The sequence below is a fragment of the Strix uralensis genome, chromosome Z (assembly GCF_047716275.1).
Source record: "Strix uralensis isolate ZFMK-TIS-50842 chromosome Z, bStrUra1, whole genome shotgun sequence".
NCBI classification, from domain to species: Eukaryota; Metazoa; Chordata; class Aves; order Strigiformes; family Strigidae; genus Strix; species Strix uralensis.
In genome coordinates this window covers 8657477-8764937 of record NC_134012.1, presented here as the reverse complement: position 1 = coordinate 8764937, position 107461 = coordinate 8657477, and the positions used below count along the sequence as shown (strand labels likewise).

The window sequence follows — 107461 nt, the reverse complement described above, 5'->3', positions numbered from 1 at the left end:
AGTTGGCAGCTGGTCATGAGTGGTGTCCCCCAGGGCTCAATTTTGGGGCCACTCCTGTTTAACATCTTTATTGATGATCTAGACGAGGGGATCGAGTGCACCCTCAGTAAGTTTGCAGATGACACCAAGTTGGGTGGGAGTGTTGATCTGCTCGAGGGTAGGGAGGCTCTGCAGAGAGATCTGGACAGGCTGGAGCGATGGGCTAAGGCCAACTGGAGGAGTTTCAATAAGGCCAAATGCCGGGTGCTGCACTTGGGCCACAACAACCCCCAGCAGCGCTACAGGCTTGGGGAGGAGTGGCTGGAGAGCTGCCAGTCAGAGAGGGACCTGGGGGTGTTGATTGACAGCTGGCTGAACAGGAGCCAGCAGTGTGCCCAGGTGGCCAAGAAGGCCAATGGCATCCTGGCTTGTATCAGAAATAGTGTGGCCAGTAGGGACAGGGAAGGGATATTGCCCCTGTACTCGGCACTGGTGAGGCCGCACCTCGAATACTGTGTTCAGTTTTGGGCCCCTCACTACAAAAAGGACGTTGAATGACTTGAGCGTGTCCAGAGAAGGGCAAGGAAGCTGGTAAAGGGTCTGGAGCACAGGTCGTACGAGGAGCGGCTGAGGGAACTGGGGTTGTTTAGTCTGGAGAAGAGGAGGCTGAGGGGAGACCTCATCGCCCTCTACAACTACCTGAAAGGAGGGTGCAGAGAGCTGGGGATGAGCCTCTTTAACCAAGTAACAAGCAATAGGACAAGAGGTAATGGCCTCAAGTTGCACCAGGGAAGGTTTAGACTGGATACTAGGAAGTATTTCTTTACCGAACGGGTTGTTAGGCATTGCAATGGGCTGCCCAGGGAGGTGGTGGCGTCCCCATCCCTGGAGGTGTTTAAGAGTCGGGTTGACTTAGCGCTTAGGGATATGGTGTAGTTGAACTGTCAGTGTTAGGTCAATGGTTGGACTGGATGATCTCCAAGGTCTTTTCCAACCTAGATGATTCTGTGATTCTGTGATTCTGTGAAGGCGGCCTGAGAGAAGGCATCTTGTCGGGGGAGGCAGCGGGTCTACCTCTAGTCTAATTGAAGAAGAATTTAACCTTGACGAGATTCCAGTGTATCCATGAGAGGCCGGAAAGTCTCGAGAAGTGCCATGGAAACAAGATTAGAGAAATAAGATAAGAAGAACTGTCCTGATGATTCAGCCGAGAAACTAACACCCAATCATGAACTCTTAGTTACTAAAGTAAACCAATCCTGTATGAACACCTACTTTGAAGGTTATAAAAAGGCTTGTTAGAACAATAAAGTAGCCTCTGTAGCCATTGTGGCCATTTTGGTCATTTTACACAATCTGATGTTTGTCGTGTCCGTCTCTACTGTGACAGCATCTTGTCTTTTGTGGATACTCTGCTATTCCAGCACCAGATTTTGCAGATGGTTAAGGGAGAATGATGTGGGAGATGGCCACACTTCACAGATAATTGGAGGAAGAGATGGGGTCATTTTAGGGAGAGGAATCTGGCAGGGACAGCAGTACCCAGGAAACCACATGAGGAATGCCATGGAAGTCCAAGGTGACCTAGCTAACAGCACCTGAAACACCAAATCTGTTCACAGATGGAGCAAACCTGGGAGCAAGGGGTAAAAACAACCAGGGGTGGGTCCCTTGTGGGAGAGGAGATAAGGGCGGAGAAAGGGAGGAGTCGAGGAAGATGAGGGGGATGTTAAGCACGGAAAATGGAGAGAAGGGGGGATCAAGGAGCTACTCACACATAAGCAAACAGCTGGTTGGTTTGGCTGTTGGACTGAGCCCTGCACCTAATCACTACAGTCCATCTTACCTTCTCTTTGAGAGTGATTCCAAACCCTTTTCTGTGCAGCCCTGCTCTGTACCCGGGGCGGGAGGGGGTGATTCCAGAAGCCTGGCTGCTAGCAATGGCAGAAGGGAAGCTGGCCTAGCTCACGAGCAAGAGGAGAGAGACCCTTTCAGTCATGTGGATGGCATGTGCTTGCAGCCCCCCTGATTGATCAGCCCCAGCATCCCTGACAGACCTTACAAGAGGACCAGGCCTGCCAACCACTGGCCACATTTCCACCTCCCGGAGTCATGAAGGACCTGGAGGTGCTCAAGCATGCATACCCTGACCTGCTTCCCACCTAGGCATGTCCACTCTGCACTGGCGGCACAAGGTCCTGCCTCTGAGGCTGCCAGGACGATCCATCCCAACCTCCTCTTGCTGCGCTCCTGGCCCCTGGCAAGTGATGGTGCTGCAGTTCCCAGCTCTGTTCCCACCCAGGGGTGAACCGCACGCCTCCAGCTGAGCTGGGATCTCTGGACACTGTGGCGTGCCCTTTGCTGCTTCTTCAGCATGGTTTTAAGGGAGCTGTTGTGGCTCTGGAGATGATGCTGTGTCATGGTCCCACCCTGACCAAGTCCGGCTTTCTGTCAAGAGGCCTCAGCTTGGACATGCAGTACAGAGCACAGGCTCCACTGACCTGCACTCTTAGCAGGGCTGGTCATCTCCCTAACCCACAGCTGGCTACCCCAGCACTCTGTTAGCCAGAGATGTCACTGGGCCAAAGCTGCAGGGTAGCTCTAGGGCTGAGCTTGATTAGTTGGGGGTGGAGGGGGTGTCTGGTGGGTTTGGGATAGGGTTCCAGTGTGGAGCAACTGAAGGGGATGAAGCAGCAAGAGGCTGGGAGCAGTGGCAGCAGGAAGGCTGAGGAGTGCAGTCCATGGGAGTGTGTGTGTTGCTGTGCAGCCAGTGAGTGTCTGTGTGTGTGTGTTGGCATGCATTCAGGGTGTGCGGGTGTGTTTGTTGTCCCAAAACTGGGTTCATTCACCTGGTGTGCAGTCACCTGATCAACATGCTGATTGTTACTTCCAGACAATTTTCATTAGTATCAGCTCCTACCAGTCCATCATTCCCCAGCTTTACTGGAACCAGGGGATCTGCTGGGGATGCTTTAATATCCTCCCCCTGTCCCCTTCATTCATTATCCAAATCCTCCAACATTGTAAGGTTGTCGTTCCTCATCTGTTCTCCTCTCCATTTTCTTTCTTTACTTGGACATTCATTTGTCCAGTGTCCTTCCTGCCTGCAAATAGAACACTGATTCAAGCCCCAAGGAGGGCCTTTTCATGCTCCGTATCCCAGTCTTGCTTCAGGACCCTCTCTACCCCTTCCCCCACAACCTCCTCTTCTTCATCCTCTCATCCCACCTCATCTGTCTACAATTGTTGCAGCTAAGAGAGAACCCTGCAGTTTCTTTTTTTGCTGTCCCTTCTTTTCCTTCTTTACCTCTCTATTATTATGTACCTTATAAGCAATTTCAATCAACTGGGAAACAGACATTCCCCCTGCTCCATCTACTTTCTGTAACTTTTTTCTTGTATCTTGCAATGGCCGACCTATAAACGACATGTTGAACACTTCCTCATTTTCCTCCTCTTCCGGATCTAAATCAGTCCATTTCTTAGCCACCTCACACAATCTCTCATAAAAAGCTGATGGACTTTCTTCAGCCTCTTGTCTAACTTCACACAGTTTAGACAGATTTCTCTGCTTTTTGGACCCCATGCTGTACCCCATCAGCTGCTGGTATTGCTTCAATTTAGTTTTTCCTAGCCCAGTATTCATGTCCCACTCTGGATCTTCTCTCAAAGGCAAATACTGACTAGGATCGTCCCACCTATTCCTTCTTCCTCCCTCTTCTTTCACCTTGTCTAGTACCATCCTTCTTTCTTCTGCAGTAAAAAAAGGTATTCAGTAAAGCCTGCATGTCCCCCCAGTTAGTGTTGTGAGTCAGCATAATAGTTTCTAAAAGCTGAACATTCCATCAGGATTCTCTCTGTTCCAACACAGTGCTCCCAATTCAACAAATCTGAAGTAGTAGAAGTGACGTGCACAAAGACTGGCATACCGTCCATCCCGACAGCCTGTCTCAACGGTGCCTCTATCACTGGCTGAGAATGCCCTCTAGTCCTCCTTGAAATAGTGCTAAAATTCCCATTTCCCATTTGTCCTTTTTTTCTGATCTCTTTCTGAGCTCTCCTGACTGTCCTGGTTTTGGCTGGGATAGAGTTCATTTTCTTCTTAGCAGCTCAAAGGGTGCTCTGTTTTGGGTTCAGTATGAGATTCGGTACATGAAGAATGCTGATAAAATGCTGATGTTTACGGTTGTTGTTAAGACATCAAGGACTCTCCAACTCCCCGTGTCCTGTCCTTGCACAGATGTACAAGAAGCTGAGAGGGGGCACAGCCAGAGCACTGGACTCAAATTAGCCAATGGAATATTGCCTATCATGTAACGTCATGCTCAGTATATAAAGGGGGGGTGGCCAGGAAGGAGGGGGGTTCTCTCTTGCTTCCAGGATTGCAATTGCAGGATCTTGGTTTTGTGGGACCGCTAGCCGTGAATGGGCTGGGTATCAGTTGGCGAGTGGTGATTGCATTGTGCATTACCCATTTGTACTTTCTACTATTGTTATTGTTTTATTTTATTACAGTTAGTTTCTAAACTGTTTTTTATCTCAACCTATGAGTCTCCCTTTATGCCTTCGGTTTCTTTACCAGTCCCCGGGCAGGGGGAGGATGAGCGAGCGGTTGTGTGGTGTTTGGCTGCTGGCCAAGTTCAAATCACAACCGAGTTCTTCCCCTTTGGCCACAGGGTTATATGGGGGAGAGGAAGAAGGGACTAACAACTGTACATCCTCTTGTTCAGCACAGCACAGCATACAGATGCTTGTTTCTTTCCCTTTTCCTCCGTACATGGCAGTAACATACCTCATCCTAATCCACATTTTTCTGAGCATTAGGATCCCTATACAAAGTCATAAAGGCATCAACGTAAGGCACTTTTTATCCCATTTTCCCAGTTGACAACAAAATAGCATCAGTGGTAATATGGTATTAAATTGCAAAGACCCATTTTCCAGCCACTGTTTATCACCATTTAGTTTGTAATTTGGCCATCACTGATTACAATGGTGCCACTCCCCATGCACTGAGGTCAGGGTATGGCCCCTTTACCCTCAGCTGGGCATTGCAGGCCTCCCCTTGCTCAGAGATAGCGGCAGCTCTCCTCTAGCTGAGGAGCTTGCAGAGCTGACCTTCAGGTGTGCAACCACTCCTGGGACACAGCAAGGGGAAGAAGACTGGGGACAAAAGAAGACGCACTGGTGACAAAACATGCCTGGGCTCCACGCAAACCCCTACCCAAAGATACAGGGGCTCCTGCCAACAGCGTGTGGCAATAGCACATCCTGCTGCTTCCAGGTTAGGAGTCAATATTGGTAAAGGTGTGCCTACAGCTGCTTTCAAGTGTCTCAGCTACCTGATGCTGTCTCCTCCATGCTAAAACTTAAGGCTATTCAGGAGGAACTTTAGCTCAGGTCAGTGCATCTTGTATCAGTTCAAACAGCAGTGTAAGACGTGTAGCTCTTTCTCTCTTGACTCTTTCCTGGAGGAAATGGGTATCTCGTACTGAAATGCAGGTCTTTCATTAAGAAAGGGAAAGTACGTGGCCAATTTTCAGCTAAGAGCATGTTTTATCTCTGAGATACCTTTGCTGCTCCTTTTAAACAGGAAAATTGGGGAACTATCAAGCCTTTTCACCCAAGCATCATTTCCTGATCCGGTGAGTTTTCACCTCCCCAGGCAGCCCAAAGAGGGAGTTCAGGTTAGTAATAGCTCTCTTAGGTCGAGTAAACAGACACAGGCAGAACTACATGATACAGATGGTTCTTCAGAGGCAGTAAGCTGTGGCTACTACAAGTGGCAGGACAGAGAAATAATGCAGCAGTTCCTATTATCTGTAATAGGAGGATCTTTATTTTTAGCTTTGATAGGTTTAAGTTTTGAAATCAAAATAGCAGAAGATAACGTCCCTAGCGAGCTGGCCCTATTCCTGTTTTGCAGCAATTAAAATGCAAAGTGCTGGATACGAAGGATGGGGCCATTACACCCGGATACACACTGGCCTTCTGAGGAGGAAGAGACGAATGAACTATTGTCTGTCAGTGTTGATAGGTACTACTTAACGCTTGTTTCTGCCATTTGTTCCTACCCCCACGTGTGTGTGGCTGTGCTCCTGATGCCATTCAGCCTGAGAAAGGACAGCCAAGCTCTCTGGGAGCCCACCAGCCACCCCCGGTGAGTGGGAGCACCACCGCTCCAAAGAGCACCGGGAAATCAACGTTCGCTTGTGCAGCAGCTCTTCTTCAAAACCGTAATGACTTGTAAAAATTCACCTCTTGCCAAGCAGCACAGGGCAGTAGGATGGAAGATGGTGATGATGGCTGCAGGGCTGGGGGGGTGGCCCCCAGCAGGTGAAGGAGTTTGGCGGGCATCCCTGTCAGCCAAGAGCAGGGAAGGGCTCCTGCAGCCCAGGAAAAGCCAGACTGAGTGAGGAGCAGCAAGAAGTGGAGGCGGAGGGAGCGTGAGGCAAGCCCGACTGCAGAGAGGCAGAGGGGAAAGAGCTGCTCCGCTTTGGCTTGGACTTTGTTTCTGGAAGGGGTAGGCTGCCTGAAGGGCTACAACAGCCGACACCTGTAATCAACTTCTGTGCATCCTCCTGAGCTGAAGTGGGGCCAGAGCAGTGATCAACAGACGACCTGAAGCTCTGAGCTGCTTTACACAGCACAGACTGTAAAATACAGGAGGGTTTGTCCCCTGGTGATTCCCCTCAGTGTTTCACAGTCACAGATTTTGTGATTTTTGTGCCTTCCCACACTCGGTTGCCCCTCCACTATTTATTTTAAGCAAGTTTACATCAGTGGCTCAAACCTGTAGGGACTAAGCCTGAATTGCGTCCAATTGTGGAGATAACCCCTCACCAGTGCTGGAGCAGACAGGCTGGAGATGACGTGACTTTTTTTTTTCTCCGTATGTCCTCACAGAGCTGCCTCCATCTCCCTGCACTGCCACCGCAACTAAAAATGCCTCCTGCTAGTAGCCAGCCCCAGAACGAAGAAGACAAGTGCCAGCACTCATCTGTGCCCACCAGAAGCAGGTTGCTGTTGTTCGGGCACATAAACATCGAGGCAGTGCTGGTAGCAGGGGGAGATCTCTGCTTCCTCGCAGCGGGTCATAGGTGCTGCCATGTGGTGAGAGGCATTTCTGGCCAGCTTCACACTTGTCAGAGGGAGAGGGCTTCAGCTCCCCCCACCTGGCACAGCAGGGTCCTGTCTGCTTCTAGCATGTGTAGGGTGGGCATCCCAGCTAGATTCTGGCTGCCTGTGGGCTTACAGCTGATCTTCTCCCAGAGCTTCACAATCTTCTTCATGAGTAAAAGTTGTGCATATATATGAAGTTATAGGATTTTATTTTTATCTTGTCATACACACTCATCTATTTCCTTCTCTTATTTGTACCTTCCCATGTGCACTCATTTATTCGATTATCTTATTCTGAGATCCATACTGAATAGAAGGCTAGATTGAAAAATGCAGCTAAATGCATCCAGCCCAAAAAGTGGTCCCTTGCTCCAAGCCAAGTGACAAGAGCAGTGACATTGACTCTGCTCGGGACTAGAGAACATGACGACCATGCCCACGCGACACAGCGTTTGACCCTGGGTCCTTAAGACAATATAATAATTTTCTCTGTGTGTGAAGGTGTAGAAAGTGCTGTCCAAAGCATCCAAGGCAATGCAAGAGCCTGTTCCATTGCCACTCCGAGTGCTGCTCTTGCAGTGTGAACCTAATGGGCAGTGTTGCACGGCTGCTGCCACAGCATGGGAAAGTGCTCGAGGATGCCCAAGGATGGAAAGCCAGGACAAAAAGGGGACAGCAGGAGCCAAACCTGGTGTAGTCTCAATCACACTGCTTCTTGGGAGGGTGTCTGGACTAAATCATTTCCAGAACTGCGTACAGGTATTGTTTCAAAGGGAACAAATCTGTTCGCTCCAAAAAAGAGCTACAGAATGAATTATCATGACTGCAGAGTGGACAATGTGGAACCAAGACCTGTGAGTGAAAACAGGGCAGACGCACCCAAAGAGCTGCTCAGCATCTAAGGTAGGAGTCAGACGGAAGGGAGGCTTTTAAGTCCAAATTTGCAATACGGCTCTCCTCCTGTAACTGAAACAGCTATTTCTTGGCCTGGGATACGCCCAAATTCATTTAGTTCGTCCCTTTGTACCTGAAGCCTTTGGATACCCACTACTGCAGTTCTTCCACCAGTGTCCCATGCTCAGCGGCTCAAGCGCTTGAGCCTGCCCAGGACCAGGAGACACACATGGGGCTGCGTGTGACCTGCCCTGTCAGGGCACTCCTTGATGCCAACCAGCTTGGGCTTTCAATGGAGCAGACTCTGCCAACTAGGTCAGAGTAATGTGGTTCTGCCCACGTTTGCTGGACACCGTAGCAGTCAGAGCTCTCATCAAGGAACTGGGAAACCAAATTCCTTGCTCTGAAGGAGCTCAAGATGGTGTCTCTTTGCTTTTGCCGGTGTACAGACACTATAGACGCTGCAGCTACATCTACATAAGTACATTGAACAGTTCTAGGGCACCACATCTCATTGCTCTGTATTGTGAAATTGTTATGACAGCATTAGCTTGGGCTACCTAACATTCCGGCTGGCCTCAGTGCATGAGAGGGGTCGTGGGCACCTTTCATCTGCTGGTAAAAATCTAACCCAGAATGTTGTGTACTGTGCCTTTGTGTGATTAGGCATTTGGGGTTTTTTATTTATCTCATTAAGATACTCCTCCATATTTTACCTGCTCAAAAACAAGGTCAGAAGGAATTGTCCTAGTGGTGTGGCTGTTGGGTAGGTGAGTTTTGTCCTTTAGTTAGGTTCCAGTAAGGGTCAAAAGGATGTAGCCATGGTTAATAGCTGAGGGTAATGAGAGAATTTATTTGTGGCTGCGTGAGACTGTGAAAAAGACACCAGGCATGTTAGTTGCAGTTGAATGAGTATAGGCGTGGTCAGTCCATGAGGAGAAGAACAGCTTAATGCAGAAGTCTGCAATTAATCATTTTAAAATATAAAATGGCAATGACTAGCACTGACAGAACATCCTTCCAGGCTGTAGTCAATATTGTGGCAATCCATCCTCCAGACCTCCTGGCCACAGACCAGCTTCTTTCTTCATCAGCCACAAGGCAGAACTATTGCTTCCCAGCCCCCCAGCCCACAGGCATCATGTCGTTAAACACAATTCTGCATGTAAAATTAAGAAAAATAATTCAAACGTCATCCAACAAAATGCAGGGGGGTGCTAAAGGGAATTCTAAAGGCCTTGTAAGGCACAAAACTATTAAGGGCTAAGACTTAATAATGACCTTGTCATGTCCTTATGGCAGATAATAGCCTAAGATATGTGGCATTTCTTGTATTCTTAACAGGCTCCAGTTTCCAAGCATTTTCAAATAAACACGTGACTGCTGATTTTACTTGTTTGTTAAACCCCCTTATAAATCAGATGAGACATTCAGGCAATTTCCTTCGTACCTGGAGTATGCTATATTCCTTTTTTAACTTAGAAATATTGAGCCGGGTTTTCACAAAAATAAGGTGTGCCTGGGTGACCTGGGGAGGCGTACATGATAAACCAGAGATACCTGCTCTAACATACTGCTTGTGCAGTACTACGCACTGATGGGTGATTCCTTCTTGCTGTCCACCATGCCTCTCCTCAGGCTCTCTCTGACAAAGTTGCAAGGACAGCCTGTTCCCATCTGCCACTCAGCTCAGATCTGGCCCCTTTTCAAAACCAGTCTGGACTTACTGGGAGCATGCCCATAGTAAGACTACGTCTTCCTCTTCCTCCAGTTTGTACCACAAGTTTTTAGTAGGTTTTCATCATCAATCCTTATTTCTGAGAACAATGAAAATGAAAAGAGTTGATCTGCTCAGAGTTTACAAAAAGAAAGTGTTGCTAATTTTAAACTCACAGTAAAAGGCTACCAAGATGTATTTACTGATCACATTACAAGCATAAACTGCGAACTACAGGCATTAAATTAGGAAGTTTTACTAAGCATACTACTGCAAGGGATTATGAACACGGAAACAAATGTTCAATGCATTGCAGACAAACTCTTATTAAACAAATTCACTCAATCCATTTCTCTTCTATACCTTCCATTTTATATAGAGGACAACATATTGTGTGGTTGCTATGGATATTTAATCAAAAGTTTAGCAAAAAAGTCTAATACCCCTGTCCAAGTACCCTCTTTTTTTGTAACTTCTCTACCTTCCTGTCACTTCTCTGCAGTGTGACTGTGCTGCCAACCAGCTCATCTTCCTCTGCATGCCTAATAGTGATAGCTCCGTTTGGAAGAAACACTCCTACAACTGAGAGCCACAAAATTAGAAGAAAACTATTTTCCTTATTATTATTGTTGTTGTTACTCTTCTTCTGCTGCTATCTCTGATGTCCAAGTGAAACTGCCAGGGGTTTTTGAAGAGAATTTAATGCCTGAAGACCAGAAAATTGCCATGGGCAACAGGAGAACAGCTCTGGGGATCATCTTGCATGGATGGTTTGAACAGAGCAGAGGTTGTTTCTGTTGAGTTTCCTGGAGAAACAAGAAGCACATTGATGCGGTGTTAAACACACCTGTAGCACCATGGGTGTGAATAAGGCAGCAATCAAATGAAGATAGAGAGTTTTAATTCTATTGCTGGGGTAACAAAGGCAGCCATTAAAATGGGAAGCAATGCTACAAAACATAAACCAAACCACTTCAGTCTAATCCTTCAAACAAGTATAGTCTCAAGGACTGGTCTCTAAGCAATTCCCAGAGGTTTTAGCTAGAGTTGCAGGCCTCCACCCTCAAGGGTACATGTAAAGAGGCTGCTAAGAGGCTCTGTTTGTCCATTACATAAAGAGTTGTGTAACCAACCCAAATGTCTTTCAAGCGGACTGAAGCTCTGTGTAGAGAAAATTACATTATCCGATATTTTTAAATGGATTCTTGAGCTCCAGAGTATTTGAACGAGAAAATCTCCGCTGTACATTTAATTGAGAGAGATGGATGCAAGTACCAGTGTTTACATTTTGCAGCATTAAAAGGACATACAACTGAAGCGTTGGGGAAGTTGCCTTTGCTCACTGAAATTCAGCTTCAGACACAGAAGCATTAAGAGGAATCAAGCTTTTTATAATTCGTCAGCAAGCCAAAGACTCTTTTCAGTAGAAATTGGACCATCGTGTGCTGTAGGCAGCCCAAACTGCATGTCCCCTGCCTACTCACTTCTTCACGTTAAGTGATTTAACTATGGTCAGCACAACCTGCAGGTTTTTTTCCTGTTTGCTGTGGCCTTCTCACACACAAATTGTTATAGAACCCTTACGCAGAACTAGATCTTCAACTTATCGAAGCCAGCTGATTTTTTGTAAGTAGCATTTGTTCAAATGTTCTCATTACACACTAGTCCAGATACCAGCAGCGTCTAAGGGAGGGATGTAAAGGATACAGACCTCCAAGCACCCATCATTCAGAGCAACCACTCATGGTTTTGATTTTATACGCATTCATTCGCAAAAGCAACCCGCTAGTTTCAACAGTTTATTAAACAGTTGTTTCATAGACACAGCAGTAACATAATCCAGATCGACATCTATGAAACAAACCCATTCCATTACCATCTACAGAAAACTTTACAGATACTTGACCGATTTGTTTAAACCCAGACAGTTTACAAGACACATCCAAACCCCACAGAGCATTACTAGGCACAGACCATAATTCAAATACGGCATTTCGTACAAGGTAATAATAAAGCAGAAAACTTTTCAACACATTGCCTCCGTGCCAAGCTTGTCTGCACTGAGGAGGTTGGAGTATAACAGTCTGGAGCTGCTTTATGTTACGTTCCTGCATTTTTCTGAAATACGTACATTTTCTCCAAAGCTTAAACGTGTACAGCACTTGGACAGTTTTTCACATTTTAGAGTCAAACTTCCCATGAGTTTACAGAACCAAGGACATGTTCAGGGACAGCACTAATGGAGACCAATTTCTTCTGGTGACTACCTTCCAAAGTAACTGTTGACGTTTTTTCCCCAAATGTACACAATTTAATCCTGCAGTGAGAGAGGGAAGAAGAGAGTGGGAAGAGATTTCTCTTTCTTGGAAATGAACTCCAGCCTTTATTTTCAGAAGAAAGAACTAGCTCCTCTGCATGAGGCCCTGCCTTCTCCACTCTTTAAGACCAGTAATCTGACTGGCTCGCACTACGCCTTTTCACAAAGCGCAACCACTAGTGCTTTCCCAGACAAAGGTACACACTGTGGAGCAAAAAACACAAGCAGTTCCATAGCAAACCATGGCATTACAACAGCTTCAGAAGGTCACCTCTGCTAATATGCCACACTCACACATTGGTATATTCCTGCAAACAGTTAGGCACATTTACACAATTTACACAGTCTGTGTTCAGACAAATTAGGGTGTGTTGTCCACTCTCCATAGACTACAAGTTATGAAACTGTGCAGCTTTCAGAGAGTGGATCTATACCTGTAGTGACTAGAAACTCAACGTTAGCCACCCAATTGTCCATGTTACAGAAACGCTTCTATTTTGGCTGTTGCAAACCCCCCTGAAATGTCCATAACTTGCAGCCAGTCAAATTCTTCTGTGAAAATTGTGTCAGTCTCCAACACAAAATTATCGAAAGGTCTGAGAAACAGTAAACAGCTCCTGAAGTGCTGTTTCTTTGTGTCTTGAAGATGAGCAATAGTGCAACATTATGTTGAGGGGCTCCCCTTCTATCTTCCCAAACTGGGAACTACTCTTTACGGGATACTATGGAAATATACACACATCTTAAAGTTGAAACCAATACTGTAAATTATTAAAAGTTAAGTTTTGTTCACATCACAACAGTTATCCAGGTATCCATCACCACAAAAGATTTAAAAATATGAAGCAATTGGGTTTTTTGTTGGTGGTAGTGGGGGTTTTTTAAGTCTTTGACAAGAATATACACATACCTTAATGAGCTGGGCCAGGGGAGTAGGTGCAGAAGAGTCCTCAATCTGTTCACAAAAAATTAAACACATATTCAAGTTGTACAATCAAAACATAGCAAAAGTTAACCTCTACCGTAGTCTGAAAGTCTGCACTACATCCTCCGAGTGTCACGGAAAGAGACATTTCCAACCTAATGTAATTGCATTTGTTCAAAACAGACTCCACACCTATGACAGCTTCAGAGGGCCTACCTACGTGGTTCATGAGAAGCAGCTGAACTCGGTGCACTGGGTTTTAGATATTTGCATTTGCAGACAAACTATGAAACTAAACCGCTTCATCGGATAAAGTGGAAAGAACAAATGCAGAGCTTCAGAATACCACTTCAGGGAGCAACAACATTAAAATTCACGGCAATCTCTTAGAGACGTTTATGTACTCAGAGGGGGCCAAACAATATCACTTCAGTCATACAACTTTAGGAACAAATACCCAAGTATTTCAGGACACGGAAAGGAATCTTTTGGCTGCACAGAACTGTCCTCAAAACGTATGGGATACGTTGATTTGGGGATTTGTTGGAACCGCCAAGTCAAAAGTAAGAAACGGTACCAAGCGGAACAGCAATGGTTTCTCAGGGCATTTTGATTACATCTTCCCAAACTGTTAGGCAAAGACAGTATTTAAAAACAAAAGTTAAGTGATACATTGTGAAAATGGCAAAAAATACACTCCAAACAATTTTAATTGCAAGAAACAAAGAACACACAACAGCCTATACAAACTCACATATTACTAGCTCTAGACAGATGGCTGTGGAACATGGCACCAATTCAATTGTGCAAACCTTGAACCTACATGATCTAGAAACGAACCTACGTTATCTGTACAACACAAAGTCATTCAGGAAATCTTCCAGCATATTCAATATGAAACACAATGCATCTCTAGGCACAAATACCAATATTCACATTAGAACTGGGCAAATGATGGCATGACTGTTTTCACTGTGCTGTGAAACAAATACATTGTCTCTACCACATATACTATATCTGCAAAACAGATTAAGTTAATGTTTGGGAGATTACTACACGGCTACATTGTTTAGAATTAAGCGCAATCTGTAGAAAGAAGTGTGAGATTGTGTTTTTACATACTGCTTTTGATGTTCCGCTCGCTGGCTTGGTTCGAGTTCTAGAAGAAGAAAGAAAGGTGATGAGAACTTAGAACAAAGCACTTGTACCCAACCAAAAGCAGGGAAAACAGATTATAAAACCTAAACATCAAAACATTATGTTCTGATAGTCTAGTGAATGTGGAAATTTATTTGTGTACATAAATATCTGTTCTCTCTTGGCACATTCGATACAACTAAAAAAAACCCCCAACCAAATCCCATTTCTAGTTTGTCAGCAATTACTCTAAGACTTACAGCTCTAGAACACAACAGTGCCAGAGGAAGTCCTCAGATATTTTGTCTCTCCTATGTAAGTATCAAAACGATGAAGTCTGTGCTACAGCTTTGTGCTCTTAAATAACCAACCCTCCAAATAGCGACTCTTGCTCTTTCCTCTGTAGCCAGTTTGCAAAAGAGCCAGATTTGAGGCATAAGAATACCTGCCATATCCCACCCCGCCTCCCACAAATGCAAGACACAGTCAAACACTGACAATCAAACTCTTCTGAGAGGGGAACGTGCGTATCTCTCTACCATAAAAGCAATAGAAAGAAGAAAGATACACTCCGAATGCCTCTGTAAACCAATCTCCATACAAAAAGCTAATACACTGCAACCCCTCACAGACTACAATGCTTTATGGGTACTTACATAACTCGTGTTTTGCTGGTAGCTTTAACTCCTCTAACAGGGACTCTTCTAACAATTACCGAGGAGTTCTTAGGAATCAGGGCGTTATCATCTGTGTATTCTGAAAACAACACCAATACAGACGAAAACATTAGTCAGTTTGTAAGAATGTAGATTAAGATGTAATTACAGAGCACTTGAGAGAACCCCTTTACAGACATAATAACAAAATGTTATATGTAACATGGCACTTCTGTCGTCTCAACACACCAACAGTGCCTTTCAACAAGTTGTCAGGTTTGAGAATCAAACAGCAGCAGCAAAACCTTTTCCATTCTTTTCAAACAGTTTGGATGCCAGCAGCAAAATAGTCCCAGAGGTCTCTAAAGGAGAGCCTGCTAATGCATGAGGTTCTTTCCCAACCTAGCTTAAGTTGCTTTTGCTTCTGTTAGGCTACAAACCCGAGAGATCTTTGGAGAGGAACAAACCACAGCAAAGTCTCACCTGCATAAACCAGATTCTAAAGTGTAACCAGCTTGCCCTGCAACAAAGCAGGCACTCGGCTAAAGCATGAAAACTCTGCGCCGTTGCTTTCCGAGCTGTTCACTAAAAATGATTCCCCTGTGCTGCGAGTGCTGGGGACTGACAGAACACAGAAGAGAGCCGCCAGCTCTCTGTTTCTTGGGGCTTCATCCATCGACAGCCACACTGTCAGCTGCTCAGTGCTGTACATGCGAATGCAAACGGAACTGGCAGTGCTGGAATACGGATCACAGAAGCCTGAGGGGTTTTTTGAGCTTGCTTTCACATGTAGGGCAGAACTGGCTCAGACTAAAGTGGCATCTCCTCTCTTAAGCTAATCATCTTGATTGAATAAGCCAAAGGGACATGAATTCTTTCAAATCACTTTTTGCAGAGCAGAGAGACTCAAATGAAATTCATTACGAAGACAAGTCTTCTGAAAAACCTTTTGAAAGCAGTGTGTGCCTGAAGGTCTCCATGCTTTGCCTTGGCTTACACCCTGTTCGAGTTTTGAAGAGGAGGAGCTACCTGAGACACTTTGACTGAATAAGCCTCAAATGTAAAGATCTCTCCATGAGTGTGTCTCAAATGTAAAGACGTCTCCATGAGACGTTTTTATATTGTACTTACACAAGCTGGTTATGACTAAACATTTTAAAGCACCATCAGTAGCCATTCCCTGTGATCTGCCTACAGTTTGAACTATTAAAAGCCCTTGCCTTTGGAGGCCGAATCAGAATGATGGCCCGAAAGCCAAAGATGCTGTGAAGGTACTACTAATGACAGAACCCAAAGCTTTTACAGAGGTCGTACCCTGAAACCAACGCCTAGAGCTCTGCTCAAAGGGAGAATCTCACCATGACACAGCCACCTGTCAGGAAAGGCCTGAGCTGGGACTTTCTGATGTCGGAGGAGCTCAAACAGCACTGAGGCCCAGGCAAGCAACTGGGAGATGAGCGGCAGCTCTGGAAGCCCAAAGCAGCTGTTTCCACCTGCTGAACGGAGTCATACAGAGTGTTCTTTCTGGTCCCGATCACAAACCACGGGACGGAGATTTCAGAGGCACAGGATAAGCAACAGTGGCTCCACAAAAAGGCAGGAGTTTGCTACGCCTGTGCCCAGCTGAGGGTTGTGGTAGGTCTGCAGAGGATTGCAGGTGGCAGCACCTCTCCTCGAGGGAGGCTGTGTATATGAGGACAGCAACCAGTGCACTTATTCGCCAACTCTGCAAGCCTGCCAACGTCAGCTGGAACATGCACAACAGGTGTATGATGCAAAAAGAGGAATGGGTCCTCTTTTCGTATTTTATGACAATTCATTGACCATTAGAAGAGAAGCATTGGCATGTGCCTTCTGAATGGACTGTCCTTGCATGCAGATATATATAGATAGAGAGAGAGGCTTGTTTTCAATCTGCTTGTGAGGTGCACAGGGAGGAGACCTCCAGCCATCTAATACCAGACCAACAGAAAAATTAATTCCCCTTAAAAGTCAATCAGTATGCATTTAAATGGATCAACTGAAAACTGAGGAGTGACAATAACCTGGTGAAGTAAAGGCTTCATTTGCACAGGACACTTATCACGGCACATATTGGTATGTGGGACTTGAAGTATCCCACTTGCTTGGTCACCGAGGCAGAGAATTTGTGGAAGAGGGTTTACAAACAGCGGAGCATGCTGCAGAGTCGGTTCTGTGAAGGGACCTGACACCTATTGGCTTTCATACGTTTATTTTTCCTTTGCCTCAATTAATTGAGTTCATTTTGGTGATGAAATCTGTGTCAATGGTGAAATCTGGTGAAGTCAAACAATGTAGACTTAAAAGTTAACTTTTTTGGTTTTAAATAGGAAAGGACTGAAGCTGGAGTGTTATTCCTGCAGTCCCCAGAAATTTCTGTTTGCTCGCTTTGAATTTAACAGCTGCCAGCTTAGTCTAACAGCTCTCAGACTAAACTGGCATCTGCCAGCAGGAGCCTGTTCCCCGCAGGCAGCAACATCCCGCGTAGCTGTGGGGCCTTGGCAGCTACCAGGAGCTGCGAAGCAGTGTCACTCTGCCTCGCCACGACTCCACATCTGCAGATTGAGCATCGACATCACGCTGTCCCTTCCCACCCCAGTGAACCGCTTGCCCTCCCGGTTCCCCACACGCCGGTGGGACGGGCCCCAGACTGACTCATGCCCCATGGGGACAAGCCACAGAGAGCAGAGTGTGGATCCCGCAGGCCGCGGCCGCCGCCAGCCGGGCAGTGCCTGAGGCCTCGTGCCCGCCGCCCCCACGCACCTTCCTTGGTCTGGGCGTTGGCGATCCGCAGGTCGCAGGTGGCCGCCTTCAGCTTCTGGCGGCCCATGATCTGGCACTTGAGGTCGCCCAGGGAGATGTGGAGGCCGCTGAAGGTGACCGTGTCGTAGCACAGCTGGGAGGAGAACTGGTAATGGACGCACGGCATGGCTGGGCCCGGCGACGCCTGCTCCTGACAGCGTCTGCCGTGCACGGCAGGTGGTATCTGCCAGCCCCTGGCCCCCGCCCCTGCAACGCCTCCGGTCCGGGGCCCTCAGCGATGGAGCTGGGCTGCGGTGGCAGCGCCCACCCGGCTCCTCCTGGCAGCCCGGACCAGCAGATGGGTGATGGGGAGAGGCCCTGCGGCCCCGGCTCAGCCTCTGCTCCCTCTCTCGCGGGCAGCGCTCCCAGGCCCCACCGCTCGCTGGGGCGACTCGGGTGCTCCTGCCTCAGGGCTCCACCAAGGGGCTTCCTGGCCACCAGCAGCACAGACTGCGACTGCCACCGCCACTGCCACTGCAGCGTGTCACCGCAGACTGGCACGGCACTGCCGCGCCCACCCCGCGTGCATTACGGCCCGGCGCATGGTGACAAAAGGCCCGTTGTCCTGTCACCCCCCGGGCCTGTCCCTGCCTGGTGTCCTGCCACCCCCTGGGCCTGTGGTGCCCCTCCTGTCACCCCCTGGCCCTTCACCGCCTGATGTCCTGTCATACCCCGGGCCTGTCACCGCCTGGTGTCCCTCCTGTCCCCCCCAGGCTGTCACCACCCGCTGTCCCCTCCTGCCAGCAGCCAGCCAGGGCAAGGCAGCCTGGGGGAGAGGCAGCGGGCTTTGCCATGTGGCACTCAGCTGCCGGTGCTGCCGGGCCGGTGAAGGCAGGGGACGTCTCCGGGTGCCTGAGAAAGGCCCGGCACCGCCTCCTGCCGCCGCCCCGCTCCCCGCTGATGGGACAGCCCCTTGTTTCCCGGGCAGAGAGGGGCCGCCAGCCCTGCATGCGCTGGGAGGGGCCGGCGCCGGGACCGGGGCCGGTCGGGGCCGGGCGCTCTCAAGTGGCCGCCACGGGGCCTTTCTCTGGGGCTCCCACCGACGATGCGAGGCCGGGTCCGGCCCCGCGCCCGCCCCGCGCCCGCCCCGTGCCCGCCCCGCACCCTCTGATCCGCCCCCGCCGGGACACGCTGAGCCGCGGCGGCTCCAGCGGCGCGGGCCGGGGACCGAGAGCAGCGGCAGCGGTGGCGGTGGCGCTGTCCGTGGCCGTGGTGCTGGCGGCCCGGTGCGGCCGGCGCCGCGGGGACAGTGAGTCGGGGCTGGGGGCGCGGCCGAGGCGGGCGGCGGGGCCCGGGCGGCGGCGGCCCCGCGGCGGGAGGGGCCGAGGCGGGCGGCGCGGGGCGGCCCCGCCGCACTTTGACCCTTCGTAGCCGTGGGGGGGGCGGCTGCCGCGCCAGGCCGCACCGCGGGGCCGGCGGCTGGGGCGGCTTGGCCGGGGCCTGCGGCGCCGGGAGCGGGACCCGCGGCCCTCCCGCGGGGAGCGGCTCGGGTCACCTTCGTCCCGGGGCCGGCGTGTTTGGCCCCAAACGGGGCCGCGCGGAGGGAAGGGCTGGGTGGCGGCTGCGGCGGGAGCTGGGACAGTGCCTGGCCAGGCTGCAGCTCCCCCCGGTTCGCCTGAGGATTGACCCTATGGCGCCTCCTGAGCCTCCGGGACTCTCGCTTGAGCGGGCGCGGTACCGGCGAGGGTCTGGCTGTGCCGCCCGGGGCCGGGGATCGGGGTGGGGAAGGGCACGGCCCCCCCCGGCCCTGCTGCTGGGAAGGGGCTGAGCCGCGGCGCCCGACCCCGCTCTCCTGGGCCGCTTTCAGACCCGGCTCTAGTTACAGAAGGGTTTAGCGAGGCGTGGGGCTGGGGGGTTTGTCTTTAACTGCGGGAATGCTTCGAGGGAGCCGTTCAAATCCACAGGTGTTAAAGGGGGATGAAGCTCGGAGGTCGGGATTGGAGTTTGAACGGGGTCTGGTAAAGTACAAGACCCCATAAAGGTGTAAAGGTGGTGTACTGGAGGTCACGAGCTTGCTAAATCCAGGCTGACATGAGTTTCAGCCTTACAAGCTGTTTTGATGGGTCACGTCAAATACACTTGCTTAGCAAATTATTCTAGTTAGAGGTTTTTGAATGATGTTCACAAATGTTTTTTAATAAAAGGAAAGCATTTATCTGAAGAGAGCTGACTGGGTACGTAAATCACCTGTCCCACAGACAGCCCCATACCCCTGTCAGCTTTCCCTTCGCAGAGGCAATAGCAGGTTCCAGTGCAGACAGTGCAGTGACGGCTGGTTTTGAGCTGTGTCTGCTGTTCAGAGAATAAAGCAGGCTGTACCCTTAAGACAGCCCCTTTTTCCCAGCAATCGGACAAGTTACATATTTCAAAAATAGCCCAGTTTCTTCCTCGTACATGTTTTTACGTTAGAAGCCTCGAGAGAGACCAGTGGTACGGTTTTGACTTGGGCGGGTAAGTTCCAGCTGGCAAAGCATGTCCAAACCTGCCCCTTGCCAGCAGAGAAGTGGAAAAGGGAGTTGACAGACAGCACTAATGATAAATGCGTATACACCTCCGGTCCAACAGTTCCTAATCTGAAAACGTTATTATCACTACTACAGTGAAGCTTCTTATTTATTTATGTATTTATTTATTTAAATCATGTTCGGCTTTTTTGGGTTGCAGGTGTGTTTACGATCTTAACTCCCTAATCTTTGCTGTACTGCTACGCGGTGGGAAAATAGACTCGACAATTCATGGATGGAGAAACAGCAGCAATGCACAAGATGCCAAAACAAAGTCTGGGAGGCATGGCAGTATGCGTCGTGTTTTCTGTTTGTGTTTTGAACTAATGAGGAGAGCGTGATGGTACAGCAAACCGGGCTTCCTAGGCCAGACTGTGAGGTTATAGATGCCTTTGGCACTAAAGAAAGCGACCTCCGTGAGAGGTTTGCCCTCAGTTCAGCAGCGCGGTCTGGAGCAGTGAGAGAGAACAGGCAGCTGAGATGTTGTTGGAGGGGCTGGAGGTTTATAGACACTTTTGAGTCTGTATCTCAGTTTGCTTCACTGCTCAGATCTAAATGGCTGAGGTGGAAAACTGAAGTTTAAAAATTAACACTTCAAAATCAGATTTTTGAATGTTTATTAAACTATTGCTGCAGTAGGCTAGAAGCTGTGTTACAGCTTCTCCTAACCTGTCACTTGACAGGATGTTTTCCTCTCTCAGCAGTTATCCCAAGAAACACCAAAAGCCCTTTTTCCAGTTTCCTAACTACCACTTCTGAAAGTCAGCCTTACACAGAATTGCAAAGCTTTTGACTTGACCAAAATGAGTGTAATTTTTCTTAAATAATTTGCTTATTGAAGTGAAGTAGGCAGCGAACACTATAAAAATGCAGGATTAACTAATAGCTTAAATGGTTTGTGATCTTTCTGTGTAGTGCTGCGTTATTCTGGTCTTCCTTGATTGTTAAAGGGCCAGAGCTCTGAAGCAGCGAATCGTTGAGGTTTGGTATCCACATGGTTTACTATAAACAGGCTTAAGTTCCAGCTCTTCCCCTGGTTAGACTCAGTCTTGAAAACCAACCTCTGACATCAGATCTAGTTTCTTCATTCAGTACTTTAAGGCTGTTACCGAACTAGTTTGCTGAAGAGGCTTTGGTATCTTGGGATTTTGTTTGTTTGTTTGTTTCTAAAAAGCAAGCCTTGCAGCTTTTTTTCCTTGGGGATCTGATGAAACATGTCTGTAATGATGTTTTGGGTGTTTTTCAGTTACTCTGAATAGCTTGGTAACTAGGGATGGAGGAGTGTTTCCTCTCCTGCAGCGTAATGCTGTGCTGCTGACATGGAGCCTGTTTCTGCTGAAATTTGGGAATTTATGTTTAGTAGAGATTTTGCCAGTAGTTTGACCAGCAATAGCTTTGGGCCTATGACTGGAGAATCAGTTTGAGATTTTGCTTTTCCTGAAAGCTGATTTATGTGGGTTTTTTTGAGACCAGGTTGTCTGCATTATAATTGGCTGCTCAACTTTGCGCTCCTTCTTCTGGGATCAAACCTGTGTAGCCTTCATACTGAATTGTTGATTAATTCCCCTGCCCCTGCATCACACTATGAAGAGAAGTTGTGGAAAAACACTTAATTACTTTGCTTAAAACTGCTTCTTTTTGTCTTGGTAACAATAAATTTCTGGGGTGGCTTAAGCAGCTTCTGCATGAACAGAAGATACAAACTGCTGAAGAGAACTCAAAAGCATGAAAACCCTCCAACAAAAAAAAGCGTATTTGCTTTCAGATACTCTTAACTTCTTACTCTTCTCCTTGATCCTTGAGGTGGTTGACAAAAGGAGCTCAGACACCGTGGTGGTATTCCTCACTTAAAAAGTAAACTGAAGTAGAAAATGAAAAATAAGTCTTAAGTGTCATTTTCTCTAACTTTGGAAAAATCTGTATAAACCCTTTTAATCTTTGTACATTTAGAATTATATTAGCCTTTTATTCAGTTGCTTGTTTCAGAAAAAAACCCCTAATTTGCTTTAAATGTCTCCTAAGTTTCTATTCCAGGCTAACGTTGGCATCTGCCGCTGCCTTCCGTGAAGAGGCCTTGTGCAGAAGCCCCCAGTACTGGAACCCCTTAAGCCCAGCAGACAATGCGCCAGTTTATTACGTTGCTGTTGCTCGGCTTTCAAAGCAGCAGAGTTTGAGTAACCCGGGTCACATCCTGGTGTGCCAGGATGCGTAGAACCTCCTGTTTGGTCTGTGCTGGCAGCACTAATGACAAATAACGCGTTCTGCATGAGAGCTGGTGAAAAATACGAAAATATTTCTAAAATGCAAACAGCTGATGGACTGTGGCTGTGTACTTCCAGCTCTGGTAGATTGATATGGTTATTTAACACTTCAAGATGCTTTGCTGTTTACTCCCAAGCTTCACTTGCCTCTTTTTAGCTGCGCTCCTGGAGCAGGGGGAGCTCTGTGGATTAAGGGGTTGTCTGGGGGCCAGCTTGTGGCCAATTTCTAGTGACTTACCTAGTTCTAGTCAAAATGATGAAAGACTCAGGTAATTATGCTTCGTGTATAGGTGCATTTTGTGGCCTTAAGCCACAAGAACAGCCTAGAGCTTTTACTCTCGAAGTAATTCTTAGTCTGTCGAGTTGAGCTGTATGTTTTGACCTTTCCTTAAGGTCAGCTGGGCACATTCAGATTACTCGAGGTAGTACTTTATCCTCTGCTATAGCCATTGGCCGTGGGTACCACCTCAGCTTGCTGTGTTTGGCCTGTGTGCTCAACAAGCAGTAAATAAGAAGCAAGCTGTTGGATTTTGCATTTCTCAGGTAGCTTTAGCTGCACCGGTGTCTTGTACATTGAATTTCAGTGTTAAAGTTTTATTTGCCCTTCGGTTGTTTCTCCTTTCATGAAGAAACCACTGGCCTGCCCTGTCGCACACTTTCTTCCTTGGAAATACCTATCTTAATTATCTAAAATGAAATATTTAGAGTGCTTAAAAGTGTTGCTCTCCCAGTTCTTTTAGCCCACGGTTGGGATGTGCAGCAAGACAGCTTTCTGCCTTACTTCCAGTTTGGCTGCAGTTTTTTATGGAGCAAAGAGGTTGCCAGTAGTTGGTCATCAGATTTCCTTTCCCAGTTTTAAAAAGTTGATCTTTGAGGCACTGTGTGCATTAGCTTTTTCTTCCAGAAAGCAATTTATGAAACGACTGGGATATAGTGACAGAAAATCCCACTGGGCAATAACATTGCTTCAAATCCTATATTAGTGTTGCCAGATTTATTGATTTTTTTTATTCCAGTGGAGCAAATTTTTGAATAATCATTAAGATGTTTGCATAGAATTTATTTGTAACCCACACAGCAGTGGTCTGTGTAAAACCATGAGGAGTCAGACAATTGTCACTATTAAACATTTGTCTCTACCTCAGTTTGGTAAGGCCTGATTATTGTTGGGTGATTTCTTGAAGCTGTGGCATAGTAATTTTATAGTCGGTGAGCTTTACATACAGTGACAAAAAGAGCAAAGATCCTCTGTTTTTAATTCTTAGGGGGCAGGGAGACAGGGTTGGGCTGTCTCAGCTGTAGTCGAAAGAGAATCCCTCAAGTGGATGCAGTCTTAAAAAGATAATCATTAAAAAAGAATCCCCCTGAACAGGACAGGGGAGCGGTTGTTTTGCAGCGTTGTGTTGCCAAGCAGGTTTGCCTTTCCACAGGCTTCTCCCTTGAACATCAAGGTCCAGCTGTGTATTTCTATGAGGTTTGGTTTGAAAAGGGTTATCACCGGGGCTTTTGTTGTGCTCTACAGGCATGGGGCCCTGAATTTCTTTCTTGATTTCTTACCTGTGCTTAGAGTTTTAAAAAATATTTCCCCATTCAAACTTTTTGCTTTCCGTCTTTTCCTTTTGCTGGTGCCTGGATTCATATTATTCTGTTTACCTTCTAATTTATGCTTCATGTAATTGTTCGCTTTGCCAGGTCTTTGGGTTACTGGTTCTACTAAATAAACTGTCCAGGTAGTCAAGGCAGGGAGATTCACAACCTTGGGAAAATAATAACAAAAAAGCCCAAACTCCGAATCTGACCAGAATGCTTACAGCAAAAATTACTAGTGAGTAAATTACTCCTGTCAGCAAAGTCTGGGCAAGAGTGTAGGCTGTACTCGTGCATGTGTCCAGCTTTTTCTGCTCTCTTCCGCAGCACTACCGTTTCCTCGCCATTACTCTTTTCCTATCTTCCCCTCCCTGCGTAACCATTCTAAATTACTTTCTCTGATCCACTGGCATTAATTGCACAACCTGAGATGAGGTAGGTGTGCTGCTGGCAATATCTAAAGAAAACAGACTCTGTTGCATAGACATCTCTTACTTTTGTAAACGCCAAATGACGTCTAAGAACTGGTGTTACAACTGCTGTTGTGATAGAGGTAACATCCAGAAACTCAAGATGGCAGAAAAAGTTATGAAATACCCCTTCAGTCTTATTTTGTAATCCTATACCAGGGAATGTTCCCCACAGTACATTTCTTAGCACTTGAAGCATGCTTTACTGAAAGGGACCTGGCTGTGAATTCTGAGTGTAGCCTTATATTCTTGTGCGGTTGGACAAAACTGTGTATTTAGATAACTAAAACAATTACCTTGTATTAAATAGATAAATAACATTGTTCTTTGCCTTCCAGTCTGCAGAAGAATGGACATTGCCAACATCTGACCCGGCTGAACGTGCTTGAGAACTGCACTGTGATTGGGGGCCACTTGCAAATATTGCTGATGTTTAAAACCAAGCTGTCGGGGGAGGCAGCAGGTCTGCCACCAGCCTGATTGAAGAAGAATTTAGCCTTGATGAAATTCCAGTGTATCCATGAGGGGCCGGAAAGTCCCAAGAAGAGCTGAACAAGCAAGATAAGAGGAACTGTGAACTGAGAAACAGCACGAAGAAGCTGCAGTTTTGCACGTCTACACAAAGCACAAGGAAGAAAAAGAACTAGCCAATAGTAATGTTGAGAAACAACTTTATGACCCATAAAAAGAGCACATGGTATTGTAATGAGGATATATAAGAACAACGTGAATAATAAACTTTAGAGACATTGCTTGCACCAGTTTTTGTTGTCGTGTCTGTCTCTACCGTGACACCAAGCCTGAAGATTTGCATGAACTCAGCTTTCCTAAACTGACTATGATTACAGACTACTTGCTTCTTTTTGGCGTGTATGGCCTCGAAAGGTTAAAGGGACTTTTCCCCAACCTCACTGTGATTCAAGGAGCTCATCTGTTTTTTACCTCCGTGCTGGTCATTTTTGAGATGGTTCGCCTGAAGGAGATCTGCCTCTGTAACCTGATGAACATTACTCGAGGCTCTGTGTGGATGGAGAAGAACAATGAATTATGTGACTTGTCCACGATCAACTGGTCAAGGATTTTAGATTCTGCAGAAGATAATTACATCGTGGCCAAGGATGACAAAGAAGAGTGTGGAGATGTGTGTCCAGGAGCTGTGAGAGGGAAGAGCAGCCGTCCACCTACTGTGATAACTGGCATTGTCATTGAACACTGCTGGACCCACGATCGCTGTCAGAGAGGTGAGTCTGGGGAGTGGTGTATGTCAGCTGTGTTTTTGCTGTCTGTTTTTAACCTGTCAGACCTGTGGGAGGACTAATAGGTGCCTATTAACCTGCTACCTTTAAGCACAGCTTCCTAAAAGCAAGGCTCAAAATTAATGTGAGTTGGGTGAAGCAAGGACCTATGGGATGGGGCTGTTTTAGCAGTTCTTTCACCTGTGTGAATAATGTATCCAAGCATGTTGTCTTTGGTTTCTTTGGAAAGTTAGGGAGTGCCTAAAGCTCGCAAGTTTAACTGACTGTGAGTGTATCTGGTATCTTGTGTAGTATTTAAAGTGGTATTAGTGTCTCTGGTGGCGTTTGGGTAGGGAAATGAAAGTCCAGATTGCCTGAAAGGCTGCAGCAGGCAGAAACAGAGCGGGGGAGAAAAGTCTGGTGGAATAAACCCAACTCTGTAAAGGTGCAGTTACATTTTTACTGAAACATTACTGCTGTAAGAAGCTGTAAGGCCTGTGGATGAGTGAGCAACGTTTGCACAGAGCAAGAAGCTGGAAGCCAGGTCAGACCCGAAGGGAAAAGGAGAAGGAGGAGAGAGGACCTGGGTGGGGGTTGCCTGCAGCAGGAGTCCTGGGGAGGGTGAAATAACTGGACTTAGAGCCTGGGGTTTTGTTCAGGGGAGAAGGTGTGTTCAGAAATCTGGCTGCTGCTGCAACCCCTGAACTCCAGTTCTTAAACTGTATTAGCGTTGCTTTTAATTTCATACAGCTTTGTTTTTTTCCAAACTTGGAACTGACCTTAAGTTTAGTTTTACTTATATATTTACTTTGATTGCTGTTAAATCTGACTGACAGGGAGCAAAGTGAATTGAGGTAAACCTGACACATTTAGAGCTGTCTGTCTCTCTGGAGGTAGTGCATCCAAAAGAGGCAGCGTGTCCTAAGATGAAATGAGGAAACTTGCGGGCTGGAGAGAATTTCTTGCCAAGCTTTAAAGGCAACTCTCAGTGTTAAGTGCCAAATTTGAGAAGGAATTCCTACCGGTATGCATAAACTAATGAAATTACCGTGGTTTCCCCTCTGATACTCCTCACCCCAAAATCGTCTAGCTTCCTTTTAGAGAAGGTGGTTGTTTTTGTTGCCACAATAACAGGGTATGAGCAAGAAGAATCAAACGTGTATGTGTGTTCCTTTTTTAAAATGAAAAAGAAGGTTATAAGGCATTTTAGTTTGTAAACTCTTCTGGTATATGGTTCAGCAGCACTGAAACCTGACTCCTTATACACTCGTTTTTTATGCTTTCCATATTTCATAACGTTAAAGATCTAACTGAAACTTTTTCTGTGGCTAGACCATTCATAATGTCCCTCATTCGTGTGAATTTTCTGGGGCTGTGCTACAGCAAGCTGGAATACATGGTTTCTCTCTTTTCTATGACTGCCTATTTCCATGAAACCTGTAGGAATGAAATATTTTTACCACTGGGGCAGAAATCTCAGCTCCTGAGCCTCTCATACAAATTCAGCTAAATTTACTGGAGGGTACCCGTGCAGTATCACACGCTCTCTTAGCTTAGTTACCTAAGGAAGACAAGCTTGTAAGTCCATTTGACTTGAATTTGAAATTGAAATTTGAATTTGAAAATTATTTCTAGAGTAATTATATACAGATGGTCCCATCTGGTTTTCTGTGTTCCTTGTAGAAGATTTAGAGAAGCAATGCTCCTACATATTTGGGCTGTAGTTGATGTGCATTTTCAAAACACTTAACAAGCCACACTTACCTTTGTTTTGCATGTAAAGATTTGTACTCTTATTTATTGGTAGCTGGTGCTCAGCAAGCTGCTCTCTGTATTATATTGTGCCTCGTGACACCTGCCTGGATGCCTCTCAAGTTATTTTAACAGCTTGAGTAGTCTTTTAGAGCTTTATGAGTTTTTTGAGTAGTCTTTTGAATAGTCTTTAGATTTTCAACACACATGCACACTAGTAACTGTGGTGGAGATTAAGTGGAGTTTATTTAGTGAACCTGTTCATCTCTGTTTGCTCTGTTCTCTGCTCTTGTGCCACCCATAACGTATCCTTAGCATGTGTAATTTTTTTCTCAAGATTATTAAGCGCTTGTGTGAAATGTACTTTGGCTTTCCTCAGCCTGAAAAGCCTCACAGCAACTCCCTGAACCGAGGGTATGAATGTCATGAAATCTTTCCTTCTGCATTTTTGCAGCTTATCTGGGAATCTTCAGCAGTTAATTCTGTGCTGAAGTTCCCATCTCTCTGGTTTTAAGTGTATTCTCCTCCTTTATGTTTGCTCTTTGGCTTTTAACCAATGCTGGAATGAAATGTAGCAATTTCAGTATCATTTTCTTGGGGGAGGTTTGGTTTGGTGTGTTGTTTGTTTTAACAACAACAGGTTATTTGTACCCCTGGTTTGTTTTATAGAACTTGGTGTAGAATCTCCTGGTTGCTATTTTTTGTTTTGCATCTCTGGATGGAAAGTTGTTGCTGTCTAATCTGAGAGCGCTGCTGCCCTGGGACTGTGGGCCAGGATATTTTGTTTGCTGTTTTGTCTACCAGAAAAATTCTTCAAAAATCTTAAAGAATATGTAAATAACAATAGTTTTGATGTTACAGAGTGTGTGTCAGTCTCACAGTTGCTGTGTCAAGACGCTGGGACGTGGCAGGCTGTGGGTGAGGATCTGTTGCCCCTCGGGCCATGCACCACCAGAGAGGTGACCAAACCACCACCACCCCGTGCTGCGGGGACAGGCGGGTCCTTCAGGCACCCTGGGCCCAGTGGTGACCCAGCGAAGCTGTTGCTACCACCAAAGCTGCGCTTCACCCTGGACCCTCTGCGGAGCGGGGCTGTTAAGCCAGTAGCCACACCCCGAGCTCACGGGGCACACACAAACTCCCGCAGCCCTCAGCAGAGGCAGCCGGCACCCCGGCCCTGAGGGGCCTGAGGGGCCTTAGAGGTCTGAGGGGCCTGAGGGGCCCAGGCCCAGCTGCCGCTCCGGCTGAGGGGGCCCGCGTGGTCCGCAGCGTCGGCTGTCCTGACTGGCTGGGGCACCCGGGGCCCCTCGCAGGAGAAGGGGGGATGTGACCAGCTCGGCCGTGGCTAATGGCCACCTGCCCACAAGATGGCACCCACGGGCTGAGGCGCAGGGGCCCAAGCTCGTTCCTGTCCCCATTCCATCCAGTTCATTCTGCTTCTCCTGGCTGGACTTACTACTTTCAGCCTCATTGTTTGAAACAGGGATTACCTCCCTGTACATGTCTCCACTGATGCCACGACTGATCTATCACACTAAGGAGATGCAGCTTCCATTTTGGTACAAAAAATAATTTTCCTCAACTTTTATATAATTTTTGCACTTTGACAATGCTCCAAGCATAAACTTTTTTTCCAGGGTGAGGAACGAAGACTGCCCAGCAATAACTCCTCTTGCGTCATGTTAGCAATACCAGTCGGTAGCCGAATTTATCTGCCAGGTTCCTGTGTATAAAAGACTGCGTTCAGTGGATTTGGACAGGTGAATTCAGACAAACTTGCAATTACTGGTTTACTCAGTAATGAGACACGAGGAATTCCTAACAGCGTCAGAGTAAAGGAAGAAACTATTGCAGACCGAAACTCCTTTAGCGGGTATTCTGTCTCAGAGTCAGATCAGTCACGCAACATGCAATCAAACTTTTGCCTAAGACACCGCCACAGGGACAGAAAAGCCCAAACCAGAACCCAATAACCTGACTAACTGCCAGTACTTCAAATTTTCCGTATGTTTATGACACGTATATTCTGCCTCACGTATCTAATTTTGACACCTATTTTCATGGACTCTATGTGGCACACTGGAAGAATGTTCTGTCCTCCATGAACTGATCTCTTTCCTGTTTTTACAGTGCTTTCTCAAGGACGAGGGAAGGGCATGTTCATCCCCCCATGGGCCTCGTGCCTCCCTCTGCTGTGCAAACAAGAGAAAAGCACGGGCGTGCAGAAACCGAGATGTCCAAGATCCTGATACTGTGAAATGTTACTGTGGGCCAATCTGGAGCATACTGCCCTAGCATCCACACTGCTTAGAAGACAAATCTTACCAAGAGGTTCATTTTACATGGATGAGACATTTGATACTGAAAAAAACGCAGCCTGATGGTGGCTGAGGCAGCGATGGTTTGGCAAAGGCACCCATCCTGCGCTGGGGGCGTCTTGGGAAGGAATTAAGAGTATGGACAGAGTGCTGCCCTGCAGCCTGTCCTGGCTGTTCGACTGGCCGTGGACAGTTAGTGGAGGTCGGTGCCTGCGCACAGAAGACACGTGGGCAAATGGTAGGATCGGGAGATTGTCCTGTCCCACTGTGACGGGAGGGCGGTGGTGCAAGCAACAGCCCTGTGTGTGGCACACAGTGGGGAAAGGGCAGGAGCTGGTTGTGAAAATGTGTTCCTAAGTTGTATTTTGGGGAGCCAGGCAGTAATCTAGCCATCACCTCTTCCCTCCCTGCCATGGACGCAGGTTTTCCTTACGTGGCTTAAGCAACAGCCAGTCCCAAGGCCAGGGGAGGGCACCGGGGGCACTTAACATCAAGAGGCTTCCCAAGACCCCAACCTGCAATTGGAACGGCACTGGAGATGTTCCCAGCATGACAGAGTTGGGTTTCAGGGCACACACACGTCTCCTTGTCCCACATTTCCTGTTGGCACAGCCGGCACGCCCCAGCATGATAACTGTGATGAGGCCCGTGGGCGTTCGTGTCGACTGCTGAGCTGCTCCCTGGGACAGGGACATTGATGCCGGAGCATCCATCGGTGCCTCGGCCACCAAAGCAGAAGTGGGAGAGCTCTGGTCAGAGCTCTGACCCTTGGGTCTCGCCTCTGCTGAAACCAGTCGTTCCTGCACACCCAAAACCAGGAAGAAGTTGTTTCCCATGCAGTCCAGGGCACCGAGGGAGGGTGAGGATGGGTTCATGACTGCATAGAGGACAGTGTTCCCCTGTCAGAACCAGTCCCGCCCTCTTGATTTCAGGTCACCGCTCTCCTAAACCAAAGCCCCTCAGAGGCAGGGGCAGAAAGCTGACAAAGCCTCTCCCAGGGAGTAAACACCAGTTTGCCTCGGGAACTGCTTCTCTGCACGGTGCTGGGATGAGATCTGTTAACAGCCCCGTTCTGCATATGTGTGTCTGAGTCTGTTCTCACAGCTCCCGTGGAAGTAGCTGGGCTCCTCTGAACGCCAAGGCACGGCCGGAGGAGGCAGGAGTCTGAGTGATAAAGCAGTGCTTCGAATGCTGTTTTCTGGGAGAGAAACAATCGGGCATCTACCAAGGAGCTCGTTGCCCTGATTCCTACTGCCATGGAACGTGCCAGCTGCTGAAACCAGCAGCAGAAAGGTCAGAGCTCTCTGCACCCTCTTGTTGAAAGTTCTGCACGATGACAGTGTCACAAATCCGCAGGCCATGTGTGCAGGGAAAAGCAGCTAGCAGGTCAGATGCGAGTGCTGCAGCACTGCTGCTGTCAGCAGCTGTTGAGCATGAGCAGCGTGAGAAACAGGGGAGCTCGGGGGGTTATTCAGCCCGTTCCTTGGCAGGTCACTCCCTTCCACAGCGGGCTTCTTCACTGCCTCCAGAGACGCCCGAAACTGAGCCCTGTGCAGACACACGCGAACACACGGGCACAGACACCTCCCGCAGGACAAACATCTCCCCACCTTGGAGAGGTTCCTGCTGTGTCATCCTCTGTGGGGTGCAGAGACAAGTGCTGGAGGGGGCAAGGTTACAGCTCACCCCGACCCTTGGATTGCCCAGTCGGGTCCCCATCGGACCTGCGGCAAACCAGCTTCCCCTCCTGCCCGCTCTGCCTTCGGCATCTTCTGCATGGCGGGTGGGCGGCTGCAGCAGGATTTTCTGCAGGAGGAGGCACCATGGGCATGGCCCTGGGGCTCCGGGGGCCCGTGGCCATGCCCCCCAGCAGGCGAGTGTCACCCACAGTGTGGCAGGTGGGACAGGGAGAGGCACCAGGAGAAGGGGGAGAAAGCAGTACCCAGAGATGGGGTCAGACAAACAGCGATTTATTGACTTTTCCTTGAAAAAAGACTTGCTACAGCCCTGCTAGTGCTGCCGGTGGGGCGGCCTCTTGCAGGGCTGTGGAGAGTCCTGGGGCCCGGGGGCCATCCTCTTCAGGGGGCGCTGGGACCCCCCAGTTGAGCGGTCCCTTCCATGGCCAGGAGCAGAGGGGGCTGTGGCTGCAGCCCTGGGCAGAAGGACCTGCCACCGCCACCTGCCCCGGCTCCTCCTAGGCTGCTCCTGCTCTGCCAAGGTGGGAGCAGATGGGGGGCGGCCGGGACCCCCGCGGAGGGTGGCCTCCGAGGTGCCAGCTTCCTCCTCTCCCCGTCGGAGCCTGGAGAGCTGCTGGAGGAGGACGGGTGGGAGGGGGGAGTCCCCCACCGGGAGCTGGTGGGGCTGGGGCTGGTGGAGCTGGAGCCAGCCCTAGAGCTGTCATCCTCTTCCCACACAGAATGGTTGTGCAGCTGCCCCCGGGCGTCCTGGCTGCACTGATCCACAATGATATTGATAACGCCGTGGACCAGAGGTGCTGCACATTCCCCAAAGTCAGGCTGCAGCACCTGGACCATGGCCTCCGCAACCAGGCTGCTGATGCACAGGGTGTGCAGGATTCTGGCCTCTGCATGACGTGCCTGCCACCAGCAGGCCCCACATATTGCCTGCAGCTCCTGACACAGCCAGGGCAGCAGCACAGCTTGAAGAAGATACCACTATCTCTGGAAGAGTTGTACCCAGACCTCAGGCAGGATGCCACCCACTGGCTCTGCCTCTGGCCCTGCAGTCCCCTTCTCATCTGGGGACAGTGTCCCCTGTGGAGAAGGTGCAGGGGACGCCACAGGGCAATGGGGGCTGTTTTGGGCCGGGCGGCTGGGAGCTGTGCCTGCCTGGCTGCTGATGTCTGGCAACTCTTCTGGGTCTCTGATGACACAGCTTAGCGATTTTCTCTAAACAGATGAAAGCAGACCTTCTCTACTGGTCGACTGCAGAGTGGGCACTCTGGCTTCCTGTGTACCCAGCGCAGGATGCAGCCCAGGCAGAACCGGTGACCACAGGGCATCGTGTAAGCGTTGTTACGTGGCACATCACGGCAGATGGGGCAGATCTGCTCTGTCTCTGTGGCCATGTTCATGTGCCGCAGCAGGTTGGGGAGAGCTGAGGAGGAGGAGCTGGTCCGCCTTGCTGGTGTCACACACTGCAAAATGGAGAAAGGTGCTGGTCACTTGCTGTCCCGGCAAGGGGAGGGGAAGGGAGGAAGAAATGCCCAGGCCCCTCGTGAAGGACACCCTCCGGATCCCCGAGCCCCTCCACCCACCCTGGCGGGACGCTTCCCCGCACAGCTCACCTGCACTGCCGCAAGCACCCAGCGGTGCCCAGCTGCCTGACGCAGGCAGGGCCGGGGAAACCCAGGGGATGGCTCCAGGACGGGCACCAAGAGCTGCCGACAGCAGCCCCCAAAGCACCACCCAGCACCGGGAGCAGCCTCGCTCGACCCTCCAGACCTCGCAGGCACGCTCGGCAGGAGTCCAGGCACAAGCCAAACTGGACCGGTTTCTGCCGGCGCCCGAATATAAGCAGAGAGGGACATGAGGTCACGGTCCATCGCTCGCTGACATCACAGTCCACCGCGCGGTGATGTCACAATGGGACATCTGCCCCCATGTCACTCATGCCTCTGCCATTGGTCGGCTGCGTGCGCAGCCCCCGGCAGGGGCGGGGCTACCTGTTGCCAGGGCGTCCGGTTGCTGCGGTTACCGCGGCAGTCGTGGACGGGCGCCGCAGGAGGTGGAGTGGCCATCGCCTTCGGGCTGCAGGCGAGCACGGTCTTGCGGAGCCCTGGCAGTGATCTGGTCCTGCGGACACGGCCACAGGGCACGATGCCATGCGGATTCAGCCTAGGGCGTGTTTTCAGAAGGCTCTGGCCAAAGCGAGAGCCCGCCGCCCCCTCCAACAGGCCTGTGGAGGGGACACGGAGCGCGGGTGGCACAAGGTAGTGGCACTGGGGAACAGGGTTTGGTGCTGAGCTTGGAAGTCCAAGCTCAAACACCGCTTAGGTACCGCAAGAGTTAAAAAATAGCATTGGCTTTATAAATTCGAGCAAAAAAAAAAATCACCGCGATGCTACAGCACAGGTGGCTGCTTGTGGCCATGCTCGCTAATACCTGATCAGAAAGTGTAGAGTGATTCAGTCTAATTTGAGAAAGCTTTCCTAAAAAAGCGCCTAGGCGTTGTAAAAGTAAGGGATCTGGTGGATTTCAGCACAGTTCTGCCTCTGTGATGTTGGTTGAGGCTCAGCAGAACGTTTGGGTTTGCAAGTGGGATCACCTCTGCTGAAGTCAAGGGTGTTTAAGGTCACAGGGGGAAGCAACCTCCTTTTTTTCTACTCAGATATACGTGTTTAAGTAATAGATGCCACAAAAAGAGTAAAAAAGGAGCAGCAGCACTGCCTTCACAACATTAGGCAGTGTGTTTGTTGGCAAGGGCTGTTGCCTAGGGAGGAACCCCAGTTTCCCTCGGCAACAGCATGAGCTTGACTTCAGCTGCTCCCTTCTCTAAGACCTTCAGTATAATAACAAATGTACTGGATCACGCAGTGAAAACACTGCTCTAAATGGTAGAAACTTTTTTTTTCTTTTTCAAGTTACACTTGGACTGTGTAGGTCTGTTATCTATATTATCCTATTATATACTTATTATTAATTACAAAATTACACAGCTTTGTGAGCTTCCTCTTAATGGAAGGGAGGAACATGGGGGGGGGCACACACACACAAATAAGTGTATATAAAACCCCCCTATTATGAAGGAAACAGCTGGTGGGAAAACTTTATTAATAGATCAGCCTCACCTGCAGAACCACCTTCCTGATAGAGGAGGAATTTAGGATATGTCATGTGTTCCACCAAAGTAGCCTCAGCTGGGAAGCTACAAATGCAGCTGTGGCTGTAGCGTGTGGACTGATCACATTTTTCTGGTAGCAATTGGCTTAAGGGCAACAAACAAATTAGACCCAGGAGGTAATCAGAACATACTGAGGTTTTGTTTTTACTGCTCTAGGATTATGTTTGAAAGGAACAGGAATAAAAGAAAAGTATACTATCTTCATAATCAGCTATTCGAGACCCCCAGTTATTCTGTGGGTTAACTTTTGTAGGAGGTAATTTTATTGATTTTTTTTTTTCCCCATCTCTGATCTCAGTTTGATAGCCTGAAAGCAGTTCAGTTTGTATCATCTTTAGAGTAGGTGTCTGCCGCTTGGAAAAATGTCAGGATTATGAGTTTCACTGAATTATTCCTTTGGCATTTTTCAATGCCTTACGATATTTTTAGGTCTGGGGTATAGATGTTCCCTCTGAAAGGGCAGAAACATGCCTGGGAAAAGCACCAAGTGGCTTTGAGACATTACCCCTCTCACAGGGCAAACAGGAGGGCTGGGTCTCATGGCAGTGTTGGGTGAGCTGGGAGAGATGGGCTGCTGATTTCCTAGTCCAGTCACCACAGTCTCAAAGGACATGGTTTTTTGGCAGTGTACCTCAAGGACGTGCAATTACTTTCTTGAAACACTAGCCAAGGGGAGGAGCTGTGTGCTTTTTCCTTTCTTAAGTAGCACCCAAGTGTTCTCCTGGTTATACCCCACTCTGCTTTCAAGATTCGTGGTTGGCAGAAGCTGTGCAGAAGAGGAGGCTCTGATCTTTGCTGCCTACCTCACTGTGTCTGGCTGATACATTAGCAAAGTGGATAAAAACTCGCAGGGTGGAGGACCCTGGCCTTAGCAGACATGAACTCAGGTCCCAACTTGCCATTTGGGCTTAGACCTCCCTCTGACACTGCGCTGCACAACGTACATGGCATGGTAGCCTGAAAAAGAAAATTTTAAATGAACATTCCTTCAACTGTTAGCTCCTGATTGCTGTTCGGGTAGTGCTATGAAGGTCTTACGGGGAGAGGAGTGCCAGAGAACCTACTGGCTAGAGCAAAGAACCACAAGTCAGTATTTCTAGGATTTATTCCTGGCTCTTGCACAGAGACAGTCCCTCCCAGTATTTTAGCTGCCAGTGGTTCAGTTCCTGTCTGTAATATTCATCCTCATAACATTCCACCCTTGCCTCTCAGAGACTTCCAGAAACATGTTTAGTAGTACCCATTTTCTTAATCTAGAGGTGTCCTGGTCGAGGAAGTCTTATCACTGCACTTCCATATGCAGTGTAGAGAGGGAGAAGTAGATGTGATGTCTAGGTTACTGGTTTAGGCCACTGCAATAGTGGTACTTACTCTAGTGCCACAGAAAGCAGAAATTTAAGCGAGCTAGGAGGGGGGCTTGGGTGTATGTAACCATGCCATTGGTTAGATGCACCGCACCTAATCAACATGACTGAGCATCTTCCTCACCTGTGTAATGATTTTAGTCAATTGTTGTGATTCACAAGAAAGAGAGAAACATAATGCACATTAATAGTAAATGTATTGTTATCTGCATTTCAAAACTGCCTTTCTGTTGTTTTCAAACAAGTGTGAAATTTGTTCTTCAGGAATCTGTTCCGGAGATTTTGGAGAAGACACAATAGAGTTGCACCTGAGCCACAAATTACCGAAACTGAGACACCGGTGGAGCCTGCAGAAGGAGCAGAGAGCAGGCAGGAGGCAAGTCACTGGTGTACAGACTGTTATATCTGACTATGGGATATTTTAGAGATGATGTAAAAACAATCAAACAGAAAAACAACTCAAAAAACCCAAACCCCGGCCTCCCCAAAGCTGGGTTTTATTGCACTGCACTTGAAAGATACCCGTTCTAATTTAGGGATTTCTGTGTTCAAGGCTGTGGTAGTTAGTAAAGCCCTGAAATTGTACTTGTTCAAGTGGTGTGTATAATGAAAAAACATTACATGGTTACAGAGGGACTAGTATATATATATTTCTCAAGTTAATTGTTACATATTTGTTTGCAGTTCTCTTGTTCTTTGCTCCTCCCTGCAAATCTGAACAGAGCTCAAGAGCAAGCTCTGGAGTAGGAGTCTGATTTAATGGTGCCTACTTGGCTCTGTACAGAGCTGTAAGAGGGTAATAAAATCCTTGTAGGATTTGGTGAAATCAGATAGAATGAATGGAGCATTAAACAAAACAAGTAACCCACAGATAAGCCGAATTCTTGCTTCTCTTCAGGTATTTGCCTTTTAACTGAATGAAGAGAAGAAAAAAGATGACAACTACGTCTTACTGTTACTTGAGCACTGGGGAAAAGTTAGGGTCCCAAGCCAACTGGAAAATGAGATTCTTTCCCATGTCTTTGCTCTCAGCTGAATTGAAGCCTATGTTCTGTTTTCTGTTACACTAGTGGGAATCCTTTGTTGGCTTAGACTAACAGCATTGCGATCTGAGACCAGAGACTTGCAGAGAGAGCCCACCTTCCATGAGCGCTTGAAAGAATTTGTCTTAGATCTGACTGAGAAATCTGACCATGGTGTTCAACAGTCTTCAGCATCCAAAAGACCTCTCTTACATGACTGGCTTCTTAAAATGGGGTCTAGGAATTTCTGAGTATTTTGAAATGTGTCCTGCAATAAAGGGGGACACAGTTTTCAAGTTTAATATGGGTCATTTCGAATAAAAAATCGAATAGGATCAACTATGATAGTAATACATGGTTTCATGATTAATTTATCCCGGTTATTTTAATCATCTCTTAGAGGTTAAGAGTGTTGAGTTCGTGCACAACATTCAGAAATGCCAAACTTTGTTTTGGGGTTCGCAGTTCCCAAGATTGCTTTGTGCAGATTTTCCTCATGTTTCAAGTCTAAGCCATGGAGTTACTTTTGGACATTTTAATCGTGACCTCTAACGTACATAATGCCACTGAAAACATGTGATTACTAGGATTTGTTGTAGGAACAGCATTTAAACTGAAACTTTAAAGCCAGAGTCCTCTGGGGAGTGCTTGGATTAAAGGATACCAGAGTGATACAGTCTTCTAGGGAAGGAAATATTTCTTTTTTAAGAGGAAAAATGAAAAAGACTCTAGAGTGAAAGTGAAGGAGATGAAAATCCTCATAGTCAACAGAGATTTCTGCTGTTTAAGCACACAGCGACAGGGCCATAAAAGGCATATGTGCAGTATATCTGTAACCAAAGCAAACTGAAACAGAGCAGAAGGGAAAAAGAAAGTTATGTTTGTAAATGGGAAGTTCTGAGAGCTCATTTAATCAAATAGTTACATTTCTTGTTCTGGAGACTGAAGCTTGCTAGAAAAGAACATGACCTATGGCAAGTAATTTGGGAATGAGGGGGAGGATTGAGTACCAACTAGCCAACAATATAAATAACAAATTTGTAAATGTGTTGAAAGTTAAGAAGCTTCTTATGGACGGTCAGGCTGTTCATGGAGATGAGAGAGCAATTAGGGAAAATGAGAATTTTGCTAAATCAACCCAATATCTGTTTGTGCAAAAAAGAAGATCTGAAATACAGAGAAGGCAATCTTTTGAGTGACACTTGTATATGAGAGGCATTTGATTCACAAATCAGGAAAGGGGTTTTCTTTTCCTTAATTCAGCTGATGCAAACAAAATGACCTCTTTGTATCACAGTGTCCATAGGAATTTTTTTTCTTGTGTTTGTTGGACTTATTTTGTGATGCTGTCTAGGAGCTGTGGCAGAAAACTCTGTGGTTACAACAGTGATGATACTAAATGGAAGTGGGTGTGTATGTGTGTGTAAAAGATGGGAAAATCAGTCCTTTCCTTGAAAAAGGAAGAAATTGGTGATCTCCATCTCCCTGTCTTCTCCTTTACATCAACACTTGCTTATTCCTCTGTGAAGCAGTAATAAGATAAAGAAGCATGGTCCCATTGTTTACAAACAGAACGATCTCAACAACACAGGCAACTTTCGCTTTGTTAATACCCCGCTATCCCCCAGGATAGCCTTGTTTCAAGCACTGTGCCGTGTCTGAACGCTTCAGTCAATTCCTCTTCGGGCCTGAACCCTTGACCTGTTATACCTAGTTTGTACCATCTTATTTACAAAGAAATTACTGAGAGACATTACCATGTGACATTGCATTTAGGTTTTCTTTGTGGTTTTTTTTTTGAGATATTATTGAATTATCATGAAAGGGTGGTAAACTCATGCAACCCATAGGCAGTTCAGGTATAACTCCATGCCTAAACTATCAGCTGAGCAAGATGTGGGCTGTGCTGCTGCAGAGTCTGCCGCAGAATCCAAATCTCTATCTGGCTGAAGTCACCAGGTTGTCCTGGAACTCTGCTGTGTGCCAAAGACCAGCTCTGTTAAACCTTGGCCGGGGAGGACTGATGAGGAGCCACCGTCCGCTTCAACCTTAAATGCTTCCGGAGATCTCCCTCTCCACCGCTTTTCATGTATCTTGTGACATGAAGATTTTGGTATGAAGCTTAGAGGTTTAGGCATTTTGGTCTGCTCTTTTATGGTGCTGTTCTTACAGGTATATAACGCTTGCTGGGTATGTTAGCCTTCGCTTTTCAGTCTTCCATAACTTTTTGTTGGAGAAGGGAGTAATAATTTTTAATAGTTCTGCGTAGGCACTGGGGTTGATTGTGGTCTCATGACAATGTAAATTGGGAGAAATGGAATTGACGTCAGAAGAACTACCCACAGTCAAATTTGTTATTGAGCAATGCTTTCTTATACGATTAAAGTATTTATTCTTTGCAGAAGGTTTTTAAATTGTTGAAATGAGGCCCTTGGACTCTGCTCAAAGGTGAATTTTTTGGAAAGTTTGAGTGAAAACATTTCATCTATGTGTGAGTATGAGGAGAGTGGAAAACTATTTTTCCCTCCATAAAGACTTTTTGCTGCCTTCTTTTGAACAGCTCTGCAGTGTGACTGGCTGAGCTCTGTGTGCTAGAATTTGGCATTGAAATAGCCATAACTATGAAGTGTCTTAGTTGTGGCTTTGATTTGACTGAGTTACAAGCCTTAGAAAACCATGTACTCAGCATGCACTTCAGGGTTTTGTTTCTTCCTTCAAAGCTTGTGAAGGGGGCAGTCAAGAGGATTTGCTGCGAACACCTGAGTAGCTATAGAGCACAAAACTAGAGAAAGATACTGCTTTGAAGCGGCAGGGACACGTGTGGCTGGAAGAAGAACAGAAGACCTGGTAAAGCGCTTATGGCCTAAGAAAAGTTTCTGGGTGTTTTGCGATATGTGCGACTGAGACTCCAGTTCCTAGGACCTGCTGTCTCTGCTCCTCCAGGTCGTTTCCAGAGAAGCAAGAGAGGTTTCTGCAGGCTGAGCAGGGGGCAGGTATAAGACCAGACTCTGAGGTACGCTGGCACTACTACACTCCTCTTGAGTGAAAAGGCTCAGGGGACAGGGAGTAAAACACGCTGTTGTTTCTCCATAGGATGTTGCAGCTGGTGCAGTTTACCAGTGATGTGACCATGGTTTTGCAAGCAGCATTGCTTTGGAGTCTTAACAAATGGAAGGCTAAGGACTTGCTGTTCCTGAAGGAGATATGCCACCTAGATCTGAGATTATACAAAAGCATGCCGTATCCCTGTGGACTGCACAGTTTGGGAAACAGTGCATGCCTATCTAATTGCAATCACATGTGAAATGAGAGGTCAAGGGAAGGCTGGATGTGCTTCCTTAACTACATAATTTTTTGAATTAGCATTGTTAATTATGCAGCCTTATGAATCATTAATTTAGTTTTATGTATGGGAGCTCTGTTGCATTTCCTCTGGCATTTTACAGTGAAGCTGGTTAATGCTTCCACTTACTTGAAGGCATCTATTTAGTTCTGGTGTCAGCGAAGACAGATTATGATGAACTTGTGTATCTGGTTCTTTACTGAGCTGCTACGGCATTGTCACATCTTTCAACGCTGTTCAGAGTGAGCGGGGAGCATGGCTTTTCCCTTTTTGCACAGGAATAAGGATTGCAAAGGTTGCAGACAGTGGAAGATCAGACATGCAGTGTGTAATGTAACCTTTCTTGTGCTTTGGTTAGTTAGTGGTTTGAAATTAAAATTTAATTTTTGATCCCAACAATTTTTCTTACTGGCTGACATGCAGTGACAGGGCACTCATTCATTTAAAGAATATAAATATCCAAGTTAATTTATTTCCAAATGAGGAACATGGAGGACCTGGCTCCCCTCGGTTACCCTCTACATCAGCACGCAGCATGTAAAAGTGTTGCCCCTGTGCTGATGGAAATGACTGCATGAGGTGTGTGCCTGTGAGGCGCTTTGTGCTGTAAAGGACCTTCAGTGTAGGTGAGATTGCAGCACGCTGAATGTTAAGCAGGTCTAAAGCACTCTCTGACAAACTAACTGTGTAACTGAGTGGAAAGCAGGAACTCAGGTGTGCACAGTGTAAAGGAGTACTACCAGGTGATTTTCATACAGTAACTGTGGCAAAGAGCTCTCTGCAGCCAAGCTACAGGCCAGAGTCCACAGTCAGTAAAACACAATATAAAACTGATACGTGTTTGCCTTTCTATAGTCCGCATTCTGCAGCTTTTGTGGCTTATCTGTGTGTGATTTTTTTTTAATAGTTTCAATCTCAAGAACTGTAGTCTGCAGCACCTGTTAGTTATCAAATTGATGGCATATGCCATAAACAGAAAGCAAGAACTAAATGTGGTTATAAAGAAACCAGACAAATAATAATTAATGAGACAGCATTTATTTCCTTTTGTAAGCATGCACTTCTAATGACTCATCCATTGCAGGGGTGTCTCTTTGGACAGGCTTTATTCTATATGATAGATTCTCATATTTTCTACAGGATGAACAGACAGACTGTCTCGTGGAATCCTCTCTTCCAGTTAACAGTTGCACATGTATAGGTAGTGCCCTACAGAAACGCCAAAACAGAAAAAAAAGAAAAATATGTAATATTGTAAAACCGTTTAAGGCAAAGGCAGGGTTACTACGAAATGTCTGGCATTTCCAACATGCAAACAGTTCTAGCCCCTGGCACAATCAAGCACCAGACAGTGGAAACTGCTTGAGCTGGCACTGCCATTGAAAGGAACGTCTTGAAACCATGGCCTAACTTATGGTTTTTGTAATGCAAGGAGTGTTCTCCCTTTTTTGGAAAAAAAATAAGGAGGCAGTTGTGTGTTTCTCTTATCTCCCACTGAGCATCCTTTCCCAGTAAGGCTCATTTGCATGCAGCTCTCTGGTACCTGGCTTCTTTCCTTTTAGGCTGCTCGATGCCTTTCTCTGGTAGCGAAGCTGTCTGGGACGATTCTTACATCACCTGGTTACTTTGTCCTTTTCCTTTGCTGTCCCAAATATTTGCCTTATTTGGGTATCTCTGGCTTCTGTTTCCTCTTCTCCTTCTGCTAGGCCCCTAGCAGAGGCAGTAAGACTGGCTGTTCTTCATTTCCAGCTAGTTTGTAGGTCTTTTGCTTTGTCTTCTCATGAAAGTGTCTGCATGCCAGCTGTAGCAACAGCTGAAAACAAGGAAAAACCATCACTCTGTGACTAACTTATTTCTCCGTGGACAGTCAGCAAGTTCTCGTTGGGCTTAAGTGGTCAATGATCTGCTGTTTGAGAACTTTCCAGACCTCAAAGTATTTTCTTAGATAACATTTCACTGTGAGAAGTGTAAGGTTGCATTCACAAGTGGATTTGTATTTCTTTCTTGTTGCAAGGTGGAGGGAATACATGCTCAGATGTATTAGAGGAACAATTCTGATTCAGTAGAAAGGGCAGGCACAGAGCTTGATTATGGCAGGAATGTAGCTATTGCATGTGAACACGATTTGGAAAGAACCAAATATTTAACACAGCGTTAACCAGGAGTGTGGTTCATTGGTGTAGATCGATGTCATGATTAAAGTCTGTTAAAAGAGCAAAGCAGCAGTTCTACTAAACCGAGTTGCAGACTGTTCTAATTCTTTTTCACGCTGTTTTGGGTCCTTGAAATCTTTACAGAACATCTTTCAGATTAATCAGAGCCTGCTTTGTCTTCATGTTTTCCTGTGCATTCTGATCCTGTCTCTTGGTCTCAAATAAGGGGTTGAACACTACATAATGGTCTTAGAATGCAACTAAATGGAAGTTAAATGTTACATATGCTCTTCCTCCTTTTCAGTATTAAATAATCAGTATTTGGCTATAAGTCAGATTTTTAGGAGCCTGGACTGAGCATAATCCTTTCTCTCTGAAAGATCAAATAAACACATATATGTGATGTATACATACACAGACCTGCATGTTTTGGTAAAAGTTAATGACAGGAGTTGGAGTCAGAATGTGTTAAATTTGGAGTCAGGACAGTATGTTTCATTCACTTTGAAAGATTCTACCAGTCTGAGAGAAATTTCTTGTATTCCATGTAACAACATTGTTGTAGCTATGAGATCTGATGATATCAATATGGACAAGGTCTGTTGAAAGAGGTAGTATATTTGAATTGACCTCTTTGTTTAGCTGGAAAGCAAGCAAATACTTGTGGCATAAGAAAGGCACACTATGTTGGAAAACACTATCCCATCCCCTGTCAGCTGCTTTAATGAACAAACCACCCCAACCTACAGCTCTCCCTTTCCCAAGTGAGACAGTTATCAATAGAATCCAGACTTCCAAGGAACTAGAAAACTGCAAATATTAGAATTGGCACAGGATTTGGATAAACAGTTTTTCACTGAAAATGTGTTGCAAACGTGATTGCTGGGCTCTTGGCAATGCAATGTTTGATGTAATTCTTGTGGGGAGAAGACTCAGTCCCATGGAGGTTTGAACCTGCAACTCATTTTGATTTCAGGGTCTAGGCTCCAGTTCATCAAAGAATCTTAATAATTTAGTTTCTTTGATGTGAATGTTTTAAGCTCATGCTAAAGTAAAGCTACTGCTTACGTGCTTTTCTGAACTAGCATACTAGTTAGGGGCTAAAGAAAGATGAAATTAATTTGTCAGGCTAGGTTGCACTGTGTATTGTCCTGGCCATCTTGCAGTTTTCCTCTTGCAGCTAAACTAGTTAATGGAAACAGTTTCTAGAAGCTTAATCATGTAAACTAATTTAAGGGATAAGTAAACAAAATAACCAGAGTAGGATTTCAATCAAGTGAATACTGAAGGTTTCTACAAAACACAGACTATTTAATATTGGGTTGGGGTTTTTTTGCCTCATCCTTAAAGAGCAATAACTCTCAGCACAGACAATGAGTTTTTTCCTTCAGGCTAATCCTGATACTTCCCTCCCGGACCAGCTGACCGACGACAGTACGGAACCAAATATCCCATTGTAAATGTATCATCTTCAAGGCTCCCTCAGAAATCTCTTGAGCTGGGAAATAGCTGCCTCTTAAGTAAATCTGCCTTCACAAGTGCATTTAGCACCCATGACAGCAGAGGGGGGATGATGGTGGCAAAACCCATATAACAACAATTTGCCATCTCAGGTGCATGTTGGCAGAGCTGAGATCTAGGGGTAAAGATTAGCATGTGTGTGATTTAGACTGTTGAAAGCTCCACTTCAGATCTGGAAGAGCGTAGGTAGCTCTTTGTTCTTGTAAAATACGTGTATCTGCTGCCATATAGACCTCATCACCTTGGCCAAAGTTTCTGCCTCCCCTTACCGCCCTGTGTGCCACTGTGCGTGTTGCAGGTTCTTGTTCAGCACCCCAGGTGTGACCACACGCCCGGGGTGCAGTTTATACAGTATCTTGTTTGTGCAGTCCTTGCAGTCTGTTAGGGTGAAAGACAACGTGTAAATTCAAAATACTGTTACAGAAGTACGATGCAGTTTAATATACTACAGAATCGTACTCCTGATTACTGTCCCTCCTGTAACCTTTCACTGTGATTTTGATTTTTTTTTCTTTTAGAAAGGTGTATTTGTGTGTAATGTTACAAAGTCTAGGCACCACATCTCACTAAAAATTATCTGGAAAATAGCCTAACTCTCAGCAGGACTAATGGCAAATGTAATTAATAAAAAGGGTAGCTTTTCGTTGCTTGCTAAACTGGATGAGTTCATCTGGCACTCCTTCCTGACGGAGCATCTCTCTGTCACTTGTCAGTGACCAAGAGGCTTCAGAAACATCATCCACGAGAGGGCTTGTGCCCTGCCTGGAATGAAAAGTCCTGAGCCTGTCTCTCCATAAGGCGTTCCCTAAGGATCCAGTCTGAAATGTGTGATTCAGCAGAAGCTAAATGTGCTCCTCCCCACTGTACTAATTCACTGCCATTTTCTTCTTTTTGAAGAAATAGTTAGAAATAATTGTCATTTTTTGGTGACTGCCATCCAAAGTAATGGTAGCGGCACAAGTGCACTTACTGCGGCAGCAGAACGTCATACCACGATAAAGCTTTTATTTCAGTACAAAAGAATTATTTGGCTTTGGTGTTACATTCCTTGTAGCTGGATATCCACTTTCGTGTGTTTGTCCTCTCAATAGCAATTTGTTCTGAAACTGCTTGCACACCTGCTGGGCCAGCTACATGAATTCAATGCAGATTCCGTTTTTTGCACCTAAAAATTACGATGTGGAAAACTGGTTTGCAAAATCTAAAGCATTCAAAATGCTCTGTGGGGGTTTACGAGAGAAGCCAAGGGACTTTGGAAAATCTAGACTTTGATATGTATTCTACAATACGTTTTGGTCAGCTGAATAAAGCTTGTATCTGCCTCAGCATATTCTGGATCACTTCAGTGTTACACAAATAAAGTAAATGCACAGCCTGGCAAATAATCAGATCAGTTCAACCGTGACAACACAATGCAATCTTGGTTTCATAGCTTAAAATAATGTTCCTTGCTTTCATATGCTTCCTCATGTTAACAGCTGCAAGTGATAACAGTCTCTCTGAACCAGCACTGCTCCTGAGATAATTGGTAGTAACACTTGTGTATAAATACGTTAATATACTGGCTGTCAGTGCAGAGGTTCAGGAGGTCTGAACTTTCTGGTTCAAGTCTTACTGCTTTCATTGACTTGCACAGTAATTTGTGCATTCAACTCCTCTCTGCTTTCCTTTGTAAGTCCAAAACACCAGGTAACTAGAGACAGCTCAACAGGCAACTTAAGTCAGTGTTTTTAAGGTGGTTTGAGATCCTCGTGTTAGCATGCTGATGTCTGCAGCTAGTGCTTGTATAAGAGGATGGTCACGGTTCAGACAGGCTTGTGTGTGAGCAAGGGGCTCCCACAGATGAAAATTAAGGACATTGTGGGTTTAGTCTATGTAAAGAGGTAGGTGGGAAATGTGATAATCTATGGGTTACAGAATCAGTATGAGAAACTTTTCTTCTTCAATAGGAAGAGTCATTCTCTTGAGGTGAGACAGGTGAGAAGTCAAGGTTTGTTTCCCAGTGCCAGCTGTACAGGTCCAACGGGTAGGAATACTTTCCCCATGCCTCCCGTTTCCCATCACCCTAAACCTTATCTCCCCAGAGCAGGAGCTCCGCCCCGTGCCCCTCCACATCTCGACCTGCACAGCCCCCGTCTCCGCTCCTCATGGCTCCCCTGGTTTTCTCGGGTTTCTTATCTGCTGCCGCACGTCTGCACATCCCCTGTCCCCACTCTTGCATCTCCCTGGCAGGGGGAGGAGGTTTTCTGCTGACGGTCCCAGGGGTGCAGAGAGCCGCGGGGGGCCCCGGCTGCCCCCCAGCCAGCATGGTGGGGGCTGCCTGCCCTGGCACGGCCTGCCTGGGGTGGGCAGGAGGAGGAGGAGGAGGAGGAAGGCCCTTGCTCTGCTCCTGTCTGAGCCCCCTGAACTGCCCGGTGGGTGAGGGCAGAGCAGAACCACGACAACCCCAGCGGGGGGGCCGGGCAGGGGTGGCTGAACCCACCGTCCCTTCTCGGCCGGCGGTAAACAGGAAGCCCCTCAGCGGGGCCGAGGCCGAGGTCGAGGCGGGGCCTGGCGCGGCCGCCCGCCCTCCCACCTCCCGTGCCTCGGAGCCGAGGGGCCGCATGGCATTTAAAGGCTGCCTGCCTAAGTAATTCTACAGTTTTTTAAAAAGTGCAATTCCTTCCATAAATGAAAGGCCAAAGAGATTAATTGCTTTAGGAAAGGGAGGAGGGGGAGGGAGAGGGAAGAGAGCACTGCTAATCAAAACCAAACTATTTCCTTAGAAAAGACTTTATACAACTATTTAAAATATGTGCTAGTCTAGAAAAAATAGTTAAATGGAAAGTCAGGGTATCTTGATACCACAGGAAAGGACAGTTTGCCAAGAATATCTCCAGTGTTCCCTCAATCTAGAAGTGTCTTGTATCGCTTGGATTGTTGTATTTACTTTGTGCAGCCCATCTTCTGCCCTCAGCTCTGTGTGAAGCAGCACAGCACCTGGTATAGATTGTGGTTACAGAGGAGTGAAAATGTTCTTTTCTCTCTCTTTTTTGTTTTCCTTTCCCCTTTTCCTGGCAGAGCACAATTCAGGACGGAGGTGAAGAGGTAGAAGAGGGAGCTGTTTACCATGTGACCCTGAAAAGAGTACAGATTCAACAGGCTGCCAACAAAGGAGAGAGACAGCTAGGCGTAAGTAAAGCTGGCGCGGTGGCATTTTGGAAGGCTGCTCATGGACTTTGGAGCCTGCTCCAGGGAGCTGAATTCCACACGAATCGTTATGATACTAACTTTTAGCACTGACTGCTCTCACTCTTCAAAAAAACCCAAACACTGAAGTTGTCTGCCTGGGCCATCTGAAATAACTCTCTCCTTGTGTTGACTCTTCCTCTTTTCTTGACATGTAAAAAAGATTTGACCAGTTGTGGTGAGGGGTCAGATGATACTTAGTGCAGGAATAAGGATCTTAGCTTATGGCCTGAGCAGTTGAACATTTAACAGTTGTTTCAGACTGGGCTGTGGCTTGTTTCTGCTGTTAGGAACCTATCTCAGGTCTCCCAAATAGGTAGTGATAGTATTTTGACTAATGAAGATCTGTCAAAAGTTAGCAGAAACTTCCTGAAAAGTTAAGTGAATATAGGTTTGGGTCTTATTTTTGTAGTGCTTTCTCAGCCAGATGAGAAATCAATTGTCTGCATTTCTGCAAGAATTACAGCTCTCTACTGTTTTTCAGACGTATATTTCAAAGCACGAAGGCTTTAGTGGTAAGTAAAATGAGCTTAAATGCACATGCACTCAATTTGGCATGCTGCTGAGTGCTTCACCTTTGTCAGGCCAAGTCCCCAGCTGATATAAAATGTCCTCACTTCATTGGAATCAGTGCAGCTGTGGCAGTTTGAGCCAGATCTTCAGGAGGTGGCTATAACTTTCATATTATTTTGTTATGTTTATATGTTTTCTTCAGGATCAAAGGCAATGATGTAAGAACTTGGTTTGATGTAGTATCCAGATTGGTATTTTAAAGGCTTTTAAAACTGCCCTGAGATTTATATCAAATCATGTTCTTGTGAAGTTCCATGACATAAAGCAGTGCAGCAGCGCTGAAACCACAGTCAAGAAAGATAAGCAAATTCTGTCCTGCATGCAGATAGTGCTTAGAATCTCCCCTTCCCATGTTTCCAAGAAGTACACAGAGTTCCAGTCAGAACAGATAATTTCAGATGTGCTTCCTTCGAGTGGTAGATTTCCCATCTCTGCCTCCTGTTTTTCCCAGGAAAAATATTCGAAAGTATTTTTGAGCTCCTGTGAATTTCCCAGCTGGTGGTTTTGTGTAAGAGGTAGAGATGATTTTGAAGATGTCTGTGTCCCATAAACATTCTTTAGAAAAGTAGAATTTTTTTCCTGTGTCGGCTATGTTGTTCCGAGTCTGTAGAAGGAATTTGCCAGGTCTTGGTGATATTCTCAAAGGAAGAGTGCATCTATGTTCCTGAGATCATCACCACAGCTGATGGTGCCAATCTTAATAGGAGGGCAAGGGACTTACAAGGTCACGAATGTGACTTTTAGCTTTCTGTGGTTAGCATTAGTTTTTTCAGGTCAGAAGTGAACCCTGTTTGTGGGGAAGGATGCAGCGTGTCAGAAGTCTGCACCTGTTCTGGCCATAAATTGGTGACTTCAGCTTCCAGGCTGGTGTCTTTCATGAGCAAAAAATCTCATGCATATTACTTAAACATATTTTTAAACATATGGGCTGTTTGTTTCCCTTAAGCTCTTCAGAACATAAAGTGGTTCAAGCTTTTTTTGTGATCTTGTTTTATTAATGGCTTTACTGTGGTCCTAAAGTCAATAAATAGCCTCTAACCCAGAGCATTATTTATGAATAGCCATTCCTGCCCCCAGCAGTTTTGCCTTGAAAAGCCTAATTGTCTCTTTTATAATTATCATCAGGTGACTTTTTTGTTTTTTAATCTGGAGTTTATGGGGTTTTGTGATATTTTTTTTTTCTATGCTTTGAAATCCACAGCACTGAATTCGTAACGTATTGGGTTTATCTATGTTGGCCTTATTTTTTTGATGGTGCTCTAAGTCACGCTTAGGTTGAAGATGCAAATTCAGCTGAAGAGTATGGGAACAACCAATTTGTACATCAGCAAGTATTGAGCCTTTCTTGTAACAAATGTAGTACCTCTGTTCCTGATTATATGCGTGCCTGGATTTACTTTTTAAAAAGTTTCTTTCTCAATGTCAGTTAGTGTTCTGTAGAGGTCTACTTAACAGCTTGACCTTCACAGAGGCACTGAGCTTTACGTCCTTTCTTGGTTCAGGTCAAGTTCCTTGTGACTTGGGAAGCCCAGGTCTTTTAAAACCTTGATGTTGCATGTGGCTTTTAAATACTGTGTGGTGTCAGAGCAGGAGCTTGATCCAGCGGTTCCAGAGTGCTTAGTTCTTAGTGATGCTGCGTTCGTAAAGTGATTTGGAGGCTTTTCAGTTGAAAAGCGTTAGATGGTAAATTACTTGATGTGTCTGAGAGAAATGCAGATCTAACTGAAAACTTACAGAACCTGTGTTGAAAGGAATATAACACGTCTTACTTATTCTGAGTGTGTTGGGATTTATTACCAATTCCTTTAATTACTGAGAAGCTTGAAATCTTGCTCAAATATGTTTGTGTACAGGTACCCGTAAGTGAATGAACCTCTATCTTTTATGTCTCGAAGTCTAATAAACATTTCTTAAAATTCTCTATCCTAGGAACCCATCCAGGGTTCTTGAATGGTTGGCCCTGTTAGGAGAGAATGGTCTGTTGAAAAGCCAATCATAAGATTACAGCTTAAGCACTGTAAACACTTGCTTATTTACATACAGAAGTGTCTTCCTTGTGTTTCAAACTGCTACAGTTAATAAAAGAAAAAGACAAACAGGCTGTGACATATGCAGTCATCAGCAGTCCTATAACTTTCAAAAGTGTGAAGCTTTTGTGTAAACACCAAATTTCTTAGCTTTAAATTTAATCTTAGACATCAAAGGATGCCAATAATAGCTACTGGTTTTGTCACTAAATACTTAGTCACAAAATATTTAGCGAAGCTTAAGACTTTAGGCACTACAGTATTATGAAATATTAAAAGCTCTAGTGGTAGCTCAGTGTTGTGACAGATGCTGCACAAAAGCAGTATCCTGACTAAAAAGAACTTACAGCCTAAATATCAAGGCTTGTCCGTACACATGTGTTGTCTCAGCTGATGATTTACACCCAAGGCATTGGCTTTAAAAATAAGGCAGCTAGAACAGAGTATGGTACTCTACATGTGGTCTCATCAGACCTTTTATGCAGTGGAAGAATAATGTCCTTTGACTTGCTTCAGTACCCTTTATTTATACTTTGCAGAATTGTTTGCTTTTTGTTGCTGCTTCCAAGCGTTGTGCTGAAAGATTGAATGTTCTGCCTACTCTAACCCTTCAGCTCTTTTCCCTGATCTGTGTGCCACAGTGTGACCTTTGAGGGTAGTACTTTCAACAGACTTTTTTGCTGGCCTCTTACATTTCTCTACATTTAGTTGCATAAGCCATCTGTTGCCCATCAGAGTGCTTTAACAGCTTTGGCAATCAAAATTAAACTTTGGCAGCCTCCACGTTAGGTGTGAAGCTTTCTGCCATTTTGCATGGTAGCACTCAATAACCTTCTGTTCTGTCAGGTTACTGGGTTACAGTCTGGTGGAGATTGTACTTGTTCCTCTTTGCCACCAATTTGTGTCCAAATACCAATTCATGTCCAAATTTTTTGCAGTCATCTCTGTAGCTCAGCCCTGCATCAGTGCAGAAGTTATTGCATACTGCAAAAACCACTGAAATTTGTGCTGGTGGTCCTGCTGCTGCTGCTGCTCCACTTGTCTCCCATGGCTCAGAAATAACGTGAAGTCTTCACTGAGAATAAACTGTTTGCTGCGTATGGTATTGAGCATGTGAATTATTATGTATAATGGCCCTGTCATAGCAATTTGAGCATAATCGTGATACTGGATTTAGAGAGGTACTGCAAGTCAGGAGTGCTGTGCCCAGTATTCATTTGTTAATGACTCGCCCTGGGGCTTGAACTGACCAACTTAACTTCTGAGGGTTTAATTTTCTCACCTGTAATATCATCACAATTTGTTTTCAGATCTAGTGATCTGAGGAGTGTAGAGGCAAACTCTTGTGCTTTAATATGAATGTATAACATTCAAAGCTATGAGAGCGAAAATTATCCTACCCTGCTGGACATGCAAGAAAAGTTCCGTAGCAGAGCACGATCCTCCTGATATGCCCTATGATTCTGTTGTCCAGTCTTTACTGTTGACATTTTGGAGAGCAATATACTCTGCTGCTTACAGATGCAGGGGCCTGGCACTTCTAATCCCTTCTGTGAAGAGAAAGGGTGTTGGGTGAGACACTGGAGTTTACCTCCTTCTTAAAACCTTCCAGCAGGACCCCGGGAGTGTGCCACGCAGCACATGGAGGAGTGGGTTGCTGTATCAGAGTGGGTTGCAGTGGCTTCGAGTGCTGCGTGGGTCTCCAGCACACGGCCTGTGGGCTACAGCCAGTGATGCTGCCACTGGGCCACAATGGCACTACTAAGGTGTAGGCATTTTAAATGCTTTTGCAGAGTGATCCTGTTATTATATTCTTTTCTTTCCTCTATTTTCCTCTTAAGTTCTTCCCACCTTTGTGTTGTGAAAGCAGTTTGAAGGGTTGTTTTCTTTTCCTCTCCTACCCCCTCAGCTGCTTTGAACAGTTGCCTTTCTCCTTATGAAGGCTCAACCTTTCTCCCAGTCAATAGCTGTTTCTTCCTTTCTAGGGAGTCCATGGACTCTTTGTGCAAGTAAAACAACATGTTTTTATTATAAAGTGTCATTTTCTGTTGAAAGGTCTCAGAATTATTGAACAATATGGAATGAATGAATGCTTTGAGATGTGTTCAAATTATCACAGCTATTGGGCTTCAGACTGAAGACTTGTGATATATCTCATGTGGTAGCTTAGACTTCCTGATCTCAGTGGCTCCTTCTGACTCTTAAAAATCAATAAACTTCTGAGTGTCTATATATCCTAAAGCAGAGATAGACCATTGCATATTACAGAGCTATCTAGGATTTTATTTCCTCCTATATACGGTTTATGCCCCGCATAAAATCTTGCATGCGTTGAATCATATTGAGTTTCTGTTCTGAGTTGAGTCAAGTGCAGAATGTCCTTCAGTTGTTTATAGAATTCATGCAGATAGAACTTATTAGATGAGGTTGGTAACGTTTCAAGGCTTTGTTGGTGTTGGGATGCAAATGACAAGTCAGTACACCCTTCAGGATTAAGTGTTGTCTTCAGTGCAAAAGAGGTTAGTTAACTAAATGCTCCTGAGGTGCATTTGGAAGCTAGTTTAAATATTACATGCAAATACAACAAGTAAACGATGATGAAGATATGCCTACGCATCCTTTTGTCTGTTTGCTTGGTTTGTAGTAATCTCTGGCTCTACCTGCGGTGCATTTTGTATTTTTAGAGTAGAAACCCTCTAGGGCAGCGATGGTGCCTTAATGTTTTGACATGGCAGCCATTGTGCTGCTGTTGGAAATGTTTCATAAGTAACAATAATGTATTTCATTTGGAAGTCAGATCTTACGCTTTTGCATTCCTCCCATTGAGTGCTTCAGACTGATTCTGGCTGTGCTTTCGGTCTGCTGGCTCCCTGTAGCATACAGAATGTGAATGAACTCTTGCACACTTATTAAATCATGAGACTTGCATTCTTTGTGCGAAAACAGTCATTTTGTTCAGAAAACATCAGGTGGTTATAAAGTTAGAACAGGACAGAGAAGAACAGAGCTATGCTGTTAACTCCTGATAGGTAATTAAACAACATGCACACATGCACACACAAAACCAAACCCCCAAAACCTCCCAAACCAAAACCAGACAGTAAACATGAACGACTTCTGTTTTATCTTACCGCTTGACATTTTTTTGCTCTTTCTTTCCCCCTTACTTTTAAGCTATACTTATTTTGCATTGTGACTCAATACTTCCACATAATTGTGTGTGTTTCGATTTGTGTCCATTGTCTGAGGATTTAAGTTCAGCTGCCACATAGCATTCTTAAGCTGAAATACAAATGTCTGCAGCGTGTTCAGTGCCAGCTCGTGCAACCCGTGCTGCTTTCTGCTGTGTCAAAAGAGGTGGGTTAGTGGCCAGGTGCTGTAGTTACAAGAATGCAGTAAGTTGTGTAGGTATGCAGTATGTTTATGCCATCTGCTTATACAGTTTGTCATACAAAATGCAGAATTTGACATAGAGAAGATACCTATAGAATCGGCACAAGGATGTTGCCATCACAGGTACAGTACATACAGACACACATGTAGTCATACATAGACACTCTTTATATGTGTGTGTGTATGTGTACAAGAGAAGAATCCGAAGAGATTCCGTATCGGGTCCCCTGTGATGTCTAGATAATATAGTAAAAATTAGTTTGGCCTGAACTAATGATTGCACTAATTCTTTTGGTCTCTTTCTGCTCTTAAATAGATGTTCAAGCTGGTAACTCTTAATATTAGGTAATATTAGCTTATTATTACTGTTTTTTCTAATCTGACCCCACCCTGGAGAGGTCTCTTAGTTTCAAAACACAGGGCAGTAAAAAGCATAGCCATTGAAATGAAGTTTATAATGCAGTTAGGTATGTATTCATGCTGTGGCCATAAAAATGGTTACTTACTGCTAACCTATTTTTTTAATAAAAGATTAAAGAAGCTTGGCAATAGAGATTGCTCACAGTAATTATTATGAAACATGTAACAACATTTCCTGGATATTTTTTCTTTCACAAAAATATGTTTCAAGTTCAGTTTATTTTAAAATCTGAATTAGTCTTCTGCTAATTATTTTCTCCTCTGTCAGAATGTATTTAATCTCCCCGCACCTACCGTTTCGTTCTCCAGCTATTCACGCTATTAAAATCTCTCACTCTTGCCTTGTTGTTTACACTGAGTGCGGTAGCAGTTTACACTGGTTTCCTGAGTCAGTATAATTTTAATTTCTGTGTGCTGTTTGAGCAAGCTTTGCAGTGTGAAAGGAGAGCCAACAATACAATCAGGATGAATCAAACCAGTTTGGGTTATATAATGTGCATTCATGCTACTGTTATGCAACAGAACTATTACTTGTGGCATTCTAAAATACATTGTGAGTTCAACAGTGTTGCCTGCTGTCTCATACAGAATGTTCTTTGTTTCTAATGCCTGAGCAGAAAGTGATGATGAGCTCCACAATTAAATTAAATTACATTCCTGGAAAGGGAAAAGTAGTGTGACTTTTCCCAGGTACTGGTGAAAAATGGTCTTTATGGTTCTGAATGGTCAAAATACAACTTTTGACTGTTTCTGAATGGTCAAAATACAATTTGTTCATGTTGACCTATAATTTTCATAAAATGGTATGACTCTTGCATGTTAAATCTCTCTGACTGTGTTAGTGGTAATACCAATCATCCCTTCTCTTTGCTATACCTGGCACTTATTAGAAAATGACAGCATCTTTTGGTTTAGCATTTTTCATGAAAGAAGCATGGCAGATGACTTTACTGATGAGTGTTTCACAAACAAAATTTGTATAATAGCTTTCCTCTGATATTTCTTAGGATAGACATAGAGTAGTTGTCATCTTTAACATCCAGACATCTTATAAATATGAGCATAATTGAGAATTTTCAAGTTCTGTGTGGTGGTGATGTCACTGGGCTGATATAATAGCAGTATGAAGTGGCATCAAAATTCAGTTGTACTGGAAATATTCCTGTGATGTCTAGCCTTGTGTCAGAATAATCAGGGGTCATATAACGATAAAATAAGGAATTAGGGAGATGGGAGGGGATGCAACATTAAAATTGCAGTTATGCAGTAACTGTAGCATAAGCATTAAGGTGTATGAGACCAGGAGATGAGTCTTGGGAAAGGGTTACATAGAAACACATGAAGGACAAGGTTTTCTATTTCAAGGTAGACTGTAAGTTATTTATGAGCTTGGACAATGACTTTAGCAGCTGTATATTTTTATATCTGGGAGGATATTGATGTTTGCAGTTATTTACAAAGAGAGTAGGAGGCTTACGTAGCATCTTGAAGACATTAAGTTTGGTGTTTTTGCCAAAGAATCCAGTTGTTCTTCAAACTTCTCTGTTTCAGCTGTCTTGCTACTTTAAGTGATGTATGACTGCATGTTTAATGAAGGATACCTTAGCTTTTTCTTCTCTCAGGCTGGTGTTACGGATGCTTGTATTTCTGCAGTTTTTGAAGCTTAATCTTTTCATGATTTGATGATTATTCCCCCCCCCCCCCCCCCCCCCGCCCCCAGTCAAAGATGAGTGTAGATATTAAAGGCTTGTGCTGGAGAGCCTGTGTGTAAGAATGCAATATCCACAAAATAAAGGCAAAAGCATCTTACTCCTGTGTTCAGAAGGTTAAAGCTGATTCAGGCAAACAGTGAAATGAAACACTCTTGATTAGAGTGCCCTATTTTTAGTTAACTTATAAGTTACTGCACTTCAGACACCTCAGGCAGTTTTATTCCAGCATAAAGTGTCTGTCCAGTAAGTTAATAAAAATAGGTAGAGTGGAAAACTCCCTATCTGGAAAAGCTATAGGTTTCAAGAAAAGTCAAAAGCATTTAAAAATCCATCAGAATCAGTTAAAATGGAGTCTGAGACACTAGCTAGGTGCTCTTGAAAATAATTTTGCAGAATTTCTAAATAAAGCAAGTCTTTAGTGAAGTGGTGATGTTTTAAATGACTAAGCCTGAAGAATATTTGATATCTCATTTACTTATTGTTCATCCCAGTTGTTTTCTTCTGGTATTTTTTTCCAGCCTGCCTAATGAAAAACAATTATACTGATTTCATTCCACAGTTCTCGCTTTCAGAATCTCAACAGATAATATTTGCGCTGGAAAAAAACTGCAGACCAGTGGTTTTTTGGGTAAAAGCGATTGCTTCCAGTGCTATTTCTGAAATAATGACTACAATTCTGTATGTCGTTATTTATGTAACAGCCTATTTTTGTACTGTTCAGAATTTGAATTATTTTTTTACGTTGAGTGTCTACTCCCTCTTGCTAGGGTGTATCATTAATTTAGGAGATGGTGGAGTTTATAATTGATTGATAATCCCACTGAAGGTTAACAGGTAGCATTTGTACCTTTGGCCCATGAGTCTGTGGGATCTAGATCTGTATTTTAGCTGTCAAACTGAGTGAAATACCTGGCAACTTTGGGGTATGTGGAGGTTTTGCTTTATTTTCCTGTCACTGGTAGGCAAAATGGCAAGAGATCAGCGTATCTTGGCCCGTTCTTGCAGAGAAGGACTGATAGGAAATGGAGACTGTGGTATCGAAGGTTGCACATGGTGTCTCAGCAGATTCATAAAGGAGTGTTGCTTTGACACAGCCAGTAACAAGCTGTGCTGGTAACGAGGTGCTTGTAACTGAGGTCCTGCTTACTCAAGCGCTGTATTGGTGGCTGTAGCAGAGAGAAGAGGTCTGTTGCATATTCTGCCGATACTCGTATCTTTTCCTCATCCTGCAGTTGTGCACGTGGCTATCTTGCAGTTTCACAATGCCTTGGTGAGTCAGTGAGATTGTGTGTGGGTTCAGGAGCCAGCCTGCGTGGGGCAAGGTCAGGACCTTAATTGTAACCAGCTTGGAACCGAATTACAGCTCCTTCATCACCAGGGCATCTGCAGCCGGTTTTGCAGTCGGTTTGTGTTTGAAGGAACTTTTTAGCCTGAATGTTTTTAGTCTGCATGGATTGTTTCAACAAGAAGTGTATATGCGGGTAATGTTTTGTGCTGTATAGCAGTAAGACGATCACCTTAAAAGAGAGTGGGCCCCTCTGAAGGTACAGCATTGCAGAGGATTAGTAAGGATGTTAGAATTACACTAGATCAGTACCTGCACAACCTCAAAAAATAAGGACTTGCAAGAATACACCTCAGTTCAGTCTTTCTACATTTGCTTTTGAAAGATGCTGTCTACCTGGTAGGAAGCTATGTGCTCATCAGTTACATTTGCAGATTGTCAAGGCCATAATCCATTGCCTGAAAAAATCAAAGTAAGACTGTTGAAAAACCATAAAATAAGTCAGACTATAAAATGCCATATTTCTTATACTTTTAGCCTTGTAGAGGACCAAGAAAATCTTACTGAAGCCCCCAGATGTTAGGGTCTAGCATCTTTGTTAGACAGCTGGACACATTGTTGGAGGAGATGAACAGAAGGAGCCGGAGAGCCCTTTTTGTCTTTTTGATGCACAAAACAGTGCAAAAGTTCTGGTGGCTGTAATTGGTACCACGTAACAGTGATCACCACGTGCTGCTGTCAGAACTTGTGAACAGCTTTAGGAACATCTTTTAATAGCAGTAGATACAGTATTCCTCTGATCAGACAAAGCAAAAGCAAACATGAAAACTCTTTGCCTTTGGGTAGCCTGGTTATGTCAGTGAAGAGACTGAGCAGTTTCCTGTTAGCATGCTCACTCAGCCCACAATGTCTTATTCTGAAAGTCTGTTATTGAGCGGGTCTGCCAAGTCCTTTCTCCTTTTAAACTTACAGGCAGCATTGCTAAAATAATACAAACACAGACAATCCCTAAAAGTCTCTTAAAATGTTTTCTAGCAGTTTAATGTTTTGCTGACAAACTCAGTTTTAGATTTTCAGTGTTTGGTGGGGTTTTTTTGTTTTGCTTTGGTTTTTGGTGTGGGTTTTTTTGTTGTTTTTGTTTTTGTTTTTTTTTAACATTCTCCCAAAATGATAATCTTGGGGAAGTTGCAGTGTTGCAGTTAGCAGAAAAATTTGTGCATGTATCAGACTTGGAAGCAGATTCTGCCCTTGTTTGGTACACATTCACATTAGCGAATGAGATGTTTTTACACACACTGAGTAGAATATGGCCATAAATCAATACATCATGGGTTGGACAATCTGCTGGATAGAAAATTAATAGTTAAATACAGTGGTGCAGACGTTCTTCCCTGTTTGAAAGTGGTTGTATTGTGTAACTAGTTATTTTCAAAAGTATATTTTAATTGTAAGATGAAAAGTCAGCAAGAAAATTTAGTATTTTTTCTTCTCCTGAGCAAGTTTTGCTTAGGGAAAATTTGAATGGAGGAGATATATAGCACTAGTAACAGTATTCTTATAGTGTTTCTGTAATGGTGATGTCATATATAATTCTATATATACCTTTAAGTCAGGTATATAACAAATCATACACCTTTAAAACAGCCGTAAGATCCATGGAACAAAATTTTGCAAGTTCTTCTGGTGTAATTTCACTCATTCCCTGTGGGGCTGCTTTGGGGTAACGGTGGGGTTTGGTGCAGTAGTACTGTGCATTGCCTTCTCTGTTTATAAAAGGCATTAATGGGTTCATGACACAAGCCCAAGTTACCAGTCTGTTTGAACAGATGTAAACCCACGGTGCTTCCAGAAATTGTCTTACAGCGTGCACCCAAGCTTGTGTTCCCTGCGTCAGCCTGCGTGTTTCTGCAGCCGTGGGGTGAACTTGTGTGGGTTAAACCTTCTGTTTGGTTGCTCTTGTTGATGGTTTTTATTTATAATCCCATTTTAAAGTTTTTATCACACATACTTAACAAGTAAGTATTTAAAGTAGTCCCAAAAATAATTTTCCGAACCGTTCTCTAAATAATGGCAGAATTTAAGGGAATGTTTCTAGTTATTTCAGACTTAAACCAGTCTGTAAGCATTAAAACCAAATGCTGTTTAAAAAACACACACACCCCCAACACCAAACCCTAAATCTGTTGACAAATATTGTGCCAAACGAAAACCGTAAGAGAAAATTGAAATGTTAGAATGGCAAGTTTGCAAGATGACGTTGACATCCTCCTTGCAAAAGTATCATGGAACGTTTCACATCCAAATGTGTTCATGACCTTGGGTTCTGTGTGGCAACCCAAAGTTGGTATTTTCGGAAAGGGAATCACAAGTGCTGATGCTGAAGTTGTGGTCAGTTTTCATGTTTATTCAGAAGTTAATGGGGCACTGAGTTATCACTATTGTTCCTTCCAGTAATATTATTATTTGTGGGATAATGGATTTTCTTTTAGATACTAATATATGATGGGATCATAAGATAACTTAATAGCAGTCGGACTATAAAATATTTTGTGGAGCGTGTCAGAGAAGTATCTGAAAGATAAACTTACTGAAAACCTCCGTTATTTGGTACAGCATTTGGTGTTCAGATAGCCAAAATTGACAAAATCATTTAGTAAGTAAAGGTGGAGTATTCATGTGAAAAGATGGAATTTAATCTGTGTTTCATTGTGAAAGCTGCGTCAGGGATCTGGCTTCTGTCTGATTTTTGTGATTTGTTTTTGTTTCAACTTTGTAGGCTGAAGGGGACGAGTTACCTCCTGAACATACTGTCAGCCAGTATGAAACACAGAAGATAAGGTCAATAAAAGCTGGCACTGTGGAAAAACTTGTGGAGACCCTTGTCACAGCTTTTGGGGACAACGATTTCACATATATCAGTATCTTTCTATCAACGTACCGTGCCTTTACTTCTGCTAAGGAAGTACTGGAACTTCTTGAGAGGTAAGAGCCAGTATGTAATGGAAACTGAGCCATCATTTACGTGATAGGGGGATGTGGTCAGCAATTTCTTCCATTACTTTTAGTGGACATGGACTTAATAACCCAATGGACAGATGTCAAGAGTACTGCAAAATTCAGAATTTCAGCATAAACATAAAATATGTAAATACATGCTGCCCACATCCCAGCTGTCATTAAAGCATAGTCATCAGGCAGTAAAAGTGTGCCAGTCTGACTGCTAGGGAGCCAAACACAAGCAAATGAATATAGCTTCCCTCCACCCACCCCCCACAAAAAAAAAGAATGCACAGGCTGCAAAGTCATACCTAGAATAGATTACTATGTTTTTCGGGATCCTGATATTTTCGGACCTAACTCTCCTGTTTGGGGGCTGCTGATTTGAGACAGGGATTGTACAAAGATAAGAAAGAATTCACTATCCCCTTCTAGTACTTCACATGAGCATGCAGTCATAAGTTTTTGCAGACAGCACAAGAACTGGATAATGTTACAAGAATAGCTTATGGTAAGACTGTTAAATCACATCTGCTATGTCTGTATAAATGCTTAGAACCCACAACATTAGTTTTCTCACCCTAAACTCTAATTGAGACATGACTGGGTCAGAGATGATCTTATTTTGGGAGGACTGTATTTATTGCGTTTTCAAAATCAAGTGATGTACAGAAACAGTTATTCTGGCATATAGCAATTAGAACAGAGGAGTAGCATAAGAACTCCTAGCTTTTAATTTTGGCTCTCCCACCAGGTAGATAAGGAACAAGGCATGGATAAGCTATCTGTGCTTTTCTTTTGTATCTGGAAAGGAGTATAATACTGCTTGCTTTGTAGGGATGTTGTTATGTGGCTCAATTAATAATGATGTTGAAATGCCTAACTGCCAGTCCTGCTGTGATTGTAGTAATAGCTGTGGTTGCTCAAGTGCAGTAACTTCACAGCCAGGTAAGACGTCAGATGAGGAAAGAGCAGCCACCCTCGGGAGCAGACCGTACAGTTAGATTTACTACTGTGAGCTTTACCTCTCAGTCTGTACTAATTCTGACATAGAGCATGAGGAGCAATAAAAATTTACAGTGCATGTATACAAGAAGGTAAAAGTGTTGAGGAATTCGTTCTTTTGAATGGGTAATTCTTTCTATACCCTCAGTTTTGGATTCTATGTTTTGGACATACGTATCTTTGAAAAATAAAATACGAAAGGACACCAAGTTTGTGTGGATTCTAGTAACTTTAAAGAGGAGCTGACAGTGTGTCATGAGAATGTCTTGCTCCCTAAGCATGTAAATTGCCAAAGAGCCACAAATTTATCAGAGGAGCAAATAGTTGCACGCATATACATTGCCACTTTTAGCCAGTAGTATTTCATGTATGGTTTATTTTACTTACTTTTATAAAAGATACATTTTTAACAGGAAAAAGTTGGAATAAATGAATAGTAGCCTTTGCAAGGATGCTTTGCCTGAAATGGCTATTTTAAATACCATTCCCCTAACAGTGCAGTTTTTGTTGCTCTTTGTTGGTGGGTTGTCAGACTGCTCTTTTGGGGTTCTTATGTATTAACTGACATGTACCTGGGGAAATTTTCTTTCTATAATCAATGAGAACTTGCGAGTAGCTCAAATAATGTGAATCAGTCAAAGGTGGCTCTAAACCCGAAGATACACACCTCATTTTTCAATGAAAGGCTCTCAAGTTGTCTTAAGGCAGCTTATTTTGTCTTAAAGTACATTCATATATCCTGTTTAAATGCCCAGAAAACATCTTTATGTGCATTCCCCACCCAGTTCGACAGTAGTTTCCTTTCTTCTTTTTTACTGAGGTACTTCACTAATGCAAATAAATGTCCCACCTGAGACTGTGACCATTTTATAAATCACTGTACAAACATGCGTAGAATTGTTGCAACAGCCCCCACCCTGAAGACACTCTACTGTCAACAGATGATAAAGAAAACCAGTGAGATGAATAGGCTATGATGCAGAGACTTAGGAGGAGTGTACTAAGGCAAAGAGAGACAGGCTTTAACTCACAGTGACAGTTTTGGAATTTGACCTGGGTTGTCACACGTTCATATTTTTACATGTCCATTACTGGTTGTTTTTTGTGTCGTCAGGAGGCAGAAGGCCATCGTGCAAAGAGCAATTCATATATTGTGCTTATTTAATTTGTATAGTTATAAAAGATCCTGTGTATCTGACAAATAAGTTTAAAAGCTCCTATGAAATCTGTTAAGCTGGGTGATCACCAAAGTGATGTTTTTGGAGAAAAGTTCTTGGTGTTGGGAGGCTGCCTTGGGTCCTTGGTGTTGGGCTGGCTCTTTGGTCAGTGCAAAGCCCCTGGGCAGGATGAGGAAAGGGGTCTTGTAGCTGTGGGACTCTTTTGTCCTCCTGTGTGCTTCTGCGCAGAGGACTTTGCGTGTATAACCTTTGTGTGGGACAGGAGATTATTTCATGTGCAAGTGTGTGTATCTTGGTCTCTTTACCTGGCTGGGTTCAGTGGGAGCTCCAGGTGGTTGTGCTCAAGAAGGTGAGCTGCAGGTACTGCTGGAGGTCTGGACGAGCTGAGGCAAGGGAAGGCATGTTCAGCTGCAGTGTCCCTGCTCGTGCCACTTAACACGGGACATAGCTCTCCAGAATTGTCAATTCAGCCCTTCAGTGACTACTGAAATAATTAAATCTCTCTGTAATTGAGGACTGAAGCATTTTAAACTTGGGGTTGGGGCCAAAGGGGTAATCCATTGAAACAGCAGTCCATTTTACAGTCAGTTAGCCTTGTTACGGTTTTGATTGTTTTGTAGTGTTTCCTCACTAGCCATGAAAATGTTCAAACTCTGTTCAGCTGCACTGTTAATAAGGATGATGAAAAAGTCTTTTGGGAATCTTGCTTTTGCACTGAAGTTTGTGGAGTCCTCTAGATAAATGGATGTGTTTTCTTCCCCTATTTTCCCCTGGTGAAAAGAATCATAGCAACCTAGAAATAGAAATGTACAAAATTAGTGAAACATTGAAGTTATAAAATCAGATTCTCAAAGATCAGGAATTTGAGAGGGGGAAGAACTCAACATCTTTATGAAGTCCATTATGGGCTTTAGTTTCTCCTTCTGTATTGTCTTCTTTAATGTAGGTATTAATGACAGGATTAAAAAAAACAGCCTGAAGAAAGTAATTACTCATTCTCTGAGAATCATTGGTCATGAGACACCTAAACTCTTTGGGACCCTGTGAAAATGCAGCTCCATGCAGTAAAGGTTTCTGTAAATTGTACAGCTAGTGCAATTTAGCTCAGCTAACTCTGCAATTAAGTTCTTAATATTTTCATATCTGGGAATAACATCTGTAATATTACAATTGGATTGCAGCACAAAAGTGCAAGTCTGACTTATGAGTCTGTCTTACATTTTCTCAGGAGTGTATCAGAGGAGAGAAAACCAGCCTTGATTGGAAAAGAAATTGAGCAGACAGGACTAACTCAGCTCTGAAATGTGCACCTAGCCAGTTTATAAGGGATTTCATTTGAGCATTGAGGCAGGAATGAACAGGAAAATAGGTGTCCTCTTCTAAAGATGATGTGCTCGTTATTCACTGCATTGTTTGCTGCTGACTGAGGGGAATGATCTTGCGCCAGACTTGTGCACTGCTGTGTTCTTGTGGTCTTGATGAGAATGAGTTCCGGTCCCATTGGGTTTTGGTGACATGTTGGCATGGGAGAAGACCTGCTTTGGGGAGGGACATCCTCCTGTGGTTGGCTTTGAGGGTAGGAAGGGAGAATAAGGGCATTTCAGATACTGCAGCTTTACTTCAGACCAATAGCCTAAATGATATTTCTAGCAGTGTCTCAGGTAAATTTGGGTAGTGAGGTTGTTTAGAGCAGCAGCAAGTCAGGAGCGTACATGACTCTAAGGACGTCAGCCCTGCTCCTCTCCTCTGATGCTGCTTTAAAGAGGTGAAAATGTCAAAAGAGGGCAAGAAAGCACAGGGGAAAAGTCTCCGTAGAACAGAACTTTCTTTTCTGAGCCCAATTATGATCTCACTGGCTTGTGTACCTCTCAGAGCAGGTTATAACATCTCCTTCAGAGGAAGGGCATGTTGTCAACATTATCCTCAGCCTTTTATAATAAATGATAGAATCCACAGGAAATCCTAGGAGGTCACCACTTCCTTCCCCTCTCACAAATCTGAGGAGTGTAGTGCTTAAGAATCCATAGATGTTTCTCTTGGCTTTTCGAATATCATGGATAATCTAGAATTTTATGGCTTGGGACAAAACACAGATGAAATTTAAGCTCTAAAAGTTAGCATGATTTACATGCAGCTGCGGAGTATGGACTTGTGAAGGAAAGCAGATGTTATAAGGAAAAATAAAAGAAATGAATAGTAATAGGAAAAATGGATAGTAATTTAATTTAACCAGCTTAGTTTTCATTGGTGTAGCATAAGTAGCAAAGAGAGTGCATTTTTGCAACTTTCTTGGTAGTGATACTTGTTAATAATAACAGTACAGAGACTGAAGTAGGTGTCAGTGCATAATCTGTGTTTTATGAGTACTTGTATTTTGTTTTCCAGTGAAGTAAAAAAAGTAATGAAAAGGGTGCTCTTAAAAAAGCAATAAGATTTTGGCATTGGTTGTCAATTTTAGTTTCATGTGAAGAGCTTGAACCCTGTTTCTTATTCCTGGTGATAGAGCAGGATCGTAGAGTAAGGGAACAATCATGAATGGCAGTGCTGAGCTCTTGTTTGGCTCTTGTTTGGTCCAAGGGAGAACAGTGATGTGGTCAGATCAAAAAAGGCCCTTTCATCTTTTTCCAGGTGAGCAGCCCCTTGACATAGAGTAGGAGAGAACAGCATCTCCATCTCCCAGTTGTAGGACGTGCTTTTTTGTAGGAAAGTACACATTGACAAACTTGCTTCAAAATTTCTATGTGTGGAAGCTGGGTTGCCCCCAGTGTATTCAGTTTATGTTGGATTTGCTTTGGATACACCCCTCACTGTGAGTGCTGCAGAACTGTCTGATGTATGCAAACACAAATTCAGATTAGACAAAGAGAGTCTGGGACTCTGGAAAAGTGTCCTTGGAAATCTGGATGTATTGTAGTCTAAGTGTGGGGGGATACCTGTTGGTCAGTTGATGTGGTCTGCAGAGTATCCTGTCCAAGCAGTGCAAGCATTAACTAAATTTGGGACATGAAACATTTATTCCATCCAAAAAAGGTGAGATGCTTTTCCCTGAGTGACAGAGGCAAATAAAGAGGCAGATGCTGTACTTAAGAGAAACTGAAGTGTTAGGGCGGGAAAAAAAAAGAACTTTATATAGGTGTGAATAATTCAGAATAATGCGTGCTTTTGTTAAATCAGTTCACATTGCGGTGAGGTGTTGTGAAATCTTCTGGGCAAAACCTTTTTCCTTGCTTGGACCTTACTCTGTTAAAATAAGCTGTGATCTGCCCTGTGAACATGTGAGGCCCTGCAGCCATTGGTAGCTCCAAAGAGCCCTTTCTGGGCTGCACACTCTAATCTTCATTTCCTGCATGGCTGTGGAGGAGTTGGTAGTTTTCTCTCTCGTGGTGTGGCAGGATGGACCAAAGGGACACGGGTGTTGCTTACACTGCCTTTACTCCTCTTCACGTGACGTCGGGAAGCAGGAGGAAGTCCTGCCAAAGCCAAACACCCATGGCTGTGGTCATGTCACAGCAGGAATCGCACGTTTCACGGTGCTAGTCCTTGCGGTGTTTTTGACTCCCACAGCCCGGGCTGGTATTGTCGTCACAGCAATGCCCAAACCAGCGGGGCAGAGAGGAACAGGCCTAAAGGTGGTTTCTGCCCTATCATCTAGTGCAGTGAGTGGACTTACAGAAAGTATCGAACAAGGCATGTGTAAAGGTTTAAATTGTTAATGTACAATTCAGAATATTTTAAGACCGACGTAGTTCCCTGTGGTTCAGTCGGAAGATACTCAGCGGATTTTGACGGCTATGCTACTTATTGTAACGGACTTTAAACTGGGACCTTTGATAACTTGTGTCTTCAGTAAAATCAGAGATGTGCTATTTGCTCTCTGAGTAACTTTTAACACTTCTTGGAGATTGTGAATAAATCTGTGCTTCCCCCCCTCCCCCGACTTCAAATTAAGCTTTTGCTTTTTATTAAAATTGAGACTGGAGCCCTATTCATTCTTGTGGTGGTTTAGTCCCTGCCGGGGTCTGAGACCACGCGGCCGCTGCCCCTCCCCCACAAAGGGAGTGAAATACAAAGCCCCGGGGCTGAGATAAGGAGACGTTTAATACAGCAGTGCAACAGCAACACAACAAACAACAAGAATAACAATAACAGTAACAGTGATAACAATGAACAGAGCAAGATATCTACCAATACAGCAGTGAGAGGACCGGTTGTACAAAACCACACGCTCCGCGCTCTCGCGCCAGGATGTGACGTCCGCATGGTATCTGAATAACCCGGCTAGAGCTTCCCCCCTGCTGCTGGGGAAACATAACCCTATCCTGGCTAAACCAGGACAATTCTTTTGGCTGGATTCAGCCTATAAAGGTTTTCTTTTAACACAGAGTAAATGTCAAACTAAACAAAATCTTGGGCATAAGCTGGTATGTTGAAAAGTGAGGGGGATGACTTGTATTCTCAAAGCTATTTAAGAGTAATTGGACATCCGTATCCCTTTAGTATTCATGGAGGTTTGGTGTCTAAACGCAGCAGACAGCTTTGAAAACCTGCCAAGTCTTTAATACTGTATGTTCTGATATTTTCTCTTTGTTTGGTAGAAGTGGATAATGAGATTTAAAAGAAAAAATCTTGTTGGCATTTTGATGTGAAAACACTTGATGGAAGTTCTTGGAGAGAGGAAGAAGAGACCAGCTCCTTCTGCCCCTGGGTGTGAGATACAGCATGGTGCCTCCTTGGAGATCCTTCGGTATCCCCAGTGTCGCTGGGTGCACGCTGGAATTAACCGCTCACAAGCGTGATGGAAGCCAAAGATGTTTATCTGTCCCTATGCGAGCAGAAGCAGGCCGATTTCCTCTCTTACATATTTTATTTTGCCCTGGTAATCACATTCCTTGCAATGGCACTTAAAAGTGGGGCCGTGCTGTGCTCGGAACAGTTGCACATAAAGTAGCAACCGGTCCCTATCTCGAGGAGTACAGAGAAGGGAATTGATACTATTGGATGGGAGAGCTAGAGCTGGATAATGACTGTAAATAGCAAGTTAGTTTTACATTTTCGGTTCATGCCTTTTGCTGGAGAATGGCTTGATAGGGGGTAAATGGAGAGGAAAATGAAGGTAGAGAGGGGACATTGAAGGAATGGGTCCTTTGGCAGCAGAGCCACGTGTCCTGGGACAGCAGCTTTATATGGCATCTGGCTCACTGTTGTTGCTGTAGCATCTATTCTTTCCTCAGTTGTTTTCCTCTGTACCAGGTGGTTTGTCTACATAACCACAGAAGCAATTTCATTTCCATGATTCTGTGTGTGTATAATTCAGAACACCTTATGGTTCTTGCTGAGTATCTGTGCTTCCAAGTTGCCTGTTTCAATGCTTACAAGCCTTATTTAGGGCTTTGTTTGGGGCTTTTGCAGAGAACCACCTTTCCTTATTATTTCCGATTTATTCAGAGTATTTTCCTCCCTCTTCTTCCCTTCCGTTCTTAACAGAGATGCAGGGGTGCATTTTCTACTCTATTTTTCAGTATTTAAATATTCAGTACTACCCACTGCATTCTGGTCTCATTTGCTTAGTCAGTCCCTTTGAGTGGAGTTTATAACTTCCCAAATGCCAAGCAAGGCTGAAAAGTTCTGTGGGCTACAGGATCCTTTTGTTTCTCATGTCTCTTTTTGTATGCAAAGCATTCATACAAGGCTGGGTAGTGAATGGCTCTTTGTCCAGGAGCTGGTGAGAACAGAGCAGTGGAAGTCTGCAGCAATGCTGTTCTTTACATCAGATGTATCATTAACTCCTCCTAACCTGTATTTAATGACCTGTTGTTCATGCAGAGGTTTACATCCGGCAATATAACGAAGTGTTATATACTTACCCAATTTTGTACAGAAAATTTGCCTGCTCTTTATTACTGTTATGCATTTATGTTATAAGAATCAGCGTGTATCTCTCTAGTGGGATTTAAATGCAAATGCCTAATGTTCTTCAAATACATATTTTATATTTCATACAATACTAGGACAATGACACTGAGTCATCTCAACAAATTTTGCTCTAAGAATTAATGGCAAGTTTTGAAAAATGAATATAAAACTGTAATTGTTATTCAAAAACTAAAGCTTTCTTTGCAGATTTCTCCCAGCAGGGGAAAAAAATGTCTTTTGTCTATTGGCTAAGAAGTACTTGAGTCATCTTACCTAGCAGATGGCAGTGGAGAGTGAAATCACTAGCAACAGGACAGGGGCAGCCATCATAGCATGTAATGTACGTCCTGTCAGCAGCATGTCCCAATTCTGTCCTGGGCAATCTCCACTGAGGAGGCGTCAGCATAGTTCTCTAAATATCCCTCTTTTGCTCTTTTTGTATCTTCTAGGTAAAATGATATGTTACCCAGCGTTATAATATTTAGAAGTGCCGGACAATCTACAGGTCTGCAAGAGCAAATGTTGAAACCAATAGAATTAAATCTAGTAAAATTAGGCTGAACTTTACACTTCAGCTTAGCAAAGGGTTGGAAGCATTGTTCTTAAGGCTCTTCTCATGTATTCCATCCTTGCAGTAAAGCAGTGGGAAGTATCTCCAATAGTTAATTGCATTCACTTTGAATTGCAAACGCTAGTAATGAGCATTTAGGGTATGACTGAGAGCTGAGAGAGGCCAGGTAGGATCAAGTGGTGAATTTGGGCATAGCTGAGAGTTGGAAAGAAGGTATCTACTCAGATTTACAGCTTCGGTAGTGCTGATCCCAATAAAAAAGAAGTACAGACAGGGTGTGAAATTCCTTAGGAGAATATAGGAGAAAGCACAGAGGCCATTGATGCACCAAAAAAATTTCAGAAGATTGACAGCCATTCTTGTACCAAGCAGTGGTGGTTCCTCTGTGAATGCTCCTGTTGTGATTCACTGTGACCACCGAGGGATCGAGGTGTTGTTCAGCATGTTTGGAAGTGGATTCTTACCCCACTGTCAGTTTAGCTAAGCATATTTTTCTTTAGATGTTTGGATTAACTCTGTGAAACGGCAACGGCAAAATGGGTTATCCTGTATGTACCTCTAAGGACCCTTTCTGTTAAGTCCTTAAAACCTACTCTCGTACTTCTGCTGTCTTATAGGACTAGAAGGACTGTTTCAGAATAACTGAGAATCTGGGCCCTTTAAAACATAAGTTTGCAAGTTCTTATGCATGAGCTATGCCTTTTTTTTTTTTTTTTCTGAACAGATAAAATGCTGAGATTTCTTAAGTCTTCACCACTGATGTGGGAACTTGGGTTGAACGAGAGACAATGTATTGGTCAGACTAAGCTATTGGGGTCAAGCAGTCATATTTGTCACAGATATGTGGTAACAACTGAAGCAAATAATTTTTTGTTATGTCTACCTGCAGTTTAGTTGGAGATGCAAGATCTGGTTTTAAATGAGCTGTTTCAGAGTGGTCTTAGCGCAGTATTCTCAAGGCTAAGTAAGCCCAAGCTGACCTCATCATGACTGTGGCTATGCTGCTCCTATCAGAGGGATTACTTGTTTGCCTTCATTAGTTTGGGTTTACTTTGCAGTGCAGTGGAATGTATGCAAACCATTGATCTCGCTCTGCCTCAGCTTCCCCACCCACAGTGGAATTGTCCGGCATTAAGCCCTTGTCATAAGATTGCTGAAATTTAAGTTCTTTTTTTTAAAGTATTGTGGAGTTCTGAGATTGTGAGCCATCGTAGGGTAGAATATCAGTATGAGGGTGATAGATGGCGGTGCAAAAACCTTTTATTTATAATCTAGCAGATCTGGTGTGAGCAAGCTTGAATTCAGTTACACTAGTTGACTTTCTGTACAGATCTGGGATTCTTGCATATGAAGCCTTGGACTGATACTTCAGCGGAGCATAAAACTACCACCTCTTATCTTTGTCCTTTGAAGCATCTTGGATGAATTTGTTGCAGTTCTGACATGAACCTCCTGGACACAAACTGACAGCCTGCTCCATGTTCTCTGTCTGATGTTACCAGGATGTTGTAGCACAAACACTTAAAGATGCACTTATTCTCCTAACTATTCAGATTAAATTCAGGTGCCTGACACAATTAGTTGAGCACAGAATGTGTAAAATCAGCTTGCCTTATTCTGGACTGTGAGTAATTGTCCGCCTTCATTAAAGCTGGCTGTAAGGAACCATGAAATTCTTTATGGAGCTGTATATCTGAGGCAGTGGGCACTCCCATTGAAAGTGAAGTGCATAATCCTGCCTTCAAGGCACATGCGCTGCCTGTGTAGGTAAGAGATTTTGCTTTGCACTTTTGGAGTTGTGCCCATGGTTTCCTCTTTCCCAGTGGTAATTTCCACAGTGCCGTGGGCCATTGCCACTCGTGACAACTGTGTCAGTAGTTTTGGCACAAGTGGGCACTTGCCACCTAGAAAACTTTGTGTGAAATCACTCTTGGAGTTAGAAGAAGTGACAAATACTAGAGAAACAGAAGCTGTGTTGGAGAAAGTGGTTGTGTTACAGCCTCATTGCACACTGGAATATTGCTCTGGGAAAGGATGGAGTGCAAACAGGCAGAAAGGGTCTTGGAGCTGTGAGCAAAGAACTGTTGATTCCTCCTGTGTGCAGGCTGCTTCATATAAATTAACAAATTAGGTTGGAAGATACCGTCTGTCTCTTTAGGATTTTTTTCCTCCTAAGTGAAATAATCTTCAAGCCCCTTAATTTCACCCAAGTGTTAGATTCTGTATTTGTAGTTTGAGCTTTTTAGTTGTTTGTGAGAACTGTATATGACTTATGCTATTTAGGATTTGCTTTTATTCAGCAGGGGTTCCTCTAAACACCCATCTCATTTTTCAGGCACGGAAACCTGGAGACCCCAAGCTGTGAAGAAGATGGAAGCCAGAATTGCTCCGAATCCAAAACAGTACTCAGGACGTAAGTGTGGTTTTGCACTGTTATTTTGCACAGCAAGCCCCAATCAGGATTCGGTACTGGGGGAGGATGTGGGCAGCATAGATGTTGTTTCCTTTGAAATTTCACAGGTCTGCTTGCTTAAACAGGCTTGTGTAAAGGCCAACTCTCAACTGTCTGGTAACATATCCAATCATATAACCCAGAGATCTTTCTGTCAGGGAAATTGTCTCAGAATTAAACATGAGATGAACACACCTAGGCCAACAGTTTGCTGATTAAACACAGGAGGAGTGTTTGTTTCCCCTGCTTTATCTATAGTGGTAAATGATTATTGCTTATGACTGATTTCATTCTGCATAGCAACAGTGTCTGCAGACCAAAGCTGAGGTTGTTTCAGGCAATGTGTGTATGCATGTATCTTTGCCATTAGTGCCCCTATGATTTACAGTGTTGCTTTTAAGAGTGAGATTTAAATTCTGAAGTCATCCCATTTGCAAGAAAATAGCAAAGCTGTTTTGAAGTGCAGTTAAAGGGGGAAAAAGTGGTTAGGTTATCCTCCTAGCATCATGTGAAAGTGCATTTTATCTTTAGACATCGGGTGTAAAATGTGCCTTAGGTCATCAGGATTTGTTCTTTGACATCCACATTCCTTGCGCCTTGGGCTGTGGAGCTGAGCTGGCGCTGTTAGCTTCGCGGTGGTGGTCGTGGAGCACTGGCTGTTGTGTGACACCTGTCCTGACTGAGAAAAATAGTCCTGAAGCTCCAGATAAAAAGTTTGGCCACCACTGACCTAAACTATGAAGGCTGTGCTTGTTGCATGTATGGTGGAAGCTTGTCTGAGCAGAGTTGTGAAAATTCGGTCCAAAATGGGTTTCAGATGTGAAGAGAGTCTTCCAAGCTACACAATCTGTGTTTCATGTTTGCAATGAAACCTGAAATCCAGAACATGTTTGCATGTTAATTTTTGGTTGTAAATACTTTTTGTACAACTGTAATTCCAGACTTTCTCCTGAGAGCAAGCCTAACCAAACAGTATTACTGACGGATTTCCAAATACTCTAATTAGAAATTCTAAGTTGCCACAATATCAGGGAAAGAAACAGAAGAAGCAAGAGACTAGAGTGGATAGGACTTCTAAAGTGATATCTATATGGGATTGAAAGTTAATTGAGTTTTGAGGAAAAACCAATACAGCTAAGATGAGACAAGGAGAGTGGAAGAAACTATCTTTACTCTTTCTTAACTATTGGTTTATTTTGAATGCCACTGAGCAGCTGAGTTAACCAGATATTACTGTGGTTTCCCTACTTGCAGAACAAACGTGCCAGTATTTGTTTGCAACTCTGATATGGAATTTTGTGGGTTGGCTTTTGGGTTCCTCGTTGTCTACGTGTGAAATCTATGTTCATATTTGAACTCCTCTCATGATCTCATAAATTGAGGAAGGAGAGGTCCTCCTGGTATGCTTGTCCATGTGCAGCTCTTAACACGATAGACATGAGCCACTCTATCTGTCTTTTTGAGGATTTGAACTGCCTGATTGTCAGGAGCACAGAGCACAGATGTTCTTTGAGCTGACACATCAGTGTGTCTGACTGGATACTCGTGGTTAGAGGTTTTTACTGAGAGCGTGGCCCTTCTCTTCATGGAATATCATTGGGAGTATGGGATACTGTTCTTGCACGAGGGTCTTGTGAAATGGGGTTGTTGGAACAGGTATCGGGGAAGGTTTCTGTAGGTGTGAAAAATACGGTCATTGGAGGGCTGAGCTCTCACAGCTAACTACACATCACGGCCCTAAGCATTTGTAGAAGTGAATAGGACCTGCTGCAAACCAGGGCTGTTGTCACTTGGTCATCTCAGCTGTTCTTCTGGTGGCAGTGGAGCTCATGAGATCTGCTTCTCTATAAACCTGTTTCTTCTCTCCTAAACATCTTCCCCCGCTTTCCACGACAGCAATACCTGTAAGTCACCTCTCGTGCCTGCAGCAGCATTTACGGCTACTGGCTGGAAGAGCTTTGAAATACAGGGATGGTTTCAGTGTCACAGGGGAAATCGTCAGGACTTCCTTTTCTCAGGAAGTTTAGAGGTTTATTGTGCCTTTTATTCTGGAACAAGGGGCTTTTTCCCTTCCACTTTATGTCCTACTCTGTCACAGTAGGTGATTAAGAGACTGTGGCCGTGGCCAGTGTGTCATGTTATGTGACTGCACACAAAAGTCCTTTTCCCTAATCTCTCTGTCAGCTCAGGTGAACAAAATTCTCTTTAAAAAGTTTTTTGACATGCTCTTTTCCCAGCCTGTAATATGTGCTGTGGCCAGTGCTCATAGTGCACCAAAATATACATGCTGATTTACCGGCACATTGCTATGACGAACCAAAGATCTCACAGAAAATGCAGCAGGGAAAAAAAAAAAAAAGTTGATTGTTACTTTTTTTATCCAGGCTTGAAGTTTCTTAAAACTTGAAGAAATTTGGTTATTTTTGCAGACTTTGTCCAGTTTTTTTCACACTCAGTTGAAATTTGTCAACAACATTGTGAGTTATTTCTGGAAAACCATGTTACGCATTTCATCCTGAGATTAGCAAGGCCAATCTGTCTTCTGGGTTCAGCTATCTTGGTGCTTCAAGCTTGATACTGGGCACTGGCAGCACAGTGCTGCCCATGCTGCACGTGTCACGATTAGGGTTTTATCTTCACAGATGAGGCAATCTCACTGTGTGTGTTCACAGGGGTTAGGTTCAGGCTTAGACTGCTTTTTCACAGAACCCAAGGTTTCATTCAGTTTTTCTACTAAGACAGCAGATCATGAGTAGTACGGTGTGGAGGACGACGCAGCTTCAGTTTGGTCCCTAGACCTGGCAGCAGCAGTTGATGGGAGGAAGGGCAGCAAAGGAAGCGTTTGATTTAGCGCTTCCACGGGGAAGCTGCTGCCCTGAATGTGTCCAGAGGAGGGCAACCAAGGTGGTGGCAGGGCTGGAGGCATGTCCTGTGAGGAGTGGCTGAAGACTTTGGGCTTGTCTGGTTTGGAGAAAAGGAGGCTGAGGGGCGACCTCATGGCTCTCTGCAGCTTCCTGAGGAGGGGACGTGGAGAGGGAGGTGCTGAGCTCTTCTCCCTGTGATCCAGGGACAGGATGCGTGGGAATGGTTCAAGGCTGTGCCAGGGGAGGTTCAGGCTGGGCATTAGGAAGCATTTCTTTACTGAGAGGGTGGTCAGACCCTGGAACAGGCTTCCCAGAGAGGTGGTCGATGCCCCAAGGCTGTCAGTGTTTGAGAGGAATTTGGACAATGCCCTTAACAACATGCTGTAACTTTTGGTCAGCCCTGAAGTGGTCAGGCAGTCGGACTAGATGATCGTTGTAGGTCCCTTCCAACTGAAATAATCTGTTCTATTCTATCATTATTTGATGTCCTGAATTTAATAGAAGAGTCTCAGTATAGCATAAGTGGACTTGATTCTTTATTAGTTTTCATTTGGGGACTATAATGGGATCCACTTGGAGGAGGGCAAATCAGGAGCAACTTCACTGAAGTCCCTGGCAAAATCTGAGTGACATCTTAATAAGATTCCATGCATAAAAATTAAATTCCTTGCTCAAAAAAGTCTTCATACTGCCTTCACGTGGGGTATGAATGTCTGTGTTTTTATTGTTGTATTAGATACCGATACATGCGATTGCATCAATACATGCTGTTTACAACCCATGTGTTCTTGTGTATTTGCTCTTAGTGCAGTAACATCAATCTTGCAAGCCTGGCTTGATCAGTGCCCAGAGGATTTCAGAGAGCCACCTGACTACCTGTGCTTGATCAAGTTGCTGGATTACCTGAAAAGGAATATACCTGACTCTGACCTGGAGAAGAGGGCGCAGAACCTCTTGGAGGAGTTCCGGAGCCAAGAAGTTGAAAATGACAGTAAGTTACCTTTCCCTTCTGCCTTCCTGTTCTCCCGGACTGTATGGTGACGCAGGGATTTGTGTGGAGTACACTTCATTAACTTGTATGCTAATTGATTATATCGTGAGGCTCACTAGTGACTTTTTTCTTGTTTCTTTTTTTAAAAAAAATATCTCTGTGAGGCTGCAGGTTCTGTGCGGGATGAAATAGTCCTATAGTGTAGGTGCCTATGCCTGTTTATTGTGGGGTGGATTGGGAAATCCAGCACTTCTCTAATAATTAGCCAAAACTTTGAGATTGCTGCAACAATTAAGTCGTTAATTATCAGCGCACTTCCCATGTCGTGGAATTAAAACACACAGCTGGTCTGTAGCTGGTCTTTTCATTTCACCCCCCCCACACATACACCAAGAAAAGCCCAAACCAACAAAAAGAAAAATACAGAGCTGCGACAAAATACAGCTTGAGTCACAAACCTTGTTATCGTGAAGCTTTTCTTCCTAGTTACCATCATGACAAAGGAAGTGTCTGTGGCTGTTTTTTCCTATTTGAGTGGTCGGCTGCTGGTATGCAAGGACAGAGGAAAAACTTACGTTATTGGGGGTCACAGACTGCTGAAACAATAGTGAACTATAGTAACACAAATACGCTGCATGCAGCGTCAAGCTTGACACGTACCCTTATCCTGGTCAGAAAGCTTCCTGTGGCATAAGCTGAAAAATCATAGGAGCTCACGTAGTGTGTGAATGAGAACTAGACCAACTTCCAGCTTTGGCAGAGGGGCAAGAGGGAATAATTCATGTAATAAAGGATAAAGGAAATGACAGCGAAAAAACCCATTTCATCCCATAAAAATCATGTCTGACGGATGTTCCAGAAATACCATGTCAATGCATAATGCTGTGAAATGCCAAATTAACTCGGTCATTAACACATACATGAAAAGAAGTACTGCAGAGAGCCCAGGCATTTTCCTTATTGAACATAGGTAAGTGAACAGGATTGCTGATATGTGCCTATTTGTGTCGTTTCCTGGGTTTGATTCCCCCAGGTCAAACAAGGAAAGCTCATGAGAGCTATATTTGAGTTCATCTGTTGTTCAAAGTGAACAGAAGTTCGCAGCAGCCCTGCTTCTGCATTTGTTTCCTCACGTAACAGTTGAAAAGGTTCTTTTCTGAGTTATAGATGGGTCAGTTTGAATGATAACAGTTTCCAAATTGTGGCAGAAGAGAGGCTGTTAATTATAGAATAAAATAAAGAGGAGGAGAATGCAAGTAACCTGTGGGGTTAGAAGAGTTTTAGAATTGTCACTTACTGTATCAGAGCTCCATCTTTGCTCATTTCAGAGATTTCTTTCAAAACTCTTAATGTGTTGTCTGCCATCAAGACTTGCTGATAATTATTGTTCCAAAGCACTCATATTGTGCTATGAATTTACAAATTTGGGTCCTAATCCTACAGTTTGATTTGTGTAATCAGACCTCCATTCAGTGCTGCTGATAAAAGCTGTTTCTGGCCTCAATTCTTGCTGCTTGAGCAACACAAATCAAGGTGAGTCAGAGATTGCAAATCCAAAAGGGGCACGTGGTTGCTCTCAGTGAAGTCAAGAGGGCAGCTGGGCTTTGAGGGGGACCTAAATGGATCAGCAATTTGAAGATGATGAGATACTTGAGTACAAGAGAATTCCAGCTTCTCGGAGAGTAGGGAAAAGACTGGTTACACATTTATGAAGGTGAGGGAGAAAAGAGGAAAAAGAGGCATGAAAAAAGAAAAGGAAAATCTTGTGTAGCACTCCATGACCTGATTTTAAAGGCACTGTGAGATTTTGAGTAAGGTTGCAACTTGGTGATGAGGATTTTCAGCTGAATTTCAAGGCTGAAGGGAAAATGAGGAGTTACATAGCCAAAAAGAGAGAGAAAAAAGCGTAACTCTTGTAACAGTTTGGTAGAAATCCATTTAATTATGCGCATTGTTACAAAACAGGCACAGAAAAATAATGCTGGAACAGAGGTCTCCATTTATTCCATTTAGCTCTGTCAATACATTGTGCAATTGGCATGTACAGATGGAAATCTGGATACAGCCTCTGGTTATAATTTGTTGCATCAAAACTGTAGCAATTTACATTATGATTAGGTTTTGCTAATTAACAAAGAAAGGAAACCCAAAGTATTTCAAAAAACAATGATAAAATATCACAGTCTGCTTTTGTCGCTTTAATGTCTGTTCTGCTTTAACTGGCTATGAAGTATTGCATAACATACTCTGAAATGCACTGGTGGTTTTTGTTAATGAAATCTCACTAGTAGTAAACTCAGTTCTTTCATTGTTAGTCTTCAACAAGTCCAGGTTTTTTTTCTGCCTTCTTACGGAGTTACTGTCGCCTTACAGTAAAAGGGATTAGGAAGAGGATTTATTTTCAGAGATTTTCTGTTTGACTTTCTCCTCTACCATGGGAAACAAGGGCATATTTCTTTGTGGTTTAATGTGGCTCTGTTCTCAACCTGTGGGAGCCAAAAGGTGACATGGGAAATTCTGTGAAATCCTTTCCCTTCTGCACGGGATCTGGTCCCTTGATGAGGACAACTCTCCTCTCTCACCTCTTCATTGCTGCCCAGTGCAAATTTAGAAGAAGCATTCAGCTGAATGCTGTAGGTGCTCACTGTTCTCCCTTTTCTGGGAAAAAATCCCAGAGAGGGAAGGTGAGGGATGCTGGAATAAACTCTCTTCAATAGAGTTCATGTAACCACAAATGGTGCCAAGAAATCTGATATCTCCTTTTAGTTCCACACATGGGAGATGAAATCTGGCTATAAGAGCACTCCTAATGCAGTATTTTGGGGATATAACTGCAGTCTTGTCCCTTTTCAGTTTGATTTATTTTTGTTTTTTTCAGATTATAAAATGCATAAATACTAAGAAGTAGATTAACAAAATTCTGCAATGTTAATAAGGAATTTTTGTTGGGGCATTCTTTCAGAAGAATGGTTAGTGAATGGGTTAAGCCACTTCTCTGCTAAGAGACCCTGAACAGCTCAGTTCTCTCTATTTCTTTTTCTTCCACCTTTTCTTTGCCAATTTAATCTTCTGGTCATCCTCTTTCTCACTAAAATATGCAGCACAGTGGGGCCATTAGGTCAGACAGGACTCTTCGGGCGTTGTGCTATAATATCTACAGTGGTGGTTTAAAATAAACATCTGCTTTGATTCACTGTTTGCTGTATAAATTTACTAAGTGGTGTTTTCCATCCTGGACAGATGGGTTCTATATCACTTCCCTCTGTAACCTGTGTGATGAAGAGGAAATGGAGATCAGCAGTCTAGAAGAATTCTCTTTTTTCCGAGCAGACCGTGTGGCAGAACAGTTGACATACATTGATGCAGTATGTAGAGTACATATACTACTTGAAATGCTAGGGTAAATGGTGCTGGGCTTCTAAAAATTTTTTTTAAAGATATGTCAATGTAAGTATAGTGTTCCAGAAAGGGTCTGTGTTGGGACACAGAACACAGCTCTGCCTGGTTATCTAAACTTGCTTCATTCATTGGGCTTTTTCCTTCAGTCATTCCAAAGAATTTTTTTTTTTTTTTAATTAAAAGAAGTGTGAATGTATACTGTGTAGCCTTTTTTGCAGAGTTCAATATTTGACACCTGAGAAATAACACATTTTTAGGATATTGCTACCTGGCCTAAAGATGTATAGGTACTATTAAATGCAGTGCTCTGATTTGATTTGTCTGTATCAATCTCCTTCAAAATATCATTATATAAAAAATTTTCCCCTTGGTTATGCAACTGATATAATGGTGTCTCTTATTTTCCCAGGACTGTTTAGCTGACAGTTCTTTTAGGGCATCAAGCCTTTTATAAAGTGTATATTTCTGCCAAATATATATTAAAGTATATACACTTTATATATAAAAAATATAAAGTGTATATACTGCCAAAGTGTATATTTCAAACAGAAAACAAATATTTACCTTTTAATACCATGTTAGATTTAGATCCATGTAAACATGCATTTCTTCTTGTGAATAGTAGTGATTTAGGTGAACCCTGCTGACCTAGACACCTCTGTTTCCCTCTAGAAACTCTTCAAGAAAGTTGTGCCCTACCACTGCTTGGGATGCATCTGGTCTCAAAGGGATAAGAAAGAAAATAAGCACCTGGCGCTGACCATCAGGGCTACCATCTCTCAGTTCAATGCAGTTACCAATTGTGTTGTCAGCACTATCCTGAAGGACAAGAAACTCAAAACACGACAAAGAGCCAAGATCGTCGAGAAGTGGATTCATATTGCACATGTAAAGCATTTATTCTAGACTGTTTAATGTTTCTCATGTGGGTGCCTTGGAGTGAGGGAGTTGGAAGGGGAGGAAGGGGTTGTATGCATTGGTCCCAGGCCAGTGAACGTCTTAGCTCTAATTCTATTTTTGACTGACTTTCTTTGTAACAGCAGATGAAGTATTGCCCTTCCTCTCCTTAGGTGCTTCCCCACCATGGAAATGGGGTTGCTGCTTGTCTCTTCACAGGTTTGGGAGTGCTAATTAATGGGTGAGGCAGATACTGCGTCTTGCAGCTGGGGAGTGCCATATACTTGATAATGCAACATTTATGGTAAGATAGGGATCAATTCAACCAGTTCACTTCCCTAGAACTAAATACTGCTCATATCAGGGAAAGAAGAGAAGTGATGGTTGATATCATCCAAAGGTTAGACTTGTTTGCAAAAGAAAGTTTAACAAGAAAGGAGTAGGACTGTCAGTGGTGCAAGCAGCAGGCACAGTCAGAATAAGCTTTGCGCTTGCCTGCCTCTGGCCATTCACGTTCAGTCAATGAGCATCATGCTCCCTCTCCTGCGTCGATGAACGCCATGGGACTTGAAATCAGATGTGGTGGAAGACAGCACAACTGTTTGTGTTTTATACATTTATGTATGTGTGTGGACATATGAAAGTAAAGTAAAGACGAGGTTTTAAGTAAGTGCAGACAAAGCTAACTTACTTCTAGGAAGCAGTAGCCTCTTTAACATGGAAAAAATGAAATTATTGTTTGTACTCTTTTGTTTTGAAAAATTCTTGAGGCTGAAAGGTCGTTTGCCTACTGAGTTATTCATGGTTCACATCATGTATGCAAACCAGCTGAGTTGGGAGGGGGTGAGAGGTGCAAGCAGTGACCAGAAAAAATAAGTAGAGTTACAATATGGTACCAGACTCCTCATCATCTTACCTTTCTGCTTTATCATTGTCGCACGTGTTTCTCTAACACATTTTTACTCTTGGCTTCAATTCCTTTGTCTTGTAGCAGATTGTGTGCTTCTTAATCTTTGTGCGAAAGTGTTTTTCATGACTTCTTTACATAACTCTAGTTTGCTAATTTCTTAGATTTTATCTTTAATATTTTACTGTAACCTTTTTAACTCCCCTCAGAGCACTGGGCAGCTGGCAGCAAACTAGATCTCTCCTTTGAAGAGAACATTTAAAGCACTTTCATATGGCTGTGTGTTGACTTTTAAGAATCACATGGATTCTTTCCGAGCTATACAAAGTAAGCAGTCATAAAAAGCTCAAGCCAAGCAGAGGCTTTCCAGCCTTGACAACGCACTTCTATGCTTCCAGCGGCAGCATTGCTAGTCCTGGCACCTAAGCTTTGGCAGCTGCATGGTTCAGGAAACTGGTATGGGGAAGAAGTCTTTCACCTCTCTTTTGGCACTTACATTGACTCGTTTTTGTTATCATCTGATGGCTGCTTTATAGCCCCTGTGAACGGATTAGGAAGTTGGATTCCTATTTTCTGTGTGCAGACCTTTAAGTTGCAGAGGGTACGAGCTGAAGGGGCCTTTATGGGACAGCCTGGGCTGCAGCCTGGGCGAGCAAGTACGAAGCAGCTTCCTGCTCGTCCCAGGGAGCAGGGAGGCCCAGGAAGACAGGACAGGGACTGCTCTCATCATACTTGTGTGGATGGAGAACTTTGTTCTCCACCTCTGTTGATTCAGTGCTTCTCCCTTTACTTAGTTCATACACATAATTAAATACTCCAGTCTTAGCTAAGCACATGAAAAATGCATGTGCACGCTCTACAAAATAATTGCACATGTAGAACAGCTAGTTGCATATATACTTAGCTGCCCACTTCTGAAGAAAGTTGCGTGCTTTGTGCATGCAAATGAATGTTTTGAGTAGTTAGATGCCTCAATTAGAAAATAATCCACTCATTGAAGTGCAGTTATTCACTGACTGCTCACGCTGTAACTAAGCAGCATGGAGTTCCACGTTTGTTATTTGTTCGTGACTTTTGGATCCAGTTTCTTGGTTTACAAGATAAACTGAATACTTTTCCTAACTGCCAGCCCTCTCTGCTCCGCCTAGATCTGGGGTTCCTGAGCAGGAGCAGCCAATTTTACTCACACAATATTTTCTTTAAAAATTGAAAGTAAAATTGAAATCGTTAATATCCTGTTATGCTTAATCTTTTAAAATCAAAGTTGCTTCTGCACAGGATTCTTTCTGGCTTTCCTCTTGTGAAGGACACAGCATGAAACAATGTTATTCAGAGCAGTCTTAAAAATTCTTCTTATATATAAATGAAAGCTTGCTAAAGTTTAGTCTGCAATCAGTTAAATCATTGAGAACACAAAATCCAGTATTGAATTCCTAATGTGCTTTAAATTATGCAACGTGCAATTAAGTCAAGATGGTTCCAAATTGGATCTTCCAGTACAAACTCCTGTTGTATTTGAAAAAACTAAATGCTGAGAATTTGTGCCTCTCAATCCATGTTCTCCCCAGTCTGAATTTCAAGTTGAACTTAAAGAAAGAAGGGTCTTGTTCTTAAATGTGTCAGTCTCTGAAGAAGAGCTGTTATGTGGCTCCTTTGGCTCCAAAGTGTGCAAGAATAGCTTTCAGGTCTTGCATGTCCTACCACGTGATCTTGAACTTGGTCTTTATCTAGCCTAACTGTTAACCTGCTTCAAGTGCTGTGTGTTTAGTCAGTCTTCTTAAGCCACACTTTGTTAAATGTAGCCTCCTAAGTTGCCCAAAGATTTTTTTTTTTTTTTTTTTTTAGGTAAAGAAATGGGAGTAAATGTACTTGCCTTAGTTGTTCAGTCAATTTTAATGCAACTCACGGAGTTGCTGGTATACTAAGGTCTGACTTTTGTTTATGTTAACGTTGCTTTACATTGAATCAGTCCTACAAAGGAAATAAATTATGTCTATTTTCACTGTAAGGATCCTTTACATAATCAGCATTATTAGTGTAATAATCAGTCCCATAAAAATTTGCAAGGTGGAATTGTAGTTTGAATATATTCTCATCTACATGCAACAGTCAAATTGGCACGTGTTTTGTCTGTTAATGTTTTGTTTGCGTGTACAGACACCTGTTAGTGAGAGCTTATATTTGCAGGAGTGTAAGTCTGTGGTGCCCGGGCTCTAGTTCATGAGCCACCAACAGATTTACAGGAGTTCCTTGAAGAGTCACAGGCCAGACTTTCCCTCTCCTCCTTGCTTCCATCTGCTTTACCAGGAATCTGTGCTATTTTTTTGAGAATTAAGTTTTTCAGTATTCTTTTCCACCAAAACTTTTGCCCCAGAGAAGCTGTGTAAGAAATGTCTATGAACCAGTCCCTCTGTTAGGATTTGATCCTAACTCTGGAAAAGCTGGGAAGGTTTTTCTCTTTAACAGTGTGCGCGTACTTGAATAACAGGTTATTCCTTTGCATGTCTCTATTTTTAATTGACACTTAGATGATTGAGGGTTTACATTTTAAGTACCACACATAAAGAGGCAAAGCCTGTTTTTTCCCCTAATGGGTAAAAGGGATTGGTAACTATAAAGAGCTTTTTAAGAAGTGTAATATTTGTGCTCCTTAGCCTGGCTTCATGGACTCAGTTCCACTTTTATTTTTACTGGGACAACTGGAAGCTGTAACACTGCAACATCACCACAAATACATGAAAGTGAGGAAAACAAGATGTAAATGCCAAAGCCCATAAAGTGTTTGTTGGCGGGCGGGGGGGAGTGATATTTTTGATGCTCAATATTTGTACAGCTGCCTGCTTAGCAGTGAGAATGTGTAGCAAGTATGACACCAGTCAAACAGAAGAGCACTAACATACTCGTAATGCTGACATTTAATGCTTCTGTATTTCTAACCGCTCCTTTCACAGGAATGTAGGATCCTGAAGAATTTTTCCTCTTTGAGGGCCATCATTGCAGCACTGCAGTCCAGCTCCATCTATCGGCTAAAGAAGACCTGGATGTGTGTTTCAAAGTAAGCATCCCCCTCTGCTCCTGTGGCTAGCCCCAAACAAAGACAAAGAGCTCAGTGCTCTTGCTTTTCATCTTGTTCTTCTCAGTCTTCCTATTCTGCTCCTTCATGGACAAGTGCTCTCTTAGAAGATAACTCTCATTCCTGTGAGGCTCAGACCCCTTTTTTGGGTCTGATTGCTGTGAGCTCCTCTTTCATATTGATTGGACAACCTGCCCTCAGGGGTACTGGGTCTCTTCTGTCCTTTATAGCATATTGGATCTTCCAGAACCTATTTTGAAGAACTATGGGACTAGCTACTCACCCAGCACAAGCACACGGTTCTTGGAAGGTCAGCAAAAGGGCACCATGATACTTGCCAGTTGTCTACTCTACCGTGAAGTTGGAGGAGGTCCAGGCTGCTACAAACCCTCACTAATCCTCTCTTGGTCCTGACATTTCCTTAAGATATATCCCCAAACTACAAAACCCAAGCCTGTATTGAAGACGGTATTTCTTACAGGGGAATACCTTTTTGTGCAACTGGTATATTTACTGCCTGCCAAACAGACACCAGAAATCTGTGTAGGAAAGATGGTGTTCTGCTCATTCAGTTTGTGAAGAATAGATTCTTTCCTTTGTCTTTGATAAACAAAGAGGAACGTCACTCTGCCACACAGTATACTTCTGCATTTCCACTAGGAGAAGTGGGTCTTTCCTTCTGCTGCCCCATGTTCCTGTTCCTGATCAAGATGTTGCCATCTTGTGTTTATAGTGTTGGGTAATAGAAAGGGGCTCATACACTTAAAGGCTTCTAGCTTTCCAGAGTGCATGGCACAGGGCAAAAACGTACTACTTAGGATACCTCTCACGGCTATTTTTCTGTTTCTTTTTATCCTTTTACTCGCTTTCTTACAACAATCTGATACTCCTCAGTGTGACTGAAAACCCTGCCCAGGATCTGCGTACCTGTGGCATTCCTTGTGATGCTGTCAAATAAGGCTGGTGTTACCGGGGAGCACCAGAAGATCCCAGGAAAGTTCCTAGTTGATGTGCAGCATCTCACTGGATGCGTTTTGGTGGTGGTATCTTTTATATGCCCAACAGTTAACGATTCATGAGGAAAAAAACTAGTAATCTGATCTGAATTAGAGTGCTTAGTGACAACCTAAATGATTTAATCTTTTCCTGTACAGGGACATGGTGCTGATGTTGGAAGAGCTGTCTGATATCTTCTCAAACCATGACAATTATTTGACAAGCAGGGAGCTGCTAATGAAGGTGAGAATTAGCTTGAGTTGCAAGGCTTGTGTTCTCAATCAAAGCTGAGGTTAGCCCTTTTTCTAATGAGCTGTCAAAGCTCGTCTCTCCCTGAGCTGCTGTATGCAGTGCTTCAGGGAAGAGAGGTCTGTAAAACCTGTGCTTTTCTGCTGGGATGAGAGGTGATTCTGTTGCTCCTGAAAGCACCTACGCTCGTGTTAGCGTGCTGAGCTTGGATACCCACATACAGCAGGGTGCAGCAGCACAGTTTCTGTGTGGACTTGTTCACAGGACACCAGGTCAGGAGCCTTGGAGCCCCCACTGCTGTAGTTAGACATCTCTTGGGCAGGGTGATGTCTAGCTCAAGAATAGCTGTGATCGTAGCTGTGGTAGTGGGATTTTACTGAGATGAGTTACAAGTTAGCCCTTTGGCTTTAGACTGGACTGTACAGAGAGATGAACTGCTAGCTCGTGCACCCTCTGAGCAGACCAGGAAAGGCTCTGGTTTGCACTGGTGAGTGCCGAGCAGCTCCAAATGAGATTCTCAAGTGGGCTGCACCGCTGTAGTGATTTTGACTTCACTGGAACAATGCCACTCGGCTTCAGCTGAGGAATTAAACCAAGATGTTTATCCGACTATCCTGTACCTTTCTTGGAACTAGAAAACAGGGCTGGGAATTTCGAAGGAACAGGCTTCCTGCTCTGTGTGTAGCCAGATGGACAACAAAGCAGGCTCTGTCTGAAACAGTTTGACTTGTGCACTCACCTGGGCGAACCCCAACAAGCGCAGGATCTTGACAGGGGTGAGGAAGAATAGCAGGGAAAGGTTATATTCTGTAGAAACTATGGAATGTTTGTGGCAGTTTTTTCTGTCTGCATAAAAATGTTTCTATAAACTGCCTGACCAGTTTATTTTTTGGCAGTTCTATCCAGTCAGTCTGGCATTTGTACCTTACCCCTTGCCTTGGTATTTGACACAGTGTTTTGCTCAGGAATGATGGGTGAACACATTCAAACCTGTCAATCTGTTTTGTTTATCATCCATTTATCAACATCTGTAGCTAAATTTTAAAGCAGGTGAGACAATAATAAGCATAGAGGGAAAATGTGTGTTCACAACAGCTTATTAAACTAAAAATTAAAAAGACAAAACAACAACTCAATCTGAGCCCAGACCTTCTGGCTCCCAGCAAATGACCCTCTCCAGCTGCCGTAAGTAGATTTGCAAAATATTCTGAAAGCAGAGGAGAAAAATTCCACATAATAGCTAGAACCTCTCTCCTACTTCTCCTTTTGGACTGTTTTGTAACAACTGGAGGATTAATGTCCTCTGAATCCCTAAAGTCTTTGTTTTCTTTCACTATAAATAGTGTCTCTAGGGAAGCCGTGTTTGACCTTGCCTATCCATCCTACAAATTTAAGTGTAAAGCAGACAAAATGCCATATGAAACAGGTTGGTTGGCACGGAGAGGGAGCACTGTGTTCTCTCCTCCCCGAACAATGGCTCTGCTGCAGGCTGCAGTTTTAGCTCCTGTGCCTGCCCGCCGGCTGCTGTTAGAGGATCTCCAGTTTATCTTTCAGTATCTTGAAGACATTGAGACAACACTCGTTTTTCATTTGCTCCTGTTTTCCAGCCGAGGAAGGAAATACAATTTGAGTTTGATCTGTTCCTTAACTGTGACTGAGAGAAGTAAATGTTGTGATGAAAGGATCTTTACAAGTGCAGGCTGTTGTTTTGTGCCTCTTAAAAAGACTGATAATGATTCATGCCCCATCTGTCCAACCACTGGAGAAAATAACAGTAACTCCCAGCATCCCGTATGGATCCAGGGAAATAAAGGCTACAGATCTATTGTGAAATAGCTCATCCATTCACAGGAAAGCTTGAATTGTGGAGACGAAAACCTATTCCTTTCATTTCCTGCGTGTTTTTGGATCAGTCAGTAAGGCACAGAGGGTAGTTGCTGGATCTCTGTTGAGGCATAAGAAAAACAACAAAGATTACATAAGATAGAGATGTTTACTTGTAGCAGTCCTGATTAGGAAGTTAAACAGAAATCCTGAGGTCAAGAGTGTCAGGATAGAGTTCAGAGAAGCATCTGGCCACCTGAAGGTACATCTAAGCTTCTCTGATTTAAACTCTCAGGAGATTTTCAACAGCGCTTAGCTTTGACCAGAGTAGAGGCACTTTGCTGAAAAAACTGCCTTATAGTAATTTTGTGGGATTTTGTCCACAATTCCCAATCAGTGTACAAGTCCCAGAAGTTTAGCACATGTATGTACATGTGCATGTACCTATACAGCAAATATTTTTGCTTGCCCCATTAAATGTATTTGCAATTATTTTACACAAACATAGTTGCCAGCTTATCACTTAGATCCTTTGTTAATTGCCTTTAATTCTCTTTTAACTCACAGGAAGGAACATCCAAATTTGCCAATCTGGACAGCAGTGTGAAAGAAAATCAGAAAAGGACACAGAGGCAGCTGCAACTTCAAAAAGATATGGTGCGTTTGGGGTCCTTTTCCTCCCCGTTTTGAACTGATAACATGATTAACCCTAACTGGTGAATTATATAAGGAGCAAAAACTGGAAAGGTATTTAACAAAGAGAGTGTGCAGTAGGTAAAGCTCTTGAGTGTGCCTCTGTCAAGAAAAACAATCACGTCAATGCTATTGATTAGCTGATGCAAAGCAAGTGAAGCGAAAGGTTTAGACTGAACAGGCAGTCGGAATGTTTGTTCCTGTAAATATATGTCCAAAGCTGTATTTCACTTATGCTGTGCATCATAGTAAGCAGGTAATACCCTGCGTGTGTGTATATAAAGTGCATATATATGTAGATGATCCCCCCCCGCCACATACATCTGTATATAAAGACAGCTCCAAAGCTGGATTCGTGCTGCACCCCGCTCAAGCTGTATGGCCGACACTGAGCTGCCACGCTGTAACAGCGATGGTTTTTAGTGCAACCCAGCTGGCCTTCTACTCCAGTAACACCTGCCTGTGTACTGAAAGGCCGGAGGAAACGGATATGCAAAGCATCAGCATAGCCAGTGTGTTCAGAGATCTGATGCTGGGAACGCTCAGAGATTTCAGGATTGGGTGGTTGTACACAGGGGCCACGTTATGTTCCCTGGCACCAATCTTCCCCTGTCCCCTGCAAGGGGGTAACTGTGTGGACAGGTTTTCTGCTCCCGCTTGCGTTTGCTTCCCATCCCAATCAGCTGTTGGGGGTGGACACTGAGACAAGGGTTTGGCCTCAGTTTCAGGTCTTCCAGAAATGTACTAAATCTGTCATATAGAAGAGTGATAAATGATTGATGAATATAAACCCGTGTTCTTTGTTTTCAACTGTCTTGTTTCTGTCCTGCAAGAAAGAATTCCATTAACTACTCTTGCTACCCTTTAGAGAGAAATACAGGGAAACTTTTTCATGTAGTAAAATACATAATATAAATACTGGAATTCTTGTGATAAAGAAAATTAGCTCTGGCAGAGCAGAAATCTCATTTACTTTTAAGCAAGCTCATGAAGCTTCTGACATACCAGCTTGAAAATTGCACAGACTTTTACAGAGATTGCTTTGTAAAATGTGTCCAGTTTCCAGTCTGCTGGTGCAAATGCCTTTTGTCTCAAAGTTGGCAAAGATTTAAAAGGACAGGGGGAGAGAAATCTGGGATAGGGAGGCAAAAGTGCTGAATATGGTTTTTTGTCTATTTGTTTGACTGGAAAAAGTGCAGATCCTTTTGGATGGTAGAAACAAGCGTTTCCTTCACAAGTGTAGAAACAGCCTGAATTCTACAACTTCTAGCAGCCTAGAAAGATTAAAATTTGAATAACTAGTATTAAAATGAAAGGAATGGCTGAGGAAGATGGTCACTTCTTAGAGGAGAACAAGTGTGACTTGATTTGACTTGACTGTCACATGGCATAACACTGTTAAGTAAAAATCCACTGGAATGAGGCAGAGAGAGAAACTGCTTACACAGGCTAGCCGGGACCATTCCCCGGCTGCTCCTCTTGTAGCAGAGATCGTCCCTGCTGCTCAATGCGTCTTCCACAAGCGGGGTTTCCTGGTGACCCACTGTTAGAAACCAGGGTGTGGTGGCAGTATTGTAATATAAAACCACTTGGCAATATCTGTGAGAGCATCCCACTCTCATTAGAATTTGATTTGAATTCTAGATTAGATACTGAGAGGATGCAATGAAAGAAAACATAAGACCACTGTTTGGTTAAGCAGACTGCTTTTATTTCATTTTCCTATACAGGTGTATTCTAGCATTCTAATTATTACCATTTCTCAGTCATTTAATCCAACGTTGCTCTGATCATTTGCAGGGAGTAATGCAAGGCACGGTACCTTATCTTGGTACCTTTCTCACTGATCTCATCATGATTGACACAGCACTTCAGGACTATATCGAGGTAATTTGAGGCAATTTTTTGAATCCTAAATATCCTCCCTGCCTTCCCAGCACTGAGTGTGTCTGTTCCTGTATCTTCTACCGGGTTCTTCTGCAGTTCTTAAAAATGGAGGAATCTGTTTTCAAAAAAAAGGAAGCAATATGCAGTTTTATCAGCAACAAGAATCTTGTGTGAATTCGAGTGCTGTTATCTGAAGGGACAAGCTTAGCATTGTGTTTTGTCTTGTTTTCTTAGGTTAGAAAACGTGAAGAAAGTAGTCTTTCCATTATTCTGTTTTATTTTTCTGAAAACAACATATTAGGCATGAAGATTTATGTGAATAATTGGTAAAATACACAGAATCACCAATTCAGCACTTCAGACTGATCACTGAAGTGCTTCCGTATTGACTCAGGTGTGTCTGAGCCCTAAGGTGATTGAAGACTTGGTTTTTTTCATTTGTCTTTAGCTGAACAAGCAGGGGGAACCAATTTAGCATAGGAAGGGGAAAAGGACTGCCCGAGAGTCTGGTTGTTTAACAGAGACTGAGGATGGGGCCACTTTTCAAAGGTGTTTGAAACCATTAATAGAGAGACTGCAGCCTTCATTGTGCTGGTGTTGGTATTTATGATAAGAATGGGCAAATACAGGTCTCCCTGGGCTGGCAATGGTTGCTGGGGTCTTTAGTGGTGGTTTGTTTTGCAGAACTGCACTGAAGCAGGCCTGCGTAAGGTTGCTGTACATCCATTTTCTTTTTGGCAGTTTCTCTCCTGTCCATGCTTTGTGTTCACTTGGTGTTTCTGAGACTCGCTGGGAACACTGCTAAACTCACAGCACAGGCAAGAGCCAAGTTTGTTTCTTGCATGCAAAATCCCACTAGCATTCTTCAGACCTGATCTCAACACAGCTTTTATGAGCATTCTTGTATTGGGCTTTTTTTCTCGGGCAGATTGTCATATAGGCCGTGAGGACAGATGTCCCTTGGAGACTCAGATATATGAGTGCTGGGGTTTATACCAGATCTGGAAACAGGTATTTTTAGAAGGTCCTTGCTCAGGGCAGGTCTGCGCTTTACATTAGCCTTGCGACTTCATCCTGTTCATGTTTAAGTTCAACTAAGCATGTGTTCCTCTATTCTGATCCCTTCTCTTTCCTTCCAACAGGGTGGCCTGATCAATTTTGAGAAGAGACGAAGGGTAAGTTGAATGTTCTGTGATTTTTAGTTTACTGATACCCTCTTCTAGAGCGTTCTCTTGGTGAGGCCATTTGTCATTGCTCAGGCATATATAACAGCTGTGAATTTTAATGCAAGTTCATGAGGAAAGAACAGATCCCTGAAATGCTGTGGGCTTCTGCCAAACTGTGAACAAACTGCAGAACGAGAACCTACTTTTTAGATGTGTGCAATAGGGGAAGAGGAGCTGCAGGCCACTTACTTCCATGGGAATTACATCCGGGGCATGCACACTCCCTCCATTTGGTGTTCATGGGAATACGATACATGCGTGTGACCTGTGTGTTGAAACAGAGCTGGTGGCATGAGACCTTTGCTTTCCAGAAGATAGAGTTTGTAAATATCTTCCTTCTGCTGCAGTAAACTATTTCTACGTGAAAGGCTGCAGATGAGACAGAGAAATAAAAGCTATCAGTCTTCCCTTTCAGCCTGATCCTTGTTGGTCAGAGATAAGTAATGTTATGTAGGAGTAAAGGTTCTAGGGTTTCATCTGTCTGAATGAAGTCATGCCAAATCTCCCTTCTGGGATCTGAAAGCAGACTTGGAGTTGGCTGGGATGGAGCCATTTCCTTCCCTTAACTGCTCCCAGCTCTACAAACCACCTCTTGGACTTGCCTTACATGTACAACTGCAAGGCTCAGGATACTAATAATGGGATACCGGAGCTTCTGGTTGGTCATCAGTCCAGCTTCATACAAACCAGTGGCAAAGCTGCCCTCTGAACCATGCCGAGTACTCAGCTCCATTCCCGGCATCCTGATTCTATACCCTGCTCTAACACGAGGGGGTATTAAGAATTATTGTGGCAAAGCATGTGTGCAAGTGGAGTTAGAGAAGAGCTGCAATTCCAGTCACACGTATTACGGGTAGCATTTTATGTTCCTCTGGTGCAAGTGTGAGTGCACAACGTGAAAAGCTGGGGAGAATCAAACTCTCTGCTTTCATCGCAGGCCCCCCTAATTATTACCCTCACTTGCTGTCTGAGAACCACCTAAGCACAGAGCATGATTTTTCTCTCACAGCTGGTCTGGCCAGAGCAGGGGTCAGCAGGTAGGGTAATCTGAAGACTTTATGGCCCTTTGCTACCCTCGTTCCTAGAGGAACAACCAGCAGTGCTGCCCCCAGTTCGGTGGGTTTGCACTGGCATTGCACTTCAGTTAGTACTTGGGAAAAGTGCTGTGGTGAAGTATGATTCCTTGTGTTTGTCTTCTGATTTGTGCTTGTCTGAAAATGTTCACATTTCAATAAATATTTCGGATGCTGAGGGGGGAAAAAAAAAAAAAAAAGACTTCATTGATTGAAAAACTGGTTCCTGAAATAGTCACTCAAATGAAACTGAACTTCAGGTCAAATGAAGTTTGTCCTGGATCTGTTGTTGCATGTGTTTAGTATATGAATGAATGAATTTGACTTTATGTTGTTTTCTAATTAGAATTCCCATTTGATTCTTTTTTTTGTAGGAATTTGAAGTAATTTCCCAAATTATGCTCTTGCAGTCTACATGTGACAGCTACTGCCTGACACCAGACCCAAAATTCATCCAGTGGTTCAGGAGACAAGAGCATTTAACTGAGGAGGAGAGGTAGGTTCTCAGTCCAGCTGGCAAAGCAGGCTTTTCTTACCCCACACCCACCTGCAGGTGGGTTATGTCAGCCTTCAGCTGTCCTCTTACAGGAACTTACATGTACTGCTGTTCCAGGAGGGTGGAAATACCTCTGTCTTCTGCTAAACAGCTGTAGAAACCCTGTTGAACATTTAGCAGGGTTGTTTTGAGACTGGGTTTGGTTTGGTTTTTTTTTTTTTGAGATTGGAAATCAGGCTTCTGACTTTGAAATCTGATAGTCTGTTGTGTCTGGGCTGTCTGTATGCCCAGACACACGCTCAGAGGTCGATCCTAGGGGCTGTCAAGATGCAGGCAGTGAGCGTTCGGCTGGTGGATGCGGGCAGCAGGTAGCCAAGGCAACACAGAGCTCGCTGAGCGCTCACCAGATAGACGTCTCCCGGGTGTTTGGGGTGGGTTTTGCAGCCCTGCTGAGTTCTGTGCTACGGCACATGCTGCTAGACCAACCCAAGACAATTTATTTACAGCATTTTAATATTTCCACTAGGTATCTGAATACCACTCTGCTGCACTAAGAGTGTAAGCATAGACACATACTGCATTGTACTGAGTCATAGTAAAAAAAAGTCAGCTTATCCAAGATTCACATGCTAAGTATTTTCTTGACTATTTTTTTTAAATGAAATGATGAATGTCATCCAAAAAAGCACTGATTTTAAAAATTATTATAAAGAAGTGAAATATCTCCTTCATCAGGGTAAAATGTAGACAGAGCTATGTTCCTCTTTGTGGGGTTGCAACCTTCGGTGAAGTGGGAATAACTGAAGGTTTCTCAAATTTCTTGAATATTACTGCTTTGAGATACATAACTAATAGTATTGTCTGTAAAAATTAACCCAGTGCCCTCTGTTCTGCAGTTACAGCCTTTCACGTGAGATTGAAGCAGCTGCTGACACCAGCACCACACCGCCGAAATCTTGGAAAAGTGTGGTGAAGAGGTTGAGCCAGTGAATAGGATGGGACAAAGGCTATCTGCTGTGTTAATATGAACCTGAATAAATCAAACAAGCAGTGTTCGTTTTACCAGCTTGTGAAGAGTATGGTGGTGATTTGTGTTAAGAAAGTATAATGACTTTAATGTATTTTGCAATGTATATATGTTAAGAGAGATTTGTCGTGGGTTTATGGTTAAAAGGGTTTGGAGGTTTTTTTTCCTCCAGTGACTGTTGTTATGGAAGTGGAAAATTACTGGAGGGACCCCTGTCAGAAGCCCCCAGCAACACCGGACTGCGCAGGTGGAAAATGATTGGAGGGACCCCTGTCAGGAGCCCGAGCAACACCAGAAAGCCCGGGAAAGTTTGCGGGGCCCTGCTGCGCATGTGAAGCCCAGGATGGGGCTCTAGAAGGGAGTGACGCAGCACCACCTGGTGTCCGTCGGTGCGGAGCAGAAACCCCCCTGCCCCCCGGCGTACCGAGCCTTTTTGTTTTACTTGTTCTTACTGCAATAAATTTATAAAAGTTGTTTTCGGCTCTGCCTCTGCATTTATAACAATTTGGTGACTCCGACGTGATACTGCGAAACCCGTGGAGTATTGGATTTTTTCAGGGGAGGCGTCCCACCTTTTAGGTGGCCCCTGGACTCCAGTGCTCTCTCGGACCGGCAGTATCACGAACAAAAAGGCAATAAGAACAAGCAAAAGAAAAGTGAGATCCCAGGAGAAGCTCCCAGAGATTTCCCTGTAAAAGATCCAGGCGAAGACCTCGGACTGTGAGTGCTGCTTGGTGGGGGAGGGTATCGGCTTGAGTGTGCCTGAGTATGCCTGAGTGAGCGTGGTGTGACTGAGACGTGACAGTGTCACGAAGCGAGTGCGGAGCCCTTCTAGCCGCGGTTCCAGAGTTCCGCGAGGAGCCTGGCCGGCGAAGGGGCGAAGCGAGAGGAAAAGTTTGAAAGGACTCAGGCAGGTTTTGGACTCAGGAGGTACTCGGGATAGGTTAGATCCCAGGACAGGGTACTTGGGATAGGTTTTATCCCAGGGACTCAAGCAGAAATACAAGGACTTGAGCCTAGGCAAGTCTTGATTATGGGCCAGAAGGGGAGTAAGTCCCGCGGCTCGGGGAACCCACAGAGAGGTTCCGAGAAAGGGAGCGATTTACCCGATATTCCCCAGGACAGTCCCCTGGGTTCCATGTTAAGAAATTGGGCTAATTGGTCAGAAACAAAAGGAAAAAGTAAAGAAAAAATGATTCAATATTGTATGGTCGAATGGACCAAAGAACCTATTAAATCTAATTATTTATTTTGGCCAAAATTTGGAGCTTCTGACAATTGGGCTGCTCCCTTCTCTAAGACCTTCAGTATAATAACAAATGTACTGGATCACACAGTGAAAACACTGCTCTAAATGGTAGAAACTTTTTTTTTCTTTTTCAAGTTACACTTGGACTGTGTAGGTCTGTTATCTATATTATCCTATTATATACTTATTATTAATTACAAAATTACACAGCTTTGTGAGCTTCCTCTTAATGGAAGGGAGGAACATGGGGGGGGGGGGGGGGGGCGGGGAAGCACACACACACAAATAAGTGTATATAAAACCCCCCTATTATGAAGGAAACAGCTGGTGGGAAAACTTTATTAATAGATCAGCCTCACCTGCAGAACCACCTTCCTGATAGAGGAGGAATTTAGGATATGTCATGTGTTCCACCAAAGTAGCCTCAGCTGGGAAGCTACAAATGCAGCTGTGGCTGTAGCGTGTGGACTGATCACATTTTTCTGGTAGCAATTGGCTTAAGGGCAACAAACAAATTAGACCCAGGAGGTAATCAGAACATACTGAGGTTTTGTTTTTACTGCTCTAGGATTATGTTTGAAAGGAACAGGAATAAAAGAAAAGTATACTATCTTCATAATCAGCTATTCGAGACCCCCAGTTATTCTGTGGGTTAACTTTTGTAGGAGGTAATTTTATTGATTTTTTTTTTCCCCATCTCTGATCTCAGTTTGATAGCCTGAAAGCAGTTCAGTTTGTATCATCTTTAGAGTAGGTGTCTGCCGCTTGGAAAAATGTCAGGATTATGAGTTTCACTGAATTATTCCTTTGGCATTTTTCAATGCCTTACGATGTTTTTAGGTCTGGGGTATAGATGTTCCCTCTGAAAGGGCAGAAACATGCCTGGGAAAAGTGGCTTTGAGACATCGGAGGTAGCAGTCTGCCTTTCATTGCTTGGAAAGGCTGTTGGGAGGCTGGACTAGGAGAAGAAAAGGCCTTTAATTTCTGCTGCACAGCAGGGTTTCCCTGCATTGCCTGTGGAAAGGCTTTCCTAAAATACGGTTTAATTCCTGTGAAGTTGTTAACTGGATGCAGATTTTGTTGATCTGCTAGGGTTCTTGATGGTGGAGTTGAGTGATAAAGGGCTGACCCTGGGATGCCACACACAAAATTGCAGAGGAGGTAACACTGTGCCCCCCCAGGCAGTCTCTGCAGAGTCACCCGAGGCCACAGGCTGGAGAGGCTCTGCAAAGCTTCGTGGTTGCACGCAGCGGTGGGGAAACCGTCCTCAGTGTGATAAAGCCAAGAGAAATAGATGCAGAGCGTGATTTCTGGATACTTCCACAAAAAGTTGTAGATTTTACTTACGCAGCAGTGGTAAGCCTCGTTACAAGGAGAGTAATTTGAACAGAGGACGATGCAGCCGATGTTTCCATAGGCATCTGTAACTGCATCCAGATAACCACCCACCCCAAACAGCATAGGTTCGGCATGGTAGCCTCGGTCAGTACAGTTTGTAGCACGGCCTTTCTGGACTATGCTGCGTGAGAAACTCCTCAGTTCATAGAAGAGGAGGTGTTTGTTTCGGAGAGCTGCTGTTGATCTGTATGGGAAGCCAAAGACCCTGTCAAATTCTGCGTAAGGGACTCTCGCTTCTTCACCAGTCCGTATGTGGTAGGGACACTTATCGCAGATGTGGTTGTCTCTGACAGCAATAGGGCTTTACCACAGTCCCCTGATTTGTCAGATATTCCTGGAAAATTGTTTTCTCTCCTGGATTCATGTTCTGTTGAAGAATCTCCCTGTTTATGTGCTACGTAGCTGACAGTCCTGAATGAAAAATGGAAGTAATATCTTAAGTCAACCCTTCGATTTCTTTTGCACTTGAGCTGCAAAAATAGTAGGGGACAGTCTCTTCAAAAATGTACTGAAACTTGTAGCAGCATATAGAAACTTAGGGACACACAGAACAAAGCTCTCTTGCAGCCTAGGAACATTTTACTTTTCACAAACTAGCCTTTTTGCTAAAAACATAAGTAGAAAATATTTCTCTGGCTCTGCTCTCTTACCCTAGACAGGACAAACTGCATAATAAAACCAGCCATGATTTTCAGGAACTGATTAGCGGATGAGCCTTATGAAATCTGGCAAAGCAAACAAGAAAACACCACCAAAACCCAAAAGGTATAATTACCATCTCAGCAGATCCAGCTCAGTAAATATTCATCTGATTTCCTTCACGGGCCTTATAGGACTGGTTCAGAGTTTCCACTCCAGTGATATTGCAAGGTTTCTTTTCAAAATCATATGATGAAGAAGAAAGTTGCTATTGCCTCCCAGGTTTTGTCAGCTGAGCTGTGGCAGGATCTTTCCCAAGTGCCGTAACGTTGCTCCAGCTGTAATGCGATGGCAGGCAGGCTGCTTTAGGTGTTTACAGGTGCCAAGTGCTAGGAGACGAGAATACAAACAGGATTTTGTTCTGTATGGCCAGCCACCTGTGGTAGTTAGGCTTCTGTTCTTTGCCTGTCAATATTTGTTTGCTATGTTAAGTGATTAAGGTTCCTTCGCTTCTTCAGCGCTGTTTTGATACAAGGTTTTTACAGCCGAAAGATGGATGTTGTTCTACCGAATCTAGTACTGAATTTGTTTCCGGGTCTTTGTTATTTCTGTGTGTTGCCGTCTGTTGTGCCAGCGGGGCAGAAAGCTCCTGTTGTGCTTCTGCTCTCCTCCGCAGGCAACAAGGTTGTCCCTTCTTTAAGAAGTTTATGTGTCCCCCTCACTGCTGCAATTCAAGCAAGCAGCGGGCCATTTCATGAGTAAGCTAAATCACAGAATCACAGAATCACAGAATCATCAAGGTTGGAAAAGACCTTGAGGATCATCTAGTCCAACCAAATCGTGCCTGCTTTGCTTGGGCAGGGTTCCAGATGAGGGCAAACAGGTTGCCAAAATTAGTAAAGACAATTTGAAAAGCTTCAAATCTGGAGCAAGGTTCCCATTCCGTCCCTCCTGGTATTTTTGCAGAGGTGGAGCGGCCGCATGAGGGCAATGTTGCACACCAGAGGTGTTTCCCATTTTGTGCTGCCTGATCCGAGGCAACGGCTTGAACTCTGCTGCAGTGTGTTTAAAGGGATGCCAGCAGAGACGCTTACAATGTTAGATCTCCCTCTAAAAGCTGCCTTTTTTTGTTTGCTTGTTCGGTGGTTTGACCTGATCAAAACCCAGCAAATATTCAGCCTTCTCAATTGATAGCGTCACATCCTTGCAGGATGGGAGTCAAATCCCAAACTACCCAGTTGGAAGGATTAATTGGAAGAGCGTTCCCACAGCCCGAGCGCATTTCTGTGTGTGCCGCGCCAGCCTTTGGCTCCTCTGCCAGCGCCGTCCCCGGGAGCCGGCTGGGGCTCCCAGTGACAAGGGCAGCTCGCTCTGCCTCCAGCCTTGCCAGCCCTCTGCCAGCTCTGGCGAGCAGAGAGGGCTGGGGAGCAAGGAGCCCAGTGGGGCTGGGAAGAGAAATGGCAGAGGCTTCTCACTTGCCCTGTACGTCAGTCCCACAACCGATCATTTTGGGGGTGCAAAGAGGAAGGATGTTTACAAAAAGTGCAAGCCGAGCGAACTGGAAGAAAGCTGACCACTCATTATGTTCTCTGAATGGACCCATTTCTGGTTTATGAGAAAGCAGAAAGTTGGTTTTTCTTCCTTTTAGTGCATGATCTTTCCTAAAGTAGAAAAATGGTGCAGATGTGTTACACAGAATCTCTTAAACTGATGTGTGCGTGCACCTACACATGGATGCGTGTGGATTGAGCAGCTAATAGGCCCACTCATCATTCAGCTCTCTTGCAGAAAAAAGTTTGTTCCCAGGCACGATTTTATTTAGTAATACTGAACAACTTGGTAGCATTTGTCATCTTCAGAGTAGTTTATAAATCTGATCAAGTGGTTAAAATACAGAGTGGTCTAAATGGCTCTCTCGCTGGTATTTCTGCTGCATAGCATCACTTAGCTGCCCTGCAGGGAAATTGTTAAAGGGGCTTCTGACTTTCAGGGGGCCTCATTTGTCACAGTGATCCCGATGCATCTGCAGAGGTGGGAAATGCTGCAGATTTTAGCTGAAGTTAATAGTTTATATAAGTTGGAAATGTGGAATTCAGACGGTTCCAGGCTGGGAAGTAAAAAAAGAAGGTACTCAAAATGACTTCTCCCTTTTGCTAATTTTCCTCTTCATTTCAGTGTTTGCAATCCTGATTGGGAGGGAGGAAGAATTTTACCTGATCAGGTGCCTAGTTTGGTTCTGTAGTTTGTTATAAGGTGGCTCTCCTAATGCCTGTCTCCAGTACCTCCTATTGGCACTAACCAGTCATAAAGTGCTTTGAGATCTTCGAGACACACTGTGGACTGTGGTGTATAGCTCATTCTGTTTCATTTTCTTTATCCTTTAAACACAACACACCAATCAAAATAGTCAATGCCCTGGTATAAAAGCAAGGTATCCAAACTGTTCTTTTGCTTTGTCAGCTTGTCCCATGTTTCTGGGCAGAAAGCCTGCCCACATCTTCTCTAATATTAACCTTTTTCCACACACAGCACTTTGTGAGCTCATAGGCCGTTCCACATCTTCAGCAGAAATGCTTGGTTTTAAATATGCTGCATGAACCCAAGGGTAGGTCTTTTAACACTTGAAGTTGTTAGGAAAAATACCATCTTCATCTACCAATTTCACTGCATGAAAGCATCATCCTGATACAGAAGATCATGTCTAATGGATACGATGAGGGGCTCAAAGCACACGTGAATGGATCCAGGTCCCCCCCAGTTATATTTAAAATTATATCCCCATCCCTCCCAACTATCTTTGGAGGGGACGGGGATATAATTATAAGTTTAAGAACTTGTTTCACTTATTACTAATATGCAGCCATCTTTGGGGCAAAGGGCAGTAGCTGTTTAATAGTGCTCCACAACATGGTATAAATGTTCACAGGAGGAACTGGAGGGGAACGCTTTATCCAGTTAAAACCGCAGGGGAAACTTATGTGGTCAGTAGGTAATTACTCAGGTTGGAAGTTAGCCAGGATACAAGCCATATGTTCTGCTCCTAGGGAAAAAAATTGTAATGATCAGGGCTGTGAATTTTTTTAATCCAAATATTAGCTAAAAGCTGGTTATCTCTTCAGTCTAAAAAGCACACAGAAACTCTGATACATCCCAATGTGGCCAGTTTGGACCTGACACTGATTTTACTAATTTAAACTTGGGATACTGTGATTTATGAAGATGTCCTCATTAGGCAAAAGCTGTTTTTTCTGACGTGATTATATGGAAGTGTGATGATTTTTTTATTCCCCGAACTAAAACATGATCTACTTGCACAGTCTAGTACAAGTGTAGTTCTGTTTACGTGAGGGGATCTGGTGCTTCTCCCCAAAGCGCTGCACTCAGTACAAGAATGGTTCCCCTTATTCATATCAATGTTGCATTTGTGTGTGAAGCTTTATGGTCCTGCTTCTTGCAGCTTTGCCTTTGAATGGAGTCAAACTGTATAGGTGAAAACAAGATAGATTTTTTCCCTGTATATATATACTTCCGTGTGTTTGCTTTTAATGAACCTATTTCTTTACATTACACAGTTTATTATATTTGGGTGTTTGGGGGTTTTCATTTTCTGTTGCTGCTTATGTACAAAATAACAGGCTAATTCTTTCCAGATATTGCTCTGCTGACTCCTGACAGCATGTTTACAATGCCCTGCAAGATGATATAGAGGAATCCCTCTGTCCTATACAACAGTTGTGTATGTGTCTGATTGCTGAGGGTGTGGTGAAAAGGCAGTCAACGTGGTGTAAACACATTACCCCTCTCACAGGGCAAACAGGAGGGCTGGGTCTCATGGCAGTGTTGGGTGAGCTGGGAGAGATGGGCTGCTGATTTCCTAGTCCAGTCACCACAGTCTCAAAGGACATGGTTTTTTGGCAGTGTACCTCAAGGACGTGCAATTACTTTCTTGAAACACTAGCCAAGGGGAGGAGCTGTGTGCTTTTTCCTTTCTAAGTAGCACCCAAGTGTTCTCCTGGTTATACCCCACTCTGCTTTCAAGATTCGTGGTTGGCAGAAGCTGTGCAGAAGAGGAGGCTCTGATCTTTGCTGCCTACCTCACTGTGTCTGGCTGATACATTAGCAAAGTGGATAAAAACTCGCAGGGTGGAGGACCCTGGCCTTAGCAGACATGAACTCAGGTCCCAACTTGCCATTTGGGCTTAGACCTCCCTCTGACACTGCGCTGCACAACGTACATGGCATGGTAGCCTGAAAAAGAAAATTTTAAATGAACATTCCTTCAACTGTTAGCTCCTGATTGCTGTTCGGGTAGTGCTATGAAGGTCTTACGGGGAGAGGAGTGCCAGAGAACCTACTGGCTAGAGCAAAGAACCGCAAGTCAGTATTTCTAGGATTTATTCCTGGCTCTTGCACAGAGACAGTCCCTCCCAGTATTTTAGCTGCCAGTGGTTCAGTTCCTGTCTGTAATATTCATCCTCATAACATTCCACCCTTGCCTCTCAGAGACTTCCAGAAACATGTTTAGTAGTACCCATTTTCTTAATCTAGAGGTGTCCTGGTCGAGGAAGTCTTATCACTGCACTTCCATATGCAGTGTAGAGAGGGAGAAGTAGATGTGATGTCTAGGTTACTGGTTTAGGCCACTGCAATAGTGGTACTTACTCTAGTGCCACAGAAAGCAGAAATTTAAGCGAGCTAGGAGGGGGGCTTGGGTGTATGTAACCGTGCCATTGGTTAGATGCACCGCACCTAATCAACATGACTGAGCATCTTCCTCACCTGTGTAATGATTTTAGTCAATTGTTGTGATTCACAAGAAAGAGAGAAACATAATGCACATTAATAGTAAATGTATTGTTATCTGCATTTCAAAACTGCCTTTCTGTTGTTTTCAAACAAGTATGAAATTTGTTCTTCAGGAATCTGTTCCGGAGATTTTGGAGAAGACACAATAGAGTTGCACCTGAGCCACAAATTACCGAAACTGAGACACCGGTGGAGCCTGCAGAAGGAGCAGAGAGCAGGCAGGAGGCAAGTCACTGGTGTACAGACTGTTATATCTGACTATGGGATATTTTAGAGATGATGTAAAAACAATCAAACAGAAAAACAACTCAAAAAACCCAAACCCCGGCCTCCCCAAAGCTGGGTTTTATTGCACTGCACTTGAAAGATACCCGTTCTAATTTAGGGATTTCTGTGTTCAAGGCTGTGGTAGTTAGTAAAGCCCTGAAATTGTACTTGTTCAAGTGGTGTGTATAATGAAAAAACATTACATGGTTACAGAGGGACTAGTATATATATATTTCTCAAGTTAATTGTTACATATTTGTTTGCAGTTCTCTTGTTCTTTGCTCCTCCCTGCAAATCTGAACAGAGCTCAAGAGCAAGCTCTGGAGTAGGAGTCTGATTTAATGGTGCCTACTTGGCTCTGTACAGAGCTGTAAGAGGGTAATAAAATCCTTGTAGGATTTGGTGAAATCAGATAGAATGAATGGAGCATTAAACAAAACAAGTAACCCACAGATAAGCCGAATTCTTGCTTCTCTTCAGGTATTTGCCTTTTAACTGAATGAAGAGAAGAAAAAAGATGACAACTACGTCTTACTGTTACTTGAGCACTGGGGAAAAGTTAGGGTCCCAAGCCAACTGGAAAATGAGATTCTTTCCCATGTCTTTGCTCTCAGCTGAATTGAAGCCTATGTTCTGTTTTCTGTTACACTAGTGGGAATCCTTTGTTGGCTTAGACTAACAGCATTGCGATCTGAGACCAGAGACTTGCAGAGAGAGCCCACCTTCCATGAGCGCTTGAAAGAATTTGTCTTAGATCTGACTGAGAAATCTGACCATGGTGTTCAACAGTCTTCAGCATCCAAAAGACCTCTCTTACATGACTGGCTTCTTAAAATGGGGTCTAGGAATTTCTGAGTATTTTGAAATGTGTCCTGCAATAAAGGGGGACACAGTTTTCAAGTTTAATATGGGTCATTTCGAATAAAAAATCGAATAGGATCAACTATGATAGTAATACAAGGATTTGTGATTAATTTATCCCGGTTATTTTAATCATCTCTTAGAGGTTAAGAGTGTTGAGTTTGTGCACAACATTCAGAAATGCCAAACTTTGTTTTGGGGTTCGCAGTTCCCAAGATTGCTTTGTGCAGATTTTCCTCATGTTTTAAGTCTAAGCCATGGAGTTACTTTTGGACATTTTAATTGTGACCTCTAACGTACATAATGCCACTGAAAACATGTGATTACTAGGATTTGTTGTAGGAACAGCATTTAAACTGAAACTTTAAAGCCAGAGTCCTCTGGGGAGTGCTTGGATTAAAGGATACCAGAGTGATATAGTCTTCTAGGGAAGGAAATATTTCTTTTTTAAGAGGAAAAATGAAAAAGACTCTAGAGTGAAAGTGAAGGAGATGAAAATCCTCATAGTCAACAGAGATTTCTGCTGTTTAAGCACACAGCGACAGGGCCATAAAAGGCATATGTGCAGTATATCTGTAACCAAAGCAAACTGAAACAGAGCAGAAGGGAAAAAGAAAGTTATGTTTGTAAATGGGAAGTTCTGAGAGCTCATTTAATCAAATAGTTACATTTCTTGTTCTGGAGACTGAAGCTTGCTAGAAAAGAACATGACCTATGGCAAGTAATTTGGGAATGAGGGGGAGGATTGAGTACCAACTAGCCAACAATATAAATAACAAATTTGTAAATGTGTTGAAAGTTAAGAAGCTTCTTATGGACGGTCAGGCTGTTCATGGAGATGAGAGAGCAATTAGGGAAAATGAGAATTTTGCTAAATCAACCCAATATCTGTTTGTGCAAAAAAGAAGATCTGAAATACAGAGAAGGCAATCTTTTGAGTGACACTTGTATATGAGAGGCATTTGATTCACAAATCAGGAAAGGGGTTTTCTTTTCCTTAATTCAGCTGATGCAAACAAAATGACCTCTTTGTATCACAGTGTCCATAGGAATTTTTTTTCTTGTGTTTGTTGGACTTATTTTGTGATGCTGTCTAGGAGCTGTGGCAGAAAACTCTGTGGTTACAACAGTGATGATACTAAATGGAAGTGGGTGTGTATGTGTGTGTAAAAGATGGGAAAATCAGTCCTTTCCTTGAAAAAGGAAGAAATTGGTGATCTCCATCTCCCTGTCTTCTCCTTTACATCAACACTTGCTTATTCCTCTGTGAAGCAGTAATAAGATAAAGAAGCATGGTCCCATTGTTTACAAACTAAACTTGAAGATAAGTCAGTTTTTCAACTTAAACAATGATCTTGTATTTCTGTACAGATGTCTTCTACAAAGTTGTTTAGAAACGTATACCCCTTAAGAAAGCAAGAATCTACTTCAAGTAAGAAGTCAGCTAAAAAGAAAGATGGAACACTACAAAAAACTGGAGATTTTTTCCAAAGTTCTCCTGTTATTATTCGCTCTGAAGGTTTGTACAGAATAAATAAGGCTTATTCCATGTTATCTGGGTATTGCTCCAGCTCTCTGTGGTCTGTCTGATACGGGGGGGGGTTGTGGGATATGGGGGTGTGATTTGAGGGTCGATGGGGGGTTTAATGTGATTTGCTGGAACATGGGGGTGTTTGGGGGGGAAATGTGGGGGTCATTTGGGGGGATCAGGGGGGTTTTGGGGGGATATGGGGGATATAAGGGTATTTTGGAAGGATATGGGGGTTTGGGTGTGATATGGGGAGGTTTTGAGGTGATTTGTGGGGATTTGGGGAGATATGGGGGTTTGGGGGGGATTTGGGGGGATATGGGCGTATAAGGGGAAGTTTTGGGGTGATTTGGGGGAATATGATGGGTTTGGGGTGATTTGGTGGGATATGAGTGTTTGGGGGATATGGAGGATATAAGGGGTATTTTGGAAGGCTATGGGGCTTTTGGGGTGATATGGGGAGGTTTTGAGGTGACTTGTGGGGATTTGGGGAGATATGTAAGGGTTTGGGAGGGTTTGGGGGCATATGGAGTGTTTGGGGGGATATAGGGAGGTTTTGGGAGTGATTTAGGGGATATGGGGGGTTTAGGGGTGATTTGGGGGATATAGAGGAGGTTTGGGGGGTATAGTTGTTTTGGGGGTGATGTGGGGGGTTTGAGGGTATATGGGGGTGTTTTGGGATGATTTGGGAGGTTATGGACTGTTTGGGGGTGATTTGGGGGGTTATGGGCTGTTTTGGGGTGATTTGGTGGGATATGGGAGGTTTTGGGGTAATATGGGGATATGGGGGGCTATAGGGAAGTTTTGGGGTGATTTGAGGGGATATGGGGGGGTTGTGGTCATATGGGGGTTGTCTGGGGTGATTTGGGGGTGCTAAGGTCTGTGGGGAGCACTGTGGGGGCGCGGTTTGGGGGCAGCTGTAGTGCACTTTGGGGTCACAGCCCCCGCCTTTCCGCCCCCTCTTCTCCCGCAGCCGCCCTGACGCACTTTGGGCAGCGTCTATGCGTGGTGGTGTACCCCTCCCCCCCCGGCCCCCAAAGTGACACTCCCCCCCCACCAGCGACCCCCCCATCTCCGCCGGTCACCCCCGCCAGCCCCTCACTTCCCTGCCCCTCCCTGAGCCCGTGGGTTGCTCTCCCCCCACCCCACAAGTGCCTTAAACCTGCCGGGGGCGGGGGGGGGAGGAGCGGGGAGGGGCGTGGCTTGTGGAAGTCCCACCCCCATTTCATTTTTGGTGTATTTTGGGGGGTTTTCTGTCGGGGGGGGTGGGTGTGTGTCCTAAGGGAATAAAGGACCTTGCAGTGAAGGTGTGGGGTGGAGTTGGTGTCAATGGGGAGGGAGGGGGGGTTGTAGGTCCTACAGAAATATTTGGGGGGGGCTGTGAGCCTTTAGGGGATCGAGGAGTGGGGCCGGGGGGGCTGTGAGCCTCCAGCTGCCTTGTCAGCAAACCAGGCTGCCTCGGCGTGCCCCAGCACGGCTGTCTTCTCCAGCTGAAGCTTTGTTTTGGCTCTTTACAGCATTTTTTATTTGTTTATTTACTTGTTTATTGATTTAAAAAATCAAAGACAAGCTGAGGTCTTGCTCAGTACCATGCCTGCGGGACATCTAAAAGGCATTTGTACCCCCTGGGGCTGGCGGGGAGACCCAGCGCTACGGCTGCCCCCTTCACCCACCAGAAATCCCTGGCCGGCTCCTTACTTTGGGAGCGTTTAGTATTTCCCTGTGCAGAGGAAAATTCTGTTGGGGGAAACCCCCTGGCAAAGCTGCGCCTGGTGCTGCTGCAGGACTCCAACCCAGGAGCGGGTGCAGCATTTGAGGGGAGTGTTTCTACCGCCCAGAGGGGACGTCTGGTTTGTACCTTTGCCATGAGTTCGGGGGCTCTGAGGAAACTGCCCGACAATCCGTATGCAGGGATGAGGGCCCCGGGGGACAGCGAGCTGCCGGGGACGGTGGCCCCATAAGGACCTTCAGCACTTCCTGGCCACTGTGCCCTGCCTACGTCTCGCCCTTGCCCTGAGCTCACGGCGCTGCTCCTGGGAGAAACCCCAAACTCCCCAGGACGTGGTGCTGGGCAGCCTGCTCGAGCTAATCCTGCTTGAGCCCAGCTTGGACCAGACGACCTGGACGGGCTCCGTCCAACCTCCACCCTCCCACGTGACTCTGGGCTTGGGTTTCCCTCCTACAGCACCTCGACTCAGCCCTGACACCCACTGGCAAGGGTGCTGGGACAAGGGACCAGCCCAAACTCCTCCCCCAGGATCCATCACAGAACAACAGCCCCCACTCCAGAATGTCTTGTGGCAGACTCGGTCACAAGAGAGAAAACACCTTTTTATTGCAAACAGCAATGCTGGGGGCCCCAAAGTCAGTGGATCAGGCGGTGACAATGAATCGGCACCTGCAAGGACAGAGTCAGAAAGCTCTGGTGAGTCCCTGGCGGCAGGAAGAGGCAGGGTTGTGCTGCCCTCTCTGGGGAACACTGTGTGTGAGGAATTGCTGACGGCCCAGAGCAGAGAGCTGTTGCTGGCGCTGGCTACGGGGTGGCTCTGGCGCCTCGTCCCTCCAGGCAATGCCCTTCGAGCCCCGAGCGCACAGAGACACGCAGTGCCCCTGTGCCACGCCGCAGGGCTCGGCCGGGAGCCCCTGGGCCCTGCCAGGGAGTTATTTCCAGACCCCACGCAGCACCGTCCCTCGCTGTCCCTTGCCAGCGCGTTGGGCTGACGCAGAGGAGTGTGGAGAGGTGTGAAAGATGGGCAGAGAGCCTGGCACGCACCTGGGCTGCCTGACCTGCTGCGCCTTCCTGCGTCTTTTCACTGGTCCGTCGCCAGAAGCACCTTCTCTCTTCCTCCTCTTCTTTTCCACGCAGCTTTCGCTCTCTTCTCCCCAGGTCTCTCTTCTCTTCCGGCTCCTCTTCTTCTCCTCGTCCTGGGCAGAGCCTGCAAATCTTTCCATCCCACAGTGGGATTAGATAGGGAAAGCCACGACCCACTGGAGTCAGTTCTGATTTTAACCAAAGCGAGCTCATTTTACCTTCTTTCCTCTGGAAACCTGGCCAGTTGTTCTGGGCGCCCCAGGGAGTCTGCCATGCTCTCGGGGGTGGCTGGAGGCAAAGCTGGCGGTGCCTAAACCAGAAATGTCACAGTTGGCATGTGGCAAGGGGTGACCTGGAGTGGTAAGCGACTCTTTGCTAAATTGGTACCTGAGATCTCCAGAGGAGATGCCTTGGGCTGGTTTGCATTAGCCACAGTTCACACAGTCCCCCTGCTGACCCCCAAATAGACCTGAGGAAGCTCTGATGAAGTAGGGCCTGAGCAAAACCCCCCTGAAGTTGACAGCTGCTCCCCTCTGCCTCTTTGTGGGCATTTTGTGGGCCTTTGGTTTGATTAAGCACCTGCCGAGTGCATTTGAGACACAACCTTGCTGATTTCCCTTGCTATGTATCATCCCAAGGGGTGGAGGAATAACCCAAACCCACACCAGCTCTACTGCCAGGCAGAGGCACAGCAGCGACTCCCCTCCTACCCCACACACGCTGCCACCGTGTTTGGGGAGCTGACGTACCTCTCCCACTCCAGACTCCACCGCCGTATCTCCCCCAGCTTCCGTGAGGACACCGAGCAGAGAGGGGGGTGCATGCGGCAAAGCTTCTGCCCGGTGCTCAGTGTCCACTTTGCCTGCAGGGACACTTTTCTCTTCCAAACTCAGGTCTAGAAAGCAAAAGCATGTGCAACATGGTGACTTCTTGGAAGCAAACAGAGCTAAAGCAACCCCCACCCAAAGCCCTACACTTCTGTGGTCAGCCCTCCGATGCCCTGTCTGCAGACTTCAGCTCATCCTGCAGAGGAAAACATTCATGTTTGGAGAGCAGTGGCCAAAGAGAGGCCACAGGACAAGCGAGGCTGAGAGGACAACACTCGATGCCCAGCCCTGTCAGAAGCAACACGGAGGTTTCTGGTGTCCCAAGCCCCAGCCGGTGCCAACCCTCAGTCCCCCCCTCTCACCTCTGAATTTCTCCAGGGGGGCTGGCAGCTCCTTGTCTGCTGGGCTGGAAAGGCTGCCCGCTTCCTCCTCAAAGAGCTCCCTGCAGTTCTCCACCAGAAACTCCACCAGCACATTCACCTGCACACATCAAACGGTGGGTCTCAATCCCCCTGCCTGACAAGGGACCAAGCAGCCTTTCCCACCCCTGCCCCCTGCTCCTGCCCAGAGCCTGTGGCTGTGGGGCTGCTCCTCCAGGCAGCCACCCCGACAGCATTTGCTGGTGGGAGGAGGCCTGCAGAGCCCTCTGCGCAGCCAAGCGCTGGTGGGCCGGGAAGGCTGCCCCGGCGGGTGGGATGTGTACCTTGTGGGTGACCTCCAGCATGGCCTCCAGCGGGAGCAGGTCCGCATGGGCT

The 107461-nt window shown here is 44.6% G+C and overlaps 2 protein-coding genes and 2 pseudogenes across 2 annotated transcripts; 2 read left to right on the top strand and 2 right to left on the bottom strand.

The window, feature by feature from the left end:
- Positions 1-10347: 10347 nt before the first annotated feature.
- On the bottom strand, positions 10348-17697 carry LOC141937920 (E3 ubiquitin-protein ligase RBBP6-like). Its single transcript, XM_074856246.1, has 5 exons — positions 17532-17697; positions 14748-14847; positions 14077-14113; positions 12940-12984; positions 10348-10518 (listed from the first exon to the last, which is right to left on the bottom strand). Exons 1-5 carry the CDS (start codon positions 17695-17697, stop codon positions 10348-10350), a joined length of 519 nt encoding a protein of 172 aa, XP_074712347.1.
- Positions 17698-37917: 20220 nt separating this feature from the next.
- LOC141937916 (ral guanine nucleotide dissociation stimulator-like 1) lies at positions 37918-92352 on the top strand. Its single transcript, XM_074856230.1, has 16 exons — positions 37918-38093; positions 39119-39136; positions 40040-40186; positions 41430-41484; positions 47024-47134; positions 59378-59583; positions 70601-70678; positions 74388-74572; positions 77813-77937; positions 78644-78859; positions 82727-82830; positions 84003-84087; positions 86485-86574; positions 89640-89672; positions 91171-91292; positions 92189-92352. Exons 1-16 carry the CDS (start codon positions 37918-37920, stop codon positions 92280-92282), a joined length of 1845 nt encoding a protein of 614 aa, XP_074712331.1. The 3' UTR covers positions 92283-92352.
- A 182-nt stretch (positions 92353-92534) lies between these two features.
- LOC141937915 (putative C->U-editing enzyme APOBEC-4) lies at positions 92535-95330 on the bottom strand (annotated as a pseudogene).
- A 12124-nt stretch (positions 95331-107454) lies between these two features.
- Positions 107455-107461, top strand: part of LOC141937913 (U6 snRNA-associated Sm-like protein LSm5) — a 13362-nt pseudogene continuing 13355 nt past the window's right edge.

Bases quoted from the DNA above. Each gene is read 5' to 3' on its own strand.
- LOC141937920 (XM_074856246.1), bottom strand. From the start codon at position 17,697: ATGCCGTGCGTCCATTACCAGTTCTCCTCCCAGCTGTGCTACGACACG. The intron at 14,114-14,747 runs GTAAGTACCCAT...TTCTTCTTCTAG, and splicing joins ACCAGCAAAACACGAGTTAT to AACTCGAACCAAGCCAGCGA. The intron at 12,985-14,076 runs GTATGTAAAAAC...TTTTGTGAACAG, and splicing joins CGAGCGGAACATCAAAAGCA to ATTGAGGACTCTTCTGCACC.
- LOC141937916 (XM_074856230.1), top strand. From the start codon at position 37,918: ATGGCAAGTAATTTGGGAATGAGGGGGAGGATTGAGTACCAACTAGCC. The intron at 40,187-41,429 runs GTATCCCTGTGG...TATTTTCTACAG, and splicing joins AGATTATACAAAAGCATGCC to GATGAACAGACAGACTGTCT. The intron at 77,938-78,643 runs GTATGTAGAGTA...GTTTCCCTCTAG, and splicing joins AGTTGACATACATTGATGCA to AAACTCTTCAAGAAAGTTGT.